The following is a 144,179-nucleotide window of genomic DNA, read 5'->3' as shown; positions in this document are numbered from 1 at the left end:
GTCTTGGGTAGCTTGTCACAGATCTCTATGAGAACCATCAGAGCAGATCCCACACCCTCTTTGAGATGGATACTGTGGTATACGGTGTGACGGCCCCTTTACCTTTCAGGACTGTGTTATCCTTTGGAAAGTGCTGACTACTGATGGCTCATTGGCAATTCTATCTCCAGGGCTTAATCTAGGCTAAAGAGAGGAGCTTTGCCAAAAGTGCTGTCTTTTGGGGGAGGGGCAGGGATGGGGATAGCGAGAAACCAGACTCACAGTTATGAGTGCACAAATGATTGTCTCTTTACCCCAAGTTGGGAAAAATGGAGGCCATGCCTCCCCTACAGCTTCTGGAGGAGACTTTGTTGGTGGTCGGAGCTCCAGCCTGCACTCTGCCCAGCATCATTTCTGAACTAGCCTTCCATTGTTTTCCTCTGACATCCTCACCAATAAACTTTCGTACACATGTCTCCATTTCAGAGTCTACTTCTTTGAAAATCTGAGGTATGAGAGCCATCTCGGTCTAGAGCACACATTTAAAATATCAGCAGAAAGGAATCATAATCCAAGATCCAGCAATGTAAATATCAGAACATAGAAAAACAATGAAGCAATAAAAAAAGCATCATTTCAATACAATGTTTAACCTTCTACAGAGGAATGTCTAGAAGTATGATAGAATTTCGTGCATCATAGGATTTACTATTTTTAGAACTAAAATGAATGCTGAGTCTTTTTCATATATCCCACACCCATCCTCCTCTATATTACATTTAAAGATAATCAGCAAGGTCTACAAAAATTAATTGACTTGTCCCTGGCCACCTAGTTATTTGATAGGTCAGTGGTCAGTGCTAAATATGAGATCATCTAAAACACAGCCAAGGTCAAGTCTAACTTTAACTTGATTTCACACACACACAAAAGCTTTTCTGATGTGTGTTGTATGCAAAGGAGTAGTTATCAGAGATGCTTGCTTCTAATGCAAGTTCAGAGTTACTGAAATGTAACTATTGTCTTTGAAATATGGTGAAAGGATGCTTAATATAGATGTAAACATGATTTGTCCTGTGCTTTAACTGACTCATCCTTGATTCCGTTTATTTTAGGCAAGCTTTACTTTTTAATCCATTCATGTGAAATGCCACTAATTCACACAGTTTTAACCAATGCATTTTCTCTGTGGGGCTAAAGAGATGGTTCAGCGGTTAAGAGCATTTGCTGTTCTTTCATAGGACCTGGGTTGAGTTCCCAGTACAGACGAGGAAGCTTCCAATTGTTTGTGACTCTGAATCCAGTGGACTCAGTGCCCTCTTCTGGCACTCAGAGCACAAGGCATGCATGTGATACACAAGCAGACAAAACATGCATACATATAAAATAAAAGTAAAACTTTTTGAAAAGTGATGAGTTTTCCCCATCATTTTGTGGTAAGGTAGATTTGAATTTCACTGCAGTCCTGTGCTGTGATACTCCTTAAAAGGAACAACTTCTAGGAGCCTTCCAGAGCTCTAGTTCTTCCCTTTGGTTAGCTTGCCTTACAAATGGATCTCTAAACCCGAAAGGAGATTCAATTGCAGGAAAAGAAAATCTTCCCCTTGATGCTTGGGATCTACCATCCCCATCCACCTCTCTACGCTCATAACTACCATCCTCCACTGCCAGCTAAAGGACCATGGCCTTTTGTTTCATGGTATGGATTAGTATCACTGCATTGTGCAGAGCGGGGAAAGGACATTCCACGCTATAACATGCTGGATGTGTTGAGAGTACGTGGTTATATAACACCATATTTTTTAATACAACTGACAGTCTGTCTTGAGATTTAAGTGTTTTTTGACAGTTTTTATGCACCTGTTAATTCAAAGCTCTTAACATATGCCAGTTAAAAAGAGCCAGGCACTAAAACATCTAGCACGAGAGGCTAAATATGGCTCAACTGCAATCTGAGGCAGGCAGGCTGACGGAAACAATTCCTTCCTCCAAGATGGAAATCAGCTGTAGTCTCCAGAGCTGATCATGTCTAGGCAGAGCAGTGGACAATGTTGCCTGATTTCTCAAGGAACAGATATCACAGTCTTCAATGTGGATGCTCACTCTGGACAGTGCTCTGTTCTGCTCAGATGGAGAAAGCTGAATTTGGAAAGATGTTTGTGCTCATAGTGAGTGCTCAGAGCGTTACTGGTGTGAGCTTAAACTGGAGTCCAACTCTGTCTTCTGTTTCACACCTACCCTCTGTTCTCTTCCACATGAAAATAAAAAACACTGAGGGTCAATGGCTGACTTTTTAATGCTGACTCCATAGTTTTCATGGAATAAAGCTATGCCCTTGCTTATAGTGCAAACTGCACTCTCTGGGTTTAAAGATATAAGTAACTATCATCAACCTTAAACAAGAATGATTAAGGGCCATTCCATTTGGAACACGCTGTACACCAAGAACGAGGAGCTCTGTCTAGTTATGCAAAGTAACCTGTAGTGAAAGTCACAGAACCGGGTAGGGTGACGGTTCCATAAACCTTTGTTTTTGTTCTATGAGCCTGCATGAGGCTAGGAGTGCCTTTGCCACCTTCCAATTTGAGGTTTGGAATCAGTTTTGCCAAATAGAAATATAACACAGAGCTGCATATGGAAGCCGCAAAAGTAATGAAAAGAATTTGATTGCCACATTTAAATGAGTAAAACTAAACAGGTCAGAAGAATGTTAATAGTGTACTTAATTCATCTCAGAAATGTTAACCAAATATTGACATTTCACCATGTAATGCATGAATGAGGTATTTTGCATTCTTCTGTGTTGCAATTCAGAGTATATTTTGCACACCTCAGCATAGGAAACATCTGATAGCCAAGTATAGCAAGTGTAGTCGGTGGGTGTTTTTGTTTGGCGTTTGGAGACAGGGTCTCACTGTGCAATTCTGGCTGCCGTCATCTTCCCGCCTCAGTGCAAGTTTAGTTCTAATATATCATCTTGAAAATATGCTGACAAAAATAACATTTAATGACCATGGAGAATCTCACTAGCACCAGACAGTGGTCAGGGACCTTGGAGAGACTCCAGAAGGTTTTTTTTTCTTTCCCTTTTGACCATAACATTTTTGTTCAAATGTTCCTTTTAGCTTCATAATAATGGTTATCTGACTCAAAGAATTGTAGGGGGAAAAAAAGACACACCAACATGTAAAATAAATTACCTAGATAGAAAAGTGAATTTTATGTCATCAGAGTATCTAGCCAGGGTTTCAGTGACTCTATGGTCACAGAGGATTCTGTACTGTGTGGTCAGCACTTTGTGACAGTGCTTGAGTGCTTAGTCAAATAGACCTGGGTTTGACTTTCATATTTATCTATGTAGTAGCATTTTTAAATTTTACTATTGAGTCCCCATTGCCTCATTTTGAAACAGATATTGCATAAAATTATTAGGAAAAATAAATAAACAAGTATAGCTTGTGACAAAATGTTATTGCTGTTAAAGCACCCAAAAAGTATCTGGATATTTGGTGTTAAGGGTAAATTTAAGAGTCTGTTTAACATTTAAGATACTGTTCATCATTCCTTCTATAAGTTGTACAACTGCATTATTATCTGAGTTATGCAATTATAGAAAAAAAAAGTCACTAGTTACTAAAAAATCACTGACTAGGCTCTAAAAATATCTGCAACAAAATGATCCACTGAAAAAACAATTATTGTTGATCATTAGGGAAACAAAAGAACTTTTACTGGCTATTGAATATTCTTTTGTTTCAGTGTATCTGGAATCTTTTATATCTTATCTGTTAAAGTCTCTTGATATGGCATTCATTTAGGCATAAGAAAGTTGTGACTAAGAAAGGTCATGGGCAGCATGGATAATATATATTATGTGACTCTGAAGCTATGCAATTTTAAGGCACACTATTTCTGCTACATGGGAATGGCCAGTTTTGACTTGATCACTATTCTGGAAATTTCAACCAACAGCAGGGACTGATAGAGTAGCTCAATTAATAGTTAAACAAACAAACAAACAAACACCACACTCATCATGGCTGCTCGACGGTGGTTAGATGTGTTTCTGCTAGCTTCCACTGGACACTAGCCAAAAAGGATGAGTACTGTGCCTACACCTCACTACTGCCTACCTAACAACATGCTTGGACTTTATCTTCTTACAGTGCCACAGAACATAGCAGCCTACCAAGGGGCTTACTTCTATTGTAAAAACAAACAAACAAACAAACAAAAACCCCAGCACCCTCCCATTCTAGAAATGGAAATGTGTTCAGTGAAATCTGTATTTGGCAACTCTTCTCTCAAAGACAGGGGACGGAAACTACAAAATGTTCTCAGATCAACAACTGCGGCTAGAGGTGGGGGCCATCTAGCTACCCTGTGATCCAGGGTGACTTTCCTCTTGTGTCCATCAGGGGACAGTTCTGTTAAGATTGTTTCCTGGGGACAGGAAGGGGACTAGACTGGAATGGCCAGAGAGAACTGCACCAAGTCGAAATGCTTCCCTTTGGGCAGTCATTACTGTCAGTCTGATGGCTAGTCCTTGGGTGTGCTTTTAGAATACGTCTGCTGTAGAAGAAAACGTAAGTTCAGCTGCTGGGGATCTGTGTGTCATCAAGTCTGGTCTTTGTCACCTTGAGGGGAGAGGTCCAAATACAAATCTGCACTCTGATGCCCCGGCTGGCTGAGCAGTTGAAATCTCCTAGTGCTTTGATAAGAAGGCACAGGGAAACGATCTGGTCCAAACCACATTTATATCCCTTATCTGAAAGGTATTCAGTTTACGTTAAGCAGTTCCTGGGACTGAGGGTGTATCTGAGCATTCACCTAGCATGTGTGGGGTTCTGGATTCAGATAAACTGCTCTTTGTATATATACTCCTGTGTCTCCCGTGTCTCCTGGGTCCTCTCATTCCAGAATGACTCCTTCCATAAATCATCTATAATTACTCCTGCTGGTCAAAGGTGAGAGTGAAAATCGCATCTCGGTGGTGAGGGTGAGTTTTCTCTTTGGGTACTAACAGTTTACACAGTTCCACAGATGATGACTTGAGTGTGTTAAGTCTTCATTTACAAACAACAACAACAAAAAGTTCAGCAGGGCCCATGAGGACAGCATTAAAAATCCCTAATTATAGACAAGCATTTCAGACATTCATTCTACACAAACCATCGGTGGATTACGTCTAACAAGCCAAATGCTTGCAGACAAAGGCCACAGCCTGCTTAGACTATGCATAGTGATTCAGAATCAAAACTGTCTCTGGCCCTGGTCACACCCTGACTTCTCTCCAGCTACTTTTGTTGTTGATGCTGTTGTTGTTACAATAGACTGAATTAAAAGGCAAAGCGGTCTCCTATCTCCTCAAAATGGAGTGTTAGGAAACTAGTGAAAAGTCATTAGGCACAGACATTTGGAGTTTTAGTATTTTATTTGGCTTAGAAAATCTAGGAAGTGATCTAGAAGAAAGTATTTAAAAAAAAAAAAACTTTCGTGTTGGGGGAGGTGGGTTGAGGAGATTGGGGGTGGTCTTTCCATTATTTTAATGAAGGAAAATAACACATCTTTTTCAGGAAGAAGTTGCAAAACATGGTTCCAGAAATAAAAACTACGTGCATACATCCACATGAATTTCTGAGCCAGATGCCAAGCCCTTCTCTGAAGCCATGTGAATTTTTCTCTTGTGCATTCGTCAGCCTGAGTCCAAGCCATTTTATTCTTTCCTCACTGCTGTCTGGTTTTGGTTAGTTGCTTCTTGGCATTGCTTCCGCTGGAGCTGAGGGTGTCTGCTCCTTTCTCCCCCCTCTTTCTCATCCCTCCTCCATTTCTTTTCTTTCCTTTTAAAACTTCTCCTTTGGTGTTCTTTCTCCTGGGTCCCATAATGGCTCTGAGGGGGTGGAAAGGGGGCAAAATAAGATTAAACAGCCTCCCACTCTCACACTGTCCATCTCCATCAGATAGTCACACAAAATGTAAAGAGCAGGCTCCCAGGAACAGCCCCATATGGTTCTGGAGTGCGAACGAACAGCTCCCTGGTCCACTCCTCTGCAAGAATCCGTAGGCCCTCCCCCAGCCTTCCCTCATGAACAGACCCCCATCTTCACCCTAGTCCTGCACTGACATTTTGTGCAGAGGCCTCCTTTCAAGACAGCCCTTCCACTTGCTTCTCCAAATCAGCCATTTGAAACCCAAAGAGTTGAAGTTACTGTATTCACTCATTTTTAGACCTGCTGTCTTTTATTGGAACGTTCAAGTGGTGGAAAAATCACCCTAGTCGCGTGCCCACAGATAGACTTAAAGAGATGTTTTCCCTCCTGAATTTAAGCAAACAAGTTTTGTACATATATGGAATACGTTCTAAAGAGCACCGCACCACACCGTTGTCTTCATCTTTTTTTTGTTGTTGTTCTGGGCTTTCGTTATGGATTTCAGCTGGAATTATTTCTGTCAATGTGTGATCACCCTTTGGAAGGGTCACTTAACATCAGAATGCGTATGCTTCAGATTAACATGTCGGGGACAAGGGGTGGCAAAGTCCCTCCCCGCTAATAAATTGACAGTTAGTTAAACTTGAGTCAGCCTCGCGGTTTAATGGTACGGTAAAAACCGAACTGTTTCTTCTTGTCCAGTTCACATACACTGTGCTCTTTTGAAAGAGTTGCTAGTGAAGCAGGAAGCCCACCCTGTCTTCAGAGAACACTTGAAGTCAGAGAATCTTTCATCTAACCCTATGGGTTATGCTAGAGTTTTCTCAGAGCCAGGGGAACAGCCTTTTGCTGGTGGTATGCATAAGACTTACAAGCAAAACAAACATCTCCACTGTGTATAAAATTTTCTAAAACTGTTCCAGGGTTTGTGAGGTGTGCTTCAGTAGTACTGTGATTGGGTAGCTTGTCTGATGTCCTCTGATCCATTCCCAGCTATCTCTCCACCGCCCCCTGAAAACACCCCAAAGTTCTCGGCAACTCAAAGGAATTAACACACACAAATGCAAAGACTGATGGGGGAGAAAATCCTCTCTGGGGTCTAAGATGAGCGTTGTGAACTGGAATTACTCGGCTTGACTGCTTGCAAGAAAAATTGCCCAAACCTTCTCTTGAGTTTGAAGTCTGGGAAATGTCATTTAAATCGCTTCACAGTTGTCCCACTGTGAACTTTTGGATGTCCCGTGTTGCACAGTTAACAGGCAGGCAACCTCAGCAGAGATGAACAGAGCTGCTGATGGCTGTGTCTACGAGATACCTAACACCTAAATAAAATATGAAAACATTCGGCAATGTTTCAATTTTCAGACATTTAAAGGCTGTAAAGGGAAACAGGCCAGAGAGCTGGTGCATTGATCTATTTTCATTCAAGTATTTGCTACTTTGTGGTGGCTTCACGATTCCTGTTCTCCTGAGCAAGAAAACAAAAAAGTTGGATACATATCAGCTGTTGCTGGGCATTCTTTTTTTCTTTTTCATCTTTCTTTTCTGAGCTCAATGTTTTTTTCTTAAACTTCTATTTGCAAGTTTTTAAATAATAAAGTTTAAAACAAAAATTTACACAAAATGAATAGTTAAGTCAGGTTGTAGAGATGTGTCCTCGGTATACACATGTATGAACACACACTTAAACATCACCAAAAAGCCCAGTTATTTTGCCTTCTGTCTTGTGTTATTTGATGTATAATTTCATTACTCATCAGTAAAGTAAATAGCTTCTTCAAGAATAAGACTATAAACACACATGATTTCTCTTTGTGGCTCTAAATCTGTTTCCTTCTGTTACTAGAGATATAGTCACTGTGGTTTTTAGGTACATGCAGAGTAAAGGCATTTTTCTGGTCCAGAATATTTACCCTGTTCTCTTAGTAACCATGTGGATACTACAGAATAGGTAATAGAGTCCTGGAAGAGAGTCCATCTTTAATGTCCAAACTTAACAATTTAGTGGAAATGAAAATTTTACCCCAAAATATGCTATTGGTAATCTTAAATGAATGAATCTAAAATCAAGGTGATGAGGATAATTTGTGTTTTGGTAGTATAATCCATTTGGCCATGGAGGTATCCTAATTTCTATTAAGTAGAAAATGGAGGGATGAGGGAACGTATCTACGTTGAAGAGCAACACATGTTTGATGTTCTCAAATGGATTTTTAATGGCTTCTGAAATGTTTTCTAAATTGTGGAAAGGAAAATGTGGAAACTGTTTGATGGAAGTTGATTTTTTACAGGTACATGGTATACTTCATGTAGATCTTTCCCTTGAGTCTAACACCCTCAGAAATTCTCCTGCTAAGAAATATATTCATAAACCCCAGATCCATGGGGGCAGACTTGTCACACCCAATCTTCTCTTTTCAAAAGTTCATTTTGCTGGCACAATTGCTCTTGTTCCCCTGGCGTGTGTGTGTGTGTGTGTGTGTGTGTGTGTGTGTGTGTGTGCGCGTGCGTGCGCACAAATACCTGTAGGTCATACATACAGGAGATGGCATTCATTTCCAAGATATTAAATGCTGTAACTGTGGCCAATTTTAGATTGTAAACGATCAGCATTTCGAGACACTGCTCTTAAAGTGTCTGTGAAAAGACCTCCGTATGTATAAATAAGGTTGGGATGATATGGGACTATCTATCAAGTTATAAATTACAACATTTAAAAAAAAATACTTGAAACGGGCACTGAGAAACCATACAATCAAATAAAAAATGGAAAACCTTTGAACATGTCCAGATTAGTATAAAGCTTCTCAGACATAGGTTTGATGTTATGTTTTAATTTTAATAGCAATAAACTATTTTGTTTATGTACATTCACTTCAAGACTCGATTTATAAAGTATGGCACACATTGTATTTATGCACATGTTTACCACATATTTAAAGTCAGATTCTAATGAGGCATGGCTAGAAATACATAAAGGTTTGCATGTCAACACTATTCCATTATAGAAATATTTTCCTTCCTCCACTTCATTTCTAAAAATATGAAATATTTGAAGAGGGTGGATGGAGGGTGAGAAAGAAGTGCTTTGAATACTGTATAAAGATATCGAGGGTAACTGGCTTTCTTTCTTCTTTTTTTCTACATTCCCATTAAGAACAAAAATAAATACATTGGTGCAGGGCTTAAACTACGCAGAAAACAAGATGAAGGATGCAGTGTTTCTACATTGTAAGGATGCTATTTGCTCAGCCCTCCTCTGTTATGGCATTCCCAGCATATTTGCTGGACCAAATAAACTTTTGAAAATCTAGTTGTCAAAACCTCAACATTTAGAGCTTTGTAATTTTGAATGAGGCAAATTAAAGTGATCGCAAATGAAATATTTTTATAGAAAAAAACCATATACAGCCAAAAGACAGAAAGAAAGAAGAGAGAAACAGAAAGAGAGAGAGAGAGAGAGAGAGAGAGAGAGAGAGAGAGAGAGAGAGAGGAGGGAGGGAGGGAGGGAGGGAGGGAGGGAGGGAGGGAGAGAGAGAGAGAGAGAGAGAGAGAGAGAGAGAGAGAGAGAGAGAGAGAGAAGGTGGGGGAAGAGAAAGAGAAGAAAAAGGGAAAATGGAAAGGGCTAACTTGAGAGAAAACCAGAATATATATAAAAGTTAAAAACCATATTCAAAGACTATGATAAAATAATCAAATATAAACTTAAAATATGGAAGCAGGGTAACATTACAAATGATGGCCTCAGCGAACCCCAGTTCTGCAGGCTTTTCTGCTGCCACACGAAGTATATTTTTCAGGAAAATTGCTTGCAGCAGTTGCGCCCTCCGTTGTTGCAGGAGCGCAGAGAATGCACACGCAGGTCTGAGCGACTCTGCGCTCTCTACCTTTTCAGTCCCTGCTGGTTCCTCCTCCTAACCATATGGAATCCATCTCACTCAAGGACCTAGCCTGCTGGAGGGGTTTGGGAGAAGCTAGGGCTGCTGCTGGCTGTTTTCACGGCATGCCACAGGAAAGTTTTATTTCCAATTGATTGGTTACAAATCAGATAAATATCGCTTCTAATGAAAGCAGCTTTGAACCGCTGGAAATGTTATCTATAGGAGTCTGGAGTTTATCAGAAGTCAAATGTAGCTTTAATCACATCAACATGCTAATTACAGGCAAACAATAAAAGCTTTAAGAAATGATTGTGTGGGTTTTATTGCTATTGACAGTCGCTGGGGTATATTTATTTCGGGAGGTAATTGTCTGAAGACTTTCCCCAGAAAGACTTGTTTGTATAATTAAGCGCATGTTGTGCGAGCTTATCTGCCCATCGGCTTCTGCTAGTTAAGGCTCCCTCAGACCACCGAGGCAATTAAACAAGGAGAGTCAAGGAGAGAGCTTTTCAGTAGTTCATTTGTGAGGGCTAAAAAATAAAATAAAATAAAAGTGCTAATGTGCCCTGAAGGCACAGAATGGACTAGAATGACAAATGAGGTTAAATGAAGTTAACTAGTAAAGCAAGAAGGGTAAACAGAGCAGTCCACGATCAGTAATATAAGAATAGGGAAAAATCGGAACTAACTCAAATAGTTTCATTTTAGTGTAAAAAAAAAATCAGGGAATGGGAGAGGAGAGTTTGTTTTGTTTTGTTTTCTTGTTTGTTTTGTTTTTTCTTGGTGTATGTATACAATATCACTCAACAGGGTGGCACCATCTGAAGAGGAGACAAAATTAAAAAAAATGAATAACAGTGCATGTATGTCCCAGACACCCTGGTTTTCTTATTTTATTGTGGATTTGTTTTGTAACTCTCAAAAATACCCATGTAAGAGCTTCTAAAACCAAGTCTGGTGGCATGTGGTTGCAATCCCAGAACATGGGAGGCCAAGACAGGAGGATTGCCGAAGTTTGCTACCAGCCTGGGCTATATAGTAACTTCCAGGCTATCACCAGAAAATAATTTGTGCCCTTAAAGTTTGATAGGACCGTCCTGGGGCTATACTTGGCTTCCTTTTCCACCCAAATAAACAACACAGAAGAAATGACAGTTCTTGCTCTGGACATTGTTTTTAAAGCCAGGACATCTGAATCTATATATTTATATACAAAATAATTTATGCATATTCTATCTGACTGTATTGTGACTGGATCAGAGAGGGAAAAACAAACCTTTCAAACTATAAACTATTTTTGTGCCATAAAGGATCATTCAAGTGTAAAAGAGAAGGTGAAACCCAATTTAAAAAAATAATATATTGAAAGGTGTTGGACTGCGTTTAATTCTTTCCATTCCCAAATATTGGACTCTGTTCAGTTTTCATTTAATTCAAAGCAATTAAAAATGTGGCAAATCCTTGATCTATTTTTTTTAACCTTTAAACAGGGTCAGTATTGAAGTTGTTGTCACATTTTAATGGGTTCAGACTCAGTTTATGCAAGAGACAATCACATTTGCTTTTAAAAGCCCTATAAAACCCAAGAGCTTTTAACCTTTTGGATGCATTAATAAAATGCTAATGACATCATGGCCAAGACCACATTTGGAGGTCCCCAAAACCCCAAATGACTGTTGTGAAAAGAAAACAGAATTTTAATCAAATGATCTGTTATTTTAATGGCCACTTACAAAACAGGAGATTTATTGAGAAGCATAAAATTTGTTTGCATGAGTGAAGGCAAAGCTTTTAAGAATTACCTTCCTCTAGTTTTCCCCTCCCAGTTTTTTTTTCAACATAATACTACTAAATATTTGTGAATTGTGACTCAAGTCTGAAGGTTTCTCTCTCTCACAGAATATAAAAGGAAGGCTAGGGAGAGAGAAGCGAACTGGTGCCAGTTTGTCTGCCCAGACTCTGATTTTTGGATGGAGAATTTTTTTTTTTTCCAGGGAAGGATTTGGTGGGAATGTTTCTCCCTTCAGGGTGAGTTATCTGATATCCATCCTGAGACCAGTCCTAAGGCCATACTTTCAAGCAAAACCGTGCAAGGGAGAAAAAAGTTAAGTCTTTGGGTAAATTTCTCATCTAATTTACAGCAGATCTCTACCAGTTTCCGCTGGGCAATTAAGGCTCTTTTTAGCATTTCTGATTGCAAAACACTTCGTTTTTTGTTTTGTTTTGTTTTGTTTTTAGTTATTTCTGATAACTTGAGAACCTTCAAAAAAAAATCTGCCCCCCTCCCCCAGTGCTTCTTCCTTCGCTTTGAACCTCTGTTCCCCATTTCTTCCTCTCCTGGCTAGAAGTGCTATCCAATGACCCCTGGTGCTGATTAAAGTTTCTAGTGTGACCCCTGAATGCATTTTATTACATGGCTGCTCATAAAACCTGCTTAAACTGCTGGCTTATCCAAACTCCTGCCTCTCCTGTGGAAAGCCCATCGTCAGTCTAACCTCAGACAGGAAAAATACAAACAAGCAAACCAAAGAAGTCTGAAAAAGTCTCTGCCGACGCCAGAGAGCTTCCCAGCACATGGGAGGAACGCCAATGCAGAAGGAAGGCGGACACTTGCAAGTGTTGAAGAGATGGTCCATTTTTTAAACATCATAGGTGAGAAGGGGTGGGTGGAAACAGGAAAAATAAGAGAAACGATCCTCTTTGTTGGGCTTCCATTTTCCCCAAAAAGAAGTTACAATATTGAAATAAGTTACAAGGTACTGTGATGTGAAGCTAGAGTATCTCCCAAAGGCTTGATGCTAAAGGAAGGTTTCATCCTCAGGGTGGAGATATTGGAAGGTGGGTTCTGCGGGGAGGTCTTTAGGTTATTGAATGTTACCTTGGAAGCTGATTAAGTCCCCTCGTCCGATACTCACTGTCATTTATTTAAAAAAATAAAAAAATTAGTTACTGCTGTGTGTGCATAATGCATATATGTGTGGGTGTGCACACCACACTGTACAGAGGTCAGAGGACAACTCTATGGAGTTGCGTCTCTCTTTCCACCTTTTCAGGGATTCCAGGGATTGAACTCAGGTCTCCAGACAGTACAGACAGCATCTTTATCCATGGAGTCTCTCACTGGATTCCACTACTGTTTCTGCTTCCTGATCATGAGGTGAATTGTTGGGCTCTCTCTTGTGTTCCTGCCACTGTGTGTCACCACTTGCCCAAAGCAACTGGATGGCTGAACTTTACAAAACTCTGAGACCAGTGAACCTTTTCTTTTCATTTTCTTGGGTGTTTTGCTATAGTGATAGATAGCTGGCTAGACTAAATCACAAGGCAAAAGTAAGGGATAGTTAGCTCAAGCTAGTACAAGTTATCTCTGAAAACAACATGCTCCCAAGATGAACCCCAGGAAAACATTTACTTGGCTTCCAGAACAATACACACCCACACACACACACACACACACACACACACACACACACACACACACACACACACACACAAAACAACAACAACAATAACAGCATCAAAAAACCCGGGAAAATACCAATTTATTTACATGACTCAGAAGATGAAACCAATGTACAGTTAACCTCAGTTTTGCTGTTTATTATCCTGGACTGTCATTTACTGAAGGAGACAAAATCCATTATGTTCGTAGTACTTTGTAGATGGACTTTCTGAGGTAGCATAAAGGGTGGTAATGTTCACACTGAGGACGAAAGAAGTCAGTGTTTGAAAGGAAACGAATGCTATTGGTGACTAAAAAGTATTCAATCCTGGCCTTCCCTGGAGAATGAGACTGAGTGGATGTATGTGTATTAAATTTAGTTTAACACCTGGAAGAAAAGGTGTTAAAATTCAATTTTCATTCACAAAGTATGAAAATAACTCAACAGGGTAGATTTTGATCCCTGAGCTAGAGTGTAATATAGGTTGAATATTTGCTGAGTGATGCTGAACTGTTAGGTTCTGATGGCAAGGTATGCCCCCATTGCCTCATGGGCCATAGGAAATGATCCTGGGCACTGAAACATCCCCTGGAATGTGTCTGGCCAGTCCCAGTTAAGATTCACCGACTTAAGAAGGATTCACCTTCAGCACTTTTCCCTGGTCAGGCCCCTATTTCCATGGTTGGAAAGCTGGCACAATTCATATCCTTCCTAGAACCTTTGGCACTCATCTCCACAATAACAGAGGCCCAGAGAGTTCAGCAATTTTTTCTTACTACCTCAGTCCATAGCCTTGATCATTTTTATATGCTGGAATTCTGAATAAAGTAATTCAAGTGCATCAAATGAACCATGATATTAGATTAAAACAACAATTGTGGTAGTTACTCTTAGAAAAATTACCTTTAAGTTTGTTTTTGAAACTCTTTAAAAGTGATATATGAATTGAACAATTAGTCTAGAAAAAGGCCCCTCTATGTCTCTATGTGTTTTTTTTTCCATTTTTTCACTAAAATCAAGCATTCTCTTAAGGATACAGTTAGGAGAAGCTGTTTTCTTTGTGCATTGCTAAAATGAACTGTCAAGTTTCTTTTATTTCAGTCTTAGTAATTTAATTCACTTAGAGACTCTTCAATAATGGATGAGATTCAATAACCAATGATATTCAGTGGCAATTTTAAACATCTTATCTGCAACTATTGACTATAGACAGGGCATATTTTTAGATGGAAATGCAGGAAAGTCTATAAATAAAATACATGAAGGCCGAAGAAGACCCATCTCATTCTCATCGGGACTCTGACAGCTTCTGAGCTAGATAGTTTATGATGTAACCATGTCATTTCTTACCTTAGCCATATGCCATATGCAGCTATTCCCTTTTTATAGATAAGGAGACCAGGGCTTAGAGAAGTTAAGTATTTACTCACATTCATATGTTCACATGACTTTAAAGTGTAAAGTTGAGAATTTCATCCTGGACAATCTGATCCAGTGTAGTACTTTGAGTCTAAAATACTCCTTAGCCCACATATCTTACTCATCCTTGTGAAATCCCAGTGAGAACACTCAGAAGAAGAAAAAAATCACAGGCAACAAACAAGCGCACATTTTGTTGCTATCTTGGATTTTTGGACATTGAATAGTTGTTAAGCTACAATACAAGGTAATTTCTTCCATGAACAGTTCCTGAATGTGTTAGCCAGTCAGCTTTCCATTACTGTAACAACAACAACAACAACAACAAATCAAACCAAACCAAAACAACAACAAAAACTTAATAAAGAAGATTTATTTGGGCTCTTGTTTTCAGACCATGGTCACTTTGCCATGTTACTTTGGATCTATGCCAACATAGCACATCATGTGAGGAGCATATGGCAGAGAAGCCCTGCTCTTACAGAATGCAGAAATCGAAGAGCGAGGAGACTGGTGCTTCCAATATCTTCTTCATGGACCTGTTCCCAAATGCTCCACCTTCTCACAATAGCACTGTGGGCTAAGGAACAATCCTTCAACACAATGACCCTCAAGGACCATTCAAAATCCAAGCTAAACATATTTGTTGCTAGCTGATTCTCTATGTAATGCATCTACTCTCATTTTTTATTTACTTTACTTTTAATTTTGAAATTTTATGGATCATATATATATGCACATACATTTACTTGATAACATGCAAAATATCTTCTTAAAAGAAGTGATACATTTCTAAGTTTGGACCGATTTTTTTTAATCTATACAAATATTTATACATTTTCATGAAGTAATATACACATACTGGCTTGATGCACACATATGTATATACTAATGTCTAAATCAGATATCCATGTCCTTAAATATTTAATATTTCTTGGTGATAAAAAAATCTGAAATCCTTTCTTCTATCTTTTTGAAACACACAATACTCCACCATCATTTATAGTTACATCACTATGTTATGAAAGAGCAGAGACCATGTCTGCTGTTTCAGCTTCATATTCCTTGACCTACTTTTCCTATCTTTGCATCCACTCATTCTTCCCAGCATCTAAAACTACATTCTACTTTAAACTTCCATGAGATTATTTTAGAAATATACTCTTCATGCAAGTGAGATCGTGCAGCACTCATCTTTCAGTGGCTGGCTTATTTCACTTAACATCATCATCTCAGTTCGATCTATGATGTCACAAATGAAAATCTTTCCTTCTTTTTATAACCCAGTAACATTCCATTACATATAAATACATCGCTTTTTTTATTCACTCATCAGCTGAGGGATATTTTGGTTGTGTTCAATTCTTGGCTGTTGTGAGTAGTACTATAATAAACATCAAAGTACAGATATCTCCTCAACATACTGGTTTTATTTCCTTTGGATAAATTCCCAGGAGTGGGATTTCTGGCTCATATGGCAGTTTGAGTTTTAATTTTTGAAGACTCTCTATTATGGTTTTCTGTAATGACTACACACAGTTTACATCCTCACCAACAGGATGCAAGAATTCTCTTTCCTTCTCAGCCAGCACTTGCCGTCTTTTGTCTTTTTTTTTTTTTTTTTTATAATAGCCATTCAAACTTCCAAAGATGATAGCTTCCCCCATTACATCTCTGGCTTGCATTTCCCTGATGACTAGTGATATTGAATATGTTTTACATCTGACTAGTGGCCTTTTGAGTGTCTTCTTCAGAGAAGAATCTGTTTAGGTCCATTGCCCATTAATTAAAATTATGTTATTATTTTTGTTGTTGGATTTATTGAGTTTCTAAATACGCTGAATATTAAGTTTTTCCTGACGTATGTTTGAAACATTTTCTTCACCTGTACAGATGCTTTTAGCTTACTGTAATTTCTTGTGTGTACATCTTTGGCTTTTATTTCTTGTGTTTTGAGGATTGTATCTAAAAAAAAAAAAAAATCCACCTACAGTCCAGTGTCCTAAAGCATCCCCATAATCTTTCTGCTTGTAGTTTCACAGTTCCAGGTCTCTAATTGTCTAGGATGGAGCTAGGTTCACTCTTTTGCACCATTCATCGAGGACTATAGACTTCTCTAACTCATGACTGTAGCAACTTTGCTGGAGAACAGTGGATTACAGGTACATGTTATAGCTTTTTTTTTTTTCTGTCCAACAATCCATGTGTCTGTTTCTTTGCCGGTATCATGCTAGAGTTTTGTAGTATATAATTCAGGGAGCTTAATATTTCCTGCCTTGTTCAAAATTGGCTCTTCAGAATTTTTGTGATTCCATATGAATTTTAGGATATTTTTCTAGTTCTGTGAAGAATTGATAAGTATTGCACTGTAAACTACTTTGAATAATATGGATACATTACTTTATATAATATATATCTGTACATTACTTTGAATAATATGGATAACCAATCCAGACAGTATTGCTCTTTTTTATCTATTAACACATTTCCCCCATTTGTATCTATATTTAGTTATTTCCATCAAAGTTTTATAGTTTTCACTATAGATATTTTTGTGTCATTGGCTTAATTTATTTCAGATGCTTTATTTTTTATATAAATGGAATTACTTTCTTTATTTTTCAGAAAAGTCATTATTGACATTGAGCAATGATACTTTTATTTTTAATGTCATCTCCTACAACTTTGCCAAATTCATTTCTTAGCTCTAGCAAATTTTTGTTTGCATAATTGATTGCCTCTTTTACTTTGTTTGTTTGTTTGTTTGAGACCAGAGTTTCTCTGTGTAGCCTTGGCTGTCCTGGAACTCTGTAGACCAAGCTGGCTTCGAACTCACAGAGATCCACATACCTCTGCCTTCTGAGTGCTGGAATTAAGGGTGTGTGCCTCCACTGCTAGGTTCAAGTGCCTCTTTCTGTAAGATTATATCACCTATACACAGTGCCTCTGTGACTTTTCCTTTGTCAATTAATATGCCACTTATTTCTTACTCTTGCCTCATTGCTCCAGATATATCTTCCAGTGTTCTGCTGAATTAAAGTATTGAAAGTAGTAGACTCTTGTGCTAGATCTTAGGATATTTTGAGCTCTTCCCTGCTAAGCATGTTAGATGCAAGATATATATTTCTTTAAGTAAAATTGTCCCCTGTCTTCAGGCAGGCTGTAAACTAGGAATGAGTGCCTGGCCCACTGGATGTCCTGGGATTCCAGTTGAAGCAGGGAAACAGAGAAAGTGCATGGGCCAAAATAAAAAAAAATAAGGTTTTGTGTATTTTGTTAAATAAAATAATGACTAGAAAATCTGTTATGACAGTCAGGATCATTAAAACACAAATCAACCCAATAAACACATTTTAATATGCCTGGAAAAATAGTACATATACAGCTATATGCAGGAAGATATTAATCACAGCAAAGATTTGAAAACATAAGATATGTCCAAAATTAGAAAAATCAATGCATAAATGATGACTTTTATACAATGCAAAATGTTCCTCTAATGTGGGTTGAGTGTCCTTAATCTAAAGATCTAAAATTTAATGCTATGCTTAAATATTTTCAGAATTTGAAAATTTAAAAATTTTGGATCTTGAATTTTCAGGTTTGGGATGCTCAATTATTAAAAATATATACAGATATTCCACAACTTAAAAACATCTCCAAACTTGCAAAAACTGTTGATCCCAAGTATTTCCAATCAAAACCATGTAACTTTTAACAAAATTTCAAGTAAATAAATTATAACAATGTCTTTACACTATTCGTCAAGTTTGATGAAATATGCATTCAAATAGACAAACCTGAAAAGCAATGTGTTGAAGCTTTCAAAGATGCTCTAACATGAGTGCTACTTCAGGGTTTTGTAAAATTTTTATTTATACAATTGAGAATTTCTTGAGTACTGTACTAACACCATTCCCCCCTCCCTCTCCACTTTCCAGTGCCTGCTATATCCCTTGCCTCATTCCCTTTCAAATTCATGGCTTCTTTTATTTATTTATTGTTGATTTACATATTTATGATATATATATATATAGTTGTAGTATGTATATGTATATATAACCTGCTGATTCCACTTACTGTTGCTTGTACATATGTTCTTAGAGCTGACTACTTGGTACTGAATAACCAATTAGGGAGCTCATCCCTGGGGAGACTGATTCTCCATCTCAGTAGACTTTAATTTCCTGTAGCTCTTCATCTAGGAGTGGGGCCTTATGAGATTTCCCACATCTACATTGGCATGTCAACTGGTTTTTGTCATCATTCAGGTCTTGTTTAGTTAGCTATACTGTTGATATTTCATGGTAGATAGTTTTCAATATCAAAAAGTCAACAAAGTTTGGGTAGGGTAGCATACACCTCTAGAGTCTGAGGCAGGAGGCTCAGAGCCTGGCTACATAGTGAAACTCTGTCTCCAGTGGCAAACAAACCGGCAATCAACACTCAGCAAAAAACCAAAAACCAAAAAACAAAAACCCATCACCACCAACAAAACAAGATCAAAACAACAACAAAACAAAACAAACAAACAAACAAAAAACCAAATCATGTATATGGAAAAACCGGGAGTGAACATCTCACCGAATAGCAAAAGACTAATTTTTCTTTAACCTAAAGCAGGAAAACTCACCTTTGCTACTTCTATTCAGCATATTGTTGGAAGTACTAGACAAAGAAATAAAAAACAATCCAATTAGAACGGAATAAGTAAGATTATCTCTGTTTGTAGGTGGCATGATTAGATATGCTGAGAATCCTAAACATTGTACAAAAATAAAACTAACAGAACTGACAAGTTCAGCCAAGTGTTAAGACATGAAAGAAGTACATGAAATAATCAGAAATCAGATGTTCCTCAACACAGTGACATGAGCAATCCGTGCAGAAAGTCAAAACGGTAATTACACCTGCAGCTCCACAAGAAAGAGTAAAATACTTAGGGATAAAATAAAGAAGTAAAGGAGACAATAGAGACAGCCATGCTCCTGGCTTGAAAGATTCAGTACCATCAAGTGACGACACTACCCAAATGATCTGCAGCTTGAACAAAATCTTTATCAAAGCCCCAATGTGTAAAGAAATTAAAACTCATATATACATAGTCAAAGTTCCAAACTCCCAAACTGGCATGAGGCAAACATTTCAGAAACAACTCCTGAAGCATGTGTTTTTTTTTCAAGTGATTTACTAGGATCATTCACTAAGCAAAAGAAAACCTCAGCAAACAGTTCTGGGAGAGCTGGATATCCACATGCAAAATAATAGATTTGGACTGTGGTGGTACTGTGTTCCCCGAAATATTGTGCACTCTAATAAACTTATCTGGGGTCAGAGGACAGGACAGCCACAATATTAAACATAGAGGTTAGGCAGTGGGTAGCACACGCCTTTAATCCTAGCACTCCAGAGGCAGAGATCTACCTGGATCTCTGTGTGTTCAAGGATACAACCAAGCATGGGGACTCACGCCTTTAATCCCAGGAAGTAATGGCAGTAGGCAGAAAGGTATTTGAGGCGTGAGGACGAGGAACTATAGGTCTGGTTTAGCTTTTAGGATTTTGAGCAGCAGTTCAGCTGAGATTCATTCTGGATGAGGACTGAGAGACTTCCAGTCTGAGGAAATAGGGTCAGCTGAGGAACTGGCAAGGTGAGGTAGCTCTGGCTTGTTCTGCTTCTCTGATCTTCCAGCATTCACCCCAATAACTGGCCCCAGGTTTGATTTTATTAATAAGACCTGTTAAGATTCTTGCTACATTGGACCTTTACCTAAATCCATATGGTAAAATTAACTTAAACTGGTTCTGTAACCTAAATCTATGATGTAAAACAAACTTTTAGATGAAACCACAGGATGAGAACTTCCCTAATGTTGAATTTGGTAATGATTTCTTATATATGACACCAAGGCACAGACAACAACTAAGGTAGATAAATTGAACTTCATGAAATTTTAATTATCTAAAGAAACTATTAACAGCAAAGGGGCAACCTAGTGAATAAGAGAACATATTTACAAATCACATGTGTGACAGCAGATTAATGCAGGATCTACAGTGAACTTCTAAAACTCAACAACAAAATAGACAGATCATTTCAAAGTCATGCAAAAACCTTTGTGGGGACATTAATTTATATATATGTAAATGTCAAATGAAAACATAAAAATATGCCAACATCTAATCAAAAAGGAAATTGAAGCTACAAGGAGATACCACCTTACTCATCTGAGTGGCTAATATACTGAACAGAACAAGAAGAAAGAAAAATGGAAAAATAACAAATGTTAGAGCAGTGGTTCTCAACCTGTGGGTTATGACCCTTTGGGAAACCTCTATCTCCCAAAATATTTACATTACTATTCATAACAGTAGCACAATTACAGTTATAAAGTAGCAACAAAAGTAACTTTATGGTTAGGGGTTGTCACAACATGTAGAACTGTATTAAATGGTACCAGCATTAGGAAGGTTGAGAACCTCTGTTTTAGAAGTATGTGGAGAAATTGGAAACTTGATGTACTGCTCATAAAAAAGTAAAATGGTATAAAACTAAGGAAAACAGATGAACTTTAAAAAAATTAATAAAAATACAATTGCCACATGATCCAACAGTTCCATTTTGGGGGTGTGTCCCCCAAAGAATTAAGATCAGTATCTTTCCAAGTGTAGTAGCACATGCTTATAATTACATCATTTCGGAGGATGAACAAGGATGCTTCTAAGTTCTAGTTCAGCTTGAACATCATAGCAAGAAGGTGTCTACAAATAAATACAGGGCATGACCTCAAAGAAGTAAGATCAGAGTCTTGCCAAGTGGAGTATCGAATGCCTGTAATCCTAGCCTTTGGGAGGCTGAGGACAAGACTCTCAAGTGCTAGTCCAGTGTGGACAAGACAGTGAGGACTTGTCCATGAAAAAACAAAGTCTCAAATAATCTTAGAACCCCAAACCAGAGTTTCATAGAAACATTCAGTATAGACAAAAACGTCAACATAACTCAAGTAGTATTATCAATAAATTCATGGATGAGAAAAATGTGCTATGCACATGGTCAAATGGTCATAGAATAGTGTCAGACTTGAAAAAGGAATGACATTCTGACATAGACAATGAGAACATTTTGCTAAGTAAAGTAAGTCGTGCACTAGTAGTGGATAGAATCTGAGGGAAGAGAATGAAAAGTTGTAGTTTAGTGGATAGAGACAGTTAGAAGACAAAGGGCCCAGGAGCTGGCAGGATTGCTTGCCTAGCATGCATTTGCCAGCACAGAAGTGTGCACCTATAATCCCAGCACTTAGCACCTGGGAGGTAGAGGCAGGGGATCTGAAGTTTAAAGGTCTACCTCAGCTACTTAGGGAGTTTGGGACCAGCCTGGTCTAGAGACTGCCTCAACAACAATGTAAAAGTATTATGGAGAAGAATAGTGGGGGTGGCTATATAAGAATATGAATATAGTTATTGTCACCAAACACTTAAATAGATACAAGTAAATTTTATATTTTCATAAGAATTTAATTTGGTCTCATTTTTTAAGACTATTGATTTCTAGCGAGGTGTGGAGGTACATGCTGTAATCCCTGCAATCATTCTGGAAGGTAAAAGAGCTGACATATTATAATTTACATGAAGTATGGCTGAAACAGTACCTGAAGAAAGAATGTACAAGTGTATAGTCCCATATCAAAGCAGGAGAGAAAGTCCTTAACACAATGACCCTGCCCTACCTTAAGATGCTAGATCAGGAAGAACCAAAGAAACCTAAAGAAACAGAAGAAAGGAAACAATTACAATTAGAGCAGTAATCTATGAAACAGAAAATGGGTGAATGAAACCAAAGGCTGATTCACCAAGAAGACCAATAGAGCTAATACAAACTCCATAGACAGACGAATAAAAGATATAAATTACCAATAGCAAAACAGAGTGACCTTCTGCAAGAGGGCTGACTACAAGTACCTGGTGTGACCCCCTCTCTTGCAGAGGAGAAATAGAAAAGAATGAACACCATCACTACACTGGAACATTTGAAGACAATCACTGAGCAGAGTGGGAATGAAACAGAGACTCTGGAACACTCAGAGTCAAATAAAGAAGCACAACAGCACATGCCTTGTATCAGCAGCCCCATCAGCGCTCCAGTCCACAGCAGACAACCAATGACAGGCAACAAAGCCCAAACCAAACAAACGGGATTCTATCAGACTCGAAGATTCTCCAAAACTGAAACCGCAGAATAAGGAAAATGGGAGCATCTCACCTGTGGTGGGTGGAAGGCAGAAGGAAAAGGAGGCTAGGGACAAGATGTAGTCTTCTAAGGCAGACCACCACTGGCCTACAACCTGAGAAGGTCTCACCTTCTGTTAGCCTAGTCACTCATCAGGTGACAAGGTTAGTGTCCTCAGGATTCAATTACCTCTCAGTAGTGTCACCAGCTGGAGAATGGGCCTTCCTTTCATACACAAGCCCTTCATTTTTCCCCATGGCTTAAAACAGCAAAATGACAATCGTAACTGTCTATTTTGTGTGGTTAGTAAACCTGATTTCAGCATTGTTTTTTAATATGTCTGTTGGCTCCTCATCGTTATAATGCTCGCACTACTTTTTTGATGAAGTTTTTTGAAAGAATTTGAACATATCTTTTACTTTAAAAAAGAAATCTGTCTTTGGAGGTTTTCTTCCCCATCAACCCTTTTAACTTTAAGATTAGACCTTTATTTAAACTCCACAAAAATCTATAATTTTCTTTTTGTCTCTTCATCTTCCTCTGCACCCTCTAGACGTCTCATCATTCACTTAAATGACTCCTGCATTATACCTTTCAAGTCCCATGTGGTAGGTATTTGTGCATGTGAGTGCATCTATGTATGTGTGTGTGCGTGAGTGTATATGTGTGGGAGAATGTAGGAGAGTGTGTGTGTGTTGTATAACGCCTTGTATGTGGTTTCCATGTGTGAGATATTATGTGATTGGAGATATTACCTTTCCTTGATAGTCTAGACCATTGGTTTGAGCCTCAGTGGTAATCATATAATTCATCTATTCATTTACTGAGATGTTCACGTTGGAAATTACAACTTTAGACACGATAAGTACTTTTGGTCTGCATTCTTATAAATTGTCGTATGAATTGTTATCTGTCTCCAGCAGCATTGCAAAGTGTTGTATGTTTTTTTCATGAGCATATTGCTTGTTATCATGAGATAGTAGTGTGGGTGCTGGAATAACTAGAAATGAGTTGAGGCCCTTGGTTTGGGGGAGGTGAAGGGACAGCAGTAGGCCTTTACTCCTGAGGAAGCAGGTGAAATCCTTTCAGATTCTGAAATCCACACCCCCTTCCTCCTGCACTAGTAAGAACCCAGCCTGCTTTGCTCCTTGATGAAGACTAGAAGAACAGGTGTCTGCATCGGTACTAACACTGATTTTCTTCTGAGGATCCATGCTGTTTTGGAACAGGAAATTTTCCTTCAGGGATCCTGTTTTTCAGTCTTCATCTGGAAGGTCTTCTGATCTCAGCTTCTCCCAGACCACACAGAATACAGCTCCACACAGCTTCTCCTCTGGGTGCCATGCAGCTGAACGTCACTTACACCTGAGTGTGCACCAGTGAGCTTTAGCAAAACCTCACACCTGAGTGTGTACCAGTGATCTTTAGGAAGGTCTCACAGGAGTGTGTACCAGTGAGCTTTAGTAAAACCTCACACCCGAGTGTGCATCAATGAGTTTAAATAAAGCTTCACAAGTGAGTGTGAATCAGTGTTGGTAGAGCAGAAAAGAGGTAAATTAAGAGGAGAGAAGAGAAGCTATATTTTAGTTAACTTGTTTTTTTTTTTTTTTTTTGGAAAACTCCCATTATATATTGAAGAAATTGTGTAACAGGGAGAATACAGTAGAAGAATTGTAATAATTGTGAAGAGTCGGGGCACTTTATTCAAGTGCTGCCTACTTTTCTCCATTTTTAAAAGAAAATCTTAGATCCACACCTATAAGAAATATATTTCCACTTCATAATACTGATGATTTTCCGAATCATGTTTGACAGTACTGTATGAACCAAATCAAATATGTCTGAAGAAGGAATGTAGCTAGAAGGGTCCTAGGTTTAGAATTTATAGAGTGGGTAGTGCTTTGGATGATGAATGACCACCGCTGACTAGGACATACTGTACAGTGGTCGGCAACCCTCATTTTTCTTGTTGAATAAGCTCCATGAAGGTGCAAGCAGGTCCCCCACTTAGTTTTGTGACATCCAAGGTTCCAAATCTTCCAAACAGTATACACAGGACATTTAACGTATATCTTACGGAATGAAGAAAGACAACCTTTGTGAATACATTCAGTAGTTCAGTAAAGGAAGCAGATGATGAAGCATTTGGAAATGAGGGCTCAGGATGGGAGCAGAGGGGAGGGAGGAGGGACTGAGAGGAACAGAGGGAGGGGGAACAGTAATCAGGATAGACTGTGGAGAAAAAAAAATCTATTTTCAATATAAAAAGTATGAAACACCAAGCGTGGTGTCTTTAACAATTAGACCCTTAAAATTGATTTCAGTGGAAGTAGTAAAATGTGCATTTGTTTGCTTTCTGAGGTCTCAGCTATGCAACTTTTCTATGGCACATGATCAGCCAGACTGTGGATCTTGTTTAATGCAGAAGCAGGAAGTTTTGTCCCAAGGATGCAAATGTGAAGATTTTATAAATGCAAAGCATTGTCTACTAAAGCCCGAGGATGAATTAAAAACATTGATTTTTTTCATTTCCTTCTTATTTTCAATGCTTCTCTAAGAGTCTTGCAGAGAAGGGGAAACAATGAATTCATTGTCCTGTTCTTTATAAACAGTCTGAATATTATAATGCTGAAGAAATAATTGCCCACATTGAGCGCTAAAATATGATTTCAAAGCCAGAGCGACAAGGGCCAAAATCAGATTTTGAATTGCAAACCTACTTAGTGGTTAACTGGACTCTGATGGATTCTTCTCCCTACTGCTGTCTGAATAGGGTTCTTAATTACAACCTGCTTTTAGTTTTCCTAGATGACATCAAGATGTGTGGGATTAAGTCGACAGTACCAGGCACACTGTGTAACAATTATGGCAAACACTGTGTTTCCTCAAGAGTAGGAGAGAATAATTTCCTGGGTCAAAATATTAGTGTCTAGATTTTCAAGGCTGCTATTATTATTCTGCAAATAAACTCGTTGTTCTGTGATGTCATGTACCTATTACTGCACTCAAACTATTTTACTCCCTAATTAAAATTGTTATCAATTTAAATGTTTAATTTGAAAGATGGGTTTCAAAATAGATAATATGAACTATCATGAATATTGTTGGGGCTACTTACCAAGGATAGCCACATGGGAATATAGTAACACTACACATTTATTTGTGACCTATGTACTTTCAAAGAAAGGATTTGAAGTATACACCACTCAGAGTGAGTGAACAAGATTCCACCAGCTCTTTCTGTCTGAAAATTCAAGACTTGAACAAGAATGCCCACAGAAGGCCAAACATGGCAATTTTCTCCAGGACTGTCACAGCATTCTGCTTCCAAAGGGGCCGACACCCAGAAAGCTCACAGCTGTTCGGTCATTGCAAGTTTAAACTTGACCCTAGTGATATCATAACCATGGAATATAACTTATTAAAAATACCACAGCTGAGCCTTTAGGTTGCATAAGTTGTCCTTAAGAAAGGCACTCCACAGGGTCTGCCTTAGGCTGCTCACACAATAGGGCACACAATGGAAGGAGTTGGCTTAATGTAAGAGTCCACTGTCGCATACTGTGCTGAGACTTTAATGTCCATTATCTCAGTCCCGTAAGATGGAAGTAATATTTCCTTTTTATTTAAAATATCTTTCATACAATGTATTTTGATCATGTTCCCACCTTCCCCAACTAATATTTCCTTTATTCTGTAAATGAGTACTGAGACTTGGAGAGGTTCGGTACCTTCCTCAAGGTTGCCCAAGTGGCAAGGGCAGAAGGCTGCTCCCCTAGCACTCTGCTTTAGAAGCATCTTTTCTTTCTGTTACAGCTGGAATGCTTGGAATTCAGATTAAGTTTCTTTTAGTCCTGCATTAGAGATTCGCTCTGGGCATCTCTCAGAAGCCAAATAAAATAGAAGATAGTGAAAGCAGTTGATTTATCTCCTAACAAAACAAGGGACCAGGTCTCACCATTGGAGCACCCATTGTGGCAGTATTAAAAGTCCGGTCCTCCACCATTCCTTCTCTTAGATCACAGGATCCCCCAAGTCACTATATGTGCTTATGGCTAGGCCCTTCTTTAAAAACATTACCAAAAACTACTGTCTGGAAGATGAGACAATTGCATATGATATAAATGCACACTCAAGTGTTTTATGACTACTCGAATATTCTTTCTTCTGAGAAGAAAGGTAGCTGTGTACAGCAGGGGATGGTGCTTAGGAACAGAAAGGGGCTGCAGCAAGAAAATGAAAGAATCCTCTACTTCACGGTCTGCTTAGGTCAGACCCTAGACATAGCATCTTGGGGCAGGAGGAGAAAGGGAGACTTTGGTGATCTCCTTCCCCTTGGACTCTAGATACTTGTAAGAGTCTGAAGATTCTATCCCTGTTCTTGATGTCTGCCTGAAGATAACCATGGTACTTTGGCCCTATGCTAATGTATTTTTTTTAAATCATTTTGAAGATCAAGCTTTGGTATCAGGGTCAATTCTGAACTGGATACTTCCATTTCGATAATACAATGGATGAAAAATAGATGTTGGAGGTTTCTCCTTATTCTTATATTTATCCTTTGAGTTAGCATGAAGTTTGAAGTATAAATTAAGAATATGACTAAGAATGGTACTAGATAGATATTTTACAAAGGGAAGGGAGAATTCCATGAATTATTGACATCATTGACTTCCCTGCTCCCTGAACAACGCAGAGTACTGTATAAATGACTAGAGAATGTACCGCAGCCTGTAAGGGTTAAAGAACCGAATTCCTGCCCAAAGTTCGTAAAACACGGAGTTTCATTTTTAAAACAAGGTTCTTAAAAAATTACCCCGCTCTTCAGGAAGTAGTGTCGAAGGCTGTCACAATGAGACAAACCCAGGGGCTTGGCAGCCATCTTGTGCACTGAAAGACGAAGTGTCTGGCCCTGAGCCAAGGAAAGCCAAAGTGATCAATATTACATTCTGAAAGCACCAATGGACCCTTTGTCCGAGAACTAGCACTTCTGGGAGATGTGCCAGAAGATTCACGTGTGTATATGTGCACACACGGAAAGTAACATGATGATCCAGGAAATTCAGTCATATGGGAAGATCAAAGGCACAGCAGGGTATTCCTGTGACTGGCGTTGGTCAGCAATACTTCAATGTCCACATCCAAATATGAAGGCAGCTTAAAGAGTCTACAGATGGAAGAGAAACCGAGACTTGAAAAACTGTACCAATTTCTCTCTCTCCTGTTGTCCTTCCACCTACCATGAGCAACCCTAGTGGACTGTCAATCACTCCCTTGTACCACTTTGAAGTATGACTCTCTCCCTGAATCCTACAGAGTGAATGCCAGCCTGGCCTGACTTCACCTCTTCAAGCATTCTGCCCTCCTGCACTCAAGTGTTTGGAACATAGATTGGGGGTTGAAGGGAATATGATCCCAGATCCAAGTCCAGACAGCCACTAGGATATGTCATGTGTCTGGCACTGAGCAAGATTGCATTGCCAATTTAAAATCAAATAAGTGACCTCAGTTTTCTTGGGAAAAAAAGAAGGACATGTGCCTAGTGAGAGAACAGTGAAAAGATAATGTTCCCCTGTGCAAAATTTATTTATCTGAAAATCAAGGTCACATTTGGGGCCAAATACATGTTTAATTCATGAATAGCATTAACAGAAGGGCCTAATCAGGCATTCTTTCGACTCTAGTCTTTACATATAAATTTTAAGAATTCGTGGAGCCAAAGAGGAAATGAATATTCAATTTAGACCTTTTTATACATTTAATATCTGCTTCTCATGATGTTTGCAATTTTGACAATCTTTGTTATGAATAGCTTCTCATCGCATTTCTGAGAGGGAAATCATTGTAATTACAACCTTATGTTATAGTGGAGCAGAAGGGAGTGACTTGGCAAAGGTCATGGGGCAATGCAATGTCCAAGACAGGAAGGGAACTTACATATGTATATATATATATATATATATATATATATATATATGGAAACCATTGCCAGTTATAGATTCCAATGTGCATGGCAGAAACAGGGTTCAGCATGCCCAGCCAAAGTACGGAGCTTATTCAGAATCACGCTTGGTCTATGCTGTTGCCAAGAAGAAAACAACTTTGGTAGCAATATCTTGAACAAAACCTTCTTTGAAGATATGTTCCGATTATCACTAGTCTTGTGACGAAGCATGAGGAATATGACAGGGCAAGGAGGAATTCCTCTTCCCCGCTGTGAGAGCTGACTCAGCATTTAAGCAGCTGCACATTCTAGTCTTAGCTAGCCTATTCTTTGCCAAGGTGTTAGAGTAACCCAGGTAAAAATCTGAACCCTTTTCTCGGAGTCTCAGAGAGCTTTGTCCTAGTGTCCTTGTGTTGTCTACCAGACTATGTGATGAACTAATAACCTATATTCTAGGATTCTTTTGAGCAGTATGAATGAGGCACTAAATACTTTTAGAACATCACGAAGTTCCTAATTTCTGTGTTCTGTACAACAACTGAGCCATTTTCTCTGATCTTACCCAGACTATTTTTTCCTGCATCAAACAAAATAATAACAATAATAATGATAAGCCGTATATCAACACAACATAGAATAGGGCAAGATTGAAACTCAGATGAAAGAAGGAACTGCAAGTATATTTTTCTTTTTCTTATATTTTTTCTTTGTATTTTTGAATATATATATATATATATATATATATACACACACATATATACACACACACATACACACACACACATACACACACACACACACACACACATGCTGCATTTGTCAGTCCTACCCACCACACAGCATCAATAAGAAACACATATTTTAGCTCCTTCACCTTACTTTTTTCTCAACTCCATTCTTTCTTATTTTTAATTTGTATATGAAATAGATATCTTGCCTTCGGGTGTGTTTGTGCACCACATGAGAGCCTGGTGCTTGCAGAGGCCAGAAGAGGGTGTCATATCTCTTGGAACTGGAGTTACATGCACTTGTGAGCAATCATGTGGGTACTGGGAATCGAACCAGAGACCTCTGGAAAAAACAGGTAGTGCTTTTTCTTCCTTCCTTTCTTCCTTCCATCCTTTCTTTCTTCCATTCTCTCTCTCTCTCCCTCCCTCCCCCCTCCCTTCCTCCCTCCCCCCTCCCTTCCTCCCTCCCCCCTCCCTTCCTCCCTCCTTTCCTTCTTCCCTCCTTCCCTCCCTCCTTCCCCTCAATTCAATCATTCATATAATATTTGAATTTGGATATTACAGTTTAATGTTCTGTGACTCCTAAAAAATGTTGTCTAGCAAGTAAGTTTCATCATCCTTTCTATTTTTTTTCTTCATGGTGCTTTTAGACAGCATGTGACTTGCTTCCCATGCTCTCACTCTTTTGGAAAGCTGTATCTTTTGCTCTGCTATGGAAGTTCCTATCAAGTGCAAAATCTCACCAATCTGGGTTGCTTTCATTGTGTCTATCTCTGTCCTTAATCATTTCATCCATCTTTTCTATTGCTTCTCTATCACTTTTCTCTATTCTCTATCATCCTGCCAGACTTCAAACTTTATTAAAAGCCTTTTAAAAATTCCATTGTTACTGTATTTTCAGTGCATGGATGGGCCCAGATAATGCTCTTTGCAAAACCTCCAGTCTTTGGGAATCGGACTCTAGCACACTTGGTTTCCAGTGCACTTCTATTCCCTTTTAAATGGCAATATACAGATAACCAATCCTAGTAAACTTTTAGTTATTTCACTTGCACCATACCACTGAGAAGTGCAGTTCTTTTAAAACGTGATTCTCTCATAAATAGGTCAGATCTCGGCTCTGTTCCTTGGTTTGGGTAACATGCTGGCTAACTTTATTTGAACTTTATGCTAGCCAGAGTCATTTGCAAAGAGGTAACCTCAACTGAGAAAATGGCCTACTAGGTTGGCCTGTAGGCAAGGTTAATGATTGACATTGGCTGGTCCAATCCATTGTAGATGGAGCTACCCTTGGGCAGGGGATCCTGGATGGTGTAAGAAAATAGGTTCAGTAAGTCAGTAAGCAGCATTCTCCCATGGCTGCTCTAGTTCCTGCCTCTAGGTTCCTACTAAGTTCCTGCCCTGGCTTCCTTAAGTGATGGACTTATTAGCTGTAAAGTGAAATAAACCTTGTTCTCCCCAAGTTATTTTTGGTCATGATTACTATTAGAACATTAGAAACCCTAAGGCAGGTAATTTATGATGCTGAGTTATTGCTGAGGCAAGATAATGCAAAGTCCACTTTATTTCCTGAGAGCACTTATCTGTGGTGTCTCAAACCATCAGATTTAAAGGCCCAGCTACCCAGAGGCCAATATGATCTAAGGCAAGTCACATGGGAAGGTCCCATGGCTGCATGTAGGTCATATAGTCACATGTACTTCTAGCAGATAGCTCCCCTGATTCCTGCCTTCCCTTTATGCCTGATTAATTGCAGACATGTAGCAAGCCTATAAATGACTGTGTCCTTCAGCTGTTCAAGTCACTCTCGGACCCTCCATCTTGAGTTCCACACATAGTAAAGCAGGAACAGCTCTGCCAGCTATCAAAGGACAACTGGACAATGGGCATGACAATTCAAAGACTGGATAAATCACACCTCTATGTGGTGGTATTGTGTTCCCCAAAATGTTGTGTACCCTAATAAACTTCTCTGGGGTCAGAGAACAGAAAAGCCACTAGATACTTAGGATAGGCAGTGGTAGCACACGCCTTTAATCCTAGCATTCCAGAGGCAGAAATCCATCTGTTCAAGGATACAGCCAAGCATGGTGACTCATGTCTTTAATCCCAGAAAGTGAGCCTTTAATCCCAGGGAGTGATGGTAGAAAGGAAAGATATATAAGGCATGAAGACCAGAAACTAGAAGCATTTGGCTAGTTAAGCTTTTAGGTTTGGAGCAGCACAGTTCAGCTGAGAGCCATTTGGATATGAGGACACAGAGGCTTCCAGTCTGAGGAAACAAGATCAGCTGAGAAGTTGGCCAGGTGAGGTTAGCTATGGCTTGTTCTGTCTCTCTGGTCTTCCAGTATTCACCCCAATAACTGGCCTCAGGTTTGATTTTGTGAATAAGACCATTTAAGATTCCTGCTACACCTCTAAGATTATTACCAAGATGATGATTAGGTGGATTTGCCACACGTTAAATTCCACCCCAATGTTTGGAGTATCTAAAGAAGGAGAACTTCCTTGCTTTTTCAGCTACTCACACAGCTTAAGACAGACAAAACAAATTCACCAGCAGAAGACTTCAGTGGGTATGTTTCCAAGACTTCAGATTTTAAGAATTTGTCACAAAGAACACTTTATCAAATTGACCAACATAATGATACCCATTAGGCCAAAAGTACTGTATAACAAACATGCTATTGTATCAGAGGACCTGTTGTCTATCAACACCAGAGTCTCCAGCAAAGATCATTCATCCATGAATGAATGGAGGATCAACACAAATGAGCCAATATTTTTTTGTTCATCCTTAAGTCATCTTCTAAAACCAGCTTTATTTATTCATTTTTAAAATTCGTATTAGGCCGGGCGGTGGTGGCGCATGTCTTTAATCCCAGCACTTGGGAGGCAGAGCCAGGCGGATCTCTGTGAGTTTGAGGCCAGCCTGGGCTACCAAGTGAGTTCCAGGAGAGGCGCAAAGCTACACAGAGAAACCTTGTCTCAAAAAACCAAAAAAAAAAAAAATTAGTATTAATTTTCTGTATATATGACTCTCTTCTTGGACACCTGTGATATTATTCTTTAGTGCTTTGCATGACAACTGTCAGATTTCCTTTCTGTCTCCTATAGGATGTCTCCTATTGATGGTACTTTAAATGTCATCCCTAGCCTCCTGTTCTTCTCAGTATCCTTCATGTGAGTGGGTTATTCTATCTCCTATATGCTGATGTCTTTCCTGCGTCTACTTCTAATTCATATTTCTTTGGAAACTAGATACATAGTCTTATTGGGGGGAATATAATTTCCCTTCTGTCCAAGGGTGGCTTGCTGATTAGAGTTTGGGGGTCACCCTGCCACTTTCTATGAAAGTTAACTTCCCTAGAACAGAATGAAGGTGAGTCAAGTCCAAGACTTATTTCTTGATCTGACTGGAAAACATGAAGGTCTAGAAAAAGGATAAGTATCAAGTAAACGTTAGGTAATCAATGGGCTGAGGAGGATTTAAATTTCTTTAATCTTGTTTAAATTTCTCTTAGAAATGTCTCTATAGAGAGTTAATGGCAGTGAGAGGGGAAGAGCTTGCAAGGCTTCACCTCTCCCTGGGGATCTACAGGTGCTTTGGTGGTGGCTGAGGGAAGGAGAGACATTTTCTTCAGTGGGATAGCCACTGGTGAGGTACCCATGCTTCTATATATTAAACTCCCACCCATGCCTTTCAGCCAACCCTAGTGCAATTCATTGAGTCATACACACAAAAGACAGAAAAGGAGGAAGAATGACTGGGAAGAAGATAGAGCTGTGCCAGAGTGTCGTTGGCATGAATATGATCAAAATTTATTATGTCCACCAATGAAAATGTCATAATGAAGCCCAATGCCATGTATAATTCATACATGCTAATTAAAACATAAAAAGTAATATCTACCTTGATGAACGATAGATTCCTTAACATTTTCAAAACTGAATTTGCTTTTAGATTTTGAATTGGGAGCTTAGTCTGTTTGGTTCAGAACTGGATATCCAACATTTAACAGATCACCTGAATCCTGGCAAGTAGTCAGTACTGACTGAATACATGACTGAATGAATAAATGAATGAGTAAAGACATCTTAGAACAATTTCCCTCCCAGTGTGGTCTGGTTTGGGAGTACAGTAATCATATTCTTTATTTTCCCAAGTTGTAATCTCAGAATCTTTCTAGATTTTGCTTTCCTGGCCCTGGCATAAGCCAATCAATCATCGATTTTGTCATTTCTACTTTCTGAATGTATACTCTGTTCTTCCAACACTGTGACCATTGCCTTATCACCAAACACTTCATTTTCTACATGACTAGCAGAGGAATAATTCTATCCACAAGTTCTACTATGCTATATCCTGCCCAGCTGCATGACCTTAGCCAGAAAACTTAATCATACCATGTCTTACTGTGACTTTGGTGGGTTAAATGAACGACTATATAAGAATCATTTACCCCCCCCCCGTCTCTCTCTCTTTCTCTCTCTCCCTCTCTCTGTCTTTCTCTGTCTCTCCCCCCCCCCAAATAAAGCTCTAAAAAGGTAAAAAAAAAAAAAAAAAAAAAAAAAAAGAATCATTTAGAAAAGACCCTGAGGTGTGGTGACAGTCAATAAATGCTATCTATGCCTTTATCATATTTATATATTAGCCAATGAACCTCCTTTACCTATAGAAAAACAAAAGCAAACCAACCAAAACAATCACTCTGCCAAGCATACAAGGATTCTCCTCTTGATAGCGCTGTGTGAGCCCCATTCACACTGAGGTCTAGGGAAACCAAATCACATTGCATCCTCAGTAATGCCTTCCCATACATTTGAACATACGGTTGACATCTCTTTGTGAACTCTTTTTCTCCTTTATGTGTCTACCTCAGTGAGCCTTTCCTGGCATCTCTAGATAAATCCATGTGCTTCCTGGAGAGCCCCACGTAGTTATACACATACCTCTTCTTATCTTACATATTGTTAATTTTAAAGTAGTATTTCTTTACATTAATTAAACTGTGTGCTTCTTTTGGGAAAACAGTAATTTTACCCCTTCTTTATAGTAGCAAGGTTTGATATTTAGTAATTCTGTTTAATTCTTATTTGTTGAATAAATAAATTGAACTTATTAAATCACTAGGAATTATCTATGTTGTTGATAACAGAATGATATTTTAAGTAAGAAAATCCTGAGGCTGGAGAAATGGCTTAGTAGTTAATAGCTTATGTACTGCTCTTGCAGAGGATCCAAGTTCAGTTCAGTTTTCAGCACATATCTCTTATATCTCACAGCCTCCTAGAACTCTAGCTCCAGAGGACCTGATATGCTCTTCTGGCCTCCAGCACCTCTTGCACTATATATATGTGCACACAGACACACACATATGTATATATGTATTATATATATAAATACATCATATATGTATACATAAAAATAGAAGATATAAATCCTTAAAAAGAATAGAAAATTAGTCGGCTGTTGGTGACACACGCCTTTAATCCCAGCACTAGGGAGGCAGAGGCAGGCGTATCTCTGTGAGTTCTAGGCCAACCTGGTCTACAGAGCAAATTTCAGGAAGCAAAGGCTATACAGAAAAACCAGAAAATTTTGTCATTACTATTCACGACTATGAACAGTTAGTGATTTAAAACATACATATAAGCTCATCTTTTGAATAGTTCCTATAGTCAGTGACATGTTTCTACCTTCATCTATTCTTTCTCTAGTCCTTTCTTACATTGCATAGGACTCAAATTTCAGGCATATTATTTTCCTTCTTTTTGATGAATTTCTCTTGACATTTCTTGCAGAAGATCTGCTAGCTATGAATTCCATCAACTTGAAGGATAATTTCAGTTGGACAGAGGGCTTGTTCTGTGGCCATGAGGACCTGAGTTTGAACTCCCAGTGCTTCCAGATCAGAAGTGGTAAGCAGAGTAATAAGCCAATATACTTTTAAAAATGAAATATAAGTGATTAAATATGAACTACTGATATGGAAATGCAGAGCTTTATTTTGAAAGAAAACGTGTGCACCCACCTTTGTAACCCCTTATATAAACAAGGAAAAAAACTGTGATTTAGACTTTTTTGTTTTTTTCTCTTCTTTCAGCCCCAAAGAAAACAAACATCTACACAGCTGTTGTTATAGCACTTGCTTTCTGCTCCTTAGAAGAGTGACTGTGGAACAGAAATCTGCGGTGCTCTCAAGACATTCCCTACTAGCTGAGCAGTGACAAACAGCAGTGGCCAGACTCTCAGCGTGGAGGAGATGATTAAACAGACACTTCTCTGCACCTGCAGCAAGCTGTCCTCTGCTTCCCTGCATGCTAGAGACTGTCCTCTGGTAACTGTAGAGTAGGGAGGTGAGGGAGTAACATCGCGAGTGTAGGGAATGAAGGCACACTGCTCCCTGCACTTCTACCACGATAGGTCAATTTCCCAAGATCAAGTAGTATAAGAGCCAATAATGTCTCTAGTTCAGAGGTAGTGGGCAGAGACCATCAGTGCTTTTTCTTAGATTTAATGAAATAGAAAGGAAAGACCACTTACAATTTAAGCATTTCAGTGGGTCAGGCGGTTGAAATGCATCAAGATCTTTGCCTTAGGTTAAAGGTGTCCATGAACTTAGTCTTTCTTGTAATTGTTCCTTTTTATAGTTACAGTTACTAATAGTATTAAATAATGCAGGTTAGGGCTGCAAAGAAGAATCCCTGGTTAAGAGCACTTGCTGCTCTTGCAAAAGACAGAGTTTCAGTTTCTAGCACCCACAGTATGCTCACAACCATTCTCTACTCCAGCTCCAGCAGATCAGATGCCCTCTTCTGACCTCCACTGATACCAGGCACCATGCCGTACACAGACATATATCCAGGCAAAATATTCATACACAGAAACTAAAATAAATAAATCTTTAAAACAAAAAATAGCAGATTAGTGTTTTATATATTGTTCTTTAATGAAACTAAATTGGGTTTACTTATTCCTTCTTATAAATTCTCAAATTCTGTTTTGTAGATCTCTAATTCTTTTGTATTTTAGCTCCTTTTACTTTAAAGATTTCTAGCTATTTAGAAGAAGTTGATTGCTGTTCTTCCTTGCTTAACAGTAAAAGCAATAAGAATATGAATTTGTTGTAAATATAGTTTATGTTGCATTTCTAGGGAGGAAAACATTTATTGGTCTAACTATCATCTATCTATTTATAACCTACTTATCTGTCATTATCTATCAATCTTACTAGCTATTACCTATCCAGCTATCTATCTGTCATCTATCATATATATGTTTGGTACACAGGATGTGTTATTTAAATGGACCTATACTTATTAATTATTAACTACTGTATTTGTTATTGTGTTTTTCACTCTTTCATTCTTTTTGGCAGAATAAAACAAGTCAGTCATTACAATGAACTATCTATGAACCTGTCAATTCTTTGTAGTTTAAAATATCTGAAGCCTATACCCACAAACAACACTTAGTAATGCTTTACATTTATTCTAAGCACCCTGAAGATACTACCATGCTGATAAATTCATCTATATCTTTTATATTTAGGATTATTTTCAAAAGATATGTTGATTGATGTAGTTATATAGATAACTTAGGGAGAGACCATTTATTCCTAGCCTCTTAGCTGCCATGTTGCATTCTATCATATGACTAAAGTTGGTTTGCTTGTTTGTTTGTCTTTTCAGACAGCCTCATGTGGAACAGGCTGGCCTTGAACCCACTTCATAAATGAAATGACTTTGAAACCTTATCCTCCTTCCTCTACTCCATAGTCCTGGGGCTATAGGTATGTTCCAACAGGCTTAGTATACATGCTGCTGGAGACTGAACCCAGAACTTTGTACATACCAGGCAAGGATCCTACCAACTGAGTTATATCCAGGAGCTGACTAACCAGTTTTAATCCTTTCCATTATTAATATCTGCTCTCTTATTTTTCAGTCTGTTGGTATTGTTTTGCTTTAAATGTATTATTTGTTGGTTTTACAATACTGCATTTTTCTTTCAAATATTTTCTAACCAGTTTTGACTTTTAATGATGATCTTAATCTGTGTGTATCAAGTACTGTGAGTATTGACGTATTTGGTTTCATGTTTTATATTTATTGTGCATCTCTCTATGATTGTATTCCCACATCTCTATCAATTTTGTTGATTTTTATTAATGTTTATTTTCTTTTAGTAGTTTTTAGGTTGTGTATTCAATTTATACTTTTTAATGGTTCACCTCAAACTTACAATACATTAATTTAACTTAATTAAAAAGTTAAAAATTAAACACTCTACTATCTTCCTCCCAAAGAAACTGACACAAAGTTCTTAAAATTATTTAAATCCATGCTCTATTTTCTGCATAATTTTCTTTAAATTTTTAGCCTTTATTTTTTTAATTTTCATGATTATTTTTACAGTTAATCATTAAAAATCACAAATGTCACAATTAAACTATCTTAAGAGAAAGTGACTGAATCCGCAAATAGTAAAACTTTTACCTTAAGTAATGATAATGTTAGTCTTAAAGATATTAAGTAAATACATTCAAAATATAAAAATAAAGTGTGCATTGAAAATCATTAAGTAAAAGTAGGAAGAGTATTAAAAAAATCAATATAGATGGCCATTGAAATAAAATAATTGACTAGGTGGATTAAACAAAAGATCAGGTCCTGCTAAAGAGATAATTATTAAGTTAGAAATAGATCTAAGAAAGCCATTCAAAACACAACAAAAAGGGATGTAGAAATAGAGCATATGGTGGACATTTAGGAGACCTGAATCCTGTAATTAACCAATCACAGAAGCAAATAGAATACTTTCGATAGTGTGTGAATTATCTATTTTTCCATAGCACAATGCTACCCATTCACTAATAAGATAGTCCAGCCTTGCCTTATTAAACAGAGGCAGCCAAACTCAAACCAAATAACACTATAGTGCATGTTGTCTGTGTGCAACTAAAACTAAATGAAAAAAAAAAGACCTTTGTGTTAGTTTCTTTGGGAGGAAGACAGTAAAATGTTTAACTTTTTAATTAAATTAAATTCATGTATTACAAATTTGAGGTTAATCACCTATAAGATTTGGCAATACTGATTTTCTTTTCTATACCCGGACATTACCATTAGCATTAAAGAGAATTTAGGGTTGTAACCTTTATTAATGCAACAATATTTTCCCGTTCAATTTTGTGAGTCACTCTTCTTTCAGAAGCCTATATATAAGTTGAGTTGACTTGATGCTCCTATGAGAAAGTGCAGAATGTTCTTATCGGCATGGTAAGATGTATGCAGTCACTAAGGTTCATTACCTGCATGTCAGGCCCTTTGTTCCTAGGCTATTTATTTGTTATTGTTGTTCTCCCAAATACGTTCCAAAATATTCAATGATCGCAACAATATTTGATTTCTATTGATTTTAGGATGATAGAGCAATTGATTTTTTGGTTTTTGTTTTGTTTGTTTTTCTGCAATGCCTAAAGGCTCTTCATCAGTTGACAGATTTTGCTGTCATATGCCATCTCATTTTTCTTCAGTGTGTGTGTGTGTGTGTGTGTGTGTGTGTGTGTGTGTGTGTGTTGCTAGAGATTGAACTCGGGGCCTCACGAATGTTAGGTAAACATTCAATCACTAAGCTATATACCTAGCTTCCTCTAACTTTTTATTTTGAGACAGAGTCTTATTAATTTGTCCAGGCTGGCCTACAATTCACTCTGTAATCTAGACAATCTTTGAATTCGTGATCTCCTCCCTCAGCCACTGAGTAGCTGTGTCACTATGCCTGGCTTAAATTTTCACGACTTCTTAAAATAGAGTCCGCATCTCAGACATTTGTATGAGAAATCTGTGTTCTGTCATTGAAAGCTCTAAGAAGTCCTAACAGGAAGGAACTTTGTGTATTTGTGTATCTTCCAGATTATCAAAGAGAAAACAATTGCAGCAATTCAGTTAACTCTACTTCTGGTTGTCTATGCTCCTTTTTTTTGCTGTTTCCATTGTGACTTATAAACTTACAATAAGATGATGTATTTTTAAATTATAATAGAAGTAGGGAGAATGTGTCAGTCTGTGAAGTGCTTGTCCTACAAGCATGAGAACCTGAGATTGATCACCAGAACTCACATGAAGATATAACAGCATTCTGGTTGGCAGAGTCCAGAAACCAGAGAATTCCTGAGACTAGCTGATCAGTCAGTTTAGCTAAGTTGGTGAGCACTGAGCTAATAATAGACCCTGTCTCAAAGGAAGTGAATGACATTCCTAAGGGAGACAGCTAAGGTTGTCCTCTGGACTCCATGCACACACGTGCACCTGAATATGTACAACATGCACATACACACACATAAAATGCAAAAACAATAGCAAATAAAATATAAATCTGCATATGCAATTTTAAATATAAGATATGATAAATAGATCAAATATAGTAAATCCTAAAATACACACTTTTTAAAAACTTATGTACATGTAACTCTAGTTATTCAGAAATAAACATCTGCATGAAGGTGGAAAGTAAACACAGAAAAGAAAGCGGCTGATAACAACTGACTAAACATGGGATGGACTTAGAATAGTTTTTATGATAGCATTCTAGAAGGCAAGTATTGGGAAAGACAAAACTCATTTCTAATTTTTAAAGCCCTATAAATAATTAAGAATTAGGACTTACTAATTTCAATATCAGATATCCAATTGTAGAGAAACTTCGCAAAATGTAAGTCATGTCTGCATAGATGAGGATGAGACTACCCTGTCAGTCAACTTGGTTGAAGAAAAAGAAAGAGAGGAGGAGTGAATGCTTAGCCTCGATGCCTCAGACATCCTCCTTACAGAGTGTCCTGCCAATTCCAAGGTCTTTTCAAAAACCCACTTTCCATTCAGATCTTTAGAAAGCGGTGGCCTCATGGAACTCTATCCTGAATCAAAATAAGGTGGCGGAAGGAGCTGACTTGTTTATGAGTCCTGGGTTATCCCTTGAATGGCTTCCTCATCTCCTCCAGAAAGCAGCTGGGCTGAGCTATTAGACCAGCATGGCATGTTTGTGGGAAGAGATGGGAGACCTACAAAGCTCTGGGTATGGGGAAGCAGAACTCAGCTGGCAGAGACTGAGCAGTCTGGATAAGGTTCACCAACAAGCATGAATGTTAAGAGAGAATAGAAACACACCTTTATCAATAAAACTGTGAAAGAGGAGTCCAGGATTGAGCCCCCAAAAGCATCTTGTCACAGAGGATCCAAAAGTCAATGCAGAACTTTCATACACGAATCTTAGATTTATTCTCCCAGTCCCTGTGAGACTTGAGACACCGTCCACAGTATTCTAAATGCCATCCTAGAGGAAATCAGAAGAAAGCAAACAAGGAAAAAAAACTACCAGGAAGACAGCAGACACGACATTAAGTCACCTTTGAAAGACTTCAATGTCTAGGAGTCTGAGGTACCATGAAATATTAGTTTTTGGGTTTTTTTTTTTTGAGACAGGGTTTCTCTGTGTAGTTTTGTGCCTTTCCTGGAACTTACTTGGTAGCCCAGGCTGGCCTTGAACTCACAGAGATCCGCCTGGCTCTGCCTCCCGAGTGCTGGGATTAAAGGCATGCGCCACCACCGCCCGGCCGAAATATTAGTTTAAACTTTCCTTTGGTCCTACACATAGAAAAACTAGGAGAATGGGACAATTATAGAAATTGTAGAAATTGCTTTTCCCTTTTTTTAAGACCTGAGAAGTGGAATATTCAATTATCAATCTTGCAACACAAATCACTTTACAAATACCAGTTTATTTTTCTCTCCTTGCAGTGAACACACTGTGGGCAAGGCAGATTTCTTTACTTCCTAGGGAGAGTGGGCATGCATCCTGAATGCCACAGCTGAGGAGTTGTTTTTTAAAGTCCACATTTTGATGGTTACAAATAAACAGACATGAGAAGGACACTGATGATAGAGCAGGTAACCGTGGATACCCAGAACAGCAAATACAGAGAAATCAGGCCCATCATTTTTGTATAAGCTGATTCTTTCTGAGCTTTAATCTCCAATATCATTAAAAGCAATATGGGCCATAAAGGATTCTGGAATCCTCACTTCAAGTGCTGCCTGACTCAGTAGTTATACTTTTTATTTGATCTTCAATAAAGCCCTCTTTGTTCTGATGTATGAATAATGGGTTCAAGGTTTTTATTAGCTCCCGTGCGGCATCAGGGAGCAGTAGCTCAAATTCTTCCTCAACTTGTGGAAGTACAGATTTATTTCTCAATTGTAGCTATTATCTCCAAAAGAACACATTTCACCAGGCCAGTGCAGAGGCAGTCATGATAATAGGTCTCCCCTCTGTGCAAGAACAGGCAGCTGCCTCCTGGATGCTGAGGCTCCTATCTGAGATGTACATCCCTGTTACAACCTGAGAACCAACAGCTTTCAAACACAGAATAAGGGAACGATGAGGGGGAGCATGGTCAGGTGGCTTCTGACTTACAGCTAAGTGTACATTTTGTGGTCCCTTTAACCTGTGTTGTACCCAAAACTTGCCAGCAAATCTGAATCCAGCCCTCCCCTCTTTTACTCTGACTGCAAGAGAAGGAACCAGACTAGACAGGCTCTGAAGCATTCACTGCTAAAGTTACGCTTGGATCTGAATCCTTTGGTGACATAAACACAGGTATCAGTGTTCTTTGGTTCTTGATCTCTCTGTTTTTGTTTTGCATTGTGTTGTGTTGTGTTTGTTTTTCTAGAGCAATGAGACTCAAAAGGCATGGGCTAAGGAAGGGAAACAGCAACTCTCAAGGATGAATGTATTTAAATCTTACACTTACAGTTTCATGTCCCTGGATTAGTACTTTTTTACATTCTAAATGTATTCATTCCAGCGTAACCCTTCGACTGGTGTTTCAGATGGTGGGACTGATCATCAGCGAGAAAGAGATTTTAATCATGGCTTGATGATTCCCCTGGGGAATCTCCTTGATTTTTTTTTAATCTGTTAAAGGGGATAAAACTTCCATTATGTGGCTGTTGTGAAGACCATGTAAAAGAGTGGATAGAAAAGCATCTAATGTGGTATTTGACATACTGTTCACACATCTGAAGATGACCAAGTGTAGCCATTCAGTTATGAAATTGAGAGCAGTGTGAACAATTGCATACCTGATAGAAAATTATTATGAGCATATGTATTTTAGATAACTGTGTGCAATGATATTTTCTTGACTTGTGTCCTAGTTAGGGTCTCTACTGATGTAATAAAACTACATGACTAAAAGCAACTTGGGGAGGAAAGGGTTTAAGCTTATCTTACAAATTTCGGGTCATAACCCATCACTGAGGGAAGTCAGGAGAGAAACTCAAGGCAGGAACCTGGAGGCAGGAACTGAAGCAAAAGCCATGGAGGAATGCTGCTTGCTGGCTTGCTCCCTGGAGCTTACTCAACCTGCTTTCTTTTTTTTTTTTTTTTTTTTTTTTTTTTTTTTTTTTTTTTTTTTTTTTTTTGGTTTTTCGAGACAGGGTTTCTCTGTGTAGCTTTGTGCCTTTCCTGGAACTCACTTGGTAGCCCAGGCCGGCCTCGAACTCACAGAGATCCGCCTGGCTCTGCCTCCCGAGTGCTGGGATTAAAGGCGTGCGCCACCACCGCTCGGCTCAACCTGCTTTCTTATACCAACCAGAAAAACATGCTTGATGTGGCACTGTTGCCCACAGTGAGCTCTGACCTCTCATATTCATCATTAATTAAGATAATACCCCCACAGACTTTTCTACAGGCCAGTCTTATGGAAGCATTTTCTCAGTTAGTATTCTCTCTTCCCAGATATGTCTAGGTTTGTATCAAGTTGACAATTATCAACCAGCACAGTATATCATTTCACTGGACACAGAAAAGCATGGCTAAAATCCGCTTCAGTCTTGGACTGCAACTTATAAAAAAAAGATTGCTGTTCATTAGACCAATTAGCATTATATTATAAACATTTTATTCATGCTCCAGCTCACTCATATAGAAATCTCCTATGGTAGATAAATGGAATCTTGATAACAAAACTAAGTTTTTGATTTCCTGCTTGAATTATCATTTCTATGAGATGTGATATGAAATCTTTTCAGGCTGGGAAAAGTAATATGCAAAGAAACAGCTTTTTCATCCCAAATAAGTGATATATAAACTCTATGCTGTTTGTGTCTACTGTTTTTCAAATATTATCTTTGAGAAAATTATCCATATTATTGCTAGTATTCAATTTAATTAGCATACAATTTTTTTATAATATTGATTTTGAGTATTTAGGGATTTGGGTTATTTGTTTGTTTGTTTTGTTTTAAGATAGGTTCTTATTATGTAGCCCAGGCTAGCCTTGAACTCATCTTCCTGTCTCAGCCTTCCTGCTGCTTAGATTACAGGCATATACTGTTGTTTTTAAGTCCATGCATTTCTGTTGTATATTTACTTAGAAATAAAATATTTGGGTCATAGCATGTATTTGGTGCTTGTAGATATTATCAGCTTTCCAAAGTTTTATCTGTGTGTATTCCCCACAACAGTACATGAGAGTTACAGTTAGGTGTACTAATTTACTGGCACAGCATGAGTACTCTAGGGCATGACAGTGGAGTTATTATTGTTCTGCATCCTTGAATATACCAGTTTAATTAACCATTTTGGTGAATGTATCATGGCATCTTAGGTACATTACTCCACTCTTTTCACACAAAGAGAACTATTTCCATCTTATTGCATATCCTCTGCCTTCAGAAAAGATTATATAGAAATATTAGTTATCGGTTACTCATTAAAGAATTTAAAAGAAATACTATTACATTTTACCAGCAAGTGCCTATGTTTCAATAGGGTTTTCATAACTCCTGTTGATCAGACCAAAGAAATTGCTTCCTATTCCAAGTTTGTTAAGAAAGTGTGAGTGTGTGTGTGTGGGGGGGGGCATGCACACATGTCGGTTGAAATTGGTTGATGTTGGGTGCATTTCTCTATTGTTCACTGCTCACCACAATATTTGTTAATTATTATTATTACTATCATTAATTTTGATACAGCCTGTCACTGAGCCTGTAGCTCACCCATTCAGCTAGACTGGTTGACCAGTAAGCCCCCAGGATCTTTTTACCTTCTAGCTGGTAGTGCTGAGATAACAGGTCTGCACTGCCATATCCAGCTTTTGACATGGGTGCTGGGGACTCAAACTTAGGTCTTCATGCTGTACAGCAAGTACTGTACCCACTGACCAACTCCTGAATTCCAAGAATTTTAAAAATTATAATTAAATTTAGTTACAAATATAAATAGAATTAAGTTATAGCTAGTGAATTTTATCACATGCTTTTTCTTCATCATGTGATAAACATGTTTCTCTTTCATTATATTAAATTTTCATTAAATTAAACTCACATTGGTTCATTTTATAATTTTAAACCAACCTTGCATTCCTGCAATAAACCCAACTTGATTGTGAAGTGTTTGGATTTTTGTATCTCACTTGCCTGACTTTTTAAAATTTGTATATGTTTTATCTGTTTACTTATGAAGATTAGCCTGTAATTTTTCTTCTGTGTGATTTATTTTTTATCTTCTATTTTGGTGATGTTGTTAGGATCACACTGTTCTCATATAATGTTAAGAAGTATTTCCTCTTTTTTCTTCACTAAGTTTTATGATGTTACTGTTGTTTGTTTTTTACATTCTTAGAATAATTCACTTTTAATGACAGTTGAACCTGAAGATTTCTTTGTGGAGAGAATTCCACACTCATTTTCTTTAAAAGGTGCAAAATTATTCATACTTTCTAATTATTTCTAATTATGCCAATTTTGATGAGTTATGTTTAATTATGGGACTTTTATGTCCTCTGAATTTTCAATCTTTTTGTAATAAAACATTTATAATGTTCCATTCAGACAGAGCAGGGATTCAGTTCAATGGCGCAGTGCTTGCCTGGCATACATGAGCCATGATTGTGACTTCCAACATCACTACATTCTTTAAGTGTTGACTGTAAGGGGTTCATGGCACTGTTCCCAGAATCAGCAGTTTCTCCTTCTTTACAATTCTTTCTTAGCCTTGCTATGAGTTTATGGGTTTTTCTTAGTCTATTTAAAGCATCTGCCTTTATCTTTGTAGAGTTTTTTTGAGACAGGGTCTCTCTATACAGTTCTGGTTGTTCTGAAACTCAATATGTAGGCGAGGCTGGCCTCAAACTCACAAAGATCCACCTGCCTCTGCCTCCAGAGTACTGTGATTAAAGGTGTGTTCTCTCACTCCCAGCCTGACTTTATTAAAATTTCAATTTTTACCGTTATTGTTTTGTCCTTGTACTTTGTTAGCCATTAAACTGAAGACATATGTCTTCTCTGATACAGTTATGTGACTCATAGGTTTAGTTCTTTTTTATGTCTTAAGGGTATAAAAATCCCCCATTAATCTCATGCCTCAAATACCTTCTATATATTGGATATATATATATATATATATATGTGTGTGTGTGTGTGTGTGTGTGTGTGTGTGTGTTATGTGATCCACATTGTTTGTAATTTGCATTTTAATTTCTTCCTCGATAAACAGTCTGTGGAATTGAATAGCTTAATTCCTAAGCATTCAGAGATCTTCCAGTTATCTTTTTTATTGATGAATGGTTACCGTCATTTGAACTCTAGCTAGCTTGAAGATTTAATTAGCTTGTTTCAGTGTTTTCAATAATTTTGAGACTTGATTGAAAGCTCAGCTTTCTAGAAATCCTGACATATACTAGAGTGTGTTTTACAAATTTTCTTCTTCAGCAAATTGTAAACACCAATGATGTTCCTGGAACTCTCAAGTTGCCAAAATTTCTGCTCTGATTTTTATCTACTTAATCATCTGTAGCCTCTTGCCTGTGCTTCCATATTGGGAAATACTTTTAGGGGAAACTGGTGGGAGAGTTATTCTCCTTTGTCTCAGCTTCTGTTGTCTTTGAAATCATAATCACAATCTTGAATTTGTCTTTCTCCAAGGCCACACAAGTATATGTCCCTGGACTGTATTTTCCTTGTCTTGATGAGCACTTCCTCATTTTCCAGTCTCTTGGTATATACTGAAGTATTGGAAATAAACCAAGAATTAAAAGAGAAGGAAGAGAGTTTAGTTAACCTCAGAGCATCTTTTTCTGGAATACTGTTGCTCAAGTCTTGGCTTCCTCTTGATATCTGAGGAGATGACAAGGACACAAATATTTCGGGTATTTTGTTTGCTCTTGGAGAGAGCATTGGTGGTCTGATCCAAACAACTACATCATAGCCAAATGTAGAGACTGAACTAACTTTTGTTGACTACTTACCACATTCCAGGCACTGGTTTTGATCCTTCACGTGTTATTTTAGCGTTTCTGAAGTATCCTATCCTGAATGCTGAAGCTCAGAGCTGGAGATTGAGAGGGACTAAGTAACTTGTTTAAAGCTGCATTAAGAAGGCAGAACCAAATGTACCATTTTCTCTCCCCCAACTTGGGCTCTACATGGCCAGAACAAAGATGTCTAGTAGTGATTATAAGAATTAACGGTTCGCTTGCACTTTACATCATTTGGTACAAAACAGATACAAACTTTAACATCTAAAGTCTTAGACAATAATTTAATGGAGACTGAAATAAACCAAATAATAATGAATATTAGAGACATCACTAAACCTTACCTTCAAATTTTGTGTTTGGAGTTTTTTGTTATGTTTTTGTTATTTGTGACAATAATATCTCTGTACAGCCCATGCTGGCCTAAAATTCAGGATGTTCTGACATTGTTCTTCCAAATTTTAGATGTCAGGCATCCACCATCATACCTGCTGTCACAGTTAGGATCTGGAATGTCACTAAACATTGTTACATTGAAAGCTTGCTTTCCCATTGCAACAATGTGTGTATGTGGGGCTTTGGAAACGTCATGGCTTTCTTAGTAGCTCTAAGTATTAAAATAATACATTATTCGGATTTTTAAAAGTCAGGTGCCTCAGTTCCACTCCTGAAAACTTCCTGCTTATTTGTGGTGTAAAAGGTAAGGCAGGAATGTTAGGAAAAGATAATTGATAGTGATGGTAACTCAACTGGTCTTATATACCGTTGTGGCTTCTACCCCAACTTACATATACATTGCCCATAGCATCTGTTGGAGCCAGGCAAGGAAAAAAATGTCTCTGAATTTTTGTTACCACTGTTTAATCTGTGGCAGAGCTTGAAGTAAGACAGATCCACGTGTGTTTAACAGGAGAAAAACATAAAGAATTGATGGTAAAAATATATACTTAACCTAGCATATGAAATTACAGGAGAAATCTCAACCATCCAGCATTACAGAAAAAGTGGAGAGACATGGAAAAGGAGGAGAGGGAGGCTGAAGGAATTAGAAATTTGTGAGAACACTCAGGGAGAAGAAAGCAGTTAGAGAGGTGGTCTGGGGTTGGCTCCAGATTTTGGGGGGACGACAAGACAAGGAAGGTTATCCACAGCATACCCATGGACATTGTATAAATCAATGCTGAAGTCAGTTGAAGAGACTAACTGGTTTCTGATCAGCCAAATTCACCCAGGAACAAAACATTTTGTGTTTCTACAATAAAAAAAAAAAAAATCTATGTCATCTGGGCATAGGCCATAAACAAATCTGTGGCCTAAAAGTTAGGGATTTTGCAGATGCCCCAAGTCTAGGTACACATGTCTTATGCAAGGCCGAGAATCCAATGAGTATGAAGATTCACAAATTCTCAGAATGGGGCACCCTCCCCTCCCCACCAAGAATCAGCTCTCTTCCTGTTAGGGAGTGAAGGGTCAGTGATGGCTTTCTCGGTAGCACTGTGTGCTGTCACTCATAGTTATGTGCCCTTGCCATCTTTAATGGATTTTTAAAATATGCAGCGGTAACAAAAATTGAGCCACTTATTATTCAGTGCAGCCCCAAAGAACATGTAGTTTGGGCCATCAAATATAAGGGAAGAGACAGAAAAAGAGAATTAATAGCTGTTGAATGTGACCATGATAAGACAATTCCTCTTTGTTTTCTGTCTTAATCTTCCCAAGAGTCATATGTGGTCCATCTGAAATGACCTGATGATTAAGGCTTGGATGCCTCCAAGGAGGCATCTACACATATATTTTTCTGAGGATATTTGGCCAGGAACCTTGACTACAGATTATACCATGTTTACATAATATAAACATACCCAAATATTATACCTACATATTTTCATGTAGCTTTTCTTATGCCCCCCCATTATTACCTAATCTTCCTCCATTTCAATTCCACCAGAATATGGTGATTATTTTGTGTCAGTATTATAGGTTGTTATATAAAACTGGTAGACCCTTTAAAATGTTTTTAATTTAATCTTTTTATGTGTATGGGTATTTTGCCTGCATGTGTGTCTATGCACCATGTGTATGTCTGTGTCTGTGGAGGCCAGAAGACAGCATCAGATCCCTGAAAAATGGTGTTATAGATAGTTGTGAGCCATCATGTGGATGCTGGGAATAGAACCTAGGTTCTGAGGAAGACTATTAAGTGCTCATAACCACTGAGTCATCACCTCCCCACCCCTCAAATTGGTAGGTAGTACTGATTACCTGGAGAAGCAAGGGGTGTTGTCTGAAATAACTCATTTCTACTGGGGGAAGAGGATTCATATGGGGAGAAGATGGTGAGTTAAATTTTGGACATGTTAAATTTCACTTTCCTCAGTAAATGTGCGTGATCATCAGGGAGATGGCTGTCTTTTCATTTTCAAGGCTTACTATATGCCAAGTACTGCGCTAGATGAGTTGCATGCACAGTCATTTAACTTTTAAAGAAGTGTGATAGAAGCCTTATTAGCCTAATTAACCTTATTTTAACCACTTTTGAGCTCCATCCTGGTGGCATAGCTTTGAAACCACTCAGGAGGCTGAGGCAGAAAGACTCCTAGTGTGAGGCTAGCCTGGGCTACCCCGTGAAATTCTATCTTAAAAACAAACAAAAACAAGACAATTATGAGTTTTAGATTCATTGGTAAACAAGGGCTGGTTATGATATTGCTCAGTAGTAAGTTATACTGCAGAGACAGGGGTCAGGAGATCAAGGATAGTTTGGGCAAACAAGCAGCAGTTAACCTATGAGTATATGTGAAATCTAAGAACAATCTGTTTATTATCAAGGGCAGTAAGGATGACAGACATAGCTCAGGAAAATATCAGTCTTTAAGAGAGAGAGAAATTCTCCATGAAGACCAAGGGAAGCAGCCAGGGACACAGAGAGAGGACAAGGAAGAACTCCCTAAGTACAGTACTCTGCATTGTCAATTACAGCAGAAGCTTCTAGTAGCATAAGGCCTGAGAAGGGCTCACTTGTATTGCCAGCATGCAGGTGTCTTTGACTAAAATGACCCCTGTGACATAGGCAGCTAGTTGATGGTCTGAGAGGCAGACAGATAAAGTAAAACCACACTAGGTCCCTGAATATACTGATCTCACATCCTACAGTAGAATGGGCCATATCAACTCACTGCTGGCAAGTCTGTTTTTAGTCTTATTTCCTTTTATTACTGCAAAGTTTCAAAATCTTTCAATGGGAATATTAGACGGAGTTTGGGGTAAGTAGGAAACCTCCACTCAAGACATGAGGAATTTTCCTAATGTGCCACTTAGGGTTCCAGGAACTAGAATTGGAAGGACATGATAGGGTCTGACATAAAAGCTCCATAGAAATATTAAAATATGGTGGAATCCAGCTAGCACTTCTCCCCCACCCACCCCCATTTCTCTATTAATGGATATGTACTGGACTGTCAGTCATGGTCAGGAAAGCAGTTCCACCCCTGGCATGTTGTTTACATGAGGGTAATACTGTGTTCTTTATGTGTCATGGGACCTGTGACCTGTCATGTGTGATTATCATGTCAGCAAATTAAGATGTCAGAGAGCACAACTCCTGGCTTCTAGCTCAGAGGGGGAGCAGCTTAGGGTGGGGGGCATCCTGCTAGCCAGATGAGGCAATGTTGTGCCAGCTTCTAGTGCCAGAGAAACCCTGGACAAATAACCACTACCAAGCCTATGCAGGACCACCCAAGACTACATGGCTGTCAACCAAAAGTCCTTCTTACCTTGGTCTAGTCTCTTGGCAACTCTCCTCCCTAGTTCCAGCTCTGCACCCACCGGGGGGGGGGGGGGGGGGGGAGGAATCTGAAAACATGAATTCTTTTACAAGGGACTAGACCAGAAAGAATGGGTGGGAAGCCACTGTCAGGTGCTAGGTAGATTATTAGGAAGAGAGTGCTGTAAGTTACATCATCCAAAGTTACAGACTTTCATAAATAATGATTGATGGATAGGAGTCAAAGCGAAAGGCAGTGGGGAGGCTACACATGTTCCAATCTTCCTACAAGGAAGTCCCTTGGGAAAACAAAACAGTGATTAGAGAATGACAAAGGCGAAACCAGGCCACTTTCCTCTAGGACCTTCTAAGTGCTCAGGCCAGTCCAGCATCCTGCCTGGAAGATGACTGGGTGCTGATAGTCATAGCTTCCCTGAATAGCCCCTCCTGGCGTATTTCTGCCAGATGGTCATTCTCTTCTGGAATTCTGAAAGTTCTTGGCTCTCCTGGTAATTGCAACCTGAGCCCAGAGAACTTGGTTTAACATTTTTCTCCTTGCTCCACCCCTGCAGCCAATAAGCCATCCTCCAGCCTGGACAGAGAGGAGAAAGGAGGCAAAAACCTCCCCAGCCCTGGGCTGAGTGTCTCGGAAGAGCATTAACAGTGCTGATTCCATGGGATCTTGGAACACCTTCTCCTGCCCTAGCACAGGCTCATGAAGTAAATATTGTTTGCCATGTCTTGAATTTCCTCCTGGGGCTATTCCACAGTTTTTAATTGCAATCCAGAATCTCAACAAATCACAAATGCCATATGTAAACACAATCAGGATGTAGATCCAATCCGGTTATAATTGCTAATAGAAAAGGAGAGAGAGAGAGAGAGAGAGAGAGAGAGAGAGAGAGAGAGAGAGAGAGAGAGAGAGAGAGAGAGAGACTCACTAACTCTTGAAAGAGCCTAGGGTAGAATGGGAGATAGTTCCCAGAGAACTTGCTTCAGAGGGTTTCTTCCGGCGCAGCCAACCCTTCCCCCCGACGGGGGTCATATGCTAAGTTCCCTGGCCAGACAAAAGGGCTTAAATGCTCGCAGCAGAAGCCCAGCAGGCTTTCTAGGAAGAGTACAGGTCCCAGGAGCCTTTTGAGCTAGCACAGCCTCTAAGGATTCTAAACCCGGTTGGGAGGTGGCCCAGCTGCCTGCCTTGCCCTCCCCAGGCACTAAGAGATGCAAGTTTCTCTGGGACTCTGCTCCTGAGTTCCAGCTTAGGGGACCTGAGTACACTCTGGGCCCACCGATTTCAAAGGACACCCTTCTAGTGTGCCATTCTGGTTTCTAGAGTAGAGGTAGAAGCCACGCGGGAAGCCAGCAACCGGCAGAGTTGGTTTGTATTTGAATCTTAGGAAAATAGCACACATTTGAATTTGCTATATGCTAGGTGCTATATTTGTTACTATATAAACAAATTGGACGCACAAATGTCTAGGTATATATCCTAAGTTCCTGTAGAAGCCTTTAGCACCCTAGCTGAAACTATTGCATATGTGCATGGGTAACACTAAGGCGATTTTCAAAACCTGTCTCCTGCCTCTAGAGAAAAAAGGGTACCTGAAAGAGAAGGCATTTGATGGTACTTCCAGAGATGGTGTATGATCTCTCTTCCTTGTCAATATTCCGGGGTCATCAACCATACCGGCTGCACACAGAAACAAGGCTACTTCTCTGGGGGGGTGATGTCCTTCCACCTGGAAGAACTGTCTTGGGGTGCTAGACTTCCTGAATATTTGCTCAGGGTTTGGTCACAAATGGCAATACTCGAGTCTGAAAGAAAAAGAAATCCAACTATATAAGTGAAGTTGGAGAGTGTAAGGCTCCAGTTCTGGGACGATATGGGGGAGACTGGTGCTGTGGGGACCTGTGCTGGCCGTAGGGAAGAAAGAAAGGGTGACTTCTTTCACCTAAGAGAGTAGAGAGCTCGGGAAATGGTGGTGGAAACTGTCACTTTAACCTGTCCAGAGTCGCTACCGCTCCAGGGAACGGCGCCCATGGTTTAGGCTCTAGAGACCTCACCATTAGCATCTCTAAAGACACCCAGGATACCCACGCTCCCAATCTGCCCAGCCCACCCACGCGCAAGTTCCTAGCGTAAGAACTAACTACCTTTCCCTTCTCAGGCGCTGGCATACAAATATTCGCTGCTCAGAGCCTGGGCTGAGGAGCCAGAGCCGCCAGAGTCGGGCTCTGGCGGGGCTGGGGGGCTGCCAGTCGGGGGCACGAGTGGCTGGAAGGAGGCGAGGGGGTGGAAAAAGGAGGGGCAGCGGGTGGACTAATGATGAAAAAGTCTCCTCCATCCTGGCTCCTTAATTAAATGCATGGAAAGAACCGAGGCGCGCACATCTGGTTTCAATCTACAACCCTTTGATGGCATCAAATGTTCTTTTCCCAGATCAGGGCTGGAAGTTCTGGGCTAACTATGGCCGTTTGGAGCCCAGAAACCATTTACACACACTCGGACCCTTCCTCCTTTTCAATTCAACCTCATAGCTGTAGGAGGAGGGAAAATCTAGCAATCAAGGGAGTAAGGGGAAACGTATGCATGTGTGTGTGTGTGTGTGTGTGTGTGTGTGTGTGTGTGTGTGTGTGTGTGTGTGTGTGTGTGTGTGTGTTTAAAGAACATAAAACCCCACAAATAAGCACTTACTATTTTACTTACTGGCTATATAGTAACTCATTCCTAATGAGACTATTAAAGCTGTTACCAGATTCCAACAGGTCATGAAAACACCGCCCAGCACCTCTCTGTCCTCTGTCAAGCCTGGTCCATAGACACCGACCCTGGCTTCCTCTGACTCGGTGTCTGCCAGGACCGCACCCGGCTGGACACAGATTAGCACAGAGCCTATCCCCAGTTCCCCGAGTTCCCTCAGCCGGGGTGCTCCTGTCTGCTCCGAATTTGGGCAGCCTCTATGCTAACAACAATTGTCGCCTGGGAAAGCGACCTTGACCACACCTAAGAAATTACACCCGTTGGAAGGATAGTGGACCGATCAGGACAGACTTCTCTCCTGCTTAATAAATATGTAAATTTTCTACTGTCTGAAGCCTGGAGATTTCTAAATGGTGGCAGCGAAAGTCTCGAATCCATTCGACGCTGAAGACTTCTGGATCTCTCCAAGCCGCCTTTAGAACGCAGAGATCCTCCAGTTATTATCGCTCTTGTTATTTTATTACATTATTTAATAGGCTGTCTCTACGGAGCCAAAGGAGCTTTAATAGGCTTGCTCTTTTGCTTTTCTGTCTCAGACTCTCCCTGCGCTCTTCGCCAAAACAAATCTGCAGGAAAAGTTACCGGGGGCGGGGCAGCAGCAGAAGATTTGATTGTTAGAGATGTGCATTCTTTTTTTTTTTTTCTTAACAAGTTTGCCCTCAGCTGTTATCAAAGCATGCAAATGAGATTTTCCAACAGGATCTCAAACAAATCCGGAGGAGTTAATGCCCAAACAAAATAATCAGCCCGATTAAAAAGACTGTGGGTTTCGGCTCTTTTCTCTCTGTGATACTACTGCAAGGGAATGATAATTAGACCTTTATTTTAAAAAATCCAAAGGGACTCTCTCTGTGCTTCCCTCCCTCTCCCTCCTTACTCCCTCCCCCTCTCTCTCTCTCTCGCTCCCTCCCTCCCTCCCTCTTTCTCGCAAAGGGGGTTTTCTTAATCAGACTTTTTTCGGTCCGAGGGAAAGGAGGAAGGAGATCGTGATGGAGAAAGGGGGTCTGTAAAACGTCAGGCGCCGCACAAAGGCTTTGCCACGTAATTACAGGCTCCTATTAAGTGGAGATCTGCCCTCCCAGGGGTCTCCAATTTTCTTGTATTCCCTACAAAGCCTCCTCTCCATGCCAGTCTGTGCCTTTTGAAGTGCCAGAGAGCTTCTTGATCCGACTGAGAAGGGGAGAGGAACTCAACCCAGAGAGGAGAGAGAGAGAGAAGGGAAGGGGGGACCCGCCGCCCTTCTGCAGACTCTTGAAGCCCTACTTCTTTATTTCTTATTTTTTTTTCCTCCTAACGAAAAGTAAAGTGAGAATCCTGCTCTCTAATACATCTGCAAGACATCACTCTCCTGAAATTCTAGTCACTCCCGAGAATCCACAGGAGTGCAGAGAGGGGGAACGCGATTTCTTGAAGACATTTTAAAGCTGGAACAAGCCTCCTTCTGTTGGTGCTTGAACTCTTGCCGGGGAATAACTTTTTTAACCTTTTTTTTTTAAAACCCACTTTGATTCTTCTCTCCACCCCTCTTCTCTCTTCTGTTTGCCTAACTCCCCCGCCCTGCCGGCCTCCCCTTTCCTCTCTCCCCCTTATTATTATTTTTAGTGTCTGCGAGTGGACGCTTTTTGAGAGTTCGAAGGGATACTTTTTTCTTCTTGATTTAAGCATAGGGTAACTTTTTTTTTTTTTTTTTTTCTAACTTTTTGGTGTGAATTGTCTCTTTGGACCGCGCTGCGGGACTTGGCTTCAGGGAAGCAACCGAGGCCGCGGGAAAGTTACTGGTGCCGAAAGTTCTGCTCTTCGGAAGGGGATTCTCTCTCTCTCTCTCTCTCTCTCTCTCTCTCTCTCTCTCTCTCTCTCTCTCTCTCTCTCTCTCTCTCTCTCTCTCTCTCTCTCCCTCCACTCCCCCCTCTTTCTTCCCCACTCGACTCCTCTCCCCCCCTCGCGCCCACAGCGTTTGGTGTTGATTCGAGCGGGAAGAGGGGGGTGGGTGGGATTGGAGGGGAGACCATGACCTCCAGCTACGGGCACGTTCTGGAGCGGCAACCGGCGCTGGGCGGCCGCTTGGACAGCCCGGGCAACCTCGACACCCTGCAGGCGAAAAAGAACTTCTCCGTCAGTCACCTGCTAGACCTGGAGGAGGCCGGGGACATGGTGGCGGCACAGGCGGACGAAAGTGTGGGCGAGGCGGGCCGGAGCCTGCTGGAGTCACCCGGACTGACCAGTGGCAGCGACACCCCTCAGCAGGACAGTGAGTGAGGGGCGCGTGCTCCGGGAAGTGTGTGCCCCCGGGGGGACAGCGGGTGGAGGCCCGGGAAGGGCGGCGGGAGCGTGTTCTAGGCTTAGGTTCTGGAAGAGGCGAAGATGAGGAAGTTTAGGGTCCTGGGAAAAGTGGCTGATCTCAGATTGCTGAAAGACGGGTGAGAAAAAGAGGGCTCCGCCAAGGGTGTAAGCCAAGCGGACGCTGGAGAAAGGCCCGAAGGCCCAGGGACGCTGGGAGGCCAGGCGATCCCAGGCAGGGACTCTTCTTCGGCCGCGACTGTCTCCAGCCACCTCGGTTGCGTCTCGGTTTCGGGCGAGAGCGGCGGTCAGAAATCCCGCAGGCGGGGCGTCTGCGCCCGGGTAGGAGCGGTCTGGCCGGAGCGCAGACTGCACAGCCACCCGGGTTAGAGAAAACCGCGGACAAAGATGCCGGGTGGGCCTGGGAGCGCTTCTTCCGCGGGGTTGAGGGGAAAGCACTGTGCTCAAGGGAGTCTGGCAGAAGCCACTCAGGTTGCACATCCTAGTGCGTGAGACCCAGGCCTGGAAAAGGCAGAGGGCAGTACGGATATGCCCAGTCCTAGTTGACTAGGCTTGCTCTCTGCCCCATGCTGTCACTTCTACCTGCAAAACAGTTTTGAGACGGAGCTAAAAGCCCATCTGTTAGGGCAAACCTTGATGAAGCTGGAAGAACGTTCTTTATTAGCAAAATCCAAACCTGCTTAGTTTGATCTAGCACCATAGGTGCACCGGGGATATCGCGGGTTCCAGGCCCAAGTCCTCGAGCAGCAGCGCAGCGGGGCCTATTGGCCCCTAGACCTCCAGAAAAGTCTATGTACAAGATGCCTTACCTATCCTCAACCGATGAAATAGCCGAGTTATTAACTTTGCCCTTACAAAAAGACTGACTGCAAGCGTATGTCATGGTCCCTGAGTATGTAACACACTTGTCACCTGGTTCATCCCAAGTGGCCTCTAGTCAGATGCACACAGATACTCCCTTCCCTCCTGGGGGTCGCAGGAGTCTGGACCCAGAAGACAGTTCTAAAATGACCTCTTTCCTTATCTTTATATGCTGTTCGCTCTTTCGTGAACTTTGTAGTTTGGAGGTCCTCGGACATTCCATGATTCTCTCAAGACGCTGCCCATCTTAGATTTGCAAATAGTAATTTTAAAAAGACATTCAAAGCAAACTGGCATCCAAAACAGCTGGAAATGGTACCTGGGCACAGTGGTGAGGGGTCAGGCTCACTGAAGCAGGCCACTGGAGATCCCTACCTGGTCAGGGCACTGGCCCCTAGTTCTGTAGCCTTAAATTCTGCAGTCTGCTAGGATTGAATTAGTTCAGATGGCAGTAACCTGGGGGACAAACAATTCTGGATTGGGCCCACTGAGTGCCACAAGAGCTGGATGAAGAGGTTTGAAGTAGCCATTTGAATTACAGAAACTAGTCCAAACCACACCCAGGAAGAATTAGTGTCCCTAAACCCTGAGTATGGACTAGGTTTGGAACTATAGTCATTCTGTGTAATGTTTGGGGGAAGCTGATCCTGGTATACATACCAGCATCATCTCATGGATGAAGCTCTAACAAAATGGGCTATGAAATTCTACGATTATTTAAATCCTTTCACTAGGGAAAATGGAAAACAAAGACTAAGGAGATAGTACCAGGAACCCCAGATGCAGCTGCCCTGTGACTGTCAGGACAGTTTCTATAGGACTCATTATTGATCCCAACAGTTATCACTGTATGAAGAACTGAACGTTCACACCTCCACCCATATACTACACTACCCCAACCTCACACCATCACCCATATACACACTACCCCAACAGAAAACAAGCTTTAAAGAAACTGCTGTGTGGAAGACCAATGTGGGCAGGAGAGAGGAGGTAGTATTGCTTTGCTCCAAAAGAGGGCTGGAGCTTAGGAAAAGGCGGACCAAGGCTGGCCTCAGCAAGCAAGAGCTCCAGAGTGGCAACCAGCCTCAGAAACTGTGGGGCTGGAAGGGGACAGAAAGTACTATTTTTGTTTGTTTTGTTTTTTCTTCTTTAAGGAAACCTAGGAGAAGGGAACTTGGGGATTGTCATGGTCGTATAGTGGGCCTATAGAAAAGCGAGGCTAAGGAAGCCATTGTGGAGCTGATTTAGAGAGGCTGTACTGAATGAAGCTGGTTGAAATGAGGGAGTCTTTTTTTTTTTTATGAGACTCATGCCCAGAATCACCCAGGTCACATCATGCATACAAATCCCCTGGACAAGCGTTAGGTTTGCACCTGAGTTGGGGGACCTTTTACCCCCAGAGAAAGGGACAAGACCCCACGAATCTGCCTGCATTGAACTCAGCCTCACCTCATACTTGTAATGAATAGAGAGGCCGATGGAGAGAGGACCCAGAGAGGAAGCCGAGCCCCTTACATCTAGTCAGGGTGGGGGAAAAGATGCAGCAAACAGGACCTTCACTAGTCAACACAATGCAGGGTGAGGTGAGAGGTAAGAGTGACCAGCACTTAGGACTGACAAAGAATTCAGGGAAGCATAACACACAGGCACGGGCTGACTTGGCCTTTGCTGGGAGATGGCCGCAGGGCTCTACTAAGAGACTGTTGCTTTTGGAAGCAGAGTTTTCTCAGCTTTCCTCTTCTTCATGGGTGTGTGTGTGTGGGGGGGGTGATATCAGGAGACTCCAGTCTGGTCAGACAAGCAGCCTCCCCCACCCCCAAATCCCATCCTTATTCTTGGGGATCAGGTAGAATGCAGAGGAAGTTGTGAGGTACTTGGAAATCAAGATCTGTGGGGCAGCACTGGTTCTTCAGCTTGAGGAGACAGTATAGATAGAAAAGAGGGGAGTCTGGGACAGAGGAGAGCTACTGCAGAGATCTGGCTGGACGGGATTTAGGGGTCACACTAGGGGTCACAGAGGATGGAGAAGTTCACAGGGCATCAGATGCGCAGAGTGGAAAAGGAAAATACCCTTCAAAGAGATGGAAACAAGGAACAGTTGCTTCAGCTTGTCAGGTACATGGAAACCTGGCCTCTCTAATTACCTATCTGGAGAAATTAGCATGTAGGTTCCACAGACACCCTCAACATTAGATTCTTAATTGTGCAAAAATTGGCATTTCAACCTGGCCAATTATTATAAAAAGTAGGGAGTCCTTATTGGCCTCTCCTACCATAAGTCAGCAATCCTGTCCCCTCCACCGATCCCCTGGGTGGGGGCTGATCCTTACTTTATTTTCCCTTCTGTGGAAGGCTGCTTTTTATTATTGATTCTCCCAGCCTAGTGTCTTTTTCTCCATTTTTTTGGTACCTTTACTCTATGGTTAATGTAGTGGAGGAACATTTGGTGTATAAATGCCGGTGATGGAAGAGCAGGGCTAAGTCGGGAGGGAGAAGGAATCATAAAAACAAGCAGACCTACTCTTGGGAGGACAGTTCACCCCGCTGTCAACTTCTTAATTTCAACTTCTGCAAACTCTTAAAAAAAAAAAAAAAAAAAGCACGCCTGCCTTCCACATTCCCAACCTCTAAATTAGTGAAACCAGATTGTCCTAATAAGACCTTTTGTTGGAAACACATGTAGTCATAAAAAGGTAGACGGAAAGTCAATTAGACACACGCGCACGCACACGCACACAGTCACCAGCCAGCGCTAAGTGTGCACCCGGGCACAGCTGGGTCCCGGGCCGGGGTGGATGCAAATGTGGAACAGCGGCGCGGGGGAAATCGATTTGTCACAAAGGGAGAGGTGTAAACGCAGGCAAAAGATCGCACTCCCGATTCACCAACCCCACTCTCGCTGGCCCAGCTCCCCAATTCCTCTGCGCCAGAGGAACGCCTAGGAGAGCGGGAACACTCTAAGGCGCTCCCCAGTTGGAATCCGCATCAAAATAATATCAATTCCCTCTCTCCCCGCAGCGTCTCATTTCGCAACAGTTATGGCGCCAGAAGTGTCTGTCTTTCACGGCACCACCCTGGGATTTATGCCCCATGCTGGTACTCTGAATTTGAATTCAGGCCTCAATGATCTTAATTTAAGATGGAGATAATAAAACAAGTCCTTTTAATGGTGGCCTGGAAAATTCTCTCTTCATGGGAGCAGAGAATGACATTCAGAAACAAGGGAGTCCCCAGAGCATTAAGCCCAATGCAAAGGCTGGTGGTGAATTGCTTATTTTACACACAGAGGCTAAGAGCCTGGTGGCCTCCATTTAAAATTTTCAGAGAAAAGAACAATCAAGTAATTTCGAAGTTTGGGGACCAAGGACAACTTGGGTTTGAAGTTGTAAGGGAATTGGGTCCGTGGGAGCCAAGGACCCAGACTGAGCAGACTCCTTGAGGCTCCATCCACATAAGCGACTCTGGGCATCACCGTCCCAACCTCACTCTCCCTGAAACCCTTTCCAATACACCATAGCATCCTCGCCTTAGCCTTTGCTCCGTGTAGGTGACCTTTCTCAAGAGGCACTCAAGGCAGAACACTGGGTAGCAAGACAGGCCTGTAGTGGATCACAGGATGGTCAGTAGTAGGTCCTTTGTTTTTCCGGGACAATCATTTTAGATTTTTCAGCAGAAGTGAATAAATGGTCCTTAAACCAACAAATGCCACCCCTCTGTGAAGCAGTCTATTCTAAAGCAGTGGGTATTTTTCTACAGCAGGGACTCCAGAACCCAGTTTTTGTATTACTTCTAGCCAGGACCGAGTTTTGAAGAGTTTTGACCGCTGCTCCAGGCCGGCGGCATGGAGCCCTGTGCACTAAATGACAGCTATAGATTCTCAACTATGAGGGTTCCTAGCCCAAATGGATGTTTTATTTGAAAGGATTTACAATTCTCTTCCTATGCGGTGTTTATCGGCTCACTGCAGCGGCTGTCAAAGCAGACCCCAACCCTTCGGTGGGGAAAACACTGGATCTGCTGCTACCCAATTGTTGCAAACTTTTGTGCCTGCAGGTCTTGCACTGTGACCCCAGGGAGCCTCCAGTTTAAGGCTCCATCCTCTTTGTATGCTGTGGAATGTTCATTTTATTAACCCTGTAGAAGAGCCACATGAGGAACCACTTTAAAACTGGAAGGAGTATTTATAGAAGAGGAGATAGGTTTTTGCATTGTGTTGGGGGTGGGCAAGAAGAGATTTTTTTTAAGTCAGAAATATTCTGCCCCCCCAATATGGGTCTCGAGATACTCTATCCAACTCTTGATAAGTTTAACCACAACCTCTTAAGAGCTAGAAACATTTACAAAAAGATGATTACTTTTATCGTTGTTAAGTATCCAACTCTCTATGGTCATTTTGTGTCCCAACGATTAGAGAATTCCCTGCATGCAGAACATTTCTCTATGACTGGTCATTTCTTGTCCATTTCCCCAATTTACTCTAATGCTCTGAGGTACTACCTCGAATGGGTTTCCTACACTTTAACTCTCTCTTTATCAAGAAAAAAAAGATGGGTATGTCTTTGATAATGGCATTGATCCACAAGAATTTGAATTCTTGGAAAAATGAAAGACGGTGTGCAGGCTACAGCACTCGAGTGAAAAAACCAATATTCACCAACGGTAGTGAAAATATTAGCAATGCCCTTCTTTTTTTCTAAATATATCTTCTGGTTATGCCAGTATAGATGAAGGTATCAGAGAAACGACAGCAGGGCAATCACAGGCGTTTCTAAGCAAGTTAGCAAGTTTATTTTCACAGAAAGATGTCTCTACTGGAGATGGACTATTAGTATATTTTTGGCATCCGTAGATAGAAGTCTCAAAGAAGTGTTCATGTAGATCTCTATGACATATCAATTTTGCACTAAGATTTTAAAATTACTGTATTTCATTAGCATTGAAATCACTTGATTAAAAACAACGAAGAAGCTGATTGCAGAGGTTGATAACCTTGGTATAGAGGAGTTGTTCATAGCCTCTGTTGGTAACCACTTAAGGGTATTTCGTAAAAGAAACAAAAATCATGACAACAAATAAAACTCACAGTGACCTTTTAGAAGAGCCCAAGGGCAGTCAAAAACCTTAGAATTCTGTTATCTCTGGGGTCCTCAAATACAGGGACAAGGGACTGAGCTGTGACCACAGACATTCTTAGGTCCTGAGTGCCTGAAACCCTTTGCTACACCGCAGAGTGAGGGAGTCTCAATTTCTGAGAATTCTGCACTCCCTTTTTATGATTCCATTAGTTTCCATTAGGCTCAACATCAAATAAGGAATAAATTTGGAATGTGTGTGAGAAGTAGTGTGTGTGTGTGTGTGTGTGTGTGTGTGTGTGTGTGTGTGTGTGTGTGTGTTAGGTAAAGAGGAATTAATTGGACAAAATTTTTAATTTTAAAACACAATCTTCAGTTTGTGTTCGGTTTTAACTGCTTTTTGTCTCTGTCCAGGGAAGATGCAAACCCACCTATTCCACTTCCCCCCTCTGCTAGCTAGTCCCAAAGTCCCTGCCTAGCCTGACTGACTCCTCTTTGCCTTTTCTTTCCAATAGGGGGTGCAGTTCTCCAAGGCTAAGGTTATTCTGCCTCAAAAAACCCCAGCGCTAGGCCGGGAGACACTAGCTGTAAGAGTACTCTGCATGAATGGCAAAGCACAGTAAATCTTGATAGCATGAAGACACTTCAGGGACTGTATGAATGTATTCCACACAGATGTGTTTTGACAGAAACATGGAGATAGCTGCTGGAGAAGGGGGCTACTTTCCTTAGCTCCTTTGAAATGATTCTCATCAAGATCCTAGGGTAAGAAGGAAAAGGTAGAAGGAGGTAAGGCCAGAAGACTGGCCCTTCAGTTAGAGTGTCTAGAACTGGTGCCTGGATTCTATGGAGGGGGTGGAGTTTGACCCTGCAGATGTGCGTGTAATTGTGTGTGTGTGTGTGTGTGTGTGTGTGTGTGTGTGGTGTGTGTGTGTGTGTGTGAGCTTGTGTGTGCACGCATACACGTACACACGGGTGTCTAAATGCATTGGAGGTTTTAAAGGAAGAGGTGGAGACTTGGCTGGTATAAGCAAGATGTGTCAGACTGCAGTAGAAACCCTTAGAGTACCTAGAGTCTTCAAATAGGGCAGGAAATCTGGCACCCTGGAATGAGGGTAACCCTTTTCCACCAAAGGAAGGTGAAAACTTCCCCAAAATGTGTGTGACACTGAAATCTGAACACTTGAAACCACTATCCAATCCCTAAATCTGACCCTTTATGGTCAAGCTTCAAGGACTTGGGGATAAATTCTTAGCCTCCTCTGTAAATTTTGCAGGTCTTTTAATTCCCTCCTTACCTAAGGCTGACTGGAAGGAGACGGGGCAACTCTGGGGGCATCAGGACAATGGCCGAATGAGGATTCTGTTGTCTTAGCATAGATGCTGTCCAATACAAACTTTTCCTGAGAATCTGGCGTCAGATGTTCAGGAGAAGTAGAAGCAGGAGGCCAGAACTGTGAGGGAGATTCCTTTCCCACAATCCTGTGTCAGAGAGTGAGAACATTCATCCCATTCAGCTATTTTCTCCTCATTACTCATGTCATTATATTTTAAAGGACCTCACAGTGCTGGAAGGAGGTACAGTTATAAATAAGCATAAAAACAGATGGGTGCTCTCTCAATTATATTCTGAGTACATACGAAGAGGCCAAATCTTTTCAAAGGAGACTCAGAAATACAACGTCAAGGCCAAAGGGCCCAACTCAATCAAAACCCAGTGCCAGAATGTGCTAAGGTCAATCTGCTTGACTATGGGCAAAGTGGGGAGCCTGGCCAGAAGTAGCTACATGCAGAGAGCCACTTTTTCCTAATGTTTCTTTGCAATCTTTTTATACAAATCCAGGGTCAGTATGCCAAGAGTTTGGTAGGGTTGGCTTGGGCCTGGTGGGTGGTAAGAGTGTCAGTACCCCTTTTACTTGTTCCTCTTTGTGTATCCTCTGCCTCAACAATTTCGGTGCTAGAACATAAAATATCTCTTAAAAAGTATGTTCTGGAATCTTCAGAAAGAGAGATATGTTAAGCTCAAGTATATATGCTATACCAGGTAGCTACCTGTATTTTTCCTCTCTGCTAATTCAGTTTATTATTTCATTTTTAATTCGGTGGTTCTTGAGACAGGGTCTCGCATCATGTAGCCCTGGGTATCTGGGAACTCTTTACACAGACTAGACTGGCTTTCAACGTACAGTAATACTCCTGCCTCTGACTCCTGTAGGTTAGAATCATAGGCTTGTACTACTATACCCAGCCTCTGCCCAGTTAGGAACTTGTTGGTGATTGTAGTTTGGAAGATTGCTTATTGTATTCTGTTTTGGAGTAATTGATTAGTTCTCAGAACTGAAGGCTCTGATGGAAAAATGTACTGATTCTAAATCTTCGCACCTTGTCATTTTCATACATCACAATTAATCCAGACCAGGAAGTCGCACTGAATAATTATGCGCATGTCCACTCTCCTTTCCACTTCCTATCAATGTTTCTTCCACAAAGGCTACCATAGCTCATAGCAGCTGTGACAGGTAGACAGCTGTCAACTGGTTGTCTGTGCTCACTAGTGCTTAGTAAGTACTTTCAAACAAAGGCCTTTCTTATAGAGTGAAAGTACTCAGCATGCTAGTTTCTCCTTCCCACTTCCTGCTCTTTGACTAGGTCCATCGTGCCAACAGCCATTATTATTCCCTCTACATAGCTCCAGGATTCTATGGAAGCTCCCGAGCTATGCATGCAGCCACCTACTTGATGTTGCTCTTCCAATGTCACAAAAGTGCTTTGGCCTCAGAAATAACCAAGTATGGGACTCCCTTCCTTTGATTCTCAGAGAGGTTTTCCTGCTTTTTTTTTTCTAGGTGGCAACACATGGCAGACCGGAAGGCTGCCACACCCATCCTTGACACTCCTTCTTCCATGCCCTTGCTGGCTCCATCCCTGAGACTTTACCTTTAAAATCTACCTACTCCCCTCTCCTTTAAAATGCCCAGCATGCCTCCCCGCTCCTCCTCCTTTCCTTTCAGTTTTCCCCACAGTGCATCCTCGGCTTTCCCTACACGCAGGTGACTGACGAAAGGAGCACATAGGTGGACTAAATCCTGAAAGTATTTTGTTTTTCTTGTATTAGTTACAACTTTCCTCTTTTCTTTTTATTAAAATAGAAACGGGGAAATATGGTGATATTTTATTTGTACTGAAATGTGATTTTATTTGTATGTTAATAAATAAAGACTAGAGAGTTATGGCGATGGCTTCTCCCACAAATACGTTGTTTATAAATCCTAGCTCCTACTCTTCTTTAGAATGCACAATTGCCTTTCAACCTTTTCGACCTCAAGGATGGATGACTTATCCTGATTTTTTTTTTATTTCTCTTAAACCCATTCTCTACAGTCTTTATTGCCATCCGGCTCCAGCAACTTGCCCTGTTCATCCCAAATCCTGACAGAAGCTGTCTTGCTGCTACGCCCTCGTATGGTAGCGAGGCAAGTGCATTCCTATGTGCTGGCCTCATTTCTGTCTCTGGGCTTCTTATGTGAAGGAGTTTGCACCACACCAAGTGTGCTACCTTCCAAGGTTCTATTTCCAGGACACTTTGTGGACACCTCTGCTTAATTATCGTCCCTGCAGATCCTTTCCTGTAAATGCCTTTCTACAGTGCATATTCTAGAAACTCTCGGCGCTCCCCCACGTATGGTTTACTTATTTTCTAAATATTTTAGGATTGTGAATGTGCCTTTAGAATTTCCTTAAGACTAGAGACTGTGGGGTGGGGCATATTACCTCAAATACTGAATAGATACATCTGCCTGGAGGCATTCTACTGACTGTGTGCATTCTACCTGCAAGTTTTTTGTTTGTCTGTTTGTTTTGTTATAAGGGAAAAACCAAGAATTGCACACATATTTAGAAAAAACTATATTGATTCACATTAAAATTTCAAACGAAAAAGTAAAGCCATTATTTCACTACTCTGAGGTAAATACAGTTAATATTTTGACATTGAAGTGTTTTCTTTTTAGTTTTGTTTATACAATTTTTGATTATATGGTATTAGTATCCTTGATGACTGATTGTTCTTTAATCAGTAGAGGAGTTTTTAAGCCCATTTTCAAATATCCTGTTTCCTTTAAACAAGAAAACACATAAACATTTATCCCACTTGTTCTCATCAAGAAAGTTAAACAAATAAACATGCAAACAGCAAACAAATGTCTCCAGAGGATTATGCAAACCTTGGCCATCACAGTCAATTCTCAGCGTTCTCAGCTTCCAAGGGAGGCATCTCCAGTCCAGACTCTTTCAGAATAAATTGTTTCTTTTTCTTTTCTGCCTGTTCTAGTTGGGAATCTTCCCTGGACATGAACACACATTTCCTGAAGTTGGAAAGGCCTGCCTCATATCTAAAGGATGCTCCTAGACCACACTTAGAAAGGGATTTTCCACAGGATTAATTTTTTGACGTAACTGGTACAGCGTGCTCACCAAGTAGACACAAAGCTGAGACCAACATGGTTTCTTTTACTGTAGGTTCTTGGATCTTGCATCTCCTTTTATTAAATGTTGGAAGATTCATCTATTCTCTTCTACTTTGTAGCATGATAGTGACAGTGGCAGATTCAGGACCCAGTGAACATTTTTGACAAAGGAAGAAGCATAAAAAAAAATCAAAGATAATGAATTTTATCCAGACATGAGCTTTTGTTGAAAGGAAGATATGAAATAGTTATTATGAAGTCTATTTAAAAATCATTTCAAGGCAGATTATCATTAAAATATTTGCCCTATGAACATCAACATTTTATTGAGGGGGAAAAATTAACAAGGGGTATAATGCCATGCTGAATAAAAACATTTAGTTTATGAATTAGATGTATTTTGTATATCTGAATAATTACTTTTTCTTTTCTCAGTAGAGGGAATAGAGTAAGCACCGTTTTTTGAGAATTAAAAAAACCACACTTACCCAATAATGTTTCTGCAGTTCCCCACACTGCCTTCTTCTAAAGGAGGGAGGGGAGAGAGAACACCCAGTGAGCAGGCTGCCTGTAACCAGATGTGCCTTCCAGCCTCTCTAATCCTTAAGAGCGGGGGAAGACCACAGGATGAATCCCCAACACATTTAAGAAATAAAACGTAATTTAGTTCATTAATCATGGAACTGAATTCTGCAGTTCAGCTAGACATATTTCAAAGACTGAATCCCTTCTGACAAGAGAAACAGAAAATAATATCTCTGCACACTCGACTCTTACAATCTGTTCTCAACCAGCCTCAGGGAAGGAGCAATTTTCCTAAGTGTGATAATTTTTAGGACCTTTTAAAAATGTTTATCTTCATCTTCCTCTCTTCCTTTACCTCCACTATTCTGCTTTCTTGAGATGGTGCAAATATTTGTTTTCTGCCCTGTTTGAGGTTTGTTTGTGTGTTCTGAAGGTTCAGTTCTACTTTGAGGAGGGAGGAAATTTAGCCTATGTTGGCTTAGGCCTGAACGTGGCAATATTTCATGTGACCTAATTTCCTTACACTGCTGGCTTATTTCATTCATGGCCTTGATTGCTTGCATGACTTGCTTTGTCATAAAGTACTGAAAACATTAATACTTGGAAGATAAAGCAATATAAAGTATACACCTACTTCATAAACATTTAAAACACAAATTTGCTGTTCTAATAACTCTCTTAAGCTAATTCTGAGAAGTAGATGGAGTTAGGGTAATTGTTTTCAGTTTTATGGATAGGAGTCCTGCTTGTGTATAGGATCTTAGTGCATTACTACTGTGATGTGACTCATTTTTCTAATTCCATTTTAATTTTTTAAAATTCTACCCTATCACCTTTGATGTCAACAAAATTATTTTACTTGCATTACCCTCTTAGAAAACAATGTAAATTAGGAATGAGGCCTTAGCAAGCTATCCTTATATCCTTATATATATATCCTTATATCCTCAAGCTGGATAAATATTTGAAAAGTAATTACATTTTTTGACTATAAAGCCCTTGCTCTGCCTATCTCTTTCATGGGGATGCAGTACACCAAGGAAAAATTGTACTTCTAAAAATAAATGAAAAATAAACTGGGCATGATGGCTCACGCCTTTAATCTTGGCACTCCGGAGGCAAGAAGATCTCTGAGAGTTCCAGGCTAGCCTTGTCTCTATAGTGAGTTCCAGGACAGTCAGAGCCACATAGCAAGACCCTGCCTCAACCAAAAAACAAACAAAAATAAAAATAAAATAAAGGGCTAAGCATGTGTGCATTAATGGACTGTAAGAGACAGAACACAGAACTTTCAAAATTGTTATCAAGAAAATATAAAAAATTAAACATGCAGTTCATTAGATTTATGCCCAGCTCTCAAACTGCGAGGAATCTTTGGGACTAGCAACATAGGTGGTTAGGAGAGCCTGTGCTCATCAATATGCGTGAGAACTTGGGTTCTATCCCTAGAGCTAGAGCCTATACACACAAAAGTGAGAAATATTTTATCTAGGTATTAGTTATATTAGGAATTTCTATGTATTTATTGTGGATTCAGAGAATTCTCTATTCAATTATGATCCCAACAATGCAATTATAACTTGATTTTGTACAAATCTCTGGGTCTCAGTGTCTTCGTCTATAAAAGTGCTGCATTAACATGGATGACCGAGGTTCCCTGCTTAGAGTGAGGTAATGAATGCAAAGTGATCAGTACTCCAGTACACTTCCTGTTGTAGGTGTAAATAAACACTTGCCTTTTTCTTCTTCTGCACTTCCCCAAACATCTCTGACAAGTACCGTTTCTCCCCAGCGTGGTTATAGATTCAGTGTGGTTTCCCGGTCGAGGCTGGAGGCCATTTAGTACTACCGAAATTAGAATATTCCCATACTCTGAAAGTCAAACTCTTCCAGCATGTCATTGACTGAGTGACTAAGTCGACAGCCGTTTTTAATCCACAGTTAGAACCTGATGCCTCATGACTTTTTGTGACGCTCACAAGGCTCCACCACAAATGCCACCATGAATGCTAGGCGTGTGTCTGCCTTAGAACTTTCTGGATAAGATCCTTGCTTTCAGGCCATGCTTCTTCCTGTCTTCATGATGAATAGTCATATCGACCCTGAAGTGCTTTGGGGGCATGAGCATTCTTAATCCCCACCTGTTTCGGCCATTACCATGGGCTCTACAGACTGGGAGGCAACCCCCTTTTTTTCTGTTGAGCTTCTGAATGTTGCACAGATTATGATACATACTTAGGACACAAGGCAGCAAGACTGTTAAACCAAGACCTGATTTAGTAAGTTCCTAGGGACCTGCCCATGAAGCATTCTCCCCGTGTTGCCGTGTTTCCACAGACTACTCCATTGAGATTTCTGTGGGGCTTAATAAGTTTTTGTACAGACATAATACCATGTTAACTATGACTACACATAAGTTTGCCATTCTGTTCTCCAACTTCAATTTCCTAATGAGTTGCATAATATAAACATTCTACCCTCCATCTGATATGTGACCTGTTTTCTTACATTCCTCTTCGAAATCTAATAAGCCTAGAATATGTACAGACTGCATTTCTATATCATGAAGTATCTGAGACTTCATTTTTTTCTTTTTTTGGCCAAGCCATTAACAATCAAATTTCCCTGGCATTTTCAAGCAGTGGATCTGTATTGCTCACAGCTGTGGCACATGTGGAGAAAACCAGTCTCTGTGGGTGAGGCCCTCTGAGAACAGTTTATTGCAAGGCAGTGTGCCTTCCCTGGTGTGGTCCAAAGAAGCAGCTTGCCATTTGCTCATTTTGGGAGTGAAGCAGATTATGCCCCAGACAGTCTCAGTGAATATGAGGTAAAGATCATCTAGACCTGCCGAAGATAAATTACAGTCTTTTATAGAAGCATTTGCATATGTTTGTTAAAAAATAGTCTTCATTTTATGACCTGTGCATTCTGTGCTAGGGTACATAGATAATTCCGGGTTACCATTCTCTTTCAGAGGATATGGAGTCCTTCTTTATCTAGAAAGACCTTTCTTTTGGCCCTTGTTTTCATAATTGGTCTGTTATTTATGCTATTGCAATGCTGCTAATTTTTACTGATTAGCAGAAAAAGAAATAAAGAGAAATGCCAGATCACCTGTTTCTTTCTCTAACACAGTCACACCTCTTCCTGTACAAACCCGGTTCACTGGCACCGAAATGATCAAGGGACACATTTGGGACTCCAACATATCCAGTGAATGAAGCTTTCCAAAAAGCACACATTTTAAATATCACAGATCATATTTTTATGTGGCACCGTGTTTGAAAGCCCTAACTTAGACCACTTTGATCCATAGCAATTGGTATTGAGTAACAGAATAAGGTATTTCCTTGTGACAGAGGCTGAATATTTTGTGTTCCATTGTCACTTAAACTCTGTCAATCTTATGTCTTTATCCAGGTCCATGCAGTTTGGAAGACAAGGAAAGAGAGACAGAAGGTTTATCCCTCAGAACACCTGTCATGGTGCTTTTCCTAGTACAGGCTGCTTTAAAGCAGCTATTGAATAAATGAATATCTGTACAAATCAACAAGAAATAAAAAGCATGCAGACAGCATTTATAGGCACATAGCACTGCTCTAGAAGGACAGGAAAGACACAATAGAGAAATAGACAACCCCTAAGTATAAGCTTAGGTGACTGTTGTCTCGGCATTTAGCCTCGAGGAAGTATACGTTTGAAAAGTGGCACCCTGTCCCACAGATAGTTGCATTTGCAATTTAGTCTTTCAAGTCTAAGTCATTCTCAAACAAAGGTGTTCTCCTTTGGGAAGTTGGTCTTCACGCTCTTCTTCTTCTTCCTTTTTAAAAATAAAGTATTTCCTTACTTTCAGATAGTTAACAAAGCACAGGTTTTGTGACACTTTGAAATCTGGTTACTTTTATTTGGTTTGGTAAATTATCTCCCTTTGGATGTGTATTTATGAGAAGGCTGTATATGAGATTTCACCACAACTTTCCCAAATGTGTAGCTTGTTTAATTGCAACTGAATTTACTTCATTAGTGACATGCTTGGACTTGGCATGTATTAGGGCTAGATCTTCTATATTGCCTTTTAAGTATGCTCCTGGGATGTTGTCCCAAATGGATATTTTATTAATACCAAGACATGCTTTCTAATGAAGTGCATGTCGGAGTAGACTGGTCTCCAAATGGTCTATTTGTTGGCTCATGTCAACTGATAGGCTGTTGGACTGATGAGAAGGAGCTAGTCTTAGAAAAGCAGAGTGAGTTTGACTTCAGTAAGGTCAAAGAAAAGGAACAAGAAACATGGACCCTTGCAGAAATGAGATGAGCCAACACCAGGGGCAGAGGCCTTCCTGGATCCAGGTCTGTAGCAGACTGCACTACAGAGTTACAGGCCTCTAAGCCCATCTGGGATCCCTTTGGCGACACAAATTTTGCTCTGGTGGTCTATGACATCACTGGAACCCCGTTGGTGGAATTACAACTTCATAATTCACAGCTCACTCTTGTTTATTTTACATTTAATCACTTGTGAGCACACTGGCTACCTACCCAGGGGAGCTATGTGGTTATGCTTCTGCAAATCTCCTTGTTACATAATCGAGTACATCAGAAGTCACTTACCAAATGTCATGACATCCCATGTCTTGGGCTTTGCAGATATTGATCTTATTTACGACTGTCCTGAAGTTATCTTGGCTGACTCACCTTCTCAATGAATCTTCTTATTTGGGGTGGGTAGTTATTAAAGACAGCTCCTGGCTTAAAGGCAGTTTGCCGAGGAGTAAGCATGTCTCCATAGACAAACAATGTGATCCTAACTTCTGCAACCCAACTGAGAAACAAGATTCTATTCCTGTTAATTCATGGATGAAAAAGTGATATCAATAAGACAGCAAAGAGGGCTTCTGGGTAAGCAAAGAGACTCTGGACTTACCTGTATATTTCTTTATGTTTGTCCCTGAAGTTCAGAAATGATTCTACTTAAGTAGTGCCTTTGGATTTCTCATTGGAATAAGAGTACTAAAGGAAAGAAGCTGAGATTTATTGAGCACTCATAATGGAGGAGACAGTGATCTTTACTAATTACGTTGATTACATTTTCATAGCAAGGCTATGAATGGTAGATATTGTTGCTCCATATATATATATATATATATATATATATATATATATATATATATATATATATATATATATATATATATATATATATATGGCTCTGATACTCAGTGGAGGCTGATCCCCTTGCCTGAAGCCTTGAAGCGAGTTACTGATAAAGATCAGAACTAGTCTTGACCCCTCAGGTACATTATATTCCATTATCCTCCAATACTTTCTCCTGTATCTTTTAGTAGCTAGAAAAATAGAAATTGTGGAGCAGGACCTGTTTTCTTTGTGGCGTTTATTCAGTAGAATATCAAGCTGGACACTGTGAGAGCAGGTTATGGCCTGGAATTACACATTTAAAAAGTCAGAGAATCCTTTGAAAACTAATACCCTTGCCAAGAAAATCCCCTAACGATGACAGAGACTTTTATTTCAGTTAAATAGAAAAGCTGAAGTTCATTACAGGGCTCAGTAACTTAAATGAAGGTATCGAATTGGAGGCAAGTTCTAGAGATGAAGCTAGTTGAACCAGAGAGACTTGCCTTTGACCATGAATATTGTCAACTGCATGCTTTTGCATCTGTCATCAAGCTCCTTTGGGCTCTAGTTCTATGAAAGAGGAGTGACAGAACATCTTTTTGACAAATCTATTAGAGGCTAAACAAGATGCCCATGGACCTACCTATCACAGATGTGTGGAACCAAGCTCTTTATTTGTGTCAGGTCAAATATTGAACTTTAGAACATTATAAGGGGGGAAAAAGATATTCAAAATTTCTGGATAGGTAGCAATGAGATTTTTAAAATTGTAGACTGGATTTTACTTGAGAGAGTCTCACAGTGACCTCTAACTTGACTGTTTAGATTTGGAAATTCATTGGTTCAAATGTGATGTTCTAAGTAATGATTAGTTTCCAAGGAAACTTAAAATGGTTAGTAAATGTATGACATAGTTGAACTGTAGTGTTGGTGGGGACAGTCAGAATGCTGCCATCTTGGAAGGAAGTGATTTTGTGATTCCATAGTGAGGAAGAAATGGATAAACTTTTGGCCTTCTTTGATGTAGGACCCATGCTAGGCTAGACTTAGAATGTAGTGAGTTTACTCTCTAGACTGCCTTATTCAACAGTCTGTCTTCCAAATCTCCTGTGTGCTCAGAGCATCCTTTACAGAACTGCCACAACACATGGTCTCTTGAAGCTTGGAGTAGATTTGAGTGCCTCAGTCTTCCTCCTGATTCTTTGAGAGTTCTCTGTGAGGAAAAAACACACACAGAAGAGGAAATAAGTGACAAATAATATATGGAATGATCACCCTTTAGACAAACACCTGATAAACCATGGGCATCCAGGTTTGTAAGATTTGCTGATACAACCAGGTAGGTGGTCTGGAATCAACTCAGTAATAACTGCAGACTCTCACTCCAGTCTCTCTTCCTTTCACTCATGTTTTCACACCATTGGCACAAATGCACTGGGTACTAGCCATCCTGGTCCTTATCCAAGGTGTTGGGGCCTCAACAGCAAACAGAAAAACTGCTTTTTCTCACAAGTTTGACATGTTCCTGGGAAGGAAAGCAATAAAGAAGCAAATGAGCAAACACCCAGGTAAATAATTTAGTTACAACTACGGGTGAGTTCTATAAAAAAATGAAATAGGCTTATCTGAGTGAGGATATGAATGGAAAAAAGGAGATAACCATGAGAAGTGGGAAAGGTCAGACATAAAGGCTCTGAAGTTGGACCAAACATGAGTATCCAGGGCATGGAAGGAAGGTCAATGTAGCCAGAGAATAGTAAGTGATGGGAACTTTAGAGAAGACAAGGTGAGACGTATGAGACAGCAAGATGTCCTATAGATGGACGTGTATGCTGAAGGGATTAGGTCTATTTTCTAAGGATGGAGGCAATAGGAAGCCATTGGACAGATATAAGTTGTGGAGTTTTATAATGAGGATTTTGATTTTTAAAAGAACATCTTGAGCATTCTATAACAATAGACGTTAGAAAAGGAGCAAAAAAACAGTTAGGCCGGGCGGCGGTGGCGCACGCCTTTAATCCCAGCACTCGGGAGGCAGAGCCAGGCGGATCTCTGTGAGTTCGAGGCCAGCCTGGTCTCCAAAGCGAGTTCCAGGAAAGGCGCAAAGCTACACAGAGAAACCCTGTCTCGAAAAACCAAAAAAAAAAAAAAAACAGTTAGGAAGTTATTGTAAAGGCAAAGAAAGAGATGCTGGCATCTTGAAGTATCCCTGAGGATGATGTCTTGAAAAGTCATGCTGGACAGCCAGGGTACGTGTACTGCCCCTGCACAGGAGGCTGAGTGGAGTTGGCTAAGCAGATGAAAGAGAAATAAAGGGTTATCAATGAAGCTGTGTGGCCTGGCCTGCAAGACCATTTTCCTAGCCCCACCTTTTCTCCACTTTTGTATCTGGATGTTCTCTTCAACTTCCAGGTGCCCTGTGAGCAGTTGAAATAGGAGAAAGTGACTGTGTTCAGTAGGGTGTGACATGGAAACAGTTTCTTTCTGGAATTCATTATTTGAATAATTAGAGCTTGCTTTAAATTCTGCAAAAGCAATCTCTTTGAAATTTATCAAAACATTCACAGATAACATTGCCAAATACTATAATTCAGATATGTGAAGACTTTCGTAACTGAAATTTCCCAAAAAGTTACTTATTTCCTGGTTCTGAGCCTCTCCCTCCTCTTTAAGGGGTACTTGTTAGTGGAACCAAAGATCATAAATCAGTCAGATATTTTCTCCCTACAATAAAACTGAAATCATACCTCAGATTGGCCGAAAGCAACAAAGTTGGCTACAGGCAGGTGGTCATTCCATTAGCAAATATTTATTGTGTAAGCACCACAGGAAGCATTTTGGACAACACTGAAGAACTATCTAATATGTCCTCTTGCCCAAGAGGCAAATCTAGTACAATACCTTGGGTAGTTCGAATTTAGCCTGCTTTTAACATGTCCTTTAACAGTGATCCTGAGTTCACTCATGCTCTAAACTCCTCTTCTTCTCCCTAACACTCAATGATATCTCTAGACTTCAGCTAGACACAGTTCAAAGCTTCCACACTACCTTCATCTTTTCTTGTTTTTATTCTGAAAGCCTGTGTAGCCTCCTTCTTTCAGGGCAGACATTCTGTCTTACAGACGGCTTGCTCAAATTTTTTTGTAGCACTTTCTGTGAGCCTGATGTAATTCCAAACTATGTCAATTTCAGATCTGTAAGAAGCCATTAATTTGGAGTCATCAGAAGAAACTGTGTAGCTTTTGCAGAATATTTTCTACTCCAGATTTCTTTAGCTTTGTGCCTCTTAGAGTGTCTCAATAGAGAAGAATGTCACACTACCCCCTCTGTCTCAGAGTCCAAATCTTCTAACATACTCCACGACTTTTAAAATGTATTCATTGCTCAGCACAGGAAATTTAATCTATATTTTGCCTAAGGCTGAAAGATCAGCCTTTTCATCAGGTCTTGTTTATTTGAGGTTCATATCTTCAGACTCTGAGCCTTTACAGATGGCTTCATTAATGAAAAATGAGAGGGGAAATTGGGTCAGGATAAGCTAGTTTACACCTACTGTGGCTGAACCAACCAACCCTGTTCATCTCCTGACACTGGAGGACATGGGGTGATATGAGGGGGGTCAAGCCTGTAGCCTGTGCTTGGGATATACTGTTAAAGGGTGACTCCAGTCTGGACCAGCAGCTGGCTGGGGCCAGAAAGCTGGCTGGAAACCAGGACTTTTGGAAGACAAACTTTAGAGAGAACGAGTTAGGAATGAAAGTATCTTCACCCATTCTTGGTAATTTGAAAAGTGTTCATTTTGAGAGATAGAGACTACAGAGTTTGGAATTTAGAGTCAGAAAATTTAGATTTCAGTTCCACCTCCTCTTCTGCCTAAGTGTGCCCCTGCTGGCCTCCCATGCATATTAAGAAAATGAAAAATGGTAATGCTTGCATGAGTTTGTTTAAACCAAGAGGCCTATGTATGGTTTGAAGTCTGATGGAAATTTCTGTAGAAATAATAAACCCTTAGTACAGGCTGAGAGGGGAACTCTTTGCTATCTACTAGAGATCTAGAAGGAAGGCTTTTTTGGAGGAGGTGGCGTTTGAATGGGGCTTGAGTGTAGTACAATATTGTTTCTTTTTACGAGTTCAAACATTGTGAGTTAAGAATTCTATAAACACCAAGCAAGCAAATTAAGTTGATGAGGTACCTGTTCAGTCCCACAAGAACTCTCCAGGAATGAATGTTTCCTCATGGATCTCCTTGGTACTAGTTGACATTGTGCTATTTTGTCAAACTAAAAATGTAGACCCTTTGCCTACGAGGCTTTAAGTCTGGCTCTTCTCACTAGTGCTAAACTCACTTACAAAGGATTTGAAGTAAGTCTGGAGAGATGATTTAGCAGTTAAGATGACTAAGTTCAGTTCCCAGCACCTACAAGGGGCAGCCTACAACCATCTGTAACTCTAGCTTCAAGGAGACCTGATGCTTCTGGCCTCCATGAGTATCTGCACTCACATGCGTATACACACACACACACACACACACACACATCATTAAAACTCATTCATAAGTATTGGCATATTTTTAGTTAAAAAAATCACAACCTATTATTTTATGTTCTTTTTTGTTTTGTTTTGTATTTTAAAGTATAATTTAGTGAGTAACGAATGGGAGACCAAGAACCTAAGGAAGGAAAAGCAGACAGCTCTGGTTTAGAACTTACCTTTTCTTTAAAAGGAGCCATGGTGGCTTGAAGAGAAGAAGGAACAGGAAGGAAGGATGAACCACGAGGAAAAGATTTCTCCTTCAGATAATCTTGTGGTTTCAGCAAGGTCAAGAGTGTTAGAGTCCCGCAGTGCTATGGGGAGTGGGCTAGGAAAGGTGGTTAGCCATTCCGACACTTACTTGAATTCTAGCCTTATGGGGTTGGGGGCAGCAATTTAATGAGGTCAAGAGATGAGGTGGCAGGAAAGGATGACATTTAACGTGAGTAGAAGACAGCAGCAGCAGCAGCAGCAGCAGTGAGGGCAGTGGATTCCTTGGGAGACATTCCAGAGCAGAGTCACCTCTTAATTGCCTGCATATGGATTTCCCACCTCAGGAACTTTTTGGCTAGTTTATAGCCGTGGACACTTCTGTCTCATGTGCACACTTCATAATTTCTATATCTCATTATCAGCCTACATTTTGATAATTCAAAATCACGTGGAAATACACCAGGGCAAGACTAATCAGAAGTGTAAACATTGCAGATAAATACAATAAATTAAAGCAAAGAAACTAGAATGTTTTCCCAGTCCAAATACAGAACGTTTTTTTGACTATTGTTTATTTTGGGTAATGGAGCCAGCATCCATTGAGTTCCTCAGAAATCATTCTGCTTTGTCCTTTGCTTAAGTAGAATAATGAAATAGCAACTGGACAGCGTCCTACCTCATCTCAAAAGCAAGTCATTGGAGTCTTCTTGCTAAACTTGCTATCATCAGTGTCAAAATGTTAAATAAGAGGCAGAGTTTCTATGAAAAGAACTTAATAAAAGATCATCTTGACAATTTGAGTTCTGTTCTTTTTTTTTTTTTCAAAATAAGTCAGAATACTATGAGTGCAGAACAATATAAACACTCAACAGGAAAATTTCAGGACCTCAAATGTAACAGCTGTTTTTCAAACAATAAAAACACATTGGCCTCAGGCTTTCATAGCCTTGAGTGTGTGTTTGGTGGCCGTATCTATTGATGTTATTAGTTGAAACTGTAGGACTTTTGTCTTCTCTACTGTCTATGACAGACTCTTTAGATATTTAGGGATGCCTCGGGACTTTTGTAAATACTTTCCAGTCTTTCCTGTCCTAAACCAACAGTGGAGAGTCCTCTGAGGGAGCTGCAGGACACAGATGCAGAATGAGGACCTGGAAGAGCATCTTTTTTCTGTCTTGTTTGTTCTGAGATACTCCCTGAACCTCCTCTGCTTTCCTCTGAAAGGAAGATTACAACACCACCCCCCATGTAGGGTTTTTGTGAACCCTGACTAAGATAATGTATTAATGTGGCGAGTGCCTATCACGGAGTGAGTCCCTGTCAAATCAAAGACTTTTTATAATAAGTGCTTGGAGCTCATTTTACAGCAGAACAGACACTGTGGAGTCCTTTATCACTCAGCCATAAAAACTATGTGGATATTTCCGTGAGATATTTGTAAACATCTGGAAACAATTTAGTGTGAGGACACTTTAGGTAACTAAAGGGACTCATTCTCAAAATGAATGTATAGTCTCAGAAGACTTTGAGGTCAAAGAGCAAGTGACCAAATACTTCTACTCAATCCAAAAAGCTTTGTGGTGAGAGAAAAGACAAAAAGAAAGGAGGAAAGAGGGAACTTTGGAAATTGATTTTGCGTAAAGTTAAGCCTCACAAACAGTTTGATGAGAACCCGCTGGCCTCCTGTAAACAGAAGTCCAGGTATGTAGGCACTACACTCATTCACTGGTGTGACTCTTGAATTCGTTGTTAAATTCTCAACAGTTGTTGTTGTTATTATTATTATTTTATTAACCTAGAGACCTTTGGAGGCAAAATAAATCCTAGATCTTTTTGTGGACTTTGAACCCACAAAGTAATGTAAAAGAGGAATTTAGGGAAACACTAACCATTCAAATAGAATCTGGGTCGAAAAACTGTGGTGTATATAATGTTAAATATTCTTTTCTGGAATTGGACTACACTGGGCAGAAAATTAAACTCGCAGATTTCCCCCCCCAAACACACACACACACACACACACACACACACACACACACACACACACACACACACATACTTTCTTTAAAAGAATTCTTTTATTTCACCAATCCCTTTGGAAAAAAATTAGATATTTTATAATTGCGTCTAAAGATTGCTCTAAGTCAGATATTTTCAATGCTTTCCTACTTCTAATTTTCCTTGAAAATTCATTTTAGATTCATGCTTAAGTTAACCCAGAATTTAGAAATCTATACACCAGTAAAAAATTATTTTTTTGAAACTGGGAACTGCTTATGTAGATTTGTGAGAATATTTAAATAAATCTACAATCTGTTACTTTATAAAACAAATGACTTTATAGCACCAAAATCATAGTAAATTTATTTTCAAAATAAAATAAATATTTTTTTTTTACTTACAGACTACACGGCCTGAGGTTAGATAATACAAATCACTGACACAGTTTGCTGGATAAGCAAGGTTTTGAGACCTGAAGTATGTCGGGGAAGGTGCAAAGGGACTGGAGAGTGTTCATATTATTATTTAAAGATGTGAATGGAAACAAGATTGCATTCTGAAGCAGATTTATATTTGAATCTTGTTTGTGGCCATATGTCTATGTCAGAAAACAGGACTTCTTAGAAACACTTTTAGCACATGGTTCTAAGGTCCCGATATTCATCACTCTGAAAAATCATTTTCAGCCACACATGGTAGCACATGCCTGTAATCCCTGTACTTGGGAGGTAGAGACAGGGGGTTCAGGAGTTCAAGGTCATCCTTGGCTACATAGCAAATTGAGGCCAACATGGACTAAATGAGAAATGATCTCAAAAATAAGGAAATAAAAATTATTTTTGTTTAATTTTTTTTTTGGGGGGGTGTATTTTTTCTTGCTTTTGGGCACCAGGTGGCGATATGAGGTGAGCTGTGAGATACACGGAGGTCGGCAGTTTAGATTACTGCCTAAATTAAAAAGGAAGCCCCCTGAGATTTGAAGAACAAACAAGGTGTGTGTGTTCACACATGCACGTGCATGTATGTGGGTTTGGGAGACAAATTAAAAAAGGGAAACCTTTCAAAGGTTTGGTAACATGTTGACTAAGAAACACTAGGTTAGCAGCACCCATCTGAATGAAATAGTTTTCTTCGCAGATTCCATACGATATATGTTTTGTAAAACATAGGAGCTCCTGGACTTGTAGATCCTGATGGCCATTAGGACTAGCATTTCATTGTATAGAAGGTCTCCACTCCTCCCCTCTCACCTACAATGGCCCACACCATGAAACAAGCTCTAGAAACACCATTGCGGAGGCTCTCTGGTCCCTGCTGCCTGGGAATTAGAGGTATAAGCCTTAAATTGGCCGAATTTTATGGAGTCAAAAATGAAGTCAAAGTCAAGGCAAGGCTTACAAAGGGGAGCTTTCCATCTAATGGGTAAAGAAACAAATTCCAGGGTAGATATGAGCCTGAAGCTGAACATTGGAAGATGAGTAGATGTGCATTGAGGGAATTATTATAATACATGATTTTGTCTCCATGAGCTGTGTAGTATGTAGAGGAAAAGCCGGCTGAGTCTAAGCATTTACATATAGTCAATCTTGTAAGGACAATTAGGAGTTAACATTAATAGTATAGTTATTTGTTTGTTTGCTTACATGCTTTTTGTTTTGTTTGAAACAAAGTCTCGCTGTAGTAGCTCAGGCTAGCCTTGAATTTACTCTGCAGCCCAGGCTGATCTTAAACTCCCTCCTCAGCCTCCCAAATGCTAGAATCACATGGCCAGCCACAGTGTAGGCTTTGCATGGGAAAACTTGAGCAAACACAGATTTGATGAAACTTAATTTCCTCATTTATCTTCATATATGAGAGTTTGTGTGACAGCTCCAATTATGATATAAATTGGGCTTTAATGTTCAAATACCTTACTGGGTCAGAGAAATTAAATATAGGAGTCTGGACAATGTGCCAGAAAGGTGTTGTAAGTGTGACTGTGGGAAGAAAATAAAATGAAAATTTGAAGCTCCTCAGAGGGTTGGATATTTCATAAAGTAAGAGGTTAAAGAGAAAGTAGGGAGACAGATTGATTCAGGCAGTACCGGGGATCAGAACAAGGAAGTGATGAATTGCTTGTCAGTAGCCCATTCAGAACGGTTTGGTTCCAGGGAAAAACTACTTAGTAAAATTCAGGTGTGTATAATATTTCCAATTTGAGTTTAGGAACAGTAGAGAGAGCAGGGCAAAGCTTTCAAGCAAAGTTCATATTTCACTAACTATTGTTCTTTTAGTGCTGTTCACAGGACTGGAAACTGTTGCTCACAAAGTATTTATTAGCCTTGAATGAGTACATGGAATATAGGAGATGCGTGAGTTGCCAGCAAGCGAGCATGAGTTGGATGAAAAGTATTTATTAGGAATCTAGGGGTCAAATATAAACTATTGACTTGTAGGAACCACTGATTGGGAAGCATAACGAATGGAAATGAACTTAATTTTATAGACTTGCCCCTTGCATGAATTTTGACATCATTGAGAAAAATGTCGTCTACTCTTTCTTTCCCTCCCTCTCTTCCTCTCTCAATAAATAGGGAAAACCTTCCTTGATTCATTCTTGTATTTTATTTTAGAATGTAGCTAGCTTTCCCTTGGAAAGGATCGCCTTACATTATTATTAAATCACCAGGCGTATTTGAAGACCAGTTGAAGTTGTATTTTATTTCAGACCACTGGAATTCTCTTATTCTCTTACTATGTAACAATTGGATTGGTCCTACCTATAGGATCTTATTTTTTCCCCCTAGAAGTGATAATCTATGACAAGTATTGGGAATTAATACAGGTTCACTTAATAACATTCATAGAAATAAGAGAAAGAAACCCTTTGTTTCATTTCATTCTCTCTCTCTCTCTCTCTCTCTCTCTCTCTCTCTCTCTCTCTCTGTCTCTCTCTCCTTCTCTCCCATCCCCCACTATTACTACTACATTTTTCTGCAACTAAGACTTTTGGAATTTTTATAACATCAAGAACGCTTACCTTCTGCAGAAAGTCCTTGACCCAGAGGTACCTTGGGAAATTTTAGGAGCTGGCCTAATCCTATATATATTCCAGGCAAATTTTGACAGGCTTATTGCTTTTCATCATTAAGTGATCCTGGAACTTTTCCTAAATAGTCAGACATGTTAACACTAGCGTCTTGATCCAGTTCCAACCAAACCTTCAATTTATTCCATTTAGGCTAGTCATAGCATTTCCCCCCTACTCTGTCTGTGACCTAAGCCATTTCAGGAGACCTCTGTGTGTGCTGGTAATATTTGTAGAGTTCCCAGGGGACAGAAGCTCCAGAAAAGCTACATAACATAGCTTTGTCATCATTCCCAGTCACAGAGTCCTACCTCAAAGGAATGAAGGCAAGAAGAGATGAATAAGCACTGATAAATGACCTGCAAAATAGAATATGCTGTAAAAAGGTTCTAAATCTGCTCCAAAGAGTGGAGACAGCGTGCAAATGTGATTAGGGAGACGGGGTCAGAAGAGGAGTGCTGGAATATGGTGCACTTAGGGTCAGGGTGACCAAATTCCACTATGATGTAATGCTTGCACATACCAATCTCCGAAGCAGGCTTCAGGAGGCAGGCTATTCAACGTGGCAGTACTGCCCTGCTTTTGGAGGGGTCAAGAGAAGAACAGCACTTTGCTTTCTTGCTGGGCTGAGATCCTACTCTCTCTACAACCAGCTACCACTAAATTCAGCTCTCACCATCATGCAAAATGTCAGAATATGTGTGTTAAGCAAAACCTGCTCAGCCAGCCTCCATTTAGCGATAACAGATTTCCTAGTGCAGATAGTGTTATGGGCAGTGGCTAACCTGTTTAGTATGGCACTTTATTACTCATGGTTTCTTCAGAAATTTAAATAAAAAAGATGAAAGGCTTCGTTAGGCCTTGAGTCAGCCTAGGTTTACAAGATGGGATGAAAGATAAAGGAAAAACATTTTCTGAGAAATCTGATCCAAGGGGAAACAAGGAGGTGAAGTGAGCTACAAAGCGTCTGCAGCCTGTGATGGTCAGGTGGGTTTTGTGCTCACAAAGCAACAATGGTTGCAGACAATACTTTTATCTTATTTATACCCATCTGAGTCTTACTCTTCATGCTCCCTGCCTGTAGGAAGTGAGAACACTATTTTCTACCACATGGAGAGTCCATGAAACAAGTAGAATTTGAATTTTTGGAAGGCTTTGTAGTTCCTGGATAGAAGTTGCTGCCCAGAGGGGCTTTACTACCATGCACTCTGGTTTCCAGGTGCAAGCGGGACCAGACCCCAGGTGCAAGGATATCGAAATTTCAACACCATAAGTTTTCATTTTCTCACTTGCATTTGCTGTGGTACCTGCCACCACACGGAAGGTGGGAGAAAGGCTGGATCGGTTCTTAAAATGAAATTAGGAAACACTTGTGACTTACAGAACTGTTAACGTCATAACTGAAACCCGTAAGTCACCAACCAAAACCTATCCTGGAAGCTGGAATTCCTTTTCTCACATTCCTGGCAGACATAATCCAGTCTTGTGCAAAGATTTTCACGGAGTGCACTACCTCACAGAGTCCTTGTTTCCTTTAGAGGGTGCAAGTTCTTGTTAGAAAATTATACAAGAATTTTGGGTATGCACATGCATAATCTGTATGCCCAGCTAGAAAAGGCATAGTCCTACAAAGCTGTGTTTTCTTACTCCAAAGCTAGTCCCGGGGCTGAGAAATACAGCCATACATCTGGGGAAAATAAGGCCGAAGTGAGATAGTGCTTAAACCTGGGAAGCGTGCCCACAGCCTTTACTGCTGTTTTAAGGAGACATACTTATGCTGTTAGTACCAAGCACATCTTTTTATTGATTCAGAACGTCTACCATTTTACAGTGAGAGTAGATTATAAATAAAACTTTACTGGTTTTCTTTTTCTTTTTTTCTTGTAGCAACCAAATGCTTTCAGCCACTGGAGTCTAATGAGTAACAGCTGTGCTTGAAAGGATCCTACAGATAATAATCAGAAGTATGTTAGCATCTTAGGATGTTTTGCTGTTGTTGTTAGAATAAGGGCAGACTTAGGAATCAGGAGTAGGCTAGAGGCATCAATTCTTCTATTTTGTCATTTAGCTTCTCCATGAAATTTGTTTTGGAAGAGAATGCCGAGGTTCTCGACGTGATTTCTTATCACTGAACTTGCTGTGGTTGAGTCTCACTCCCTGGTAACGGCGAGAGAAGCTCCCTGAATGTCTTTGGAGGCCTGAAATGGGAGATAGCAGATGTTAGTATGACCAAAAGCAGTAACTGTAGCCATGGACTACTAAAGGGAGAAGGAGCCTGAGATGGTGCCCCTCCAAACCACTTACTTGCAAACTGAGCAAAAGAAAGTGAGTTGCAGAGTCAGCTTGCTAGCTTGCAAAACAGGTATATGAGCCCGAGTCCCTGTTTACTGCCCATTGTATCCCATCAACTGCTTTACCACAGCTGTGTTATGTCAGAGCCATTCAGTATTTTGGATCCCATTAGATGCTATCTCAATACTACATAGCTAAATGTTCAATGTGATTATAGATTTTTTTTCTCCTCCTTCTACCAAAACCACAATGGAGCTCACGTAGAGCTGGTAGAAGGTATAAATGTTCTGGGTTGGACTATTTATTCTTTTATGTTGGGGGAGTTTCTGAGATTCTCAGTGATAGTCGGAGGGAAGTGTTTTCTGCCTTAGAATCAGGACTGAAAGCATTTATGTCACCAGCATTGGGACCTTTTCACTTGGACATGCGAAACACCCAGTTCCTACATCTTCCCGATCAATGGGAAACCCACATGCAGTGAGCACACATTCTCACACGTAAGCCCTTGTATGAAAGACATAACTTTGTGTCCCTTCTCCACATGCCTTGACTTCTACTTTCTCTTCTCGATTTTTCTTGGGTGAATTTTTCTGCTTGGTTCTCTGGGAACTTCTCTGGAACCTCTGCTGAACTCAAAGTGCATGTACAGAGAAACGGTGGGTGACTTTTCCTAGGTGTTCTAGATGCTCCACGGGGAGAGATAAAACACAAGCCGACTTTTCTTCAAACTACACGAAGACTATGGTACTTTACTTTCCTTTGTGTATAGCAGTGCATGTGTCCAAAACCCAGTACAGAGACAGGGGCGCGGGGGACCCACATAGGCCTCACACCTGCACAGGTCACTCACTGCGCAGAGGGTGACACCAGGAAGTCCCAGCGTAATACTGTAGGTCGTAAGACCGACCAGGCATACTGGTTTTATAGCTGTTCAAAAACTCAGTGGTTAGCACCCAGACATAGACAGAACAGTGGTAAATCCATTGTTAGCTGAGAGTGGCATGGGCATTCTGAACCAGAGCAAAAGGGTAGCTGTGACTCTCAGTTTCCGGTTTTCTCTTTTATATTGGCTGTTCTCCAACAGGCAGATCTCAGAGAGGAGTGTATCACAGTAGGCCAGCAGTTATGGAAAAGATAATACAAGGTGCAGCTGGAGGTCCAGACGGGATGTGGGTAAGGCTTGTCAAGCTCTCAAAAGTCACTTCTAAGTAAAAGTCCCTCCCTCAGTGACTCGGAGGAACACAACTCTCTGGTTAAGAAAAAAAAAAAAACGATGAACTTATTCAGCCATTTGTGCCAAAGGTTAGTGTCCCTTCATTTATATGCAAATTAGTCTAGAAGCTAGGAAAACCTATAAAGTTTTCAATATTCCACACCAGGGGCTCACACTAAGAGTCTTTGTCAAATAAAATGAGTTCTCACAGATCTGCTTTGGGCTCCTTTGCCTCTAAGCACAGTCTCTCTCAGAGGAAGGAAACAGTAAAGTTCTCACAGAGAGAGAAAATGTTTACCACTCAGTAAAAATCCATGGGCCTTGCTCTATGAAAGCTTTAATTTAGCTCGGCTCACAGCTCCATGAGGTAATTTAGAGTGCCAATAAAAGGAGATTATTTTTGGACTGCGAATCTGCCTGGCACATTCTTTGAACTTAATAGAGCTAAATAAAGCTATCCAAACTCGCGTGATTTTTGGAGAAGGTCATCCACACAGGATATTCCTGTGATAGCTGGTATGTACACAGCAGAGCAAAATGAAAGAGAGAGATTAGGGGCCAAACACATGAATAGACCCGCTTCTTAAACATACACTAACTGGAAAAGATAGGAATGCAAAGGAGCCAGTAGATTGAAGAGTACCCACACATGCAGCCAGGAGATATGGGAAGGGCAGAGGGAGTGTCATAGGCCCCAGCACAGGACAACTGTGCCTTAGCTTTGGCTGTGGAGTAGAGCTGGTTTCTCCTGAACCGGCTAGTTCAGCTCCTTAAACCTCAGTCACTTTGCTGTAATGGAAACCGTCTTCCCTGAAGGGTTGTAATTGAGTCTGATCCTATTAGCACGTGTTAAAGCTTTCTAAAGAACCACCGTGCAAAGCTAATATGTTAGTCTGGGTGATTTTCTTTGCCAATATCGACTATTCTATTTTCTTCTTATAATAACTGTGTACGACAAGCTTACTATGGAAAATTAGAGAATAGAGAAAAGAAAATATTCATTCTTGTATCACTCAGAGGTGAACATCTTAATATTTTGACTTGTTTCCTAACAGGTTTTCTGCTGGATATTGTTTTATGTAGCTAAGACTATATATACATGTAACATATATATCTAACAGTGTCCCTTCATATTATTAAAAGCATTTATGAAGGTACCATTTAGCACTACATACTCCGCTCACCTGTACCTTTGTCTCTACATCTACATTATCATGTCCCCAATATCCCTTGGACACTATGTGTCAAGCTGTGTAGAAGTGGTTTACATACATTGTGCCCCCTTCACTTCATCCTTGAACATTATTAATGCTTGTATACTTAGAAAAATATGATCAAAATGAGCAAAAATACTAAAGAGAAGTATAGTTCAGATGTCAGCCTCATTCCTGTGAGAGATACTTCAGGGCCATTTAAAATAATGGACTTGTAGCAAGTCCTGGTCATGACCTGGGCATGATCTTGGGCTAATTAGGAAAGCTGAAGCTAAGAAGGGATATCTATCTCTCTATCTATTGTTTATCTGTGTTCCTTGAGAAAAGTCTAATATATGTAATATATATATATATATATATTATATATATATATATATCCACTTAAGGGAAAAAGACATTGTTTAAAAAGCTGAAAGACTAGAAAGCAAAATATTTCTTTACTTTTCTATTCTGAAGGCATTATATCATTTTAAGGTAGGTTAGACCACGCATTAAGAGATAGGCACCACTCAGGGATTGAGAAGTTAATTCAAATCAATCACAGTGGAGACCTTTTGTTTATTCGAATCAGCTGTTTTCTCTATTTAGCCTTTTGGAGCAGTTGAGAGAATTAGCACCCTATTATTTCATTAACTTTCAGAAATCAATCTTGTACTTTTTATTTACATCATCAGAATACATTCAGAGCAGAACCAGAGGAAAGTTGCTGAGGACTAGATTCAGCCAGAGGGTTATAAGATGTTGCTGGAGCATGGTGTTCACCTCTTTGCTGATCTCCCAGCATCAGCTAGCCCAAGGTAAAGGGAGAGAGAGAATGGGAGAGTCCCTCACAGCTGTAGGGGGAGAGTGTAATGGAAGGGCCAAAGGGTCTCTAGAGGAGGGGACCCTTTCCAAGCCTCCCTTCAGCGAGGCCCAGACTGCCAAGACTGAGCGATTCCTTGTGCGGTGTTGATGGTCCATAATCCTTTGTCAGGGTAATTGACATTGAAGTCTGCACTTTTGCAGCTAATGATAAATAGGGCTTTTAAAGGTTGTAATTTCTTGTTTAACCAATGCCAGTTGCAAATACTTTGTGCTGAGAAATAATTCCTCTCTGCCAAATAAAATACAGTGGACGTCTGTGGTGTGTTTTTCAGCTTATTGTTAGTCACAGATCGCCTGACAGAGCACTTTCTACGCAGGAGATAAATGCCAGGCCGACTGGCTGCCAATTTCAGCACAGAAAAGACTTTTCTTGTGGAAGGAAAAGACAGCTTTGTTTCTCTTGAAAACATTAATAAAGTTTCTTCCCACTTATATTTTTAACCTTTAACAAAGCCCTTTTAGAAGTAAATGTTTTGGTTCCTTGAAATGAGGATTCATTGAGAGTTGACATGCATTTCTCTCCATTCCCTCTTCGGTTCAGAGGCTCTGGTTTGCACAAAGCTCATCTACATAAAGGCCAAGGAGACAACTCCGCAGTCAGTTCACAAAAGTCTGGGGTGTCATAGAGTATAGAACACAGAAAGATTTCCCCAAGGGTCTGTCAACCCCCAGATAGAATAGAAAGCAACAAGGAATGGTGCCCTATAAATAAATGAGTCAGGCTCCCTTTGGCTCAAAAGGGAAAGGGCTTGCTTACAATTAAATTGATACTACTACTCCCCCATATTCTGAGACATGCCAGCATGCCTCACAATACAAATAGATGGATTTTTAAGGGCTTTTGCACACATGACTGTAATGATCTTTGAATGTCAATGGAGCTGGCAGCTTACAAACATCCTGTAGTCATTTTTTTTAAAAGGGAAGTGAATTGCCATATCTGATTTTATGGTTTTGGAAATTATTTTTAATGAATCAGATTGCTTACAGTGAGACGTTCCAGGAGCCCAGGAAGTTCAGTAGGTCTCAGGTGAAATATTAGAGAGCAAGGCATGTCCAGCTGGGGTAGAGCCACCAATGACTTGTGTGATCATTTGTTGCTCATAGAAGTGAACATGGGCTTAGGAGATGTATCTGGACCATTTGGAAAACCTTTCAGATCTCTTCTGTCTATAAAAAAAAAAAATCACATGCCCTTTGAGTCGTGAGTCCATACTTTGCTTTTTTTAGTGACTTAGATAAAGATACACTTCATTGGCTGGGAAACAATATGATTTTGGAGAGTTAGAAAGAGAGTGTGAGGTGATGGGAAGGGCCAAGGCAAGACATTTGGGAATCAGAGAGGCTTATGCATACTAAGCATTAAAGCAGCAGGACAAAGAACATTCTTAGAAATGAACCTCTTCTGAGCCTTAGAACAGAGGCATTTGTCTCACGCCCAGACAAACCCGAACTCTGCACAGTCACCAAGATCTCGCGTGGAAGGCAAAAGTGCTCAGGTGACTACCTCTCTGCTGGAACTCCATTACTGGCTTCCCCGCACTAAAAGTCTAACAGCCAGAGAATGCTGTAAAGGGCCCACTGCCGTCCACCTCCTCCGTCTCAGCTCCATCTTTCTTCCTTTCTCAAAACGCCCAAACTCTCAGTGTCTGCAACCCTGGAAAGCCACCATCTTGTCTCCCACTGATGCCGCGCTCTTGGCAAACTTACTTCTCTGAACCTAATATTAGGACAATAACACCCTCTTAGGGAATAAATGAGGTAAAAACAAATTTTCAGCAATGAGTCACACTGCTTTTTTATCACTCTGCTCTAGTCATTACAAATTTTTTTTTCTCCCCAGTTGGTCAAAATATGTACTTTTTCCCCTTTGAAAATATAATTCAATTATTTCCTCTTATTCTATGACTTTTCCATCGTTTAATCTCATCTATCAAGATATGGCTGATCCCTCTGTGCCACAGCTTTATAATATATACCCTGGATTATTTTACTTAACTCATTTGTTGAAGTTATTTGCTGACATAGGTTGTTTTTTTTGTTTGTTTGTTTTTGTTTTTGTTTTTCCCCTCTGCTGAACCATGAACTCCTTGTTGGAGGGAACTCATCTTTCGTAATTACCAACCAATTGTTATTCATTAAATGTAAGTTATAACAACCAGAAAGAAAACAAAAGGTAGGAAATATGGATTGTGATTTTTTTTATTGCTGCTTAATTTGAATTCCATGAGTTGCAAGCTTACGTAAAGCTTGAGGGTGAACTCATTTTAACCTGTGGATATCTGATGGTTTCAGCTCTATTCAAGCCAGAAGCTCTGCTTGCATTTCTCAAGCATTGCCATTTCAGAGAGTATAAAATTTTCATCCTAAACTTCTAAGGAGTAGAAAAAATTTTAAGATCCACCTAAGAAGAGAACTTATTAGACTTTTTCATATGGAGTTGGGACTGTGTGATGGATGTGTTAGGAGGAAGTGGACCCACACTTCTGCTAAATATTGATATAGGATGTCACACTTTGATTTGCTTCCTATTGTTTACCATCTAATCCCTCTGTGAATGCGAACGCTCCAATCATTACTATTTTTTTTTTTTTACTTTTAAAATTGAGATGAAGATAGTCTAATATGTCTCTCCCAGATGTGGCAGCAAGAGAGCATTTCTAGCAACTTGGGGATTTCAGAACGCTGAGGCTGTTGCATATGATTTATGATGTCAAGTGTGATGGGTAGGTAACAGATCTGTGCATTTATCTTGTTCCCATTGTCTTCATGCATTATCAGATTTATGCTCCCATGACGCCAGGAAAGAAGTGAATGTAATGTGAATTAGGAGAGGAACAGAAATATAGGCCAGAACTTCAGTTCTCAAAGGCAAGCAAAAGATGCACAAAACATGCATATCTTAGAAGAATATATGTCTTATGAAAATCATCTAATCACACCCTGATCAGATGAAGAAGGCTCATTTATCTATTTCAGTTTCTGGGTTAAAAAGGCATCCAATATATTTGGAAAAATTCCTATCTACTAAAAAAAAAAAAAATCCTTCATTCCCTCCGTCACTCTCTTTCCTTCTCTTCTGTTGCTTTCTCCGTTGTTTTGAGACTGGGTTTCATCGTGCAACCCAGGCTGCTCTTGAATCTGTAATCCTCTTGTTTCTACCCACCACGTGCTGGCATTAGAGGCATATACCGCCTCACCCAGCTTCTTCCATTGCTTATTAGTTCTTAGGAATGACATTCTACAGCTTCCAAGTTCTTTCAAGATCGTTGAGTCCTTGAATATCAAACAGAGCAAAGCATTTCAGAACTTGAGTTCTTTTGCCAAACTACTAGCTGTCAGTTGCACGCTCTTAGCCAGAATGCTCAGGCCCCCAAGCTTGGGCTCCTTCATATATAGAACAGATAGAGTAGTAACATGATCTCCTAGGACAAGGAAAGTGAAATAAAAAAAAAGAGCCCGTAAAGCGTCTTAATGGTGGCAAACAGCAAGTGCTCAATAATTATTTAATATTAAGATATATTTATTGAGTGTTTACCTGGAAAATCATATCCACTCAACATTACATTAGATCTTTGAGAGGATATAAGAAGATAAAAATATTCTCTGCCTTCATAGAGTGTGTAATAATGCCTCACATGCGTGCATCTGTAATGTGTGTTGTACACATTACACATATGGTTTTAGAAGACTTTACTTGAACCTCAGAAAAATTATCCTTGAAAATATTTACAGTTTTATTTTTTTATTTGTCAATTAAGGAACTTGGACTCAAGGAGGCTGCATTTGCTGAAGTAAGTGAAGATTCAGTCTGGTTCTAAGGGCTGTGTCTTCCAACTAGTGTGAAATATGTTACAATGTGATAAATTGTTTGAATCAAATACCAACTCAGAGTTAAGGAAGAAAAATAAAATTAATATGGCCTAGAGGTTGGGAACAGGAAAAGAAAGATATCATCATCATCACCATTGTCATCATTATCATCATCATCATCATCATCATCATCATTACTAACATGTATGGATGGGGGTTTTTACTTGCATGTGTGTCTGTGACCACATGTGTGCAGTGCCCACAGAGGCCAGAAGAGGGCATCAGATCCCCTGGCATTTGGGTTTGTTGTGAGCCACCATGTATGTGCTAGGACTCGAACCTGGGTCCTCTGGAAGAGCTCTTAACTGCTGAACCATCTCTCTAGTGCCACCACTGCTCCCAGATAAATTTTAATTAAAAGGTAGAAATAATAAACCTCCCGAATGGCTAATTTTTCCAAAAATATTACTAGGTGCTACTGTTTCTTGCAATTAATTAGATGAATGTGACTTCACTAAGTTGTGTTTTAATTTATTAAATTAGCCCTTTTTGGTTAAAAGTGTCTTAAGTGCTCCTTTGTTACACCAGAAACATTTGGAATATGAATGAAATAACATATGTGAGGTGTTTTACGGTCTTTGGAAGAAAGGACCTACAGAAACCTGACGTGCTAAATGCTCGGAAGTTGAGAACACAATTCCATTATGCTTTGCTGATGGAATTCTGATCTAACCATGCTAAGAATAGAGTGTGTGTGTGTGGCGGGGGGTGGGGGGTGGGGTGCGTGTGGATCCCTACTTGTTTTTCTGAGGTTCAAAAATCTTAAGGCTGTGGTTAGCTTTTGGCTGGAGACCATAAAAAACACATTCCAAAAAGCCATTATATTCCTAGGTGTAGCTGGATGCCTAAGATGTAACTGATTTATTGGCTATGGGTCACTGCAGTGACGGTCTGGGGCTGTCTACAAACGTTCCTTCTCAGCTGTATTTTTTCTTTGAGGGATCTTGAGAAGCAGGATGTCCCTCAGAAAGCCAGTGACATCCCTGTTACTCATGTTCTTACCCCTCCATGTGATGATCGTGGAGAAACTCACCTTCCTCATAATCATAACTGGAATAAACTAAATGATCAACAGCTTTTCCTCAATAGGTCAGACATGTGGTGTATTCCACCAACAAAAGTTTTCTAGTGTTAAGTATTAGATTTTCAAACGGAATTTGGAGAATAAACTGTTTTTCTCAGTCTTCTCTGAGAAGAGAAATCTAACTCACAGGCCTCTGTGCTGTTATGACTGGATGCTTTTTGCCATTATTTCTCCAGTCCTGACCAAAAAAACTCCTCTTTTTCTAGAGGGACCCATAAAACTTACATAGTGGCTTAGCTCAGAACTTTGAAATATACACCTCAAATGTCTCCAAGGGTGTATATATCATTTGAGTTCTAGTGGGACTGAGAAGGTCTCAATGTCAATGTATAAACACTCAGATTTTAATGGAAGGTTGTTTTTTTCTTTCTGTGATTGTCTTCAATGTCTCCATTACCTTCGGCTTTTTTTCCATGCTTGAATTGTACAATGATTTAAGAGCCCATTGATGTGGTGCTAGGTCATGCCAACCAGCACAATGTGCCAGTTGGCTTCACTTGGAACCTTACATGCTCTGCCTTGCTTTATTTCAATTTCAAATGTCTGAAATATCTATTTAAATTTTCTTTTGTTTTGAAGCTAAGTCCAGCTGGCAGTGATATATGAGCCATTATCTGGGAACTCCCACCACAACTAATATGTCAAAGTGAGTTACCAGATATAGTTAGTACCCCACCAGGTAATGATGATAGGTCTCAGCAGCTTTAGCGGGCTATGCAGACAGCCCAAACAAGTAAATCTTTCACAGTACAAGAGACTGGGCCTTTCCACCACAGGCAATTGGATCTGCTCTGAGTTCTTATATTTATAGCACTGTTGTTACTAGCTCAGCTGTGGATTTCCTGAATACACACACACACACACACACACACACACACACACACACACACACACACACACACACACATCACATACACTGCTGAGTCCATTTTGTGTTGCTCATATGTTTACATGTTTAGTGATGACTATTTGGGCTTGGATCACCTGTTGTGGGGCTCGCTGGTTAAGATCTCATATAGTTCTTTCAGGGAACTCAAGTTTCCCAACACCCACACTGGAGAGCTCACCACAGTCTGTAAATCTAGCTTCAAGGGGGACCTTCTGACACCCCTCAACTCTACAGGTACCTGAACTCAAGTGCACATACCCACTCATATACAATACATAATTTAAAAAACCCAAATCTTTTTTTAAAAAATCCTTCCTTATCTGGGCAGTGGTAGCACACACCTTTAGCCCCAACACTCAGGAGACAGAGGCAGGCAGATCTCTGTGAGTTCGAGGCCAGTCAGAAGTACAAAGAGAGTTCTAGGATAGCCAGAGATACATAGAAAGACCCTGTTTCAAAAAAATAAAAAAGGGGGGAGGGAATCCTTCCTTAAACGTAATTGGAAAATCAGAAAGTTTTAAAGCGATACTAAAGTTGAGAAATGATGCAAGGCTATGGAAAGGAGAATGTCTGGCGTGGGAGGCACACTGGAAACAGATGCTGAGGGAATGACCCAGTGGCCCCTGAAATGCTGTCACTGTCTTCTACTTATCCTTTTCTTTTCAATCAATAAAGCCTTTTGTTAAGGCTGTCCTCTACCCTGGCTTCTTCCTGCTGTGAGCTGGGAAAGCAGGACTTCCTTCCACCAGCTTTCAGATGCTGGGGTGTGGATGCATGGTCATGAGGTGAGTCACAGGTCACTCACAGTCTCCACTCCAGGCAGACAGGATCATCCACTAACAAGAACTTCTTTAGGATACTTAAAACCAGGACACATGACTCAGTGGAATAAGATTATCCCCACACGGAGTTTGGGGAACTTTGCCCAAATTTAACATTTTTTTTTTTTCATCTGACCTTAGCACATCACCACCCTTGCTAGTTAAAACACTCACACAGATCCCCGGGGAAGAAATCGTCATATAATTAAGGTTAGGTGTGGTTGACAGACAGTCATATTCCTGTATGTTAGGGAGTGAATTAGCCAGGCTTTTGCTCAAGCTTTCTTGCCAGGGAACGGAAACAGCAAACACAGTGCCTGGAGATGGCTAAAAGGAAAACAGTCTAAAGTATGCATGTCTTTGGGAACACAGTATTGCACTGAGCCATCTTTCAAGACTCCCTTTGCCTTCATAAGACCAAACTGGTCAATAATTCCATAGGTGCTGCCATTATCAGGGTCTAACATTTATTAAAGGCTCCTAGGACTGTGACGTTGTCACACTTCATCTGCCTTCAAGGGTTCCATTTTCAACCGAGAAGAGTTATTGATCTACTGGATAATCTCTGATGCAAAGCCACTGATAGAGTACATCAAAGATCTGAATAAATGCTAACCCTGGACATTATGTCCTTTATCAAGACTACAGTAAACCTTAGTCATTCAAAAATTTATGTGCCAAGATTTTTTTTATTTAAGTAGAAACCGATGCCTGAAAGAGTTGCCAGGCTCAGTAGCTAAGTGTGAACTGGCTAGGTCACGCAAGGCATTTTCACTAAGGAGTTTAATGTATTCCTTTAGTTATTCCAAGAAAAGTTTCTAAACTGTGCTGGGTACTATTGCTGGATGCCACAAAGTCACACTTAGCAAGTCAGACAAAGCGCTTGCCTTCAAGATAAAACAGTCTACTATGTCGGCAACGAACCTAAGACCTTACAGATTTCCATAAAGGTTCGGAAGGGTTATTAAGTGGGCTAAAACGCTGGGAGTCAGGGAAACAGTGAGGAGAGGTCTACTGCTTGTTAGAGGAAGTTCCTGCAAAGAGCTGGCAGGAAGTTGAGACTTTGAGGACAGTAAAGTGCACGGATAAGGGTAGGGCCAAGGATGTTTCATTAGGCCACAAGAGACACAATAGAAGTTTTAAAAAAATCTCAAAGACATTGGTCACTATTAATGCTACTACTAGAGTGGAGAAAATGGAACTCAAAGCAATGTTGAACCTGAGGAAGGATGCTGAGCTTCCAACACAAGAGAAGGAAGCTCACGCAGGTTGTGTCTCTACCCTAGCACTCACGTCTTATCTCAGTCCTCCTCCTTTGCCTACTGCTGCCTCTGGTGGCCGTTAAGTTGAATGCATATATTTTCTCTGCTGTTACTTTTCCATTCCAATTTTGTTTCTCAAATCGTCATGAAATCCCCTGAGAGCAGACTGTGTGTGGCACTTCTCTGCATCCAGAGAGCCTGCTTTCCCAGGTGGCAACAGGAAACTGGTAGATATTTGGGGTGACAGTGAGAGGATGTGAAGGTCATGATTGGTTTCGACTACAGTTAGAGTCAGTAATTTTAGAATTGTATACTTTTATACTGCCTTCAGTAGTTGATATAAGCAGTGTTTGCCGTAAGGAGAATGTTCTAACTCACTGAAAGGGGGTCAAAGACTGAAGAAATGGAAGTGGTATATAGTTATTACTATTTTCTTTTAGTTCAGCTAGAAGACACAGTAACTGACTGCTAGGTTTCTTCCTTGTCTAGACAATAATTGTACATGAATTATTTCTTATAAAATAACATTCATATCACTTTCAACCTGGAGATTAATCCCTGTGAGATTCTTTCGGCATTCAGGTATTTGTCAATCACCCAGGATTTCCCAGGCATGCTAATTACAGCAGAGCCCTCATATAATTTTCAATTGAGCCAATGATTTTCTTTAAAAAGAAAAAAAAAGGAACACACTACCATCAAAAGAGCATAATTTAGTTACCATCTAAAGCAAACCACTACGGGACACTTTCTATCTGGCGAGGGCCTTGAAATACCAAACAATCCCAAGATCCCACAGTGAGACATTGGTTGCACTGCGGGTTGATGTCACAGGCTTGGCCAGTAACTCCTTGAATTAGATTCCAATCCCTCTGTTTTCCAACCCATACTTATTTCCAGAATTACTAGTAATAATTACTAAGACACAATACGTTTTAAAGCAAAAGGCAATGGCGTGTAACTAGTCGCTGCAAATGGATTCCTCTAAAAGTACGTGAACGCTTTGAGTCAAAGCGATTCTCGTGAAGCAAATGCTTACCCTCACCCCACCGCCACCTCCATCCCAGTTCGGGGGTTGTAGCTATAACACTGAGTGTGATGTGTTTGGAGGTCAGGTCTTGGGGAAGTGATTACGTCCAGATGAGGACATGAGGGTGGAGTCTTCAAGATAGAATTCAATCCTTGTTACCCCCAAGAAAACACTCCCCTTCTGATATTGTTAAGGAACTGAATAGGCCCACACTCAGGCTCTAAAGCTCCCCAGTTTCCAGGCTATGAGAGATACAGTTCTGTAACTCACAGTCTGAGAGAGTGGATGATGGCAACCTGAATGGACTGAGACAGCAGCAGAGTTTACATATGAAAATATTGACACTCGGAGACGTCACCCCTGCAAAAATAAATTCTAATCTGTGAGCAGCTGTACTTTCCCTTTTCTCGTTCTTTAAGGAGAATTTTAATTTCCTTTACTAAAACACTATTTTTCAATGTCAGACTTCTTACGTTGGGCACATTGGCATCCCCCTCTCTTCTGTTTATTTTGGTATCTTCAGAATGCCTTGTTTACTGGCAGATACTAAGATGCCCTTGCCTCTGTGTTTTATTGTGATGGACAGCTAGCTCTGTTCCCTAGGGCTTCTCTGCTAGAAGCATTTTGGCCTTTCGATCTAAAATAAAAACATGCAAGGCAGTCTAAGTCACACTCTATTCTAAGAGCTCAAATACCTTTTAACTATTACTTGTTTTTTAATTCCAGGAGAAGAGCCTTCTCTGCTTCACTAGTTCTGTCCTTCCAAGGGCTGAGTTTATTCATTAACTGTGGACATCTTACTCATTGCAGTCTGATCCCAGGAGTGTTTTTCTTAGGGCTGTTTTTTTTTTGTTTTGTTTTTTTTTTTAAAAAAAAAAACAGCTTTTAAAGCAACATTTTAAAATGTAACAAATAAAATAATTACCTTAAAAACTGACCTGGAGCACATTGATCCACATGATATTGCCAGTTCCGACCGGCAATGCCATTCAGGATTAATGTTAAGCCTTTTATAAAGTGGAAACAGTCTTCGCAAAGGAAGGGTGTCCAGCAGCAGCACACACCTCACCCAGAGCTGTCCGCGGAGGGAGCAGTCTCCTCAGGGGACCACACACCTGGAATACCCGGAGTTTAGAAAGCTTCTAAAATCTGATTCAGAGTTTATTCTTTTCCTAGAATTGTGTCTTCCTTGGTGGTTTCTTTCTTTCTTTTTAAAAAATCTTTTGGTATTTCCCAAAATGCTCAGACATAAAAAAGAAAGAAAAAAAAAGAAGAGGAAGAAAGAAAACTCACTGAATAAATATTGAGTAATGTGACTTTTAGTTTTTAGACATGTGGCAACCAAATTAGTTAACACAAAGCAAATGAGCTGGGAATAATTGAATTTTCATAGCCTGGATTTAGCCTTTGGCCTTCTTTTTTCCTGTGTTTTCGAAAATACTAATTTCTGGTGAGGTTGCTTACAAAAGTTATGAATTCCTTACCTATTTGAGTGCTGGCATCTGCTTGATATTTGAATATTTATTTTCCAAAGCGAACTTTAGAAAGAGAAATTGGCTCAGTAAAAAGCCAGTAATTAACTAAGAGCCAGAGTGTCCCCAGTGGAGTGTCTGGGACAAACTAGGGATTTCCTTATGCTTTGTTGGGTCTACCACCCTGTCTTTCTTCCTACTGATGTTTACAGCTTTTATGAATGAGTCTTGTTCGCTTCCAGCTACACACTCACCCAATGTGATCAAAACGTGGTCACCATGTCGAAAGTGTCTTGTGACTTCCCTGTAGCTATTCTGTGAATGGATGGCTCCCTACCCAGGGCGATCAGAAGGCAAAGGGCTCAGCACAACGGTCGAACTAGTTCATTTCCAAGGAGAAATCACGCCTACAATGGCAGCCACACAACCTCTTACACATATTTTCCCTGTGCCCCACTGGCTGCCCAGGGTGCATTCCTGAAGGCCTCAGGCAACCTTGAGAACTGAGTCTTCCTCTCTCTTCTGGTTGCTTTGAAAAGAGGCTCAGAGAAGTGAAGCACGAAGTCCAAGGTCACCGAGAATACTGGGTAGGACGACAGGAAAACAGTGATCTGGGGTTCTAAGCCGGGATGCTTCCTGCTCTGTTCCACTGCATCTCCTCCATTACAGTTAGGTGGACCTGATTGAGGACTCAGAAACTGAGGGTACTGTACATATCTAACCCCAGATCTTTATGTCTCTGTCAAAGAGAAGGTGCTCTATCGGATAACTCAATATCTAGAATGTATTATCATTATTGTTGTTGCTTTGTTGTAATTTGGTGGTTCTGGAGATCAAACCTAGAACCTTATACACATTCTACATAGCCCCAGAACAAGTTAGAGTTCTGATATAGGACTGCATAGGAAGGTTTGTTTGGATTGGATTCCCTCAGGAGTTCTCATCAGAAATGCCTTAAGAGACACATCTTGAGAATTAAAGCACATAAAAGTGATATGAGTTGTGTTAACATTTTAGCACTGTGGAGATACATTTGCCTTACAGAGAAGATGAAAGATTTAAAACAATACCAACCTTAGTACGGTACCTCATAGTTTTAGTGCTTTCTGTTTCCAAGGAAGGTTGGCTGTAACGAGAAAGCTACAATTTGAGATTATATACAGAACCACAGGCTCACCTTTTTAGTCAGAATCATTCAAAATAAAATTCTTAAAAGATTAAATGTGCGTGTGTGTGTGTGTGTGTGTGTGTGTGTGTGTGTGTGTGTGTGTGTGCCTGTGCTTGTAAGTACAGGTGTCTGTGGACATGTAGAAGCCAGAGGAGGGCATCAGACTCCCTGGAGCTCAAGTTATGGGTAGTTATTATGTGCGTGCTTCAACTCTGGCCTTACGCAAGAAAAGTATGTGCTGTTAACCACAGAGCCATTTCTCCAGGCCCCCTTTCGTGTCTTTAGAACATTCTTTTTATTTTCTTGAAAGAATAATCACATTTTGTGTGTTTTAATATTATTTTTGCAAGACTTAGACTGGTGCCTGACTAAAAACAAACTAAATCCATGCCAACTTGACAGTAAAAGGAAAAGTACACCTGCCTAATTTCACCATATGGTGTGGGCCTGGCAGCTCTAAGGTGATCATTTACCTATAATGACTGAATAGTTGTGTATTTGTCAGAGCCCTCGTCTCTCTGCACAGTGGATGAGAATCAGTGTTGAGGGACCATGATGTTAAGAAAGGGTAGGCATGCTACTAAACCTGGCTTTGGTCATTGTGATAGTGAAGCTCCATATGCTTTGCAACCGTGTCTCCAGCTAAGTGGTATCTGAGCCACTTAACAGGGCACATGTTAGAAGGACGCTGCTGCCCTGATTTCAGTTAAAGCTGAGTGTACCCAAGGAAACACAGACAAACACCACAGTTGTATTTCACTGCTTCTCATAGGCCTGGCTATCAAAGCAAAACAGCTTTTAGTGGCTTTTGCAATTATACTTCCTCTCAATTTTCTAAAGGTTACAGGGCCTGAACCACACAAATCCCATTAAAGTAAGTAGCTGTTGTGCAATATAAATTGCTTTGAAAACATTCTCCAGTGCCCATAAAGTGATCAGCGGTCCGCACTTCAGATCCGCTTGCCTGCCATGATTCCAACCCAGAGACAGATGACAAGCTTTGATGTGGTCGATGGTTTCTGCTACTGGAGTTGGCATTTTATCTTCTTGCATCAGATTTCTTCCCACATTGATGTGACTCAGGCACAGGGAACACATTTTTTACTGCGATTTTCTTCCTAAAATATATTTTTACTATACCTTTAAATTACATTGGGCTGACCATTGATCTTGGACCTCAGAGGTTTCTCCTACTGGACACAGCACAGCAGACGTTCAGAGACTGCGTGGGGGATGTAAGGTCTTAGCGAGTAGGGATTGCCGTGGCTGCCTGGTCCTGATACTTGAAGGGATAGTTTTCTGCTTTCTGCACACTACTTCCAGGGCAATGCCAGCCATCTCATGCAGAATGCAGAGGAAACTTTACGGTACAGCCAGGGTGGGTGAGCATTATTGTTTTTTTTCGAGCCATGTGTGAATACACAATTTCTCCTGCAAGGGTTTCTGACCCCTTTTCCTTGTGAAGCATTTCATCTCTAACCCACTGAAAACATCGCCCTTTAGCATTTCTGTCATGTATGTGTTCCCAATTATTTAAATCACTCAATCATCTCAAAGCTGCTTTTCACCTAAGAGGTGAAAATGAAGGGCTGAGCCTCGCATTTACAAAGCAACGAGACCCCAAGGCTTTTCCTCTGTCTAGATCTTAAGAAGGCACACTATAAAAGATTTATTTTTCCTACTGTATTTAAAATTATCCAGAAACAAAGACATTCCTGGCCTAATTAGTTGTTTTGCACTATTAAAAGAATCATCACAATTCAGGAATCACCAAGTCCTTTAGACACCAGTGTGGTGGTATTGTGTTCCCCGAAATATTGTGCACGCTAATAAACTTATCTGGGGTCAGAGAACAGAACAGCCACAATATTAAACATAGAGGATATGGAGTGCTAGCACACGCCTTTAATCCTAGCATTCCAGAGGCAAAGATCTACCTGGGTCTCTGTGTGTTCAAGGATACAGCCAAGCATGGTGACTCATGCTTTTAATCCCAGAAAGTGAGCCTTTAATCCCAGGGAGTAATGGCAGAAAGCAGAAAGGTATATAAGGCGTGAAGACCAGAAACTAGAAGCTTTTGGCTGGTTAAGCATTCAGGCTTTCGAGAAGCAGTTCAGCTGAGATTCATTTGGATAAGGACTCAGAGGCTTCCACTCTGAGGAAACAGGATCAGCTGAGGAACTGGCGAGGTGAGGTAGCTGTGGCTTGTTCTGCTTCTCTGATCTTCCAGCATTCACCCCAATAACTGGCCTCAGGTTTGATTTTATTAATAAGACCCTCTAAGATTCATGCTACACACCAGGATTCTAATTCTCTGGGCCCTGCTTCTACATGATAGTATAGGTCTAACTCTTCCAACCTTTGCTGTCAGCTCATCTGGGCTTCCTGTATCTCTTCCACAGTATTGATTGAATGCACAATGGCGAGAATATCCACCTGGAAAGAATTGGACCATAATTTTTACATAGTATTTGATAAAATACTTACATATGCACGGGGATTTGGAAAGGGATAGGTCAATATGGAACGAAATTATTGGCCAAGTCTTAACACAGGTGGTAAAATGCGAGATGTCTTTCCTATGACACATCAAGTTTAATGTGTCCCTTAAAATGAAAAAGAAGTATGCCCATATGTTTCCTGGGGAAAAGATTGAAGATGGGGTATTCTTTTGTGTGAAAATAACCAGAGATACTGAAGAAGGCATCTGAATAAGAAAGCACAGAATACCCGAAGCAAACAGCCTACTCAAATGAACATGGCTTCATTTTTAATGCGCATTCCAGCAAGAATAGTATATGACACATTGATTCTTGTTCACAGACCCTCCTTATAATATCTTTATAACAGCTAGCATGATGAAACGTTTCCCATGAATAATTTCCCCAGGTAGCAGTCTATTCGCCTTGTGGACGCTTTCTTGTTTGTCTATGGCACAGCATGAATATTGCCATTCGCATGCAAGAATGGAGTGGAATTAGGTGTCTTGGCCTCCAGCTTTGTCTAGAAATCTCAAATTTTCATTATTATTTTGGGCAAATCACTCTGTTCTTCTAGGTCCCTACCTCATCTGCAAAATGAGAGGGATGGATTAGGTAATTTTTTTGTGTTTTATTTGGTGCAAGCATTTTATGATTCATCATCCCTTGGATTTACATGATTTTAATAAAATGTATCCACAATTCGTGGTTATTATGTGTGCTAAGGTCCCAATCCCTTCAGAATGCTAAAGAATAATGCCCATCCCATCATCCATTTGGATACTAGTGCCTACGGACCACATCTTTCTAAATTCCCCTTCACTGTGGCTGCCCTCCACAGAAAGATGACCCTCCCGCTCTGATAAACGCCCACTGCTTTCCTTCCTTGTGTTCAACCAGAGCCCCAAGTCTGACAAATGTATGTATCACATGTTTTTCAAGAGCCCTGAATTTGTAAACTTTGCCAGTATTTACTTATCCTCTCCTGTTGTGGAAGACACCGTACCGGGGCCTGTTCCTCAGTGGTAGGGAAACCTCTCAGACTGTGAGTAGTGAGCAAAGACAGATGAGCCAAAGGGCTGCCCTGCATGCTGTCTCTGCTGCCTACTCATTGTCTCTTTCCATTTGACTTGGGCTTTGAAGGACATTGGCCAGAGCCAGACTCCTGGGACTCTTGTTATTTGCATGTCATGTTATTTTCTCACCTTCAACGTGATCTGAACTGATGTTTTCATTTGTTAAAAACAACAAGACCTTCACTGGGAAGCTCTTGCTGGAATCACTTGAGATCATCATAGCTATTTATCCCCTGTCATAAACTATAATCCTCCATTTCCCTTACTCCCTCGTCAGGGGAGTTGGTGGTTTTTATGGTGGACAGTCAGTGGAATTTCAACGAACAGTGGGAGATTTCAAAGAACTACCGAGTGATTATGTGGCAGGTTGTGGCACCAAGAACAAGACATGAAATATTCTTGACCTTGATCAGAGCTTGGCAGTACAAGGAGAAACAGGATCACAAAACAGAACAAAGGATTTGGAGCTTGTGATTATACAGGAGAAAGAATTTTCTTGAGTGAAGAAAAATCAGAGTATTTACTTAATCTGGGGCTTTCTTTATATGAGAAAAATATTAACTTGTAGTCTGATTGGTCTCAAATTTAGAAGAGTATAGAAGCTAAGGACTTTTTGCAGATTCATGTTTAATGGAAACATGAAATTTCATGACAAGGTACTGGTCTCAAAGTCCCTGAAGACTCAGAGATACCCAAAGAGCTAGGCGTATTGAGCTGTGGATAAGAGATCTGGGGGTGGGGAGAGAAGACAATAAGAATAATACAAATGTTTTCAAACAGTTGAACAGGGAGGAGATTGTACGTGCAAGAGAAGTGCTAAAAGACTTTAGGTCCTACATGTCTGAATTATAGTGTTGATGTTATTGTCCATTAATTTTCCTAATAGGTAAACAGTGTCAGTTATGAATGTTCTAGGCCTGGAGAGACCTTAGAAATTATGATTCAAATAATGAATCATCAAAATGTGGCTGCTTTGATAATTTCAGTAGAGTGTAATGGTAGCTCCATCAAGGTGCCATAAGTATCAAAAATAAAGAGGATTAAAGGAGCTCATGTATCAGTCAGAGAACAGCAGCCAACAGTCTCTTTCTTAGAGAAATTGGGTAGGATCTTACACATTTTTTTTCTATAGAAACATTTCTGAGGACAAGAGAAGTTTCATGTTTCCCATGGAATAAACTTCAGCCAGTGTTTATTGTATCTTGGCCTTTAATTACCAAGGACAATATATAGTGTCTATTCTAAGTCCTGAAGAAGCTGGAGGGAGAAGGAGTCTCAGAGTGTGAAGATAGTAGTCTTGGCCATCAGGCACCTAGAGATCTGCCCTGCAGGAGTCCTAGGTCTAACCTGTACCTTGAACCAAAACATAAATCTAGAACAGGCTCTAATTTATTAGTTTGTGGTAACAATAATATTACGTCTGAGGTGGATGTTGATGAGACATCTTAATTCTTGCTAGCAGCTTTGTTGATAGTGTTGTGTGTGTGTTTAGTCACAGAAAATCAAGATTAGATGTGCTGGAAACAAAGAGCTGAGAGCTCCTTTTTGTTGAAGAAGGAGAAAAATATACAACCTCTCTTTTCCCATCATCTTTACTCCATGTAATTTTGGGGGAGAGCTGAGTCTCTCTGGTCAGAAGCTAATGCACAGCATGTGTCATAAAGGAATGCATCGGCGATGAGCCATATATGCTCTGGGAAGTTCAAGTGTCTGGACAATGGGTTGATGGTGATATTAGCACAGTTGGTCAACCACTTGGTTTCCACACTCAATAGTTCTTGTCCTGGGGCTGGGTAGGGCTTCAAGACAGGCCCATGTAACTCTCTAATGGGGGCATGCTGCTTGTTGAATGATTAGCAAACCAAGATGGCTTTGGATAATTCATAGCAAACCCAAGACAGACCCCAGCAGGTAAAAATTCAGTGATGTAATTTTCCAAAGGTTCCTCCAATCCACACGACCCTATGATTCAATATAGAATGCAACATTTCACTATTTCAGGAAACAGCTCCCCATTCTTGTGTTTTCTTAGGGTGAGTCCCAAGCCAATGGTTGCTTGGGTTCCTGGTATTGTTCCTGACATTAACCTTGATCTAAGCTGAAGCCTTCTTGGACAACAGCATGGAGTTTTTAGTGAATATTGTTTTGAGTCACTGCTTCAAAGAGAAAGCATGTTAAAATGGAAATCCTTCTGGTTGGTTTTGAACAGTTTCATTTCTGTAAATGTGAACTTGTGACCTTGGGTCTGTGCTTTGGAGAGGAGCCAGGAAGCAGCTGGTATAATTGGTAATAAAACTGTATGAGTGAACATCATATTGTGTAAGGGAATAAGATAAAATGTGATTTACTTTTATTTTTCCATCTCTAGTGAAATATAGAGAATAGAGACAAGCATGAGATTTTTCCTTTAGCCCTCTTGTATGAAACAAACTTCGAAAAGCATGCAAGTTATATTCTTCAGGCAACCATCTCAGGTCAAATCTTACATATAGATGCATTAATAAGGCACCAGAACTGAGGAGGATTCTTGACCCTTGCCAGGATTTGTATAAGAAAAGTAACGTTTAACGTTAGTATTTTGCTAGGGATATGAACAATCTCCCATTATAGAGAATGGTAAATCTAGGCCACCTGGGACCTCTGGAGTGGTATTCATTCCTTATCCCCAATCAATTTCATTCCAGATGATCAGCTGAACTCAGAGGAAAAGAAGAAGAGAAAGCAACGGAGAAACAGAACAACCTTCAACAGTAGCCAGCTGCAGGCCCTGGAGCGTGTCTTCGAGCGGACACATTACCCTGATGCTTTTGTGCGAGAAGATCTTGCACGTCGGGTGAACCTCACTGAGGCCAGAGTGCAGGTAACTCATACTTTGGGTAGCAGGTACCAAGTGTCCCCTCCACAGCAACCCATCTCTGAAGACTGTTTATGAATATAAGTTGTAGGTTTGGGATTGGAGCTGGTACTGAGAAGGGCTGTGAATATGAAGTAGGACGACAGGCTGCCTTTCTTTGAGTTGAATGGTATTTTTAAAAAAATCAAATAGAATGCCTTTAGGAAGGGTGAAATATGCCGTAGGGAAGGCTAGCTCCTTCCCATTGCTGTGAACCTTACACTTTGGTGTTCTATTATGCCATCCACTTGAGCGCCTGCCTCTGCACCCCCAATTTTCAACTTGAGCTCTAGAGTGGCCATGCCTAAGCTATTAACTCTCCCTCACCTGAGCTTTCTTCTCTAGCTTGGGAGAATATATAAACCTTCCAGCACCTTGTTCTGAGTAGTCATGATTATGAATGGTGATAAAGACTGGAGAGGAATATGAGAAATTAAGTTAAGAGCACACTCAAAGTAGATAACTTCTTATAGTCTCCAATGTCTCTATGAAACAAAGCAAGTCAAGGGGGGGTAGCGTAGTGGTGACTCCCCCAGTTGGAAGAGGAGTGTGAGAAGATTGTCTGCATGGGGAGACAGGCACTCCACCTCAAAGTTCTCCCCACGAGACAAGAAAGAATTGCAGTACGACGATGCAAGGAAAGACATCTAGGCCCTTTCTCTGGCCCCGAGGAAACTGAGACAGAATATTGAGGATACACCTCTGTGTTGGCTGTTAGGACTCATATGACAACACTATGATCCTGTTTTCTCCATCCCATCGTACTCACAGAACTGACATTAACCTCAGTGCACACCACCTCAGGTTGCTTTCTGCACACTGCTCTGAATTTCCTCTGCTTTCCTAACCTTCTACATCTCCTATTTCCACAACACCAGCCTGCAGTGAAATGAACAACTTTATATGAGTAAAACACACACACACACACACACACACACACACACACACACACACACACACACAAGCACAATCACACACTCACATGCACACACAAACCACACACACAAAACATACTCTTCTCTTTTTTAGCATTTTTTTTATTGTTTTTGTTTGTTTGTTTTGACCTTCGTTTTTTGTTTATTTATTTATTTGAGAGAGAGAGACAGAGAGGGAGAGAGACAAAGAGACAGAGAAACAGAGAGCATGAGGTTGGATAGATAAGGAGGCAGGGAGGACATGAGAGGAGTTGGAGAATGGGAAAGAATATGGTCAAAACATGTTGTATGTAAAAGAAATTAAAATAAATAAACTAGTAGCCCCTAGTGTCTTAGAGCACCATTTTGCAATAGTGCTTCAAATTTGAGGAAGGAAACATAGATAATACCATGGTGAAAATTGTTTTAAAAATGCAAATGGGTAACTTCTGAGTTGGGAGATTATCTTGTTCAACTACAACAGTTGAATGTTGTACACATACATACGTATATGCCCACATACATACACACATACATATACAAGGTGGGAGAGACAGGAAAATGGCATCTATGTATCTTCTGGGTGTCTACCATCTATCTCTTTTTTCCTTCCTTTTCCACCACACTACAAACCAATGCCTTCCATTGCTGTGAACATTTCCTAGGCAAGTGGCAAAGAATTGTTCCCCTGTGACTTTATTATTTCTTCATAAAGTCCCAGGCTTTCCTAGATCAAACTAATCCCCTAACTCTGGGACTCCATACTCAGGGCATTCATCATAACATGACAGGTACTGTATCAAGTTATCTCGATATGATACAGGTATTGTATCCAGTTATCTCGAGTGAGGGTCAACTCCCCTCACTAGGTGATGGAGTCCTCTTGTGTGGGGATAAGTTTTATTCAGCTTTTTAAAATTCATTTCCCCCTTTTCCTCAAATGCCTATTGAGCAACTGTGGACTTTTTAACCTGATTTGATTTGTTGGTGATAAATAAGACACTAACCCTCTTCTTAAGGATGACACAGTCTGGAACAGAGAGAAAAGACAATTAAACCATCAAATGATGCCATCATGAGATGATCCCCACAGTAAAGAAATCTGTAGGAATTATTGATAGAGTAGAAGAAATAATGATCCACTCTGCCCAAGGAAAAGGAAGGGACTATGCCCTTATTAACTGTACATTGTGAACCAACTCATAACTATTTGTAAGCATGTCAGTCATTTTTAATCAACTATGAGACAAAGTAACAAACAAATTAAATAACAGTTCAATGATAAATCCTTAGTATAGGATAGCTGGTATTTTTATCCAATTCTCTTAGACCTTAAAGTCTTTGCCTTTCACTACAACACTTCATGGAGGAAGTGATGTTACAATAAAATCTTGAATTTGATACTTGGACAGAGAGAAAGAATGCTGCCAGTAGAGGAAATGTCTGGTATAACTGTGTGTAGGTAGACAGTCACCTACTGCATCTGGGAGTCCTCTGGTAGCCCTGAGCTTAAGACACAGTAGAAAGCAATGTGGCTTTATGATAAAGAGAGAGCTAATTCTTGAATAGTGTTTTCTCTGTGTTAAGAAATTTTCATTTTACTCTCCAGTAGAAAGGCAGTAGATGGTATCGAGCAAGGCACCAGTTATATTTACATTTAAAGTACTAATTGTAACAGCGATGTGCTGATCACATTACAATGAAAGATCTGAGGACTGGGAAGGTAGGGAGGAGATATTTAATCTCACCTTTGCTGATTTCCATTCAGGTCCTGCATGCTACACAATTCCGTGGTATGTGGGGGGGGGGCAATAGTAACATGGTATTTTAGGCAAATGTCGTCCCTTAGAGTAATTTCTTCCCATATACTGTCATAATTTCTATGATTTGACTAAAATATTTGCTTTGCATTATTTCAGATATACTTACACATCCACCTTTAATAAATTTCGAGCTGCTTGAAACAGTCCTCTTCATCTCTTTCTTCCCAGCATTTAGTACAAGGCCTGCGCTCCAATGAGCACTCCACAAAGAGTTCTTGAATGAATATAAATGAATAGCTAAAATTCTATTGCAGTATAGGAGAATTGTATGGTCATGGGTTAGACATCCTTAGGTAAAAAAACCAGAACGTCAGTGTTGTAATCTCACTGGACATGTTCCTCAACTTTTAAGTAGAAATGATAAAACCCAATATGCAGAATTGTCATGCTAAGTAGAAACAGTGTGTGTAAGTCCCAATGTAGGTCACTAGTCCTGGGAGCAGTTTAATAAGTGATGAGTTTATCATTAGCTATTGCAGATGCTGTCAGGGCCACCCACATTCCTTGAGATGTGCAAATCAATGTCCTTCAATTGAATTCTCAGGGCTAGTGCCCATTTTTTTTTTTTCTGCTGGGAGTTTCTTTATAGACCATAAATAGGTTTCCATGTGTGGTTCAATACATTAGAAGTGCTAGAACCTTATAGGCAGGAATCAGTGTACAGATAGACCTTTGAGGGGAGAGGGACACCCCGGAACATCTGCCCTCCATTAGTCTTGGTTTCTTGACTCACCATTTGATTGAGCTCCCATAAGGGTTGCCAATTTGTTGGGGACTCTTTAGTGGTTCGTTTTCTTCTATTGCCACCTCACTCTCTGATGGTTTTTCCTGCACCTCTCATATGAATCATTTGCTTCTTAATCCTTGCCAGAAGGTGTGGGGGAGATAAAGGTTTTCTTTAAATAACAAACTCAATAAAGCAGGTGAAAAATTCTGCTTTGAAGAATTTTTTAAATGCCCTTAGAAAACCAGTGTATCCATTGCCAACATCTAATGAAATCCTCCTTTTATTGATTATAATTACAGCAGGGTTTATAACCTACATTTCCTTGTCTCATCTATTATTCATAGATACCATCTCTGGGTTCTTAATTACTAGAAGTATTTCAAGGTCCTTTAGTGAAGGGGATTAACATGGGGCTTTATACATGCTAAGCTCTACCACTGAAGTGTTCCACAGACATAGAGGTTTAACTCTGAATCACACAGCCCCTGGGGGAAGGATTACACTGCAATATTTCTATTGTTTTAGGAAGGATTCCAGACCCATCCCGTATCTTTCTTGGGATGGCATTGTGTAGTAAAATCAGCCAAAATTTGTAACCTACTTTTCTTTGTTTTTCCTCTCCCTCTTTCTATCTTTCTCCCCTCTCAATAATATTCTAGGTGTGGTTTCAGAACCGAAGAGCCAAGTTCCGCCGGAATGAGAGAGCGATGCTGGCCAATAAAAATGCTTCCCTCCTCAAGTCCTACTCAGGAGATGTGACTGCTGTGGAGCAGCCCATAGTACCTCGCCCTGCTCCTAGACCCACCGATTATCTCTCCTGGGGGACAGCCTCTCCGTACAGGTGAATGACTGGCCCACTGTCCCTTGCTCCACTTCCACATGCTTCTCAGCCATCCACCACTCTCAAGGCTGCTTTTGCAGCTGGTTGACATTCCTTACTGGGTTAACCTCTTCAGAGACATTCAACTTGCTGACATCCCCACATTTTTACAGGAGATTGCTAGTTGCCCCAGGAGCAGGGTTTGGGGCAGAAGAGAGAGGGGCAACCATCAGCAATCTCCTCTTGGACTCAGGAATTCTTGCCAAGGTTGCAAAACTGGGAAAGAATATAAAAGAACAGATCCTTTGAAAACCGTATCCAGTGCCCCTCTTGGAACCATTCTAAAACAAAACTATCCCATTTAGGACACATTTGCTGTATTATGGTCAAGTAGAGAATCAATGTGTAATGCTCCAATTGTAGGACTAAAGGCACTCTTCACAAAAAAACTGATTTTGAATTTAAAGGAAAGGAAGGAGGGAGGGAGGGGTGAAGGGAGGGAGAAGGAGGGAGACATGGAGGGAGGGAGGAGAGGAAAACTCAGCAACAGAAAAGTTCAATCACTTTCATGGCCCTAGTTCTTTGGTAATGGATAAGGCTTTCTTAAGACCCCCAAATGCCTTCCTAGTCTATTTGTAATTCTTATATATTACAATGTTTATCCCACTCTCTTTTTCCTTCTTCTCTCTCTGTGGTATGCTTCTTTCTCTCTCACTCTGTGTGGTATGCTTTAAATAAGAAAAAAAATACACTAAACTTTTATATTAAAAAGGGAATGTTTGAAACAGAAAATTACAGAGGACAATTCCAGTCTCTATTTGGAGACTTTTACCCTCCATCCAGGATGCTGTTCAGAAAGCATAGGTTGGTGCAATCACATCTAGGATTCCTGTGCTTAGCATATGATCAGGCTTGTGTGTTCTTCTTTAAACCTGGGAGACACCACCAGGTCAAGGCTATATATTCTGTCTGGCTGATTTCTATGGAAGAACTATGCGCATGCTTATTTTTTTATTCTTAAAGCTAATTCTTGACCTAAGGAGGGGTTTAAAACTGGTTACAGGAAATTGGGCCCAGCTAAAGATGTGAAATGCACATTTGGGAAACATGAGTACTTTGCCACAGTTGGTAGGTGTCATTAAATCTCAAAGCCTCACCTAAATGGTCTTTCTGGTCCAAATAATTTCTTCAGAGAAATACCATAAGAGGAGCATTTGGGAGTTTTGGGTACATTTCTTATGAAATTAACCTGAATTTACCTGATCTCAATGATAGATAACCCATGTCTAGAAGAATGAGAGGGACCTATTCCTGCTCTAGGTCTTCATCGCCCCCATCCTGGCTGACTTTGAAAGATCAGTCATGTCTATGTTTCCTACTTGAAATTTAGATGCTTCTCCCATGGAACTTACTAAGAACACATTTTGGAGGCTGTTATGGAATAGCATATTCTTTAATATTTTAAGTCAGTGGGAGGCCTGTTCTCCCTACAACTACTGGCAGTCTACAGATTCAGCCAGCCCCTTGGGATATGGGTGCAGTTCAGGGTCGGCTGCATTAAGATCTCTGGTTTGAATTTGCTTGTAACCAGGAAGTATTGCTCCTTTTTCTGCTTATGTCTTCATTGGGATTTTTTTTTTTTACCCCCCAGCTATTCACAATCCACATGGCTGCCATGTGGTCTCTATCCATGAAGCCAAACACAGCATACTACACAAATGGAGATGAAATCTGTCCTGAACTAGCACTGAATTAGGCCACCTGAACCAAAGATAGACAAGCCCTGGTGTCTGCATCCAACAGAAAACTAGTAACATGGTGATTCGTGTGTGCCTTTTGGGAAATACTCTATTTTAGTTGAAAAATGATAGAAATTTTAGATACATTTCCAAAATCCACCCATAATTTCAACATCTTGACATAACTAGTTAGTTCATTTTATGACTAGAGTTCAATATTTTATTTAGGAATAATCTTAGTGTACATATTTTTTGTATTGTGCTTTTTTTCACTTAAGACTGTATAACCTAGTTCCCTTTACTTATTTCATGGTATGCATATATTTCTCTTACATACAGTGTTTATAAAAAAAACTAAGTGAAGTGATACCGAAGCTGATTGTTCATACATTGTATGAAGAATAAATTAATATCCAGAATACATAGAAAAACAAAGTTTAAGGCAACAGTTTAATGAATGATATGTTTCTTTGACCTAATGTTGACCGAAGTGTTTATAATTTGGTTAATTTCTGTTACTTGGGGATTTTTTGACTATGTTTAGAATCAAATATATTATGATTTTACATTTTGAACCTTGCTAGGAAACATAATTGTTGTTAAGGAAATATAAAAGAAAAACAAATGATGAAAAGCAAAGGAAATGATAGTTGTTGTTGCTATTGGTACCATTATGTCAAGCTAGTTGCCTCACATGTGATACTCATTAAAAGACATTTCTCTTGGTTAACCTTTTAGACCACTCCTGTGTGATAGCTCTGTCCTTGCCCTGGTTCAAAACAAGAGGAAACTGAACACTTCCCCAGGTTTAAATCTTCAGTAAGCAGAGTTAGAACAGTACTTCTGGGCCCTGTTTCTATCCAACACATAGGGTTGCATGGCTAGCCTATTCTATTCAAATTTCACAGTGTATTGTATTGGATGTACTAAAAAGTATAAGATCAGAAAACTACCTAAATGCTTCTTGGTTCAAGCATTCTTTCTTGATCAGCAAAGCATGTCTGCAGCTGGGGTCTCTATTCTGGGGTGTTGGCATCCCAGTGGGATGGCCTATGTGGTTTGATAATGGAACCCCGGGAAAGTGAGTAGACACTTTTGTCGGAGAGTGTGGTTTTCCAACTTCAGTCATAAAAGCAGGTATCTGCCTATGGTCAGATCACAGGCTGGGAAGTGGCCAACTCCCTTCCTCCTGTTTTTGTTGGATGTCTTTGCTATTGAGTGTAAAGATCATATAACATATCATCTGGACTGGGAAGGTTTTAGAATACTAATAATTATATTAGGACAAAGAGTATAAACCAGGATTGTCCCTGGCAAGCAATGACATTTGGCTCCCTCTAATTATAACTCAGTATGACCTCACCCATTCTCTTGAGGACACTAGATGATGATGTCAGACAGGCAACTAAGGTACCAGAGGGAGCAAAGGATTTCCTAACATGGACACTACTTTCCTAGTAGAGGTTGTTATTTATTTACCTGTAGCTAATTAAAGCAAGCTTCTTGGGACATAAACACACTTCTTAGAAGAGAATTATTTTCTTTAAGCAAATTATGAGAATGAAAATGCATACAAACACTAAAATTATCAAGACTCACTAACTTACTTTACAGTGTTATGCCTCTTGGGTAGCAAAAATCAACCAAATCCTATACTATTCTTTGAGATGAAGTAGCCAAGAAACCTTCCCCAGACACCTTTGTTCCTCTGAGAGGTAGCTCGTGAATGGCTTGTCTCTGTAGTACTGGTCTGGAGTGCCATTTACAGAGGGAGGGCTGGACTCAAAACTAGTGGCAAGGGAAAGAACAGCTGATTGCTCTTTCATAGTGCCCCTCCCCTCAGTTGGTCTTGGTCATGGTGCTGCTGACATCTGCTCAACGCATTTGGCTCATTTCTCCCTTTCACACTTTCAAAAATAGATCTTCGTCCCTCCCAAGATGTTGTTTACACGAGGGGCTTCATAACGGATTCTAACGGAAGACACTGAACAGGTAACTTGTCAGATGGGGATGAGGGGGGCTTCTTGGGGTAGGGCTTAAGGGGGAATTAGTTTTTTTTTTGTTGTTTTTTAAAGAAACTGGGGGCTGATGTCTTAGAAATATAAGCAGTGGAGTTTCCCCAAGCGGGAAATTAGAACTCAGAACTGTAAGAAAGCACACCTTCTAAGGAAGTGTGACAGCCTAGAGCAGCTTCAAACATGATTGTTCTGGGATGACCGGGCTGTGTCTATGAAGACAGGTCCATTCAGTCTAGAGTGAGGCTAGGCTTCTGATCTCTCTTGTTCCACTCTGAAGTAATTCCCATGATGGTCATCTTTGACAGACTTTGACCAGGGAGCCTTTAGACACCCAGAGTATGAGCCAGGGGTCAGACTCCATTATTGTCCTGCCTCTGTTGCTTCTCAGGATAATATCATAGTTGATTTATTATGTAGCCTTATATTGAAAAATTGAGCTAGACATAATTTCCCTATTGTATGTCTCACAAGGGAGTTGAGAATCTAGGGATAAACAATATGGCATGTTCAATACTGAAAAAGGGAAACACAAAAGATCATGTGGCAGTAGGAAGATGTTTCTAGAAAGAGAAGTTGAACATTATAGGGGGATCACAGAACAGGCAATGGAAACTAACGTCTTACTAATGAAATGCGGTCCCATGTGTCCACTTAGAAAAACCAAGTATATATTTTAAAACGCAACTTCCAAATTTCAAGCAGAAGTAAGAAATGATGATTTAAGTTACATAGGCACATTGCCAAAGGATTTGGGAGATCTTACTTTAGAAGTACATTTCCCTAGGGAAACTGAAATTTACTTTTTTTAGATGAAATAAGCATACTTCCATTGTTCTCATGTTGGCAAAAGAACAAGCCAAAGAGATGGCTTCCAACCTCTGTATTTCAGGGTTCAGAAAACCACAAACTAGGACCTGTGAAAGACAAGCTAGAGTGGATGGGAACTTGGATGCTAAGGACCATTCACATACTCCTTAGGCTGTCATAATTATCTTTAGGTTGATGTTTTGAGCAGTTTGTCATCCTGTTTTCAAAAAAACTGACCAGAAAATAGCACTTAAGATCAAGTCAAGTATTAACATTTCTCCTCAATTGTTTTGTGATTTATAGGACTGACACTATGGGTGATTAGAAGTCAAACCGTTTAGAATATTTGCCATACTTCCTTGGTATTGGTAATTATTTTCACTCAGTTTTCCTTAAAAACCACCTTTCAGATCAAGTAGAACTGGTCTCCAGAGGAAACAATTATCTAACTGTTAGTGGGGTTAGCATGCTGCTGGGTTGCATCTGCTTGGAATCTCCAAATAAGGAAGTGGAAAACCTTATGCTTCTCAAAATATGTTGGCTCTGTGAAGTCCCACTGCAGACTTGATGAGTCAGCAGATGGAAGACAAGCATCTCTTTCTCATCCCTAATGTCTCCATGTGCTTTATTTGGCAACACAGTTTCTTGGTTACAGATTCAAAGAGCTTTGTTAAAAATTCATCAGAAATGGTATATTAACCGACCTTTGAAAACTCGGTCCCAGGACTCTCAGCTCATATGTGCTCCCTGCTTACAGGAGTAAGAGATTCTTACCCAGTGGGAGACTAAGCACTTAGATGTCTGTCAGTTGACTGGGCTTTTGGTGGCTGTCCTGTGTTTAACTGATACACATTACTGAATTTCTGTCTTTTTTTTTTTTTTGTCATTCCAAGAAGTTTCATTCTGTGTAGGAACAAGTGGTAATTTTACATGGGCTAGATGACCCATTATTTGGTTGAAATCAATTAATTACCTTCGCTGGTGCCTCTCTGGTGGGAAGATATTTAAGGGCTCTTTCTCTTTTCGTAAAGCAGAGTTTTAGAAGTTTCCATGACATAGAAAACAGGTGGTCATGAATAGGCTCTTAGATTGGCAGCCATTCAAGGCTCTGCTGCATCTGTTGTCACTTAAGCAAGCAAGTCTTCCACCTTCCAATGCTATGTTGAAAGCATGACTAAGCAACTCTTGGGACATCAGTAGTTACTTCTCTCTCTTCTGACTGATAATGTTTGTCGTAGGTATGTAAAAAAAGCTGCCCATTGCTTGCCTATATTGCGCATTTAGCTTGAGCTGTAAAAATAGACCTATGTCAAACACCCAGAGGAAAATGTATAAAATATGATTGAAATTCTGATTTGTGGGATTATATGGTGTCTGTTCTTCATAGTCTCATATTTAGCTAACAAATGCTACAATACTAAGTTTGTTCAATCTTTGAAAATCAGTGACTTTCTTAAGCATTTATCAAGTGAAACTGGTATCACTTACCCAGCTTCCCAAGGGAGTGCAAATGTCATTCGTTAATATCAACTGCTTTCTTAACTTCTGGCCCTGTAACTTGAGGGACTTCATATAAGATTGCCACAGAATCACTGCTAGCTGTCGCTTTCATCATTGCAGAACCACAGAGTGCAAAAAGACCTGTTCTCTGCTGTGCTAGTACAGGCTGCCACTTGAATGCCCTGCTGAATATTCAATCTCCTGTGCAAGATACTATCCTAATTCTTATTCATTTGGTTTTGAGTGAGAAAGTAGATTGATTCATATTACTTACTGCCAACCTACCTTAGAGAGAAACTCAGTGTGTCTAAGAGATGTGTTACCATAGAAAGTACTCCGGCTAGAACATCAGATGAGATAGATAGCAGACCATGAAATAATTGTAGCCAAAACAATGTGCTATAGCAGAATGGATACCAACACTATAGTAGAAAATTCAGAAAAATAGTAACAACAACTTCAGAAAATGAATACATGCTCCCCAAGGTTCCAAATCCCTTTTTCCAGCGAGGAAATAGAACACTTTCAGTTATCACAGAAAAGGTGAATCTCTATGAAGTAGGACATAGCTGCCCAGAATCTCAGAGGATGGAGAACAACTCTCTTAGAAACATAGGCAAAGTATCTAAAAGCAAAATCATTCCATAACAATCTATAATTCACATTGATCATTTTTTATTTAAGTTCTCTCATGAAGTTTTAGCCTTGTATATTCAGAAGTCACTCAGTTCTCTTCCCAGTATTTAACAAATAACACAGACACCCTGTAATGACAATTTCTGCTCCATGTGTTTAAAATGCTAATAACTGTAGACTGTCTTTAGGACTTGATATTCTCATAGAAACCTGGTTGAGAACGGCTAATTTCATTTTGTGATAATCCATAATTTAGGTATATTCCCCAAATCTGGTTATTATCTCTTTTCTTAGTTACTATTTTTTGTTTTATTTTGTTTTTTGTTTTTTCAAGACAGGGTTTCTCTGTGGATTTCTGATAGGATATTAGATAGAAGCATGTAATTCATCTAGAATTTAAATGATATCTATTTGGCTTTTGTCCTTGTCTTAGTGGATTGTTGTTATCATTTACTCATTCATAATTTAAGCCTGCTTTAACTGAGGACTCCTATGCCTCTTGGATGAACCTTGATAAAAACAGTCTGTTTTATTATGCTTTAATGCATTTTTTTTACTATGAAAAGACATCTTTATAGATCTAGGAATACGCGATGATTATGCCCTCTTATGCCACATCCTTCTGACTCTTTCCTTCCATTAAGTTAAATTTTACAGAAATGACTAGCTCTCCAGAATAAATGAATTCCTTTTAAAGATCTCTGCGGCAGGATTACAGATGGCAGGGACACTGAGCACAGATCAGTTTAATCACTGTGTATCTATCTATGGCTGTTTATTCAGTAAGTAGTTTATTGAACACCAAATATGTGCTGGATGTGGTGTCAGCTCTACCTGAGGATATGGTGATGGAGAAAGCAGATGTGGTGACCTATGCAGCTTATACATGACAATGACAAATACTGAACAAGTTATTAATTACACATGAAATTAATGAGTAAAGCAAAAATACAGGGTGCTACAGGAGAACCTAGCCTTGTCTGGGGATGGAGACTTAGGGCCATCTACCCAGAAATGATCAGTAAGAGGGAAAGCTAGACAAAGGAAGTGTAAGCATGTAGAATTCTTTTGTAACCTTGGGCCTTTTTACTTCTGCTGTAATGTAGACTTTATTCTCACAGTCACTTATACCCATGTAATAAAGTTTTTAAAAGGTTTGTTTTGTAGGGTGAGTAAGTGATCTGAAACTTAGTGTATCTCTTTAACTCGTGTTTTTCTTGGTAGATGCTAGATTCTCAGGTGAAATAGACTACTGTGAGTTTTAACTCTAATCTTGACTCTGTGCTGTCTCAGCTAAACACCAATGATCTATTCCCCCTAGCTTTAGTTTTTCCTTCTTTCTGATCTTGTCATCCGATCCCAGAACCACAAACTCCTGTGTGGCTGACAAAATTTCACTGGAATGCGGGCGGCAGGAAAAGCGCATGTCATCCCGATTCTAAGTCTCATCTCAGCTCTTTGTTGAAAGGGATTTTACTAATCTTAGAAACAGCTAGAAGCATTCCACTTAGTCCAAAAAGTCTCGTTTTAACTATTTCACACAGAGAAAGAGGCCATTTGCACCCACATCTACACACCATTTTCTTTTCCTTTAAAAAAGAGATTTGTGGATGCCCTGAATAAAAACCCACCAATGATGAGTTCTTGTCAAGGTCTTAACTATAGTCTATGACAATCAAAACTAGTTCATGTTTCTCTCAACAATATAAACAGTGAGAAACAGTTACATCTGAGATCAAGAATGGTAAAACTATAACTTGGGAAGTTTATTTTGTAATTTTAAGAATCTCCAAAGTGACTCACCCCAAAGGTGGTGTGTGCTAGTCAAGTACTTTTGAGAAGCTTTAAAAATCAAGACCCATTGATAGGAAAGTCTTGATTTGACGTTTGTTATTACTGTCCAGTGAATCACAATGCCAGAGGAGTATGTTGGGTTGCTTAACCAATTCTACAAGTACATCATTCCTTATGGTTATTGTTAATTATCCAAAATGCATTGAAATGAAGGTCACTTCCCCAGACTGAAGAAGCAAAATTCTTTCAGTCTAGTGTCACTCCCTTGCTGATCTGCTCCACTGGTTCCACAGGCTGTCTGGTATAGGCAGGAGAGTTTAGACTCTGTTTAAGTAGCTGATGAAACTCTTGCTATTTGACTTGAGCAGAATATCCTCTTCCCTCAGAAATAAATCATTACTGTATTCAACACAGCAAATACCTCTCCCTACCCTATCTTGTTTTCCTCTGCTTCCCCAATGCCCTGTAAAAGATGGCCACCTTTTCCAAGGACCTTAGACTAATTGAAAGCTGGGGCTCTCAGAGACCCCAGAGGTCCTCTATCCACCTTAATGCCCTGCCTGCCCCTGTCCTGAGAGTATCTCCACCCAGGGCATGGACTTGCAGCTTTATGAAACTAATGCCTGTTGTTCTCCCTGCTCTCTCCTTTGTCCCTACAGCGCCATGGCTACTTATTCTGCCACATGTGCCAACAATAGCCCTGCACAGGGTATCAACATGGCCAACAGCATTGCCAACCTGAGACTGAAGGCCAAGGAATATAGTTTACAGAGGAACCAGGTGCCAACAGTCAACTGAGGAAAAAAATAATTAAACAGGCCTAAGAAGAAAGCAAAAACCATAAGAAACCTATCCTGTTCTGTCATTTCTTCATCTGCTGGAAAAAAATTAAAGCAAACAAACAAAGCCAGAACTAAAATATTGGGACCATGGCGGAGAAAAGCAGGAGAGGAACAAAATGAAAATTAGTTAACAGTGGTTCCTTCTTCCTCTCGGATATCATCACCATTTGCTTCTGTGTGTGTTTATTGTGTTTTCCTTCTATCCATGCTTTGCTAATTATACTCCAGGCTTCTTCAGTGAGGCTCAGCCCACCCATTCCTATAACTGTATAAGAATAAAAAAAAATCTGCAGCAGCCAAAGAAACACACACACACACACACACACACACACACACACACACACACACACACACACATGTATATGCACATATACATACATATGTGTGTGAAAGATTACTTCTCAGCAGCCAATTTGACCTCAGTGCCTTACTCTGTCTCCTTCTAAGTAAGTCCCTTTAGGAGATTTTGAAAATCCAAAGTATTTCTGAAGAATCTGTATCATTGTCTCCATGTCTGTTTGTCATAGTAAGGTTTTTCTATCAGCTTCAGGAATAAGAAATGTACACATGTTCTGGTGTCTGACCTGTTTAGTCAATGTGATTGGCCATGTCTGGTGCACTCTAAGCTCTAAGATCTAGAGATAATCTGTGGATTTAAGCTCTAAGCTCTAGATTATAATGTCACCATCAACACCGTCCCTCATCCAAACCAAACAATAAACATCCTAACTTAAAGATTTTGTTGTTTTTGAACAATTGCTGTCACTTGCTCTTTGGTAGAAGAAGTACTTTTGGCTTTAGAGAAAAAGAGAAAATTTTGTAGAATATTTTGTAGAATTTTTTTAGGAAAATAAATGCTGAATTGTGAAAGGCATAGCCTTTATCTCTTTGGTGCCTTAGGGGTGGTCAGATGCACACTTATATATATATCTATATATTCTGTGTATATTTATATATATTATATATATAAAATATTGCAAGCTTGAGTTTGCAGTTTCTCAAACACTATAAAAGCAAACTTTACACCACCACCACTCTCCTTATCTACACAGTAATGGTACATTAATGTGGCATCTTGCTATTTTCCATAGTCTATATAAAATTCTCATTAAGGTCAAAGAGCAATTTGCTAGGAAACTGTTTGAGAACAGCTTTCATTTTCACATTAGGGCTTTAATGGGATTAGGAATTATTTGACAGAATAAGAATGATCTTGGGTTTGGAGCCTAAGCTTAGATGGAAAGTCTACATCGTCTGACATATCACGGAAAATATACCCAGAAATCAGGCATGGTGTGGGGGTGGGGAAGGGGAATAGTTAGCCATCTGCTCTTTCTCCACTCCACAGAAATATGAAAACAAGTAACGTTTAAGTGAAGTGCTTAAAGCTTTCTCTAAATTCCAATAAAAAATTAAGGACAATTGTACTTTTATATTTTAGCATTTTTGAAGTGAGGTTTAGTATGTAGGGTGGGAGGCAGGGCAGGTATTTCTTTGTTTCTCTTTGTTCCCGGTTATGCTTTGTCAACTTTCCTGGTAGACTTGACCAAACCATGTTACCACACTGTGTCTAGTTTACCTGATTATAAAATGGGTTTAATAATTCTTACATACCTCACAGGGATGCTGTGAGGCTATGTTCGTTGGCTCGATTTCTTTCCCTTTTCTTTTCTTTTCTTTTTTTTCCTTCCTTCCTTCCTTCCTTCCTTCCTTCCTTCCTTCCTTCCTTCCTTCCTTCCTCTTTGTTTTTCCAGCACTTTGTAGCCATGGGAGAAAAGGGACTTTAAGAGCATACAATGTTCATGGACTAACACAGTATCTGGAAGCTTTGTTTTCTAGCAGGAAATGATATCTGGCTGTGCATACATATAACCCAACCCTGTATTTGGAAATAATAAATAGGTTTATATTTTTAGATATCTCAACAATCACATCATTTGACCAAAGAATAATTTAAGGCTCAAAGTATAGAGATATTTTTAACTTATATTCTCATCAACAACTTGGTTCTAATAACCATATTTCTCAGTGAATAAAATGCTTCAGATTGGTTTTGGCCAAATATGTCAACTTTGTAATATGAGTGACAGGCAAAGTATTTGGGGGTATACGATGCACTTTTAGTACACGTTTGTATTTCCCTTGGCATACCTAATTGAGTTAATGGTGATATTTTTTCAGTTAACAGCCACAGGTCTGAAAATATATTTCAAGTGATTTTGTACTTTCTTTGATAATAAGAAGGAAGACCGTCTTGTGTACTTTGATCTCATGAAGTGAACCTTCTCAATAACTACTATTAAAGCAGTTCTTTCAGAATAGGTCCCGTGGTCTGGCTGAACGCACACTGCTTGTTTTAAGGAGTCTTACCACTCATGTAGTTGCCCCGTTGGTTGCTGTACGTTATCACATTTCAAAGGAACAGTACAACCTTATTGTAAAAACTTCCTTTGATTTGTAAAGTGAGTACAAGTCCAACAGACTGATAAACTTCGGGGATTTAGAGTTTGCAGAGAATAGCTAAAAGATTTGGATTATAGGCAAGGAACAGAAATTAGAAATGAAAAGGTTTTGCTAAGGAGGGTAGAATCTTGGAAGAGAGTCATATAAGAAAGTTGTTTGAATCCTTCATCCTGACTCCATTTCCAGTGGCCATCAAAAGAGCCCGATTCCTTAAACTCAGAGGAGAAAGTGGGTGGAGGACTTATCTGATGCTTCAAATCAGCAGTTTCTAGGAATTTCATAGAATAACCCATGCTAGTTAGTCACGGGAATGCCTGCTGCTGGTGGACCCACACCACAACATCTTTATCTGAGCACTTATCTGGATATATCCCTGAAAGACTAGCTCTCAATTTTGTTCATATGATCCACTTTTTAAATAAACATAAGTTTAACAAGTAATTTGGAGGAATAGATTTCTAGCTTGTAAGTCAACTGCCAGAGGAGTGTCTCAGTGCCACAGACTCAAGGCATACACCTGTTGCTCTCCATCAATATACCCAGATGAAGGCATTAAACTACTATTGCCCCAATCCCTTTCCAAACAAGAGGCTAATTAGTAGAGTACTTGGCAGGTTAAATTAAACCAGAAGTAATGACCTAATTAAATGACATATGGTAATAAAGATCTCATAAGAAATGTAATATGTAAATTATAACTTGCTTTATGATGTAAAATATACATTGTTTGTGCTAGAATAGAAATGATTTCTTTTCAATAAAATGAAAGACGGATACAACATTATCTTTTGTTATAATATATATTGGACTCAGATGATTATTTTTACTTTGAACTTCCAAAATGAAGAACTGCTTGGATTCAAGATGACAATGAGAAAAGTGAAGGTAAGAATGGTTTATAAGCAAGAGAACTTTTTATCAAAGTACAATATTATACCCTGTAAAAGAAAAAAATAATCTATTATTCTTCAAAAGCAAAAATAGTAGTGGGAGGAAGAAGGAATATCTGTATGTACAATGGGAAGATGAGGGCCGAATTTCTCATGAAAATTCAGCAATTTTACCAATGCCTTTAGTACCCACGGTACTACATACGATATGACAAATAGTCTTCACACAAGGCACAAGCTTTTATTTTAATAATATCAAAATGAAGCATTTTAAGCAACCATTGTGTACAGTGTGGGCGTGTGACAATAAAGAGAACAGAAAAACCATGTGGTGAGGAATAAGATGCTTTCTTACCAATTAAAATCTGGTCAAAAGGGCAACTTGATAATAAACCATTTTATGCAACAATTCAAGACAATCAGTTAATAGTTGTTAGACGGCTAGAGTACATAGAATAATTCCAGAAGAAGAAGAAAGAAAACACTGAGCTAGAGTGGGACAAGAGGAGAGAGGAAGAAGGGGCAACAATAGGAGACAGGAAGGAATGAGCCAGGGATGCCAGGGATGCAGCCTTGAGGAATCTGGGCTCAGGAAACTCGGGAAGATGGAGAGTTTATTTTTAAACTAAGTAGAAAAAAAAAAACACTGAAGTTTGATGTTGACCTTTAACTTCAAACAAAAGACATGAACTTTTCTTCAGGCCATAGAGACCCATAGAAGGGTTTTAAGCAAGGATGGTTTATAAGCAAGAGAAAAAAAAATATCCCCAAACTTGCCATTTTGGCAGGACACTTCTTGCAAAAGGGCAAAGATGAACTAAAGCTGAGCAAGCACTGGAAGACAGAGGTGCCATATGGCAGATGGTGACTAGGGCGCGTCTTCCAAGGGAAAACTCAATAGGATGGCCCCGAAAGAAGGGAAGAGAGTCAAAGATAACACCGACTGAACCCTGGTGACTCAGGGAGTATATCATTGATACACTTCATCAAAATCAACAGCAAAAAGAGAGGCTCAGTCATGGGGAAGGTTGATGCAGTCTCAGATATACCTTTGATGCTACCAATTCCAAACGGGAGCTCCCGGTAAGTAAGGACATGAAAAGCAGAACTGAGTATCAAGGTCAGGGGCATAGTCAGAAGTTTAAAATGACAACTTGGGATACAAATATGAATGTTTTTTTTCGAGATGAGAAATTGTCCTGTCACACATAAATCATTTTAGTAAATGGTTTTTGGGAGTAGTTTCAACACAGGAATAGATATTGTGCTTTAAAGAACAGCTACAGTCAGGGAGAGGGCTATGGAGGGCTGCTTCTAAGAATCTGAGAAGAGAGAAATCAAGCCTGTTTATTATCTCAGACTATTTTGTCAAGGCATGTCTTAATCCTTGACCATCAGAAAACACCTGAAAACTACACGGAGGTGCCATCTCCTCTCAGTGACAAGAAAATAAGTGACAGTTGCTGATGAGAACCCTTGGTGGGGAGGGTGGAAATCAGTACGGAGGCTCCTCAAAAAACTAAAACTAAGAAGAGAACTTTTATATCAACTGCAGTAAACATGTAATTTACAGTAACCAAGATATGGAATCAGCCTGGATGCTCACCAACAGAAGAATGAATTTTAAAGACGTGATTAATGTACACAGTGGAGGTTTACTTATCTACAGTGAAGGGTGAAATTATGTCATTTGAAGGGAGCTAGGTGGAGCTGTTGACTATTTTAAACACAATAATATTGCATATTTTCTCTTATAATGCGTGTCACCACTCTAGAGATGGTAGGACCTGGGAGAAAGGAGACGATAAATGAGGTGGACTAAAGTCTCATGTAATAGTCAACTTTATTCAGAGCCCCAGACAATTTATACTCTGAGGGTTAAGAAAGGTCTCATGAGTGAAGTTCTCATGAGTTCAAGTTGTATACAGTCACAAGGATAAGCTGCAAGTAGTAAAATCATGTTTTTCCACAGAGGCATATAAAGGATCATTTAAACATTTAATTGAATAACAGCAGCAAGCAAAGCGAGTAATCTGAAGTCAACTCACTCCTATCCGCTACACCTGAGAGAGCATGAAAACGTGTTCCAAGAACAATCCCATGGTTTTGAAGAAACTGAGGTCACAAGACTCTTGTCTTCTTTTCTTTTCTTTCTTTCTTTTTTTTTTTTTTGGTTTTTAGAGACAGGGTTTCTCTGTGTAGCTTTGAGCCTTTCCTGGAACTCGGTTTGTAGACCAGGTTGGCCTCGAACTCACAGAGATCCTCCTGCCTCTGCCTCCCAAGTGCTGGGATTAAAGGCGTGCGCCACCACCGCCCGGCTTGTCTTCTTTTCTTGAGTGCTCTCACAAGAACACAGAATTCTCCTCACACAAACTTATTCCAGGACCATTCTCTGACAATATGGAATCTAGATTTAAAATACACACACACACACACACACACACACACACACACACACACACACACACATATATATATATATATAGGACGTATCATTGATATGTATATGCTTATCTTGGTGAATTTGCTCATATATTCATTTTGATATTTCCTGAAAGTGAAATAACATCTCTCCTTGGATGCCAATACTGCTGGTATAAATTACATACAGTATGATTTCACAGTATGATATAATATGCTTATATTTCATATCAATGTGAGTTATCTTGTCAAATAAGATCTCACACCACATTCCAAAAATGGTTATTGTGAGGAAATCTGAAGTCATTCAAAAGATTTAAAAATGAAAAAGATAGACCTCATACTATGAAATATGAAAGCCAGAAGATACAACCACAGACTAACCTCAAATGATTCTACTAAAACGTACTCTACTAAAAAATCCAAGTCTGACTGGTTGGAGACCTAAAGTAAGGATTAGGTATTGGATTCTCTCCAGGTGGAGTCTCACAAATCTGAGTGATGAAATAGTGACTTCTCCATTTCATTCTGAATTTGTACCAATCACCTGTACAGGATAAATGTCCAATTTCCCCTTTACACTAGTCTTTTATTTTCTCAAAGCCAGGGAGACATCACATTAGCATGAGCAGGTCACCAGCTCCTTGTCACCTTAGTATAGTGGGTACACTGTGGACTTTGCAACTCTCAAATTTCTTTAAAATTTTAAATCTTTTCATGGAAAAATCAAACTTGGAAAAGAAAAAAAAGAAGGGAGGAGAAGAGGAACAGGAAAGTCAACTGCCCTGCTCGCTGGGTATTCCTATCACACAGAACTGAGAAGGAGACTATTAATGGTGGTGAATTTCCCTAATTATACTTGAGAATCTGACCTCCAGTTCGAGTGGCTTCATGTCGTGCTGCCCAGCTTGAACTCTTAAAAAACCTTCAGATTGCTAAATCCAGCATCCCCTGATTTTGCCAAGGAAAATAAATCTATTTTCCTATTTCCTGTGCTCTGTCAGGGTAAAAACCATAAAAAGAAGCCAAAATTCCTCCACAGTAGGCTCGAAGACCTAAGGAGATAATTATTTTCAGTGCAGAAAGGCAAATAATCTTTCTAGAACCGACATTCTTGCTGACCACGTTGAACATTGAGAAATCAGAGAAAGTTTTCTTGAGGAAATAAAATAGAACTGATTGAGGAATTTGGCCTGAGAAAACAGGAAGTGTGTTTCGATTGCTGTATACAGCCAAGAAAGGATGGCATTTCTAGACCACACTGGTGAAGGTGAAGAGGTGTGTGTGTGTGTGTGTGTGTGTGTGTGTGTGTGTGTGTAAAATCCCTGGAGACAGTGACTACTTTTGATGCTTATCTAAACCAAAGCAAAGTTTATGCATCATTCCTCACATAAAGACAAAGCCAGCCTAACACCAATGGATTTTCCTGAATTTTCACTCTTTTCAAGGCAGAGGAGCTCAAGTTGGGAAAGGCTAGTTTAACACTTTTAAGAAGTTTTTAGTACAAACACATTTCATCCATTAGGGTAATGTTTTCCTCAGGCTTGTCCAGGAATAAATCCTAACCTTCTCTCCTTAAGATCCCAAGGACACAGCTGATTTGTTTTCAGTTGGGGCAATGAAATGTTGAAATGGGAAACACATGTCCGTTTGGTCTGGAGGGGACATGTTAGGAAGCTTCTTGTTTATGAGGCCTCCACTTAGCAATAACCTGACAGCCACAGAAAGTCTAAACAAGCAACTTGCAATTAACTCCTAGTAATAATTCTTTCTAGGATCAGGATGAATTTTAATTCTATGTATAATGCTCCTTATCTAGTAAAGTTTTCAAGTGTTCTTTAGTCTGAAAAGAAGGCAGTGCTCTTCAAAACCTTATTTAATTGTTGCTTTCTTTCTTTCTTGGAACACAAATAATTTGACCTAACTGCTCCACTCAAATGCTCATGAGCCCACAGTGCTGTCCATTTTAGGCAATGTTTCCTATTGGTTTTTCTTTCAAGCATTAAAAATGTTATTCTGATTTTTTTTCTAATCTTGAATCACAAGTACAATCTTTAGAGAGAACTAAATTTAATAAAGAGGAGTTGCTAAGTTAAAGGATCTCAGGAAACAATGTCATTGAAGAGTTTGAGACCGTCACTTCAGGCACCTGGACTGGAGGATGTGAAGTGAGAAAGAATCATAGTGCCAGCCCTGCTTGGAGCTACTGCCATGGTCCCAGTGTGTGTCCATGGACCCATGTGAAGCTCATAATGAGTCATTCTTGCAAATAAAGTAAATACTAGTAAGTTTAATTACATATTGTGTCATGTTCTCTGAGTAGTGTTTCAAGAAATAATAGTTTGGAAGTAAAAAAATGATGCTTAAATTGCTTATAGCAGCATGTAATTATCTGTACTGTTGCTATTCATGTTAGGTGATATGAATATCAGAGACCTTCAAATAATGGACTCCGGTGTTTTCCAGCATTTGTACATTAGTTATAGGCTACAGGGTTTTTCATGTTACCCAAAACATATTCACATTATTATTAATGAATATGAATAATAAATAAAATTGATCAAACAAATAATTTTAGACATTTACATTAATGAGCCAAGAGTATACAGAAGGTTCAAAGTACATTAAGAATTACTTAAGACATCAAATTCCTGAGAGTTCCCAGAAATTCTGATGTCTTGTTCTCTAAATCCCTAAGATTAACACCTTTTGATTTGAAGCAGCAGTTGCCCTGAGTGAATTTAGAGAGAAACACCATTCTAGAATGGAACACTAGGACCCAGATGTTCAGTGCACAAGCAAAGAAGAGTGAAAAATATCTTGAACATAGAAATCAGAGGAATTAGAGATAGGCCTCCTAGGTGTTCTTGGAGAAGCCATTTGGGCTCCCGAGACTCTTTTACAAAGTGGAAATGCTAACACTTACAGGATTTGCTGATCAGATCAAATTAAGGTTAGCATTTATATCATTACACCATTTAACACACTCTTGATAAATAAGGAATACAAATCCAGAGACTAATCATAAACAATATTTACTAAATTTTGTGTGCCCATGTGTAATTTGGAGAAGAATAGTAATTGGGGGTAAATAGTAGATACTATTTATCAAACAAGCAATATTAAATACAATAAAGAGAATAAAGAATGATGGATGTGCCTAAGGCTGCCTGGGACCAGCTTTGTGGTTGGTTACAAGCATTCTGCCTAGGCTAATGAGTCTCTATAGTCTATAGAAAAGGGTCAGGAGAGTGTGCTGGGAATAGAGGGTGGAGTTTTAGACCTGAGAGATTCTCCAGGTCTGCTTTAAACTAGGCTCCAGATTTGGTGGCCTTTCTTTGCTCAAATCAAAGTCCTACTTACTAAATGACAAAACATGAAAAGGGGATCAGCTAGAACAGAAAAGGAGAGGTCAGGAGTGCCCAAGGATGCTACCAAATACTCAAGGTCATCAGGACACCCTAACCATCCAGTATTCCCAGTGTTTCTGAACTTGAGTCATTTAAGCACCATTTTGTACTTTGTGCAACATCTGCCTGCCACCTGGACTCTTATTTACTTAATATTTTCTTTAATTTGGCCTATTTTGTAACTTAGCCTTGTCCTAAACAATAATAAACATGAAATTATTGATTGATGTACAAATTATATTTCCCTAAGGCACATTTCCATAACTATTACATATATCATAACACATTGGTACATAACTATGACACTAAACAAATGTCCATCTGCGTACCATCTAGCATCATCTCATTTACTGCTGGACCACGCTTTTTGAAATTGTAAAAAGGCTGTTTGCACTGAGTTCACTAACTAAGCCTGGAGGAAAGGCATCTTGCCTTAGACGAGTAAAGGTAAGCAGACCTGTGCAGCCACACACAGCCCCCGTGCTCAGAGGGCCCCCGTGCTCAGAAGGCCCCAGGCTTGCCGTAACACTCATCTGTCACCTTCTTGAAATTCTGAATAAGTTTTGAACAAGTGTTTCCACATTTTCATTTTTCATCAGGTTTTGCAAACTCTATAGCCAGTCCGGAGGGGGTACAGGAATATGATAGACTGGCAGGAAGTATGGTTCAATGGTACAACTGAATTTTTTTTTTTACAACGAATCATTAAAAAGCTGTTAGGAAAACTTCTGCCCAAACACTATCTAAGACAACCATGGAAGTTCAAACAAACAAACAAACAAACAAACATTCTAGATATTTGTTAGCTAATATTAGAGCTTACTAGGTTGAGGGATATAATCATTACTCATAAAGTAGTTAGATATAGTCCACATATAAGAGTTCAATTTCATACAATGGGTAATAATTGGAATAACAGTTTGAAAAAGGAAGAGCTCTCTGTCAGGAACAGAGGGGGATGGGAAAGGAAGAACTCGGGCCATCAAACAGCTCATGTATCTCTTTTAGGAATTTATCTATCAAGCCCATATGAGACCTTCCAGAATCTCATTCATCCCAGTCTTTCCTACTCTACCGCTGACCAGCCTCCCCAAATATAAAACTGTCCCTAACATTTATAGAACTCCATAAAGAGTACCAATGGAGACCTACTTCCTTTCATTTAAATACTGATATGCTGTAAAACAAAGTAACAATCTGTGAAATAAATGCATCATACCACTGTGTTGATTATCCCGCCCTTATAACAACCTGCAAGGCTCCATTTCAATTTATAAATCATGGGTTCCAGGAGTGGGGTGCAGATGTCTGGATCCTAATACCAGTCCTGCCATCTGCTGACCCTCTCCGCCTGTTACCTGTTCAGTGTGTGATGTGAGGGGCCTCCAGCTCACCCACCCACCCTCACTCACAGCCCACAAACAGCTGCCCCTTGGTGTGTACAGCAAGCAGCAGCATCTTCCTTTGGGAGCAGGGGCTTTGAGAAATGGCCTCTGCAGGTACTCAAGGAGGGCAACTTGAGAAGGAAACACTGGAGCCCAGGAATCAGGTTGTGGTCTGCAAAGGCAGGGATTGGCTCAGAGCAAGACTGCCATGTTTGCCCATGAAGTTTTTGATTCTTGGAAAGCATGCAACTAAGGGAGAGTGAAGTCTGACCTTCTAACACTCAGGTTGCAGACAGATACTGTCAATGTGCTTGCATTCTGTTCTCAATTCCTCCTTTTATTTTTGGAGTGTCTGGGTGTCTCTTTGACTTTACATAAATCACACCGCTGACTTCCTCTTCCACTGAGAACATCTACCTTTACTCTGTTTAAGTATGAAGTCTTGGTCAAATGCCACCTCATCTTTGAAGCCTTGAAAACTCCCAGAATTCATCTTTGCATTGAATTCCTTTGTTCTTTTGTTCAGGTGTCATCATAATCTGCTTTACTTTTCCCACTAGGCTCTGAGTTCTTTAGGGTGAGTAGTCACATGTCTGTCTTTTTACAAATGTTGCCCAGAAAAGAAATAAATGAAATGTGCTCCTATGTTCCCTTTTTCAGCATGCTATGTAAAACTGTATATACCTTGCAATATTGCTGATCATAAATAGTAGATGTCTGAAGCTGCATGACACCATCCCAGTGAGGACTGGAAACACTCAGTCATCCAGATGTTTGGTGTCATGTGGATAAATCCCCAGATGATTGACTGAATTTTTCAGTTTTCATCGGAATGATTGGCATTGTGTGTACATGGCCTTGTGTTATCAACCCTCAGACCCCCCATCACAGTGGGTTCAAAAAGTTACTTTTATAGACTCAAGTATTCAGAAAGCTGCTAATGGGACACAGCATTCTTCATCATGTGCTACTCATGGGAAAGCTGACAACTTCAGTGCCAAAGGCGATTTCAGTTCATCAGTCCTCATTGTCATTATCAACTAGCATTTATTAGGCCTTCACATGTGCGAAGCACATTTTCAAATGAAAGACACCATGACAAACATTAGCTGATGAGAGCAGCTTTTATTTTAAGCCATGGAATCAACTTTCTGGCTGCACACTAGACTGTTTTATAAGAATTCTACCTAAGGAGAGTTCAAAGCAAGTGCCATATGTTGATCATGGAAATTTCACTCACTCTGTGGAAGACATTTCTTTCCTTAGTGTCGTGCTCTGTTATGCCACTGTCATTTATCCCAAACTGCATTTACTGGGCATGCATTTAGTTGTGCTATTTTGATGCTCAGCTTGGGTAACTGGGGTACAGTAGAGACTGAGGGCCCTGAGAACCAAAGCCCTTGAAATAGGAGGGAAACCATTTGATCTCCCCATAGCTTGGCTTCTTGAGTCATAGTTACCAATGCATGTGTTAGGGAGAGCATCTTGCTGGGCAGCTTCAGGGAGGAGGGGGTCTCATATTCAAGCAGTTTAACAAAAGTTAAGATAAGTGACTAGCTAGAGGACGAAGTTTGCATAAGCAGGCAGTATAACGGAAGCTAAGTTAGCTGGGGCATCTTGACCTTGGGTTCCTAGAATAGAGTTGGGTAATTTCCCGTGGGATTCTCTATCACGATCATATTCTCGTTAAACTTGAAATGGCCTCAACAAGAACACAAGGAATAGAGGAATCTCTACGCTGTTTTTCCCTGTCACACATGCCTTTCAGAACTGTGAGCAGGAATCAGATAATGTAGGAAAGAGTGCTCTGAAAATGCCTAAGAATAAAAATGTTCAGGGTTATTACTATTTGTCTTATGCATGTTTTTATATTTTATTTAAGTGGTGGCCTCAATCCTAGATGTTATCTGAACATTGTCATATAGAGTGTCCATATGTAAAACACTGAAAAATCAATAAAAACTTAATAATCCCTTTGAATGATGACAAAGGTAAATTGTGAAACATAGATGAACTATCTTGAGGGCTGACACTTTCCAGAGATTTGAGAGAAGATTCCAGAACTTCGAGCCAAATTCCAACACTCCATGTGCTCCTTCTCTTGCACTGGCCTCTCCCGCCATGGTTCTCCCTTGGAGAATTACAAAGTGAGACCTAATTTTTTTTTATGTGCTTTTATGTGGCTCTCATGATGGAAGAGCTGGAGAGCATCAAAGAACCCACTCCGGTGATATTATCCCATATGCGGGACATAGTCTCTCTCCTGAAGGATGTCTGTGACTCAACTTTGCTCTCCCCTGTAGTGTATATAGAAGGTATCCAGGCAGCAGTCAACAAATACAAAATTGTTGCTCTCCCTTGAACATGGGAAAATGTACCCTATTGGCTTTTCTAAACAAATGTATTTGGCCAGCCATTTCTCTCAGCTTCTGGACAAATTTGAGGTGCAGAAAACGACCCACTTAAAGGCGTGATAGGCAAGCAAAGACTATAGAATCAACACAATACGGGTCAGGAAAGATTCTCTTTAGATTAGAACTTGTTAAGGCCAGATGGCTAAGGGGAGCAGTTATTTTAATTGCACAATAATACCACAAGGTGGATCTGGAAAGAATTGTGTGAAGCCTAAGACTTCTAAGGAGAGATTTCTTCCTGTAGCTTGCTCTAAGGCATTGTTTGAGTTTCACAAACACAGTCAATGTCAGTAACAGAATATTTTCTGCGTATCAGAAATAGTTTCTTAAGTGCTTCAAAGAAGCATTTGAAATGGTGTTTTATGAAATTTTCTCTCAAGGTCCCCCAGGCAGACAAGAGGTTGCAGCACTGGTAATTTCCCAGCTCTCTTGCTCCCCATTTACATCAGTCAGAGAGAATGCATTCTTTGAGGTCAGAGAAGTGACTTTCCTCTTGGAAAGGAGAGCTGTTGTGGTAGGCTAGGCAGCTGCCTCAGTGAGATGCAAATTTGGGTCTCCACACTCACTCATCCAGGATTTTTCAGAATTTACTTTTGAGATGTATTTTACTAACTTAAAAAGGAGAGTAAGCACAGCTACTTCAAGAGTCACTGCAAGAAAAAGAAGCTCATGGCTGGAGAGTGCCTTGTGCAGAAGTGCGGAGACCTGCATTCTTTTTAGTGTTTTGTAGATAGAGCATGCACATGCTGGTAGTTTTTACTTTCAAGCTTAAAGCTATAGTTTTGAGTTTATAGTTTAGTGAGACCCAGCATAAAAGGTCTTCACAGTGGGGTGGGAGATACATAAGCAATGAAGTTTGTCTCTATGATAATTTAACCATTAAACTCCCATACTCATTCATGGGCCACAGGAATCCAAATGTCTTCTCCATGATTTCTGCGAATTTGTTGTCAGAGGTGGGTTTAGGGAGTTGGACTAATATTCAGCAATTACCTCATTTTGTTGTAACTCTCTGTTTTAGGCCACACTGGCCAAATATTAAACACAGCTTCTTCCCTCACGGGGCTTATATTCTTACTGTGTCTTTAAATGATTTTAGTATGTAGATTTATTTAGAGCTAATGACTAGGAGATAGAAGAAAGCATTGCACCACAGAGTTGAGGACCATTAATTATATCTTAGGCTTGTCCACTCTAATATATTTCCATGTTCAGGAAGCTTCCATTGGTCCCTTGGACCACATAAGCTGAGCCTGCTCCACCTACTGGGTACCTTATTCATGCTACCCTCTCCTTCCCTCTTTCTCCAAGCAAAACAATTTCACTTATAAGGATTTATCCATGTATTTGTCCTGGTCACAGTCACACCTGCAAATTCTTACTTCCAATCCTGTTTGCTAGAGTATTTTACTGAGCAAAATAACTTTTCCATGTAAGAGGATGTTGGACACCAGCTGTTAGAGCTGTAAGAAAGACAGATTATGCATGCTTAGAATACAGAGAATGCTGAGGATATGACAGCAGAAGAATTCTGGGACACAGTACCATGGATAGCCTTGACAGCATCTAAAGGAACTGTCCCCATTGCTTTGCCAAAAGGCATCCACTAATGTGGGAGGTGGGGGTGGGGCTAAGTGGAAAGAAGTTACATGGAGGCAAAGCACAGAAGATGGATGATGGTAGCTGTGGTTAGATTAGAATTTTGCTAGCCTTGTTTATTTGTCTATATTTTCGTTACCTGTGAGTCCTGGCACCCATATTTACTAGCTACGGACTTTAAACAAGGCTCTTATACTTCTTGTTCATCTAAGAACAGGGATCAGCATAGACAGGCTTTTTATTATAATGGCTGGATCTGTTTATATTAAAACATACTTCTTTATGTTAGACTTTTACCTTCAATAACTCATCATTAGTCAGTCAAAATATTTAAGTCTGTGTCTGTGTGGGCACAATATTAAGATAAATTGATGAATGAATGAACATCCAAGCTCTATGGGGAGCTATGTTCCAGAGACACATATACCTCACAAAGGGAATTTTAGAGTGTAGAAGTCAATAAAGACTCTGAGAGATAGGAAGAAGAATGAGGAGAATCAAAACCATGGTTGGACAATTTGTAATTCTCACTGAAAAAAAGAGTAGACAAGATTGCAGGCAGTCAAGAAACTTGGTGAAATGGACATTGGAGGTGGGAACACCACATCCTGAGAGCCTGGTTACAGCAAAGACCTCCAGTGGCAGTCTAGCCACCTTGTTCACAGATAGCAAGGAGGCCTAGGCCGAGTATCTGGAACACAGTGAGTGTGCTGGAGGGTGGTCAATAACTTCTAAAGTGCTCTCATAGGATTAGGCCCAGAATTAGTTATTTTTTTCCCATTTGAAATTATTATTTTTTTTTTTTTCGTTTTTCGAGACAGGGTTTCTCTGTGTAGTTTTGCGCCTTTCCTGGAACTCACTTGGTAGTCCAGGCTGGCCTCGAACTCACAGAAATCCGCCTGGTTCTGCCTCCCGAGTGCTGGGATTAAAGGCGTGCGCCACCACCGCCCGGCCTGAAATTATTTTTTAATCTGTAAGTTCATATAAAAACACCGGGCTTTGTTACAATATTTTCATACAGATGTGTTGTTATCCTTTATTATAATTCATCCTCCTCTTCCTACTACCGGTTCCTGTGTCCCTTGAACCCCCTCTGCTTTCATGGAACAAGTGTCCCATTATTCTCTCTCCCCCACTTCTTAATATCTCACCTTTGATTCTACTTCATGAATCTTTCTTTCTTCATTTTAAAATTTTCATTGTATATACCTACCACATGACCTCTCTGTACCACTCCTCAGTGTTTTCCTACAAGACCCCCAGTCAGCATATTGCAGAGACACTTGCACATCAAATTTGTTGTAGCGCTATTCACAGTAGTAAATTCATGAGATGAATTTACCTTTCCATCAACAGAGAAGAGTGAGAGAAAATGTATCATGAAATGAAAATCTTAAAGCTATTGTCTTAGGGTTTCTAATGCTGTCATAAAACACCATGACCAAAAGCAAATTGGGAAGGAAAGGGTTTAGTTTATCTTACAGTTTGTCATCAGTCCATCATCTATGGAATTCAAGGCAGGAACCTGGAGGCAGGAACTGAAGCAGAGACCAAGGAGGAATGCTGCTTACTGGTTTATTCACCAAGGCTTGCTCAGCCTGCATTCTTGTACATACCAGAACTACCTGTCCAGGGGTAGAGCCATGCATAATAGGCTGGGCCTTCCCATATCCATCACTAATTAAGAAAATGAGTCATCACAGGCTTCTCCATAGGCAAATCTACAGAGGGCATCTTCTCATTTGGGGATCCCTCTTCCCAAATATTCTAGTTTGTCTCATGTTGACGTAAACATCCAGCAGAGCTATGAAGAAGAAAGAAGTTCTATGATTTGCAGCAAAGTGGATGGAACTCTAGGTGATCACATTGAATAAACTAAGCCAATCTCAAGGAAAATGAAATGGTATGTATGGTGATACTTGTAGCTAGAGTTTTTCTGCCTGGCCCACAGTCAGGACAAATCTCTCTCACCCGCCAGTCCCAAGCCGCTCAAACCCGATCAAGTAAACACAGACACTTATATTGGTTTCAAACTGTATGGCCGTGGCAGGCTTCTTGCTAACTGTTCTTACAGCTTAAATTAATCCATTTCTATTAATCTATACCTTGCCACGTGGCTTGTGGCTTACCGGTACTTTACATCTTCCTTGTCCTGATGGCGGCTGGCAGTGTCTCTCTCACCCAGCTTCTTGTTCTCTCAATTTTCCTCTCTTAGTCCCGCCTATACTTCCTGCCTGGCCACTGCCAATCAGTGATTTATTCATTGACCAATCAGCAACACATTTGACATACAGACCATCCCACAGCAGATACTTTCTTTGTACTAAAATGTGATTTGTATGTTAATAAATAAAGTTGCCCAGGGGTCAGAGCTATTAGCAAACCATAGCAGAAACTGGGTGGTGGTGGTGCACACCTTTAATCCCAGCACTTGGTAGGCAGAGCTAGGTAGATCTCTGTGTGTTCAAGGATACAGCCAGTATTGGAGCCACATGCCTTTAATCTCAATACCAATCATAGAAGACCTGGAGGTCTGTACAGGCAGGCAGTGACTAGGAGGTCATGTGGTTGGGTTTACAACCAATGAGAAGGCAGAACAGAGACTCTATAAAAAAGACAAACACACAGGAAGTAGGTCTCTTTCAGAGAGGTAGGACTACCGCGACAGTGAAGGGTAAGGTTTTTAGCTCTTAACTATTGCTCTGACCTCTTGGCTTTCATCTCTGTATTGGCTTTGTGTTTCTTATTTAATAAGACGGTTGGTTACATCTACAGGTATGTCTCCCCTCCCATGGGTTTAGTAGATTATACATAGATAAGTACATTCAAATACGTATACATGACATGAAAAGAGAAGAGGAACTGTCTAGGGGAACAAAGGTGGCTAACAGACCTGGGGGTGGAGAAAGGAGAGGAGAGGGGGGCATGGGTGGGAATACACCTAATGTACAATATTTGCTTGTATGAAAATTACCGAGGTAACAGGAGAAAGATTTATACGATCTGAAGAGAAACCAGAGTATAAAATCTTTTTAGATTGTACATTAGCCTATAGAAAAATATCTGCTGTAAATCAAACAGTGAAGGGGAAGATGAATAGGAATCTCACTTACACAACTTAAGTAAAACATAACTCTCTGAACAGATGAAGATATGTTTCTTCTGTATCCCAGAATCTAATCAATATTTATATGTATAATTCAGTTATTATTTGGTTTAAAGGGGCTTATTGGGAAATGTTATCATTTTTACTATTTTCTACAGAGAAAATATTTTCCAGTTTCAAATAACCCTGGACTTTTGAATTATAACCTGTTTTTATGTTCAGGCTATCTGTGTATTATTTCTCCTGTAGTTATATATAAAATATTTTTACATTAAAAAAGGACAAATAATATAAAATAGTATTACATTAAATATATAGAATATACAAATTCATAGAGACAGAAAGTTAGACGTTATCTCAAGATGGAAAAGAAAGGAATATAGAGCAATGATTTCCTAAGTACAGTATTTCTGTTTTGGAAATGCCCCACAAACGAACAGTAGTATCAGGACATAATATCATAAATGTAATAAATCACATCATAAATATAGTTATTGAATAAATATTGCAAATGTAATCAATGAATACCACAAATGTAATTAATATCATGAGTATAATTAATGAATATCATGAGTGTAATTAATATCTTGAATGTAATTCATGCCAAGGAATTGTGAACTTAAAAATGGTTACAATTGCAAATATTATGTTCATTTAAAAAAGTAAGGTGGAATGTAACCACCATACATTATATGTGTGTATGAAATTGAAGACAGCGATGTTCTAAGATAGAAAGTGGTGATGATGTCATGGGCCTCTGAGGATGCTGGACTAAAGTTTATCAAATTGTGCAAACAAGCAAAATGTAAACTATGTGAATTATTTGTCAATAAAGACTTTATAAAACGTAAAAAAAAAATTACCTAGGTAACACAATATTCTATACAAAATTAGCTTTGTTCCCCCCTCCCCCAAATGGATTGGCTTAGCACCTATCACAATGACAGGAGATCAGGATTCTCAGACTCAGCATTATTAACATTTCACACCAGACAGTTCCTTGCTTTGGTGTACAACCTGTTTATTGTATATTTCCTGGAGCCATCCATCCCTACCCTCTGCCTAACAGACGCCAGCAGCAGCACCTCCTCCACTTGAGAAAATAAACAAGTGCCTCTGGATGTTTCTGGTGCTGTAATGCCTTCTCAGTGGGCAGTCCTTGAGAAAGACTACTCAGGGGCAAGAACAAAAATAGGGAAAAATCTTAGTAGGGTATTGTGGCTACTGAGAGCATTTAGCTAGGAGATCTCAGTGGCTCTGATAGGGCCATAGCAGGCTATAGCAATTAGCATCTGAATGGTGGAGAGATTGTGAGACAAAAGGGATTCCTGGGAGATTAGACACAGGGCCTGAGAAGAGAGAGGCATCAAGAACTCAAACATTATGGGCCTGGGCAAACGGAGTAATGGTGTTGCTGCCTAACAGAGATAAGCAGAGCTATGGCAGAATCAAGGTTTGGCATATGTACTAGTTACTCTTTTGTTGTTGTGATAAAATATCGTGATTAAAAGCAACTTACAGAAGACACAGTTTATTTTAACTCACAGTTCAGAAGGAAAGTCCATAATGACCATGGAGGCAGGAAATGGTGTCAAGAGCAGGAAGCAGGCTGATCACATTTTTATCCACACACAGGAAGTAGAGAAAGCAAGCAGGAAATAGAGTGAGGCTATGAATTCTCAAAACTCACCCCTCCCAGTAATGTATTTCTCCAGCAAGATTGTCCTGTGGTATGTCTTTCTGTACGCTGTGAATATGTGTTGTTGCTCTGATTGGTTGATAAACAAAGCTTCATTGGCCTATGGCAAGGCAGCTTAGAGGCAGGTGGGAAATCCAAGCAGAGATACAGCAAGAAGAAAGGCAGAGGCAGGGGAGACGCCAGCCTGCTGCCAAAGGAGCAAGATGCCTACAGACCAGTAACACCACGGATACGTGGCAACATATAGATTAATAGAAATGAGTTGAGTTAGGTTATAAGAGCTATCTAGCAAGAAGCATGTTATAGGCCATGCAATTGGTAAATAATACTAAGCCTCTCAGTGATTATTTTATAAGCGGATTATTTTATAAGCGACTGTGGGACAGCAGGGCTGGGCAGAACTGGAGAAACCTTCCAGCTACAAGGTTGTAACTCCAAACGTCCTACAACCTCACCAAACAGCACCCCAACAGATTCTGAGTGTTGAAATTTATGAGCATATTTCTCATTCAAATCTCACTAGGAATTAAAATACAAATTAGAGTTTATTTCGGTATAGGTTGTGTTTAGAGTTGAAGATGATCAAATAGAATGAATGAGATTGCCTCTTTACATAGGTGGAAATAACTTTATTTTAAAAGTTTATTTTATTATTTTATGTGTATGGGTGTTTTGCCTGCATGTATGTATTTATGTATGTATGTATTATGTATGTATGTATCATATATGTATGTATGTATGTATGTATCAAGTGTGTACCTGGTGCCTGCAGAGGTCAAAGGAGGGTACTGGATCCCCGGGGACTGGAGTAACAGATGGTTGTGAGCCACCGCGTGGATTCTGGGAGTCAAACCCAGATCCTCTGAAAGACCAGCAAGTACTCTTATTGGCTGAGCCAACTCTCCTGCCCAGAAATAAATTTATTATTAATTGTCATTTTTCTCTTGATTCCCCAGTACAATTTTTACACCATCTCAGATCACACAAATTGAATCATCCCCGATATTCCGATAATTTACACGATGACATCATGCTGTCATTCTCAAATCTGACAGACTGTTTTGTCCTCCTACATCCTGCTTCATTGCTGTGCAACTCATCCTCAAGGATTTCAGACAAGAGCACAACCATTTCATCCTCCTGAGCTCCAGTTCCTGCAACAGCCTGGGATGTTGTCCCTCACAATGGAATCAATGTGAAAACAAATCTATCCTAACACTGCTTCACTGCACATGCGGCCTATTGCCAAACTTTGTTTCTATTCCTGTGCTATTTTACAGTGCATATATCTATTAATTACTTTCCTCATGGATGTGACAAAATACCCAAGAGAAGTCAACATTTACTTTGGCTCACAGTTTCAGGGCAAGTGCATGATGGGATTGAAAGCATGGCAGCAAGAATGAGAGGTAAATGGTTACATTGCATCCACAACCAAGGAGCACAGAGAAATGAATGCTGGTACTCAGCTTGCTTTATCTTCATGCAGTATGTGACCCCGGCCTCTGGAATGGATTTGCTCACATTTAGGGTAGGTCTTCCCACCTCAATCCATTCTATAAACTCTCACAGACATACCCAGAAGTTTGTCTCCTAGGTGAGTCCAGACCCTGTCAAGTTGACAGTCCATATTATCTACCACAATACATGTATACAAAGGAAAATTGAACAATTATTAGAATTGTTATTTGTATATCTATTCCTCCAGATTTTAATCTCCCTTAGGCTAGGGATTATGTTTTAGTCAAAATAAAGAAAATAATCTTAAAATAAAAATAAATATCCATTATGTTTTAATCAGTGACCAACAAACCTTTGTTGACTTAATCCATGGATGCAAGAATGACCTAAGGGTCCCTATGCAGACAATAGCATGCCGAATGTTTCATTGAATTTTTAAAACGTAAATATATACTAATTAAAACTGGATTCATTTAAGTTTTCATATTCAAAGTGCTTCCCTGTTGAAATGGAAACTGTGTGCAGAGCAAGGACAAATGGAATTTTGCATGAAGCAAGTAAAGAAGACAGGTATGGAGTAATGGAAAGAGAAGCAGTGATGATCAGTAACTCAGACCCAGGACCAGCTTGTTCACTGGCTCCATGACTTCTGCCATCTTGAACCCCTGAACATTTATGTGAAATGAGGCATTGAGATGATATAACCTAAGGTCCCTTCCAAGGTTAACACTTCATGATTCTAAAATGCTATGAAATAATCAGATGTCTGTCAGACTCAAGATCAAGTTGCCAAGAAGAGTCACTTGTGAATTTCTGGCTTGGTAATAACATTGAGTGGACACTGTAATTTTTCACCAGAGAGAGCAGCAAATTGTAATTCTTCTCTTCCCTTTCCAAAGCAAGATGATTGGTTCTGCAAATCACGTACTACTCTTAGCTCAAAATCCCAGGCAAGTTTTATGCTCAGATGTACATCAGAGGACAAGGACGGATGCCCAGAGTCTTCTGTCTTGATGGAAAATGTGTGTCTGACTCTGTTTTAAGGGCCCACGTGAGTGTACATCTTTTTAAATCTAAATGGAAAATGTGACATGGTTCAAGTTGGGTTCCAACCAATGTACAGAGAATCACTTCTGAAACCATGAAAAAGAGAGAAAAAAAAATGACCCTGTATCACTTCAACCAAATTGGAATTGATATTTGTTGCAGAGCCTGGAGACTCGCCTCTTGGCAGAAGTAGATTTTTTTCCCAGTTGGTTACAAGTCTAATGAAATAAAACAACAGCTGGTGTTGTAATGCCTAATAGACTGCCTCTGCCCTGATATTTGAGAATGACCATGACAGCATTCCCAGTGGGGAGCTCACCCAGCCTCAGATGATGCTCTCATTCCCTTTTTAAAAAGATAAATCACGAATTGTCCTTTGTGTCCCCAGGACTGTGCCCAGGTTTGAAGAATCAGAGATTCACAGAAAAGGCACAGAAGGAACAAGATCAGGCTTTAAATTCTTTAGAGCCAAAATTAAATGTCTTACAATTCTGCTTGTTGGTCCGTGACTGATTGTGGTTTTTCCATTGCTGTAAAAGCGGTGATGTGGCATAATGGAAAACCATGGTGTTTGGCAGCAGGTGGCTCTGAGCTTAACTAGTAGCTCCTCAATTTACTGGCTAAGTGGTTTCATGGAAGTCACTTAATAGTTCTCAGTCTGTTTGTTCCTCAGAAAAATAAAATCACTTATTGCTATTGCACAGAACTGTAGATATCATAGTGGCTAAAACACACGAATTGTGTGTGTGTGTGTGTGTGTGTGTGTGTGTGTGTGTGTGTGTTTTGTGTGTGTGTGTGTGTGTTTGCCTGTATACATATGTATGTTTAGGTACATATACATGTATGTACTCATGTGTGTGGAGGCTAGAGGACAGCCTCAGTTGTCTTTTTTCAATTGATCTCTACCTTACTTTTTGAGACAGAGGCTCTCACCTAACCTAGAGCTCACACATTAGCTAAAGTAGCCAGCAAACCCTGGGGGTATTCCTGTTTCTGCCTCCCTAGTGCTGCATTACATGCATATATCACCACCTTAAGCTTTTTATGTAATTGCTGGGGACTCAGGTCCTATGCTTTCATGGAAGGCATTTAACCCAGCAAGTCATCTCTCCGCCTTATACATTTGTGTGTGTGTGTGTGTGTGTGTGTGTGTGTGTGTGTGTGTGTGTGTGTGTTTGCTAGATTCTCTTTTGATTATGAACAGTCTGTGACAGGATAAAGTGAGTGAGTACTTCTATTTTAAACAATCAAGCTGTTGTTTTAAGATTGAAAATACCATTTTTAACCCTACAGACCAGCACCATTGTTCTCAAGATGATATCAGCTGCAGACAAAGTGAGAGCTGGAAATCATTGATGAGGAGGCTGCTTCTGTTGGGGTCTCAGACACACCAGCTTCACAGGCATGCTTCCTGGACAAAGGGATATGTGCTTAGGAGGTTTCATGCTTGATCTAATATTCTCTTATCACTAACTTTTGAGCAAGGGCCTTGCATTTCCATTTCACACTGGACCCTGCAAATCACTTAGTCAGTCCTGAGATTTAGGAAAGAGTTCAATTCTACATCCATTCTTGCTCAAATATATAGAAAAAGAAACTTCATATAAATGGTATCACTCTGCCTCGTGACAAGAAAAGATACGAGCATTTTTTGGGTTTGTTTCAATGGATAAAGTTAGTTCTGAGTTGGTTTTGTAGCTTGTAAATGGACCTGATTCCATATTCACATGTAAATACAGTAAGGAATTAGAATGATGTCAAAGAAGGGTAGTAGAAACATTTACAGACCAATGCTCTCAAGTTAAGACAACCAAGTGGTAGTGAACCACAGCAGTTATAAGAATTCTGCAAGCAGACTGTTGGGGTTGAAGCTCAGTACTGCTTACTAACCATGGAGCTCTGAGAAAGTTATTAAACCTTCCTGTGCCTGTTAACAACCTAAAATGGGATACCAGCGATCTCACCAGGCTGCTATGAAGACTCAACATTACCCAGAAATCTCTTGGCACACTGATGGACACAGAGTGAGTGAGCAATACGTGTATCTGACTATTATCCCCTCCAGAGAAGAACCAACAAAGTTCCACGTTCGTTTAGAAAGAATATGTATTTGTTACCTTAGGAGATCTTAAAAAATATCCTAAAATAATAAAGATAATTTTGGGGGTTTGTTGATTGTATTTTATAAGCCTTAGAACCATACCATCTGGGAATATTTTGATTCTACAAAGAGAATTATTAATAAACAAATTTAAGTACTGAGAATAAGTACGTAATATAAGGCATTAACACCTTTATACTATTGGACTTATTATAGCTGTTCAGTAAGTACTTGTTATATACAACAGATTTATACTCATAAGTAAGTGAAGACATCTCTCTGAAAGCCTTCTGTAACAGAGAATACAGATCTATAAATGAAAAATCATAATTACCACATTAGTACATCTCCATAGATCTATAACTTCCGTGAGAAATAAGTGTCAAGTATCACGGAACCAAAGGGAGATGCCTCTAAATAGGAAGGGACCATAGAAGGCTTCAGAGAAGAAGAAATTGCTAAAACCATCAGGATTACCTTTATGAAATGGAGGACAGTATGAATAAAGATCTGAGGTTGGGTATAAACTCTGTACAAGATTCAGCAGGACAAATGGGACTTGTGAGGTGGAATAATAGGGAGGCAAGAGCTTGAGTTAGTGGAGAGGAGATAAATTGTGGACTTGGACTTTGTAAGCCATGTTAAGGAATTTAGACTTTATCTTAAGGATATGCTGAGTCATTCAACTGAGTTGAGAGAAATAATGAAGTTACAATTCAGAATATTTACCCTGACTGCTATATGAATTATTGATTGGCTGTAGAAAATTGTGCTCAGAGAGACAGAACTCTGTGAAATAATCTGAGTGAGAGATGATAAGACTTGAACTAGGAAATGATAAAGCTAATGATAATAAACAGACCGTCAACAGATGTCATGGTAGGAAAATCATAAGGACACTAAGAAGAAGAAACAGGAATTATCACTAGATTTCAGGGTAGGCTAATGTAATGGTTGGCAATCGATCACTGTCACTCATGTTTAAGAGGATGAGTAGGATTATTAAGGGTAATGATGGATTTAGTTCGGGAGATAATGCCTTTGAGGCATCTTTGGAATAAAAGATGGAAATGTCCAGTAGGCAATTGTGTGTCTGCTTTAGGGTTTGGGCAAGAATTTTAGGAAAATATTTTGACAATAATTAGTATAATTAATGAAAAGTGAAATTACGAAAGGAGGGAATGTTTAGAAGAGAGAAATTATGAAGAGCCACCCTTTAGAGAGAGAAGTCAACATTTGACTGGATGCTGAATCAAAAGCAGGTGGAAGAGAAAGGGCTCAAGGAGCGGCACACAGGTGGGAGGGACAGAGGAGAGTGCGATACCAAAGCCTCTAGGGAAAGGAAGTGCTTCAAGAAGCAGA

General features: G+C 39.9%; 1 protein-coding gene and 1 long non-coding RNA gene across 4 annotated transcripts; one reads left to right on the top strand and one right to left on the bottom strand.

Moving 5' to 3' along the window:
* Positions 1-5,394: 5,394 nt before the first annotated feature.
* On the bottom strand, positions 5,395-40,365 carry LOC128109892 (uncharacterized). Its single transcript, XR_008217948.1, has 3 exons — positions 40,226-40,365; positions 19,286-19,320; positions 5,395-5,869 (listed from the first exon to the last, which is right to left on the bottom strand). It is a non-coding gene; the product is annotated as an uncharacterized LOC128109892 (long non-coding RNA).
* A 14,000-nt stretch (positions 40,366-54,365) lies between these two features.
* Prrx1 (paired related homeobox 1) lies at positions 54,366-122,065 on the top strand. 3 transcript variants are annotated; one of them, XM_052737419.1, is made up of 5 exons: positions 54,367-55,646; positions 104,993-105,168; positions 109,325-109,506; positions 113,145-113,216; positions 118,639-118,748. In XM_052737419.1, exons 1-4 carry the CDS (start codon positions 55,406-55,408, stop codon positions 113,197-113,199), a joined length of 654 nt encoding a protein of 217 aa, XP_052593379.1. In that variant the 5' UTR covers positions 54,367-55,405; the 3' UTR covers positions 113,200-113,216; positions 118,639-118,748. The 3 variants fall into 3 exon arrangements, with proteins under 3 accessions (XP_052593378.1, XP_052593380.1, XP_052593379.1); XM_052737418.1 differs by lacking the exon at positions 113,145-113,216 and having other exon boundaries at positions 54,366-55,646; positions 118,639-122,065; XM_052737420.1 differs by lacking the exons at positions 113,145-113,216; positions 118,639-118,748 and adding an exon at positions 111,137-113,137 and having other exon boundaries at positions 54,366-55,646.
* Positions 122,066-144,179: the final 22,114 nt, after the last annotated feature.

The sequence above is a fragment of the Peromyscus californicus genome, unplaced genomic scaffold (genome assembly GCF_007827085.1).
Source record: "Peromyscus californicus insignis strain IS unplaced genomic scaffold, ASM782708v3 Scaffold_14__1_contigs__length_90479793_seg_2, whole genome shotgun sequence".
In the NCBI taxonomy this organism is placed as follows: domain Eukaryota; kingdom Metazoa; phylum Chordata; class Mammalia; order Rodentia; family Cricetidae; genus Peromyscus; species Peromyscus californicus.
Note: the sequence above shows the minus strand (reverse complement) of the source record. Positions and strands in the feature narration are given on the sequence as shown.

Excerpts from the sequence above, each read along its gene's own strand:
- Prrx1 (XM_052737418.1), top strand. The coding sequence starts at position 55,406 with ATGACCTCCAGCTACGGGCACGTTCTGGAGCGGCAACCGGCGCTGGGC. Across the intron at positions 105,169-109,324 it reads TCACTGAGGCCAGAGTGCAG|GTGTGGTTTCAGAACCGAAG; the intron begins GTAACTCATACT and ends ATAATATTCTAG. Across the intron at positions 109,507-118,638 it reads GGGACAGCCTCTCCGTACAG|CGCCATGGCTACTTATTCTG; the intron begins GTGAATGACTGG and ends TTGTCCCTACAG.